General features: G+C 37.3%; 4 protein-coding genes across 11 annotated transcripts; 2 read left to right on the top strand and 2 right to left on the bottom strand.

Moving 5' to 3' along the window:
• The first annotated feature begins 16,817 nt into the window (after window positions 1-16,817).
• Window positions 16,818-39,230, top strand: LOC105482751 (chitobiase). The gene is made up of 7 exons (XM_011743044.3): window positions 16,818-17,022; window positions 20,531-20,669; window positions 21,089-21,297; window positions 25,493-25,664; window positions 27,653-27,750; window positions 28,068-28,229; window positions 35,135-39,230. Exons 1-7 carry the CDS (start codon window positions 16,855-16,857, stop codon window positions 35,333-35,335), a joined length of 1,149 nt encoding a protein of 382 aa, XP_011741346.1. The 5' UTR covers window positions 16,818-16,854; the 3' UTR covers window positions 35,336-39,230.
• Window positions 22,538-84,494, bottom strand: LOC105482752 (spermatogenesis associated 1). Of its 8 annotated transcripts, XR_011618421.1 has the most exons (16): window positions 83,418-84,398; window positions 74,223-74,393; window positions 69,798-69,904; window positions 67,889-68,006; window positions 64,615-64,668; window positions 64,288-64,519; window positions 57,047-57,161; window positions 56,251-56,308; window positions 46,048-46,150; window positions 44,665-44,790; window positions 41,337-41,515; window positions 39,761-39,859; window positions 37,183-37,272; window positions 35,540-35,572; window positions 34,913-34,982; window positions 22,538-25,644 (listed from the first exon to the last, which is right to left on the bottom strand). XR_011618421.1 is itself a non-coding variant. In XM_071089255.1 (15 exons), the coding sequence occupies exons 2-13, from the start codon at window positions 74,322-74,324 to the stop codon at window positions 37,183-37,185; spliced, it is 1,383 nt and encodes a 460-aa protein (XP_070945356.1). In that variant the 5' UTR covers window positions 74,325-74,393; window positions 83,418-84,398; the 3' UTR covers window positions 22,538-25,644; window positions 35,540-35,572. The 8 variants fall into 8 exon arrangements, 6 of the variants coding, with proteins under 6 accessions (XP_070945356.1, XP_070945245.1, XP_070945227.1 ...); XR_011618420.1 differs by lacking the exon at window positions 35,540-35,572; XM_071089255.1 differs by lacking the exon at window positions 34,913-34,982.
• A 79-nt stretch (window positions 84,495-84,573) lies between these two features.
• Window positions 84,574-92,613, top strand: LOC112426886 (G protein subunit gamma 5). Its single transcript, XM_024793118.2, has 3 exons — window positions 84,574-84,767; window positions 88,852-88,996; window positions 92,388-92,613. The coding sequence occupies exons 1-2, from the start codon at window positions 84,687-84,689 to the stop codon at window positions 88,975-88,977; spliced, it is 207 nt and encodes a 68-aa protein (XP_024648886.1). The 5' UTR covers window positions 84,574-84,686; the 3' UTR covers window positions 88,978-88,996; window positions 92,388-92,613.
• Window positions 92,614-93,254: 641 nt separating this feature from the next.
• On the bottom strand, window positions 93,255-111,595 carry LOC105482749 (ribosome production factor 1 homolog). Its single transcript, XM_011743043.2, has 9 exons — window positions 111,342-111,595; window positions 109,842-109,898; window positions 107,526-107,606; window positions 101,175-101,270; window positions 100,439-100,592; window positions 95,434-95,516; window positions 94,833-95,014; window positions 94,526-94,652; window positions 93,255-93,508 (listed from the first exon to the last, which is right to left on the bottom strand). Exons 1-9 carry the CDS (start codon window positions 111,567-111,569, stop codon window positions 93,467-93,469), a joined length of 1,050 nt encoding a protein of 349 aa, XP_011741345.2. The 5' UTR covers window positions 111,570-111,595; the 3' UTR covers window positions 93,255-93,466.
• Between the last annotated feature and the right edge of the window lie 12,080 nt (window positions 111,596-123,675).

Here is a 123,675-nt window from a genome sequence, read left to right on the forward strand (position 1 = left end):
TCCACCTCCTGGGTTCAAGCGATTCTCCTGCCTCAGCCTCCTGAGTAGCTGGGACTACAGGCACCTGCCACCATGCCTGGCTAATTTTTGTATTTTTAGTAGAGATGGGGTTTTACCATAATGGCCAGGCTGGTCTCGAACTCCTGACCTTGTGATCTGTCCGCCTCAGCCTCCCAAAGTGCTGAGATTACAGGTGTGAGCCACCGAGTTCAGCTGAAATCTGTCTAGTTTTTTGATATGGGCATTTAGTACAATAAATTTCCTGCTTTACCCTGTTTTAGCTGCATCCCAGAGATTCTGCTATGTTGTATCTTTGTACTCATTAGTTTCAAAGAATGTTTTGATTTCTGCCTTAATTTCATTATTTACCCAAGAGTCATTCAGAAGCAGGTTGTTCAGTTTCCATGTAGTTGTGTGGTTTTGAGTGAATTTCTTAATCTTGAGTTCTCATTTTACTGTGAGAACTCAGTCTCTCAGACCAGAGAGACTATTATGATTTCAATTCTTTTGCATTTGCTGAGGAGTGTTTTACTTCTGATTATGTGATCAATTTTAGAGTAAGTGCTGTGTGGCAATGAGAATAATGTATATTCTGTTGTTTTTGGGTGGAGAGTGCTGTAGATATATACCAGGTCCACTTGATCCAGAGCTGGGTTCAAGTCCTGAATGTCTTTGTTAATTTTCTGTCTCAATGGTCTGTCTAATATTGTCAGTGGGGTGTTAAAGTTTTCCACTATTATTGTGTGGGAATCCAAGTCTTTTTGAAGGTCTCCAAGAACCTGCTTTATGAATCTGAATGCTCCTGTATTGGGAGCATATATATTTAGGATAATTAGCTCATCTTGTTGCATTGAACTCTTTGCCATTATGTGATGCTCTTCTTTGTCTTTTTTGATCTTTGTTGGTTTAAAATCTCTTTGTCAGAAACTAGGATTGCAACCCCTGCTTCTTCTGATTTCCATTTGCGTGGTAAATTTCCCTTCATCTCTTTATTTTGAGCCCATATGTGTCTTTGCATGTGAGATAGGTCTCTTGAGGACAGCATACCAATGGGTCTTGGTTCTTTATCCAACTTGCCACTCTGTCTTTTAATTGTGGCATTTAGCCCATTTACACTTAAGATCAGTATTGCTATGTGTGGATTTGATTCTGTCATCATGATGCTAGCTATTCTGCAGACTTGTTTATGTAGTTGCTTCATAGTGTCACTGGTCTGTGTATTTCAGTGTGTTTTTGTGGTGGTTGTAATGGTTTTTCCTTTCCATATTTACTGCTTTCTTCAGGAGCTCTTGCAAGGCAGGTCTGGTAGTAACAAATTCCCTCAGCATTCTCCTTTGCTTATGAAGCTTAGTTTGGCCAGATATGAAATTCTGGGTTGGAAATTCTTCTCTTTAAAAATGTTGAATATTGGTTCCCTATCTCTTCTGGCTTGTAGAGTTTCTGCTGAGAGGTCCATGGTTAGTCTGATGGGGCTCCGTTTGTAGGTGACCTAGCCTTTCTCTCTGGCTACTCTGAAACATATTTTTCTTTCATTTTGACCTTGGAGAATCTGGTAATTATGTTTTCTTGGGGATGATCTTCTTGTGGAATATCTTACTGGGGTTCTCTGAATTTCCTGAACTTGAATGTTGGCCTGTCTTGGTAGGTTGAGGAAGTTCTTCTGGATAATATCCTTAAGTGTTCCAACTTGGTTATTCTCCCCATCTCTTTCAGGTACCCCCATCAATCATAAATTCAGTCTCTTTACATAATATCATATTTCTCAAAGGTTTTGTTCATTCCTTTCATTCTTTTTTCTCTATTCTTGTCTGCCTGATTTCAGAAAGATAAGCTTCAAGGTCTGAGATTCTTTCACATGCTTAGTCTACTCTGCTATTAATACATTAGATTGCATTGTGAAGTTAGAGTCTTTTTCAGCTCTAACAGTTCAGTTATGTTCCTCTCTAAACTGGCTATTTTGGCTCTCAACTCATGTATTACCATGATTCTTACTTTCTTTACATTGGGTTACATGGCTTTTTAGCTCAGTGAAGTTTGTTATTACCTACCTTCTGAAGCTTACTTCTGTCATTTCCTCCATCTCAGCCTCAGCCCAATTCTGAGCCCTTGCTGGAGAGGTGTTGTGGTCATTTGGAGGAAAGGGGGCACTCTGGCTTTTTGAGATTTCAGTATTTTTCCATTGATTCTTTCTCAACTTTGTGGGCTTATCTACCTTCGATCTTTGAGATTGGTGACCTTTGGATGAGGTTTTTGTGGGGTTTTGTTGTTGTTGTTTTCTGTTTGTTTATCTTTTAACAGTCTGGCCACTTCTGTAGGGCTGCTGTGGTTTGCTGAGGGTCCACTCCAGACCCCAGCTGCCTGGGTTTTTCCAGTATAATGATCACATGAAGAACTCTGAAGGCAGGTAGACTCCTTTTGGAAAGCAAAGGAACTGAGCAAAACCCAGTATTGGAACCATATACAGCATGATTTGCATCATTTGGCCCAGGTTTATTTGATGAAGTCCAGTTGTTCATCCTTGCAAGGTAAGTACCTTACCATATGGTGGTTATTCACAGATTAAAGAGGATGGGAAATAGAGCCCATTTAAATTACATATCTAATTAATGAGAACCAAATAACAAAAAATCTCTTTGGTATGGATGAAAAAAATGACATTTTTAATTATTAATAATAATACTGTTTGTGATCATTATTATATCATTAATAGCAACAGATATGAAGGGAAATGTGATTCTTGTTCCTTGAGTTGCCAATATCTCAAATGCCTACTTTTATGCTAAAAGAGCAAATTAACTTTCCTCAGCAACATTCTTTTGATGAATATAGCAGGGTCCTTCACTAGTTTATCACTGAATTTGTAAAACACATTTCATGTGCTGACAAGATTTCTCCTGAATAGTTCAGGGAAGAATGTGTGCCACTAATTTACAGGAAACAGATACATCTGTGGACTCCCTGTAGTGAAATGGGTGTATAAGTTGTCTTAGATTTTGCAATCTATAAAAATCCCACTTGAGACTTAGGTGCAATGTCAGGTAGGGGCTTAGTGGGCAAGATAGCAATGACTACTGCCCTGGACCTGACCTTGCATCACGTTGACTTCCTCAGTTACCCCAAGTTGTGAGCCTTGGAAGGACTGACTTACGCAAACTGAATCCAGAAATGAATGCATAATCTAGAACACCAACTTCTTTCTATCTTTCTCTTTTCAATAACCAATGAGGCAAGGTAATTTCCTAGGGCCATATAGCTGTTAAAGACTTAGACCTGGAGTATAATTCAAGTATTTTGATTCTGTCCAAAATTAAAGGTACTGAAAGTGCAGTACCAATACCAATGGAATTATAGGATGATAAAGATCAATACACTAAGAACCAGAAATGTTATTTGCAGACATGTTAGCTCTCTGTAAAATTAAGTCTGATTAATTGACCTAACCCCTGCCTTATAGGGATGTATGTTTCTGGCTGTGGAAACATGTGGAGCACATTGAAGCCTGGCAGTTCTTTTAGGCCACCATTATACTATTTTGTGCATAGTACTGAAATGCAGTTCTTAATTGCTACTACCATGACTTTCCTCACCACAGTTAGCATCACCATCAACTTCACTATCATCATAGTCTATATGGCAATTAAAGCACAATTCTAATATTTTAAAATGACAGAATACAGGACAGTCCTATTCCTGACTCCCCAGCGTCTTGAGCCCTGTGGAAGAAAAACTGACATTCCAAGGTGGCTGGTGCATGGATACTCTTATGGGTTGAATTATGGGTCCCCCTGTTCCCCTCCAAATTCATATCTTGAAGTCCTAACCCCTAGTACCTGAGAATGTCACCTTATTTGGAGATACAGTATTTTTTTTTCTTCTTTTTCTTCTTCTTCTTTTTTTTTTTTTTTTGAGATAGAGTCTTGCTCTTGTTGCCCAGGCTGGAGTGCAATGGCGTAATCTTGGCTCACTGCAACCTCCACGTCCCAGGTTCAAGCAATTCTCCTGAATCAGCCTCCTGAGTGGCTGGGATTATAGACACGCACCACCATGCCCAGCTAATTTTTGTATTTTTAGTAGAGACAGGATTTCACCATGTTGGCCAGGCTGGTCTCGAACTCCTGACCTCGTGATCTGCCTGCCTTGACCTCCCAAAGTGGTGGGATTACAGGCGTGAGCCACTGCACCTAGCTGGAGATATGGTCTTCATCAAATTAAAATGAAGTCATTAGGGTGGGCTCTATTCCAATGTGACTGGTATCCTTATAGAAGGAAAATTTGGAGACAGACACATTATACAGGGAGGATACCAACTGAACATGAAGATGACCGCCTACAAGCCAAAGAGAAGAGGCATGAAATGGATCCCTCTCTCATAGCCCTCAGAAGAAACCAACTCTGCCAATACCTTGATTTTGGATTTCTGGCCTCTAAAACTGTGAGGCAATACATTTCTGTTTTATAAGACACCCAGTTTGTAGTACTTTGTTGTGGCAGTCCTAGTAAACTAATATAGACACCAAATGAAATATTGTGATTGTCCTCCCAGTGTGTGACCTGTGGCAAAAAGTCATAAAGATGAGCTACATATAGCCTATCAAGAGGCTTCCAGTGGCTTCTCACTTCAGCCAATCCTGGTGTATCAACAAGAAGGCCTGGCCGCCAGGGCAGTCTCAGTCTGTGTTAGTTTCCATTATTTGGCAGCTGCTAAGTGGACACATTTTCAGTGGTCATCCATGCCAACAAAAGCCATTTTGAAGTGTTATGTTTACAGGTTGTCAGCTTGTTTTCTAAACTTCTCTAATGGGAGTACACAAAGACACATCGTCTCTGAGTCTTTGCATTCAGGATGGACTGGTTCAAATAAGACATAATTTCAAGGGATGGATGTACAGTCATTTCTTAAACAAGTTTGCTGTATGGGTAAAAGATGAATCTGGTTGAACAATATTTCTTGTCAACTAGACATAGCAAGGGGCTTCATTGATCATGAATTTATAATGAGCCAACAGGAGTATGGCTGCCCAGAAAGCTAAGAAATCATTAATGCACAGAAAGCATTAAAGCATATCAGCTAATAGGAGGCAGCAATTCTGCTGTATGCTGCATTGACCAGATCATGCCTGACCTGCACTGTACAGATTATTTTTGCACCAGATCCTTAGAACTCATCTAAAAGGGATGTGGGTGAGATGGCTGAGGATGGGATAGTGAAAAGGAAAGTATGTTATATCAGGAACAACAGATGGAAATTGATTTATGTAGCCTGCGAAAGGAAAGATTTGGGAAGCAAAGGAAGAGGCAATATTGGCTGTTCATCATCAAATACAGAAAGAGTACCATGTGGAAAGAGGATCATAGTTGTTCTCGGGGTCCCCAAGAGGTTGAGTCAAGACCAATCTGAGTTACTGTAGACAATTTCCAGCCCCAGTTAAAAAAGCTGTTTGTGTAATTATTAGTTCCCTTGAAATAGGCTTGGCTGCTTAGTGGCATGGTGAGCTTATTTTACTGGAAGACCCAAGCAAAAGCTGAAAAGTACTTCTTATAGGGAGGGAAAGGTGGATATAAAGTGAGACTTTGAGAGCTGCTATTCAAAGGTGTGGTGAGGACAGCCCATGGAGATTCTGGAAGCCATCCTGGCTCATGCTGCTGACAGAGTGTTAGGCTGTGTCAGAGTGGTGACGTTAATGCACAGAAAGCATTAAGGCATGTCAGCTCAGAGGAAGCAGTAATTACCAGAGTCACCCTAATGGTAACTGTTTTCTCCATCTTAGTAAAACAGACTGTAGGCATAGGCATGTTATCTAACTTAAATTACCATTGATAGATGCAGGAGGCAGCTAAGGAAGGGTACCTGGAGAATCTCCAACCCACCCCACAAGTGTTTATAGCAGATGCTTTTGTGCAGATGAGGGAATCTGCCCAGGGCCTTGTCTGGGCATGCCCACAATGGACTGGGGGCCCACCTGCGCACTGGGAGAGTGGGGTGGAGCTCCCAGGAATGTGTGCCTTGTGCAGTGGAGAGGAGTCTGGACTCTTCAGCTCATGTGTGGTGGTCTGGTGTTCAATGTATGAGGTGGGAGCCTGTTTGCAGGACTCCCTCTTTTTTGTTGAGAGCTTTCTTTCCTTTTTTTTTTTTTTTGTTTTTGAGATGGAGTCTCACTCTGTTGCTCAGGCTGGAGTGCAGTGGCACAATCTCGGCTCACTGCAACCTCTGCCTCCTGGGTTCAAGTGATTCTCCTGCCTCAGCCTCCTGAGTAGCTGGGATTACAGGCGTGCGCCACCATGCCTGACTAATTTTTGTATTTTTAGTAGAGACGGAGTTTCAACATGTTGGTCAGGCTAGTTTCAAACTCCTGACCTCAAGTGATCTGCCCACCTCGGCTTTCCAAAGTGCTAGGATTATAGGCGTGAGCCACCACACCTGGCCGCTGAGAGCTTTCTTTTAATAAATTCCACTCTCTCACCTTTTAACGTGTCCACATGCCTAATTTTTCCTGGTCATGGGACAAGAACCCAGGTTTTAGCTAAGCTAAGGAGCAAAGATCCTGCATCACCATCTACCAAAAGAGAGCTACTGTGGTTACTGAAAATGGCCCTGGGATGCTGTGCACCTCCATCTAAGACAGGTTGCTTGCTCAAAAGCAGGGAGGACTGGGGCTCCCAGGCACCTCAGCAGCTTAAGCGTTGCTCTTGCAGCTAGCAAAGTGAGACTGTATGGCACAGCTGTTAAGATCATGGACTTTGGCTGGGTGCGATGGCTCACACCTGTAATCCCAGCACTGTGGGAGGCCAAGGTGGGCAGATCACTTGAGGTCAGGAGCTCAAGACCAGCCTGGCCAACATAGTGAAACCCTGTCTCTACTAAAAATACAAAAATTAGCCAGGTGTGGTGGAGGGTGCCTGTAATCCCAGCTACTCAGGAGGCTGAGGCAGGAGAATCACTTGAACTGGGGATGCAGAGGTTGCAGTGAGCCAAGATCGTGCCATTGCACTCCAGCCTGGGTGACAAGAGTGAAACTCCGTCTCAAAAAAAAAACCAAAAACCAAAAAACAAAAACAAATTCATGGACTTTGGTGCTACATTGCCACAGTTCAAATCCTAGCTTTAACCTTACTACCCCTATGAAATCTTCTTTTATTTAAGCTCTGGTGCCTGTTCGTTTGTAAACTAGAAATGATAATAATGGAAACTGCCTCATGGGTTGTTTTGAGAATGAAATCAGTAAAAGGATGTTACATACTTGGAACAGAGTCCACTGCTCCACATTTTACACTGTACTTTTAATCTGTCTGCCCCCAGCTGACACCTGCATTAGAATACTTACACCACCCAGCCTCTAAAACCATTTCAATATGTGGGAATTCCACCTAGATTCAAATCTGAGGTGTCATCCCAGCAGTCTATAATCAATCCTTGAAACAGAAATCAGATTTTGGATGGAAAACCACTGAAATACTCTGTTCTAACTAAACTGAGGCAAGCTTCATGCTAAGTTCTATAGCAGGGGTTCTCAAAGGGTGGTCCCTAGATTAGCTGCATCAGCATTGCCTGGAAACCTTTTAGAAATGCAAATTTTTGTGGCCTCACTCTGGTCCTACTATATCAGAGACTGTAAGGGTGGGCCCAGTCATCTGGGTTTGGCAAGCCCTTCAGGAGATTCTAATGCATGCTCAGGTTTGAGAGTATTCTTCATTCAGAACCTGTGGTTCATCGTTTCGCACCAAGAAAATTTAGGATGGGACACACATGAGGAGTTTAGGAGTGGAAGTTTAACATGCAAAAGAAAAAGAAAGGAGAAAGGAAAACAGCTCTCTCTAGTGAGAGAGAGGGGACTTCCCAGAGGAAAGACTGGCTGGTAGTGGACGTGCAGGATTTTATAGTCAGGCTTGAGAGGGCATTGTCTGATTTACATAGGGCTCACAGATAGGTTCAATCAGGTATGATGTTTACATAGTGCACGGGAAGGCTGGTGGGGCCCACCCTAATCTTATTATGCAAATGAACTTTCCCCTTGGCCTCTGCCATCTTGTCTGTTCCTTACTGTCCATATGGCTGGCAGAGAAGGGAGAAGGGAGCCACCATTCTGAACATGACTGGCACAACTGCCCGCATCTATGTCTGCAGCTTGATTTTACAGACTGCTCTTTGTTAGAAAGGAAAATGATTTGGGGCTGCTTTTCATTAAAAGGAAAATCTTACCGAGGACTTCCATACCCTCACTATCTGCCTAAGTAATTTCTTCTTAACTCCTCTATCAAAAGAGACTGAAAAAATGCTGCCGTCAGGAAAGCTTGGCAAAGGCAGCAAGCAGGATGTGGCTATAAGAGCCTGTGCAGGCCTTGAAGCCAGTCAGACGGCAGGGTGGAGGCCCAGCTTCACCATTGTGGTCACTTGCTTCTTGGGCAGTCATCCTATGTGCTTAGCTTGATTATCTGCAAAATAGGGTTGAGAATCATCCCTGTCTTACATGGCCATTACTACCACCTAAGAAGGATTTGAGTTAGCATCATAGCAGGTAATGGAGAGGAAAAAGTTAAACAAACCATCCTCTCTAGGCATTGGGCTTAAGCATATGAAAGAATGGTGATACCAAGAACCACAAAGAAGACTTCAGGATGAGGAAAATAAATCTGGTTTTCTCTCAGAAACTGTATTTCAAACTACACTTTTCAAATATACCAAAATTAGAAATATATGAATTCATTCTTGTTTCTAGTTAACTTAAGTATTATCTTCTCCTAAGAGAGCTAAAGGGAAATCTTTGTTCTGATAATTGGTTCTGGGAAGATAATTTACATATTTTAAATTTTTATTGGTGTTTAGAGGGATTAAAATACATGTAAACTCATATTGTAATTAGTATTTTAATTGTTATTTTATGGGGTCTGTGGTGTTTAATTTCCTTTATAGTCACAAAGAGAAAGTTTATTCCTACTGATGTTTAAAGAAGAGCATCCCCAAAGACATAAAGTCACTTTCAAAATGTTCTTTTCTTCTAGGATCCACTGGTGTTGATGGATGGAGTAATCCACAAGCCAGAGGATCTGGTGGAAACATCAGTGCTCACACATCACGTTCCGGAAGTAAAACGTAGTGCTCCACATGAATTTGTAATTCATGCGTTTGGACCTCTGAGCTGTCTTTATTTAAATTTATTTGGTCTTTAAATTTATTTTATTTTTTACTGGAAAATCAAAAAACATATTTAACTGGATATTTGGTAATGTGAAAATAATGTCATCCCATCAATTTTATGGTTTTTTAACATCCCATTTTGAGATCTGGAAAAGAATGACCTTAAATGTGCAAAACCCAATAAATTTTGAATTTCAAAAATCTTTAAATTTTACAAAAAGTAAAAACTTATTAAGCACTTATTGTGTGCCAAGCACTGTGCTGAGTCTGGGGGATACTAAGCAAGTGGTTACAAATCACCGTCAGGGTTCTTGCAGGCTCCTGAGATGAGGAGACAGCTGATAGGTGAAAAGACCACCCGGCTGTCCTCACTCCCTGGGCCTCTACCCCAGCAGCTGGGCTTCCTTAACTCTCATGTGTTATGCTCAGTTCTAGCCTAGGCAGTGGAACCAATCTTCCCTAGGCAATGTGCATAAGAAGGTCTTGATGTCATGAACACTTAGGCATAGGATTCAGCCAGTGGTGCTACTCCATTATCAGGTCAGCATTGCCACAGTTTTCACTCTGACCTGCTTTGTTAGCATTCCTGGTACTATTTTCCGTTCTTTAAGCCGTTATTTCTGAAATTAATTTTCTGAATTATTCCTCAGGAGTTGGGATTCCTGACCCCTGTAACCCACTATCCCAGGGGACTGAATCTCTCACAGCTCCTGTCTGAGGTCCCAGTGCTTTTCATCCTTAGACTTCTCCTTGGTCAAATGCCACTAATTGGCCAGTTGCAGTGGCTCACAATCTAGTGCTTTGGGAGGATGAGGTTGGAGGATTGCTTGAGGCCAGGAGGAATTTGAGACCAGCCTGGGAAACATAGAGACCTCCACCTCTACAAAACAAAACAAAAATTCCACTAACTTTCTACCCCACTGCTACCGGGATGGTCATCTGAGATCTTGGTACTATTTAGACTATATATAAAGGGCTTGATTCTTGCTTATTTTTTCTTATCTTACAGAGCTCACTCTTAGACCACACTGACACCTCTACACTCTGCACTCACATCCCCATGTAGCAATTTCATTCAGCAGAAATGTTCTTACCCTCTTAGTGGCAGGTAGAGGGATAGGTGCTGGGGATAAAACTGCACGGAGATCATCTCTGCTCTCAAGTAGTGCACAGGCTAGTGGAGAAGACAGACAACATCATTGTTGTCCTTGATTATTCTTTCCTCCGACCCCTACATCTACCATATCAGCGAATCTTCCCAGCTGTTCCTACAGAAGATATCCTTTATCAGCCAACATATCCAGATGACAACTGCTGCCAGCCTTGTTTGAGCCACCTTGAAATCTCATGGGAACACTGAGAAATAATCAAAATATTTAACAACTGCTAATGGCACAGCATGATGCCAACCAACTGCATCCAGTCAGCAAATGCTGGCCATAAAGAATCCAGGCAACAGTACCAATATTTGCCAGCTAAATATTAGCCCTGCACCTGCACTCCAATAGCTTATCTGGTCTCTTCCACAAGCCTCTCTATAATCATCTTTCATACACCAGTCAGAGTGATCTTTTAAAAACGTAAATCAGATTAAGCTACTTCCCTGCTTAAAACCTTCCACAGGTTTTCTTCCCATTTCTCTCAGAAAAGAAAGAGATTAAAAAATTAAATAAATGATTAAAAATATATGTAGGTCTTCTTTAATGTCTTTCAGTAAGTTTTAGGATTTTCTCCATAAACATTTGCACGGATAGACATGTCATATTTGTCCCTAAGTTCCATATATATATTTAGCTATTATAAATGGTATCTTTTTAATATTAATTTTATTTCTGTTTGTAGTGCAATTGATTTAAGTTGACTTAATATACAGTGACCTTGCTAAACTCTTATGTCTAGTAATTTATTAAGGATTCTTTTATCTTTTAAGTTTTCTATATAATTATTTTTATCTCTGGTGAAATAATAACTGTTTCTTTCTTTTCAATGCTTATGCCTTTTATTTCTTTCACTTGTGTTCACTGGTAAGTACAATACTGATTACAAGGTGATGATGAGCACCTTGTTCTTGATTTTAAGGGGAATGCTATTATGACATCCCCATTGAGTATGATGTTTACAAAATGATTTGAGTTCTTTTTCTGTTGTTCCTTCTATTCCCAATTTACTAAGAATGTTTTTGGTGAACCAATACTGAATTTTATCTAATGCTTTTTCTGCATTTGGGATACCATGTTTCTATGTGTAGCACATACATTCATTCATTTCCATGAAGCAGAGCTGCTGGTTCGTAGAGGATGTGTATCTTGAAGTTCAGTAAATAATGCCAAACTATTTTTCAAAATGATTATATTATTTTATATTCTACCATCAGCCATGTATAAAGTTTCTGTTGTTTCACATCCTTGTCAATAGCTGGTACTACCAGTCTTTTTAATTTTAGCCATTCCAGTGAGTATGTAGTGGTATCTAATTGTGGTTTTAGTTCACATTTCCCAGGTTACCAAGATTAAGCAGCTTTTCATATGTTTATTGAACATACAGATATCCTCTTTTGTAAAGTGTCTGTTCTGATTTCCTAGCCATTTTCCTCTAGATTGTTTACCTTTTTCTTTGAATTTATATGAGTTCTTTATATATTCTTCACCCCAGTCCATTGTTGGTTATATATTTTACAAATAATACCTTGTTCCCTACTGTGGCTTTTTACTCTCGTGTTTTTTGATAAATAGTTCTTAAATATTGAGTAGCCAGATGCATTGTTTTTTTCCCTTTGTAGTTAATAGTTTGTGGGCTTCATTTAAGGTTTTATTCTCTAGAGATCATGAAAATATTCTCTATATTATTTTCTAATAACTTTGTTGCTTTGCCTTTTACATTTAGGTCTAGAAATCACCTAGAGTTGTTTGTATATGGTGAGAGGGAGAGGTCAAGTTTCAGGTTTTTTCCATATTAATATCCAATTGTCACAACATTATCTTTTTTCTGCTGCTCTGCGGTGATTCCTTTGTCACTAATCAAGTGTATGTATACACATGGATCTATTGTGAGTTCTCTACTCTGTGCCATTGGTTCATTTGTTTATCCTTGCACGAATAGTGAGTGGAATTTATTACTTAATCTTTTTAAGTCTTGAGAACATGTAGAAGACTTCCCACCTTGTTCTTGAGCAGTGTCACAACTATTTTTATATTTTCTTATAAATTTTAGAATCAGCTTGTCGAATTCCACCAAAACTAAACAGCAAAAAGAAAAACAAAACAACAACCCTCCTCCTCCAACAAATATTTCATGTTTTATTTGCTTATATCTTCTAACATTTCAATAATGTTTTATACTTTATAAAACATATACTTTTCTATGTACAGGTCTTGCATTTTTGCACATATTTATTCCTAAATTTTTTATCTTTTATGTAGCTATTGTAAATTTGTTATTTGCTCTATGGCATGCTACCATGAATCAATGGATCAACTAGATGGACATACAGTGTTAGAATTGTGAATTTTTTTTTTTTTTGAGATGGAGTCTTGCTTTGTCACCCAGGCTGGAGTGCAGTGGCATGATCTTGGCTCACAGCAACCTCCACCTCCCGGGTTCAAGCAATTCTCCTGCATCAGCCTCCTGAGCAGCTGGGATTACAGGCATACACCACCACACCCAGCTAATTTTTGTATTTTTAGTAGAGACGGTTTCGCTGTATTGGCCAGGCTGGTCACAAACTCCTGACTTTGTGATCCACCCACCTCTGCCTCCCAAAGTGCTGGGATTACAGGCGTAAGCCACCACGTCCAGCCCACGTGAATGGTTTTAATAAAACATTTAATTAGATATGGTTAAATTGTCAAAAGCAAACATTTCTGCTTTGCTTAAAAATGTTATAACACAGGGTTGGGCACAGTGGCTCATGCCTGTAATCTCAGCACTTTGGGAGGCCAAGAGAGAAGGGCTCCTTGAGCACAGGAGTTCCAGACCAGCCTGAGCGACATAGCAAAACTGCGCCTCTACAAGAAAAGAAAAGAAAAGAAAAGAAAAGAAAAGAAAAGAAAAGGACAGAAAAGAAAAGAAAAGAAAAGAAAGCCAGGCATGGTGGCATGTGCCTGTTGTCCTAGCTACTCAGGAGGCTGAAGTGTGAGGATTGCTGGACCCCAGGAGATGGAGGCTGCTGTGAACTTGAACAAGTCACTGCACTCTAGCCTGGGTGACAGAGACCCTGTCTGGAAAAAAAAAAGTGGTAACACAAAACTTGCACATGAATGTTTATAGCAGCTTTATTCATAATTATCAAAACTTGAAAGCAATCAAGATGTCCTTCAGTAGGTGAATGGATGTTGACATCAGGGGTTTTCTGGACAAATCATATGCCCAGATCACCCTACAGTGAAATTCAAAGTTAAAAGCACCAGCTATCTACTTGGAACTTCCTCTCTTTGTACTTTTTAATTTTTACTTTTAATCATGGACAGCAACCAAGAAAATTCCATCATGTAGAAGGAAGGGACCCAGACAACAGACAAAGGAATATGGAGGAAGCAGATGCTGCAGGAATGGATTAACTGCAGTATGCCCAAACAATAAAGTATTATTCAGTGCTAAAAAGAAATGAGCGATCAAGCCTGAAGGGACATGGAGGAACCATGAATGCATATTACTAAGTGAAGGAAGCCAATCTGAAAAGCTATATACTGTAAGATTCCAACTATGTGACATTTTGGTAAAAGCAAAACTATGGAGACAGTGTAAAAATCCTGGATGCCAGTGGTTAGCAAGGAGAGAGGAATGAATAGGTAGAGCACAGATAATTTTGAGGGCAGTGAAACTATTCTGTATGATACTATAATGCTGGATATACATCATTATACATTCGTCACATCCATTGAATGTACAGCACCAATATAGAATTCAATACAAATATGTAGGCATTCCTCATTTGGGTAGTATGCAGAATAGAGTTCCTATAACAGGCCTAAGACTGCTATCTTTAGAAAGGCCTGCTTCCTAAAGGTTGGCCTGTAGGTGGATTTGGGAGCGTTCCTGCTGTTCCCTGAGTCTCTAAAGAGCTTCCATGGCAGACAACCCTTCACAAATGTTACAACGTGATGCTTGTGCTTGGCTTCTTCCTGTCTTTTTCCTGTGCACCTTTTCCCTCTGCTGCTTTTGCTTCATATTCTTCTGCTGTAATAAATCTTAACTGTGAGTACAACTGAGTCCTATGAGTTCTTTTAGTGCATCACTGAACCGGGGGGTGATCTTAGGGATCCCCAACAGGTAGATATGTGTTTCCTTCTGCGTCACAGAATACAGTCTGATTCTATGAGGGAGAAAGAAGGCTGTTTTCCTTGAAAACTTGATTCAGTGCAACCATTCATATTAAAAACATACAGTTATACTTCAGTATCATAAGGGACTGGATCCAGGACTCCCAGATACCAAAATCCATGGATGCTCAAGTCCCTTACATAAAATGGCATAATCTATGCACATCCTCCTGTACTTTAATCTCTAGATTAATTATAATAATATGATGTAATGCTATGTTGACAGTACTCTTACTGTATTTTTATTTGTATTTTTAAATTACTGTATTATTTGTTATTTTTAAATATTGTTATCTGACATTGGTTAAAACCATAGATGTGGAACCTCTGGTTATGGAGGTTCAATTGTACTCTTTTTTTTTTTTTTTTTGAGACAGGATCTTGTTTTGTCACCCAGGTTGGAGTGCAGTGGCATGATCATAGTTCACTTCAGCCTCAATCTCCTGGCTTCAAGCAATCCTCTCATCTCAGCCTCCCGAGCAGCTGGGACTACAAGCTTTTACACCACACTGGCACACAGGGCTAATTTTTTGCTTTTTATTTTTTGTAGAGACGGGGTCTATGTTCCCCATGCTCAAACTCCTGCCCTCAAGTGATCCTCCTGCCTTGGCCTGCCAAAGTTATGCGATTGCAGGTGTGAGCCACAGTGCCTGGCCCAGCTTTTCATTCTGAAACGCGTGTTCTTCAGTCCTGGAGCCTTGATAATTACTTATTTCTTTTCTTTTCTTTTTCTTTTCTTTTTTTTTTTTTTTTGAGACAGTCTCACTCTGTTGCTAAAGCTAAAGTGCAGTGGTGTGATCTCTGCAACCCCCACCTCCCAGGTTCAAGCGATTCTACTGCCTCAGCCTCCCAAGTAGCTGGGATTACAGGTGCCTGCCACCATGCCCAGATAATTTTTGTATTTTTAGTAGAGACGCGGTTTCACAATGTGGGCCAGGCTGGTCTCAAACTCCTGACCTCAAGTGATCCACCCACCTTGGCCTCCAAAGTGCTGGGATTACAGGCATGAACCACTGCACCCAGCCCAAATTACTTATTTCTTCTTATTTGTACTACACTGCTTCTCAAGCACCCTTAAGAATTATTTATTTCATCCCCTCTGTACTGTGTTTTCCAATTTTCTTATCTTTCAGAGTTTTTGCTCTACGTTCTTCAATATTATCTTCTACCAATAGTTTTTTCACTTTTTTATTTCCAATAACTTAAAAAAAAATCCCCTACCCCTTTTATCACACCCTGTTGTGGCTTCATCTTCTCTTATTTTTCTGGGGCTATTATGAGAATTTTTAAAAGTATTCTCCCTGCAGCATCTGCTTCCTCCATATTCCTTTGTCTGTTGTTTGGGTCCCTTCCTCTTCTACATTACTGAATTTTCTTGGTTGCTGTCCATGATTAAAAGTAAAAATTAAAAAGTACAAAGAGAGGAAGCTCCAAGTAGATAGCTGGTGCTTTTAACTTTGAATTTCACTGTAGGGTGATCTGGGTGTATGATTTGTCCAGAAACCCCCTGATGTCAATATCTTTGCTCAGCCTCTTAGGTTAATCAGATTCTGATCAGCCTAGCGAGGGGTTTCAGTTTTCAGTAGGCATAAAGCCACTTATTCTGTTTTAGGTGGATTACCCAGTCAGCAGATAATTTATCCCCTCCACGGAATTCAGCCGGGGTGGGAGCCCGTGGGTGGGAAAGAGGGGCAGCTGCCCAGAGACATGAAGCCGGAAAAAGGATCTAGCGATCAGAGTCCTTGAGCAGCCTTCGACTAATCTCCCCCTTTTCCGATTTACCTCTCATACTCATACTTGTGCTCTCCAGCTTCCAACATTTTGTTGCTGTTATCTCTGTCTTTGTGTGTTTAGGTTGTTACTTGATTTTTAACAGGAGAGTAGACAAAATTAGATGCTTGAATTCAAACCACTATCTTAAGTAAGATCTGATATCCGTAAGTAAAAATTTTTGGTATTCCAGCTTTCTTTTGAGTAGCAAAATAAAAACTAAAAGTCTTTTGGCCACTCCAACCATGTTACTCAGTAGGCCCTTCCAAAAGACACCCACTTCTCCATTTTGGGGATCCCTTTGTACCTTCAGACTCCACAAGGAGTACTCGACCAACACGACAAAACGAGATGCAGACTATTGGGAGGACTATAAACGGTAGGGCTGATACCCATTTGAGTCCACGAACAGCCCTCTCGGCGCCGCAGACACTGGTTGTTCCCGGGGACGCTACAGCAGCCACTGAACTTCACCCACCCGCAGCGCCCCGAGACGCTCGACGCCCGACCTCCCACGCCCGCCCCGGAGCCCCGCCCCTCCCCATCCTTCCCCGCCCCTCCCTGCCCTGAGGCGCAGCAGGCCCCGCCCACCCAGGCGGTAGGAACACACTGCGGCCCCATTGACCTGCTGCCATGTCCCGACTGCAGCTTCGACCTTGGCGCCTCCTCTCTAGCCCGCCGCGCGGCATCCGGGGTCTAGCGCTGCTGGCGCTGATGGCGCTGTCGCTCGCGGCCGGGACCGACTGCCCATGCCCGGAGCCCGAGCTCTGCCGTCCGATTCGCCACCATCCAGATTTCGAGGTCAGCGCCTTCTTCTGCTCCTCTAGGTCTGGGCCTCAGGGCACGAAGAGAAGTTAGAGTAGAACCGAGCCCTAAGGAGAGGTGCCGTGGGCGCCGAAACCAACTTTGACCACTCGATGAGGGCCTTCCTGTTTACGGATCCTTCAATTTATAGATGAGGAAGCTCGGGCTCAGAGAAGTTGAGTAACTCCTCACAGGCCTCACAGCCTGTAAGTGCCTGCGTAGGCAGGCGAGTGTTCAAACCAGTTCTGTCTCCTAAGGCAAGCTCCTTTCATTCCCCTGCTGTGCCTCTGCCGAGGCACTCTGGTTGTAAAAAGCAAACAAGGTAGAATAATCCATTTCTCAGTTTCCAAGAGAATGAGGATTTCGTTTGAAAGAATCTCAGCACTCCAACAGTACATTAGAATGCAGAGTATTTTGCTTACCTTTAGTTTTCTATACCTGCTAGCCCTTTCCTTTAAAGTACCGCAAAACCACCCAAGAAGAGTGGTAAAAAATAGTTTTCGGTACATTTTCCTTCTATCCGCATAACAATTTATAACGCTTCTGGCAACTTTAATCAAACACTTTCTGGAGCAATATTAAAACCACCTGACTGCCCACTTCGATGACTGAAAGCAGGAATTGGATGACATCAGGAAGGTCCAAAGGTTTAATCCAAAGAACGATTCTTTTGTAGAAGTAGGCATGATTCCTAGTTCTTAATCTAGTCTATTAACCTGAGGCAGGGACACTTAGATGCCAGTAAAAAAGTGACATGACTTAGGAGAAGAAATAAAAATGGTGAAAGTGTTTACGAAGAACCTGCCTAGTGTGGAAACCTAAAATCTTATTAAAAGAAAGATTTCAGACAAAGTAGGATAACCTTGTTTATTTGAGCGAAGAACAACTTATGAATCTGGTTTAAACCAGAAGGGATTCAGAGAGGTCTGCTTTAGTAGCATGGGTTTTTATAGGCTGAACAGGGAAGCAAAGGAAAATAATTACTTGGTTGGCTATGACTGTTTGCTTTATTTAGCTATGACTTGGTGGAGAATTCCTAGTTAGAGGTTAGTTGGCAGTTTCTGATAGGTTAAGCTTAAGTTTCCTTTCATTATTGACATTGGGCTGGAGTTTGCTTAAGCAGGAAATCCAAGGCAGTTGGAGCTGTTTCAGCATAATGGCCTCCCAATTAAAATGTTTTAAACAATCTGAGGCCCAGCGCGGTGGTAGAGGCAGTAAGGACAGTAGCTGTAAAAGTTAAACCAGACTTTTCTTAATTTTCTCAATCTCTTTTTGAGATTGAGAAGCACTTTGTGAGGCCAAGGTGGGTGCATCACTTGAGGTCAGGAATTTGAGAACAGTCTGGCCAACATGGTGAAACCCCGTCTCTAGCAAAAATACAAAATTTAGCTGGGCGTGGTGGTGGGCACGTGTAATCCAAGCTACTCAGGAGGCTGAAGCAGGAGAATCCGTTTGAACCTGGTAGGCAGAGCAGGAGGTGGAAGGTTGCAGCGAGCCAAGATCATGCCACTGCACTCCAGCCTGGGCGACAGCAAGATAATGTCTCAAAAAAAAAAAACAAACAAAAAAAACCCTGAAAGATTTATTGTCGTACCCAGTACTTAGTGGGTTAGGCAATAACTGTGGCACTTTGAAAACCAACTATTCAAAGAAGCAAAATTATGCTTATTTGTATGTTCATGGTAAATGGTCTTTACTGGCGTTTTCTGTGTTTTTCAAACACAAAAACTTGACTACATGGCATTTTCCCCTTATATTTTCGATTAGTTCACCCAGCTTTTTTTTCTAAAGGATATCTATTATATCACAGGCTCTTAGTATTTTTTAAACAAATAGAATCCTAGTTATCAGAACTAAAATAGAAGTTTTGATAGAAATGTGATTCTGAAAACAATGGGCCACTTAATTTCACATTATGACGTTTTATTATTTCAGCGGGAAATTGCTTAGCAGAAAAGATGAGTTATGTGTAGTTAACTCTGAAAAGTTTTTTAAAAAAAAAGAGGTTGAGAAAATTAAGAAATGCCTGGTTTAACTTTTACAGCTACTATCCCCACTGCCTCTCCCTCATTCATTCCCCTCACAAGGACCCAGTGATCTCTTTTGTAATACAAATCCCCTGAATTAAAACTCTAATTGATTCCCACTGATCCCAAGATAAAATACAACATCTTCAGTGGTCTTGGAAGCCCTACTTAATCTTTCCGTACCGACCTTAAGGGTTTTATCCAGTATCCCATACTTGCAGGATTTCTGTGCTCTACCTACACTGACCTTTTTCAGTTCCAGAATCTCAGAATTCTCCTGAGGTGTGGCGACCTTTGGGCTTTCTCTTCCCTCAGTTGAGAATGCAGTCTTTTGTCCATAGATACATCTCTTCCATCATTCTGCTGATTTCAGCCCTCCACGAAAGCATGTAGTCCTCAGAAAAGTTTTCCTGCTCCATCTGGCTAGCAGGTCCCCTTTATATGCTGGCATGGCCCCCTGCAATCTCTACAGTCCTTAATACCGTTGTAATTAAGTAATTAACTCCTTAGTGGACCTGGTCTCTCTCATTAATCTTTATGTCCTTAGAGCCTAGCAAATTACTCTCCTTGTACCTTATTGGAAATTGAATAAATACTTGTCAAATCAATGAATTCACACCTTGGAATAAAATAAAAATAATCAGTGAGGCTTTCATGCTTCTTGAATTAATTGTGGGAAGAAAATATCAGAGAAACACAACATGAGCTGCCTTAGAATTTGACCTAAGTACTATTCTAAGAAGCTAGCTTCACCAAACAAACAAACAGTAAATGTAGTATTTATGGCTCCATCCGCAGTAACTTGACTATTATCAAATTTCTCTCCTTTGATTACTCATTTGATTAGTCACAAAGTCCTGTCAATTTTGCCTCCTTAGGATCTTCCAGATCTGTTCACTTAACTCCACTGTTCCACAATTTTAGTTGAGGTCTCCATCATCTCTTACTTGGATTCCTCCAACAGCTTCCACATTCTGCCTCCACTTTTGGTCTCTCTTTAATCCATTTCCCACTGCAGCTGAAAATATTTTTCAAAAATGCATACCTTTTCCTTTTAAAAATGCTTTTATTCTTTCCCTTTACCTCAGGATAAACAAGGTAGTACTAACTTCTCAATAGAGCTTATGAAGCCTTTCATGATTTAACCCGTGCCTACCACTCTGGTCCTTCACTAATGCTCTCTCCCCAAATTCTAGACGTCGACCATACTAAATATTTAGTTACGCAACCACCACGCTGTCTCTGCCTCCAGGCCTTGGCACTTGCCACTATTCCTTCCTGGCCCATCCTTCCCCTCTTTCCCAGCCTGGCTAATTACTCCTGCCACCAATTATATTGGGACTCTTATGTCTTATTCACAATTGTACTCTCACTGCCACCATAGTGTTTGGTGTATGGTGGTGTTTGATGAATGGTATTTTGGATGGTCAGCATAATATTCTTGGTTTAAATGATGGTGCTTATCCTTGTTCTGGCAGGTCTTTGTGTTTGATGTTGGACAGAAAACTTGGAAATCTTATGACTGGTCACAGATTACAACTGTGGCAACATTTGGAAAATATGACTCAGAACTTATGTGCTACGCTCATTCAAAAGGAGCCAGAGTAGTACTTAAAGGTACGCTGTTACCAGATCTATGTGTCCAGCAATTGGGAAATTTATCTGTATCACTTGCTATAGTCCCGGCTTTCCAAAAACTTCCTTTTATGTTTATCTGTTTTTGTTAGGATCCTATAATCTAAGATACTGTGTAATTCATTTCACAAATGCAGATCTTTTAAAACAAATTAAACCACTGTATGGTTTTGAGCAAAATGTAACTGGCAAATTAGCATGATGACCACAATTTCTGCTTCTAACTTGAGAACAATTTTACTAATGATTTATAATGGTTACTTTGGAGATTGGTGAGTAATGGCTTTCTGTTACTTTGGTATATTCTTTCTCTATTTGGAAAACTTCAATTAGGGGCTTAGTCTTCCAAAATAATAAATGTTTTTGCATACATGTTCAAAAGATATATACTTCTTCCACAGGAGATGTATCCTTAAAGGATATCATTGATCCTGCTTCCAGAGCATCCTGGATAGCTCAAAAAGTTAATTTGGCCAAAACACAATATATGGATGGAATTAATATCGATATAGAGCAAGAAGTTAATTGTTTATCACCTGAATACGATGCATTAACTGCTTTAGTCAAAGAAACTACAGACACTTTCCATCGTGAAATTGAGGGATCACAGGTAAAAATTCATTTATTCTTTGGAAACCTCATCTTTTCCATATCAGAATATACTAATGAGGGTAAAACTAATATAATCTTAGTTTTATAGTAATGCAATGGGAGTTTCAGCACTTATTTCTTAAAAAATTTTTCTGGAGCTTTTGATGTTCTTATTTAAGGAATTTTAAAGCACTATTCTCTGTTTATATCAAAATACAACACTGGGATTACCCCACTACTTGCCTTGTAACACAGTTAGAAGTGTTAGACAATGGGAGAACAGAAATCAAGGGGGGCCTAACCAGCTTTTACCAGTGCAGGACAGAAACAACCCAGGAGTAGAGGTAATTCTGGAGAAGTGTATCACTTGCTCCACAGTCTCTGAATTACTTGCACCCAAGGCCCAGTAAAGCTTAAAGGACTAACTACACGGAACTGTGACAGCTATGACAATAGGCAGTGTGCTTCCCCACTGCCATAATGAACATGATTAGACCAGAAGGTAACAACACAAGAAATCTTGCCAGACAACAGGTGGGTAACAGAGGATAATGTGAACCCACATTAGTGATCCTCAAACCTAGCCACGTATCAAGATAACCACAGATCTTAAGAAAAAGTAAACGTGTTTACTTTTACACACACATGCGCACTTTGAACTTATTCCCAGAAATGATTTTTCAAAAGGGTTTGGGTAATCCCAGAGTCCACAGTTTTAAAAAAGTTTCATTGGTGATTATAGTTAAGAAGTAATAGGCTAGACAATGAGTTTTTTTGAAGACAGGGTGCAGCTCCTTGATATCTAACAGAATGCTTAAAAATTTATTCCAGTATAGAGCATTATGAGTATTATAAACCAGTGATTCCTGTCTCAGAATTACCTGAGAGTGCTTGTTTAAAATATCCTAAGTGTATTAGTTTGTTCTCACATTGCTATAAAGAAATACCTGAGGTTGGGCGCGGTGGCTCACGCCTTTAATCCCAGCACTTTGGGAGGCCGAGGCGGGCGGATTACGAGGTCAGGAGATCGAGACCATGGTGAAACCCTGTCTCTACTAAAAAAAAATACAAAAAATTAGCTGGGCGTGGTGGCGGGCACCTGTAGTCCCAGCTACTCGGGAGACTGAGGCAGGAGAATGGCGTGAATCCGGGAGGCAGAGTTTGCAGTGAGCCGAGATTGCGCCACTGCACTCCAGCCTGGGTGACAGAGTGAGACTCTGTCTCAAAAAGAAAAAAAAAAAGAAATACCTGAGACTGGGTAATTTATAAAGACAGTAGGTTTAATTGGCTCACGGTTCTGCAGGCTATACAGGAAGCATAATGCTGACATCTGCTTGGCTTCTCGGAGGCCTCAGGAAAAGTTACAGTCACGGTGAAGGCAAAGCGGGATCAGCACTTCAAATGGCCAGAGAAGGAGCAAGAGAGAGAGTGGGGTGGTGCCACACACTTTTAAACAATCAGATCTCGTGAGAACTCTATCACGTGAACAGCATTGGAGGGGGAAATCTGCCCCTGTAATCCAGTCACCTCCTACCAGGACCTACTCCAACACTGGGGATTACAATTCAACATGAGGTTTGGGCGGGGACACAGATCCAAACCATATCACTGAGATTGACTCAGTAGGTCTGGGATAGAGCTTAGAGAACTGTATTTTTGCAAAGTGTTCTAGGTGATTCTGGTAGAGTTGGTCATCATGAATTTGAGAATTACAGGTAAAATAATTTGAGAATTACTGGTAAAATAATAAGCAATATGAAGACTGACATTTCTATGGTTTTATGCAAATAGGGAAGATTTGTCAGTATGGAATTCAACTTGTCAGGAGAGTACAATGTAGATTAAGAATAGCAAATGCCTGGCATACAGGCCACCATACCCCTTCTCCTCCTCACACATTTTGGCTTCAGAAACTTTTCCTTCATTCTCTAGATAGTCATTACTAATAGGTTAGAATTGATGTGTGGAATATATGGGAAACAACCTATTTGACAATCCTGATTAAGCTGTAGTGAAAGAGCAGAGAGGAAGAGACTGAGCAAAATCCTTGCAGTAGGAATATCTCTTTCCATCTCTTGAGAGGTGAGGAGAACATTTTGGGCTACATGTCAAGTTCATGTTAGGTGACTTAGTGGGAGGGACAGTTACAAAGGTAGGCCACATTGTGGAAGATCCAGAATGTCAGGCTGAGGACTGTGCATTTTATTCTGTGTGTAATGGGTTATGTGTGTAAAATAGTGTTTGGGAAGATTATTCTGTAGGAGTATGTAAAACTAGAAGAAGGAGGAAGACCAGTAAGGGCTACTAACAGAACAATACAATATCAAGGGATTTCATTTGATTTGGATGATGACATAATCCTAAATCAGCAGGTGTACAATAAATACATATTAAATAAATTAATTAATGGAAAGGAAGGGGCAGAACAACTGTGAGAGGCCACCCAAAGGGAGACATGAGGTTAGATTTTGGAAGTAAGGGAAGAAAGAATCAGAAAGTGGCCCCAGAGTTTTTAAACTGGTAACCAACAAAAAATGACTAGAGAATCTAGAGGTGGAATTAGTTTTGGGGATAAGATAGTAACTTTAGTTTACAGAATTGTGGTCACAGAATTAAAGAGCTAGAAATAAATGCCTTGAAGAGTTCTTTCTATACCCAAAATTTTTATAGGTAGGAAAAATGCAGATGCTTTAAGTGACTTAGCAGTGATATAGACCTAATTATAACAGAGCTGACACTAGCACCCAAGTCTTTTGCTTTCTTGTCTAATATAATAATAGTACCTTCTCAAAAATATGAGATTAACTGTGAGAGAAAATGCTGGTGAAAATACTCTTACAAAATGGATTTGAAATTTACTTGCTTAGATGTAGTCATTTATTTTTCTCTATTACTATAATATACCTCTCATTTGGTAATAGGAGGCAGTAATAAAATAGGATCCAATATGTAAAAATTTTACTTCATAACTTATTTTGTTGGAAAACTATTGAGCAAAGCTTATAATTGTAAAGTGCTAATACTCAGGGAATTATAAAGATAACTTTGAGGAAGTCCTAAAAAGAGTTTTGCTAGAATAAATTGTTCAAAGTATAAAAATGTTACCTAAAGTATCTCAGTTTTTAAAATAATCAGTATTTATTGAGTGCCTAATTAAGGGGGGAAAACAACCTTTAATGAAGTTTTAGAACATTTGTACACATATAAAATAAGGCTAATTAATACTTCATTAAGGCAATAAACATAAAGAGACATATTCTTGTTGAAGGCTGGCTCACTATTCAAAATGAAAGATAAAGCTGGGTGCGGTGGCTCACACCTGTAAGCACTTTGGGAGGCTGAGGCCGGCAGATCAGCTGAGGTCACGAGTTTGAGACCAGCCTGGGCAACGTGGCAAAACCCTGTCTCTACTAAAAATACAAAAAAATCAGCTGGGCGTGGTGGCACATGCCTGTAATCCCAGCTATTTGGGAGGCTGAGGCAGGAGAATTGCTTGAACCCAGGAGGCAGAGGTTGCAGTGAGCCGAGATCGCACCACTGCACTCCACCCTGGGCAACACAGCGAGACTCCATTTCAAAAAAGAAAAGAAAAAAAAAGAAAGATAATATATTACTCAACATTTATTTGAATATTTCCATAAAATAAGATAATTTAAATGATTTGTCAACATTTTGACTTGATTAATCTATACCTGTGGCCATAAGACACCATTATTGTCTAACTAATATTGGGCCAAACCTACCATATAAGGTGATTGTGAATCACGGGCTGAAACTTGCAACCCAATCAGGTTGTGCCAACAGGTGACATATTTAACCTGCATAATATTTTAAAAACTTTTGTATTTGAATTCTTTTAGTGTGCCTTTACTCTCTAATTGCTCAGGGGCATCACCATACCCTGTTGTCATTATACCTGCTTCTTTTAATCAGCTGAGGTACCAGCCTCGCGTTTGAAGACATTTTGAGTTTGAAGGCCATCTTCTATATAGTGTCCTGCTCCTGTATGTCCAAATATATGTCTGACTCAGTCAAGTGTAAGCAAAAAATATTTCTTAGAATGGTTCAAGTTCTCTGTGTGTCAAACCCTACATTCATATACTGTAAGCTTTTTCCTTGTGTAGTATAAGGTAAAAATATATATAAGTTTAAAAATCTGACATAATATGCATATTTGATCATGTTACATAAAATAGTAAGATTTTTTTCCACAGGTAACCTTTGATGTAGCTTGGTCTCCAAAGAACATAGACAGAAGATGCTATAATTATACTGGAATCGCAGATGCTTGTGACTTCCTCTTTGTGATGTCTTATGATGAACAAAGTCAGATCTGGTCAGAATGTATTGCAGCAGCCAATGCTCCCTATAATCAGACATTAACTGGTAAGACTCTAAACATGATCATTTATTAATAATATTAGTAATATTCTAGAAATTAAAATATTAAGTTATTTTCAGTATTTCTAAGTTATTTGTATATGTTTTTCAATTGTAAAGCTTGCTTCAAACATTTAAAAATCACTTAATTGAAAACTTTAAAGTTTACAAAAAGTTTTAAAGTTTTGATTTTCACTTAATTCTTCCAACAATCTTGTGGTATAGGTATATTTCTAGATGCGATAAAAAGAATTAACCGCTCATGATTGCATAACTATTAAGTATTATATAGTTGGGGCTTAATCGGGTATTCTCATTTCTGGTCCAATATTCTTGTCATGAAATCACATGTTTATCTAGAATTTGACAGGATATTTTTGTTGAAATAACCAGTGTTACATAATAGCAAAGATAGTTATGGTTGGGTACCTTCATTTCATGATTAATAGGATAGGCATTAACTTCTTTTAGTATCTGTGATAAATTAAAAATTATATTCCTATTAGAATTGGAGTACTTTTGACCTGTCATTCGTATGATGTAGTCTTTGCATTATCCTCTTCAAAGTTTGGATTGGTTTGTATTCCATCAGTCAACTAAATAAAAGATTGCTTGCTCTTTTGTTAATTTTAATTTTTATTTTTTTGACGCAGGGTCTCACTCCATCACCCAGGCTGGAGTGCAGTGGCACGATCAGGGCTCACTGCAGCCTCAACCTCCCGAGCTCAGCCTTAGCCTCTTGAGTAACTGGGACTATGGGTGCATGCCACCATGCCCAGCTAATATTTTCATTTTTCTCTTTTTTGAGACAGAGTCTTACTTTGTTGCCCATGCTGGAGTGCAGTGGCACTATGATGGCCCACTGTAACCTGGACCTCCTGGGCTCAAGTGACCCCCCAAGCTCAGCCCCCCGAGTAGCCTCACTATACAGGCATGCACCACCATGCCCAGCTAATTTAAAAAATATATTTTTTTAAGGAGATGGGGTCATACTCTGTTGCCCAGGCTGGCCTCAAGTGATCCTCCCACCTCAGCCTCCCAAAGCGCTTCAATTACAGGCATGAACCATTGTGCCTAGCCACATATTTATTTAAAGTTGAAAAATAAGTTATTCTGTTAAAATTATGAAGTAATTATTAATTGAGGGTTCCCAAACTGTGTTTCAGGAAAGATATGATAATTATGTTCTATCAATAAAAGGTTCAAACCTTGGGAGGCTGAGGTAGGAAGATCACATTTATGATCACTTTGTATCATAAATAAATCAACGAACAAACTAAATAAACCAATATGTTTGGGAACTGATGCATACCCCACCCCATTTTTGGTTATTTAATAGTATATAATAACATTAAAGGCTCTAAAAAGTAACAAAGTTATTTACCTCAACATTCTAGATAATCTGTGAATATGTCTTGGTGAAAAAACATGTTTTGCAGCATTGGGCAAGAAAAGGACTGATAGTTCTAGGTATTTGTTAATTTTTCTCTTTGTTTCCTCCAACTATAGATGACACATTGCTTATCCCCAGCTATCATTCATACTTATAGAATATTTGCAAAACATGGAACACTTGTACTTTCTAAGAAACTCTGAGACAATCACTGCTAGAAAGTTAAGATTTATAAAACTTTGTTGAAACTTTAGAATCTAGAGTATCAAGTATATCATGTCTTAGCAATTAATAGATACAATTAGCATACTTTCCTGAAATGTGTCATTATTCCTAGAATTAGATTTTGTGAATATTTTATTTCAATATGATCTTAATGGTTTTGAATGTTTTCTCTTATTCAAAGAGAAATGGTTTAGAAAGCAAGATATACAATTTATGGTTGTTAAAGGATGTTTTATAACATCATATTAAACATTATTAGTGTTTTTTATAAATGTGCTTGTTTTTACAAACAGATTCTGAACGGTTGCATAGCTTGTATGAACACATTGACATATGAAGAGAAACAAATATGCTTTTTCTCTCCCTGCTTGACTAGGATATAATGACTACATCAAGATGAGCATTAATCCTAAGAAACTTGTAATGGGTGTTCCCTGGTATGGTTATGATTATACCTGCCTGAATCTGTCTGAGGTAGGAACAGGTCATTTGTTACATAATTTTTATTCTCTATTATATTTTTTAGAGTCTCTCTGTTTTCATTAGAAATATATAAACTTTAGAATTTCTGAAATATAGTTTGAGATAAAAATTATTTTTACTTCTATGAAAGCTTATGATTATCATACGTTTTCATTTAATAATGGAATTTATTTTAACCTTTATTCTATATAGTCAGGTTATTTATTTATGGTATATGTTTTATTTCTAAATAATTTATATATTTTTGATTTGGCTTTTAAGAATTGCATACTTGATCATCTGTAACATGAGTACTTTTGCATTTCTAGGATCATGTTTGTACCATTGCAAAAGTCCCATTCCGGGGGGCTCCTTGTAGTGATGCTGCAGGACGTCAGGTGCCCTACAAAATGATCATGAAGCAAATAAATAGTTCTATTTCTGGAAACCAATGGGATAAAGATCAGCAGGCTCCTTATTATAACTATAAAGTAAGATTTTTCATAAGTTATGAGCACTTACTCTGTTAGTTTTCATAATTATTTTCATAATTAGATGTTTGATATCAAGAATATCTGTCAGTTTTCTTTTAGGGTATAACATGCAGACTGCTGTTTACATGAGTAAACTTGTCTTTGAATCTGTAATCAGGAACTTTAGTTCCCTGGTGAGCAGCTGGAGTTTTGCTAATAGTGAATCTACTCTGCTTGGGCCACTTGTCATTTAGATGATCCCATAAAAATGTGCATATCACAAACAGGATCTCTGTAATAGTTGACAATTATGTTAGGATGACTGTTGATTTTGAAAGGGTTTTGGGCCAAAATAGGTTACTATCTCTGAAAGCCTCCATTTCAAAGTGGCCTACAGATTCTGATGAGACTCTTAACATAGGGGGGAATGAGAGTGAAAACAGAAGAGGTGTCATAATCAACTTTACAATGGAAAAACTATCATTTTCAATTTATTTTATAACTAAATTATAAGCAATGTCAAAAATTACAAAAATATTACATAAAGGAAACCTGAAGAAATACACCAAATAATTAGCAATTCTGTCAAGTAGTGTTTAATAGGAATTGCTATACCAAAGTGTCAAAGAAAAGTTATAGTTTTCATAATTTACCATTAGCATTATAAAGGCTCTTCCACAGCTCAAAAATCTTAAGTACAAATCCTCTTTGAATTTATTTCAGATTATGTTACTTTAAAAGGAATACTAAAATGATAGAAGTGAATTTCAGCAAGGATTTATATTCTTAACTAATGGTCTAGTACCCATTTATAAAAAATGACTGCAAACACACTACATGTCATAAATTATAATTGACATACATGTGTATTCCTGTATATCAGCTATACAGAGAGCTTTAGTGTAGAGCTTTCTAAAGTTTGGAACTGAAGGTATATACCTATTAGTGAAACTAGAGTGTACTGTAATCTTACCTTTCCTAAACAGTATTTATATTAGTCTGTCCTGGGAACTGTTAATATTACACACACAGATGCACCTGTGTGCAAAATATACACACATGTGCCATGGCCAAATATATTTAGAAAAACACTATATACTGTAAGCCCCTCTTGGAGATTTATAACAATCATTATATTAATGGATTTGAGAAGTGCTGTAATACATGAGGCAGTTTAATTGTTTGATGTAGAATCTTGTTTCACAGCATTCTTAGAAACATGCAGTTCTTAGAAACAGTGTTTCATGGATATATAGTTTGTTAAAAGTTATGGTAACCAATTACATATACAGGCATACCTTAGAGATACTGCAGGGTCAGTTCTAGACCACCACAATAAAGTAAATATAGCAATAAAGCAAGTGACATGAATGTTTAGTTTCCCCATGCATGTAAAAGTTATGTTTACACTATACTGTAGTCTGTTAAGCGTGTAATAGCATTATGTCTAAAAAACATATATACCTTAATTTAAAAATACTTTATTGCTAAAAAATGATAATGATCATCTGAGCCTTTAGCAAGTTATAACCTGCTTGCTGGAAGAGCGTCTTGCCTTGACATTGATGGCTGCTGACTGATCAGGGTGGTGGTTGCTGAAGGTTGGGGTGTCTGTGGCAATTTCTTAAAATAAGACAACAGTGAAGTTTGCCATATCAATTGACTCTTCCTTTCACGAAAGATTTCTCTGTAGAACGTGATGCTATTTGATTGCATTTTACCCACAGTAGAACTTCTTTCAAAATTGGAGTGAACCCTATCAAACCCTGCTGCTGCTTTATTAATAAGTTTATGGAATATTCTAAATCCTCTGCTGTTATTTGAACAATGTTCACAGCATTTTACTAGGATAGATTCTATTCTCAAGAAACCACTTTCTTTGCATATTCATAAGAAGTAGCTCCTCATCTATTCCAATTTTATCATGAGGTTGTAGTAATTTAGTCACATATTTAGGATTCACCTCCAATTCTAGCTCTCTTGCTGTTTCCATTACCTCTGCAGTTACTTCCTTCACTGAAGCCTTGAACCCCTCAATGTCAGCCATGAGGGTTATAACCCACTTCTTCCAAACTCCTGTTAATATGGATATTTTGACCTCCTCCCATACATGAATCATGAATGTTCTTAATGGCATCTAGAATGGTGAATCCTTTCCAGAAAGCTTTCAGTTTACTTTGGCCAGATCCATGAAAGGAGTTACTGTCTTTGGCTACAGTCTTACAAAATCTATTTCTTAATTAATAAAAGTTGAAATTACTCCTTGTTCCATGGGCTGCAGAATGGATGTTGTGTTAGCAGGCATGAAAATAACATTCATCTTGTATTCTCCATCAGAGCTCTTGGGTGACCAAGTGCATTGTCAATGAGCAGTAATATTTTGAAAGAAATCTCTTTTTTTTCTGAGTAGTACATCTCAACAGCAGACTTGCATATTCAGTAAACAGATGTGCTATGAGCCAGGCTGTGTTATTCCATTCATAGATCACAGGCAGAGTCAATTTAGCATAATTCTTAAATGCCCTAGGATTTTTGGAATGGTAAATGAATACTGGCTTCGACTTAAAGTTACCACCCTCATTAGTCCCTAACAAGAGAGTCAGCCTGTACTTTGAGCTTTAAAGCCAGGTATTGACTTCCCCTGTCTAGCTAGGAAAGTCTTAAATGGCATCATCATCTTCCAATATAAGATTTATTTGAAGAAAGAGATCTCTGCCTTTTAAAATGTGTTTGATCATAATTTTACATGACATGAGAGTCTTCAGAATGAAAACCCAAAGATGCAGGAAAAACTGTCCATTTTTGTGCGTAGGTTCAACGAAGTATGGACAGCTATGTAGAACTGTGATCAGAATAAAGGGCATGAGCTAATGCAAATGGACTGAGTGGGAAAACTCAGCAAGGTCTGTCTGTTCAGATTTTTCTTGGCCTCTCCCTGCGAAGGATTTGTTCTCATGGGTATGGGGTAGGACCTCTCTGGAATGAGGGTCTTAATTTCTTTATGGCCAGCTAGTACACAGAAAGGTGGTGGTAGGAAAGGTTAGAGTAACAGTTTTAGACTTTATGGCTGACTTTGGGGAAAAGAGGCTCTGGTTTCTTTGACCCATTTTAGGGAAGAGGGATTCTAGTTTCTTTTTTTCTTTGTTTTTGTGTTTTTTTTTTTGAGACAAGAGTCTTGCTTTGTCGCCCAGGCTGGAGTGCAGTGGCACCATCTGGGTTCACTGCACCCTCTGCCTCCTGGGTTCAAGCAATTCTACTCCTCAGCTTCCCACATAGCTGGGATTACAGGTACCCGCCATCATGCCAGGCTAATTTTTATATTTTTAGTAGAGACGGGTTTCACTATGTAGGCCAACCTGGTCTCAAACTCCTGACCTCAAGTGATCTGCCTGCTTTGACCTCTCAAAGGCATGGGATTACACATATGGGCTACCGCACCCGGCTAACACATTGTTTAAGGTCTTAGAATTCAGGAAACATTTTGGTGAGCCTTGAAGGCCATTTAATGTCATTTTAGAAAACAATCTAGTTATAACTGTTTTCTTCCTCTTTTTTATTCATTGCAAAATTCCCATTGTAAGGTTATTAGTCTAATTTCAATATCGTTATTAAGTCTCTTTTTTTTTTCTTTTTTTGAGATGGAGTATCACTCCATCACCCAGGCTGGAGTGCAGTGGCACGATCTCAGCTCACTGCAACCTCCGCTCACTGCAACCTCTGATTCCCGGGTTTAAGCGATTCTTGTGCCTCAGCCTCCCAAGTAGCTGGGATTATCGGGATGCCCTACCAGGCCCGGCTAAGTTTTTGTATTTTTAGTAGAGATGGGGTTTCACCATATTGGCCAGGCTGGTCTGAAACTCCTGACTTCAAGTGTTCCTCCCACCTTGGCCTTCCAAAGTGTTGGCATTACAGGTGTGAGCTATCGTGCCCAGCCAAATATTGTTATTAAGTCTTACATGGACAGTTCATGGTGCCCACAAACAATCACAATAGTAGCATCAAAGACTACTGATTGCAGATCACCATAACAGATATAATAATAATAAAAAGTTTGGAATATTTTAAGAATTGCCAAAATGTGACACAGAGACACAAAATGAGCACTTGCTGTTAGAAAAATGGCACCAACAGACTTGTTCAACAGAGTTGCCATAAGCTTTCAATTTGCAAAAAATTTAATATCTGCAAAGCACAACAAAACAAAGTACAGTAAAATGAGGTATGCCTGTAATTTAAAAATATTTAACATAGAATCTTAGGACAGTATATATTACCATATACTGTTTCTTTGTAATCCTGATCTTAGTAATCTGTGGCTTGTTTTTTCCTTAATGAATGTGAAAATGCAGGAACACAGTCTTTTTTTTTTTTTAGATGAGGTTTTGCTCTGTCACTCAGGATGGAGTGCAGTGGCACAATCATGGCTCACTGCAGCCTTGACTTCCCAGGCTCAAGCAATCCTCCTGCCTCAGCCTACCAAATAGCTAGGACCATAGGCATGTGCCATCATGCCTGGCTGATTGTTTTACTTTTTGTAGAGACGGGGTCTTTTTGTATTGCCCAGGCTGGTCTTGAACTCCTGGCCTCAAGTGATTCTCCTGACTTGGCCTCCCAAAATGCTGGGATTACAGGTGTGAGCCACTGCACTTGGCCTCTTTTTTTTTAAATTAAAAAAAAGTTAAATGGCAGGTAAAAATTATCTATATTTATGGCATACAAGATGATGTTTTGATATATCTATAGATTGTGAAATGGCTAAATCAAGTTATTTAACGTTACCTCACATACCATTTTTTAAATGGCGAGAACACTTAAAATCCATTCTCTTAGGAATTTTCAACATAATACATTGTTATTAACTATAGTCACCATGGGATACAGTAGATCTCTTGTATTTATTGTTCCTGTCTAATTGAAAATTTGTGTCCTTTGAAACATCTATTCTTCCCAACCCCAGTCTCTGGTACCACCTTTTTACCCTGTTTCCATGAAGAAATACATTCTTTAAGGTCTTAGAATTCAGGAAACATTTTGGTGAGCATTGAAGGTCATTTAATGCCACTTTAGAAAAAAAATCTAGTTATAACTGTTTCCTTCCTTTTTTTTTTTTTTTTTTTTTTTGAGATGGAGTCTTGCTATCTTGCCCAGACTGGAGTGCTGTGGCTTGATCTTGGCTCACTGCAAGCTCCGCCTCCCAGGTTCACAACATTCTCCTGCCTCAGCCTCCCAAGTAGCTGGGACTACAGGAGCCCGTCACCACGCCCGGCTAATTTTTTTGTATTTTTTTTTAAATAGAGATGGGGTTTCACAGTGTTAGCCAGGATGGTCACGATCTCCTGACCTCGTGATCTGCCCGCCTCGGCCTCCCAAAGGGCTGGGATTACAGGTGTGAGCCACTGCGCCCGGCCTCTCTTTTTTATTAATTGCAAAATTCTATAGCAAGATGAATCAAGTTTCTGTTTTGTTTGAAGAGAATCATTCTATTGGGCTGTTTCAGCAATAGCAGCTCATTTTGGACTCAATATTCTGGAAAGCAAATATGCCTTAACTATGCATAAATTAGTCTTACATGTGCTTAGTTTTTGCCCTTTGATCCTTCACAATTTTGAGACATTTGAATTTCTTAATAATATCAAAAAGTCTCAAAGTACTAGCTAGAATGATGGCAAAATTCAAAGGTATATGTCTTTGTGTTTGCCCCTGAATCTTCAACAATCTGTCATATTTAAGTACAAGTTCTACAAGTTGCCTTTAAATAATGAATCACAGCTATTAGTAGAGCATGCATGGCTTTGTCTAGTTCTAAAAATGTTAAAGAATGGAATATAAGATATAGACTGACATATGCTTGATTACAGTTAGTCTACTATATTTAAATATACTGCAGTGTATTCATTTACTAGGTGAATTATTTTCCTTCAAAGTGGCCTTTTTTTTTTTTTTTGCTCTGTCTCCAGGCTGGAGTGCAGTGGCACGTTCTCAGCTCACTGCAACCTCCGTCTCCCGGGTTCAAGCAATTCTTCTGCCTCAGCCTCCAGAGTAGCTGGGACTACAGGCATGCACCATCAAGCCCGGCTAATTTTTTTGTATTTTTAGTAGAGACGGAGTTTCACCATGTTGGCCAGGATGGTCTCGATCTTTCGACCTCATGAGCTGCCTGCCTCGGCCTCCCCAAGTGCTGGTATTACAGGCGTGAGCCACCGCGCCTGGCCCCAAAGTAATCTTCTTTTTCATCCTTTTTTTTTTTTTTTTAATTATACTTTATGTTCTTAAGAGACTATTCTAATTCCAGGAGAGATGCTGTAAATATTACTGGCATTAATTCAGAAATGTCTTTAAGGAGTTTCCTAGATGTATATAAAAATAAGTAAATTATTTTTAGTCACAGGTCTTTCTATTTTTTATCTCCTATCTTTTTCACCTTCCTTTGCACTTTGTCCTAGATCTCCTTTCCCTTTTCCTTTGTCTCTTATCCAATAGCTCATGTGCCTCCCGAGAGAGACTGTGTTAGTACTTAAATATAGGTATTTGATTCTGGGCAGGACTTTTTAGGGTGGAAGGTGAGCATAAGACCAGAATCTAATTTATGGCTCATAATCAGGTGTGTGTTAAGTCACCAATGAAGGGCAGACCTAACAGACTCTCAGAATGAATCCTTAGGACCTAGAAAAGGATGTACTTTTCTCCTCCATTTCCATTACCTTTTGATCTGGCTGATTCATCATAAACAAAATCTTCTGTAGAGCTCCTAGCTAGGCACACTTCTAGCAACTACAGAGAATACAAAAAAGCACATAAGCTGGTTGTAGAGGACCAGAGCATTTCCCTCTTACTGTACTGTATACTTCTTTTATTTTTCCCTTTCCTATGGTGCTGAATTGTATTAAATACTTTAAAATCTCCATTTTAATTTATTTATATAGGATCCTGCTGGCCACTTTCATCAAGTATGGTATGATAACCCTCAGAGTATTTCTTTAAAGGCAACATATATACAAAACTATGGCTTACGGGGCATCGGCATGTGGAATGCAAACTGTCTTGACTACTCTGGAGATGCTGTAGCCAAACAGCAAACTGAAGAAATGTGGGAAGTCTTAAAGCCAAAGCTGTTACAAAGATGAACATCTTTTGTCAAACCATTAAGATTTAGAAAAATGATCTGTATAAATAGATCTAGTTTCTTGCATTTTTGTTATGTTGCTATATACTTTTGTTATTGGTATACTAAAAAAAGAATAAAGAAATGTTGATTGTTTGAATTCGAAAAATACATACAAATGTCATCAGTATCCAGGAATATAAAGGCAAGAAACTAGTCAACTTACCTGTTAAGTATTCCTCTATTAGATGTTTCAACACTATAATTTAATTGGGAAAAATTGCTTTCAGAATTTTATTATGCCATATTTCCCTTCATTATAGTAAAATATATGCTTATGAATCAATGCTGATTTTTAAAATATGTATAATCTGAAGTGGAAATTGTTTGCTTAGAGTTTTTAAAAACCTAGTCTTTGAAAAGCAGTTTGTGCTATACTTTTCCCCCAACCCTCCAATAAATCTTAAATTTAAAACCTACAATTTAGTGTCTCCTCTTTAGGTTCATCAAACTGATGAAAATAATTTTTCTGCTTCCTGACCCCATATAGTATTTATGTTCTCTGAGGTACTTGAACTAAACCTTTGGACAGTGAGTGAGAATTAAAAAGAATCCAGAAGATTAAATGTATTCACAAAATACAAGAATATAACAGTAATATTTTGAATTGGTAAGTTAGAACTACCTAATATTTTCCAACTACATTATTTTTATGAGGTTCATCTGTAAAATTTTTATAATAGGAATAACTTGCAGTTGAACTTGATTCTATTCACTGTCACACTTCTAATTATTCATATTCCTTCATTTATGGACATGTATAATTTATTTCTTGGCTAGCTTTCTTTACAAGGTTAAATTTTTCTTTCTACATCTGCAATGTATCTTTTTTATTTTTATTTTTTGTAGAGATAGGGTCTTGCTATGTTGCCCAGGCGGGTCTCCAACTCCTGGGCTCAAGCACTCATCCTGCCTTGGCTTCCCAAAGAACTGGGATTACAGGCATGAACTGCATTGTATTTTTAATGATCTAAAGACAATGATTAGCTTCTCAACTAGTTCTCTTTCTAAAAGATCAATTTTATACAAATAACTTTTCTAAATGTAATAAAGTCTGTTTTCTTTCTCCAGGGAATTAACAACGTTGTGCTGCCCTTATTAGTTCCTAATTACAGATTAAAAATCTGTATCTTTGAACTCTAGATTTACATAAATCCTGGCTTCCCTGCACATTTTCCCCCTGTAAATTGGAATAAATGATGATTGAACCATCTGTTATGAGAATATTACATTTCCTATTTACACAATTGTTTGTGACAGAGTAAAACCAACCATTTTCATACTATATGTTGGACCACTGTTGTCTTCATATTTCTAAAATAAATGAATTAAAAAATTTAAATTCTTAGATGCTTATCTTTATCATAGCTCAGAATGCAAGTTCAATATCCCCTATTCTTTTGTATTTCCAGATTTCTTTTAATTAAGATATAGTGAACAAATTAAGTTATATGAAGTCTGTATTTTCATGCAAATATATTAGTATTCATTAATACACATTTATTCTTTGCAAATAGATTTTTAGTTATATTAGCTCTTACATTTTAAGATTATTAAAAATGAAAATTATAAAATTAGCACTGTAAAATAATATGCAAAATACTTGGAATGTTAAAAATAACCAGTCATCATTTCGCTTTATATTGCATCTAATATTTCCTGAAACATTTTATAACACCCACATGGAAAGTGCAGAAAGAGAAACCTTGTGCTTTATATAAAACATTGCCAAGGAGAATAATGGTTAAACAAATCTGTTCAAATAAATATTTAAATTTTTTGATAAATAAAAGTTTTAAATTAACATACCTAATTGAGATTGTAGAGATGTATTATTTTTTTTTTCTGTGCCAGTTCAGTTTTCAATGTTCGTAAATCTGAAACTGCTTGTTTTCTCATCTATAAAAAGAATTACTTTTCAAAAATGAACTTCATCATACTCTTCTAAAAGTACATTATAATTGTCATGTAAATAGGGTTTTTGTAACTGCTTTAACTGTCTTCTCTCATTTGGCTTCAGTGGTTTGACTTCCACTGGATTACTACAGTAAATGTGTAGATTATGAATGCTGTTTAATAAGCATGCCTATCTACTGACTAGATATGCTATAAGATAACCTTGTTTATGAATATATAGGGACAATACAATTGAACTGTTCTAAAAAATAGAGAAAGAATTTTATGTTTTGTTTAAACTTCAAAACCTGTTGTTCTCAATGTATAAAGAAAATAGTGAAAACAACAAGAAAACAAAATACAAAAAAGCTTAATTTCTAGCCCTTAGGAACTGAAGAGATATTTAAGAAATATACTGTTTACTCTGTGGCAAGCACTCATTCTAAGTGTATTAGTCTATTTTTTTTTCAAAAATTTTATAGAATCAGATACTTATTAGTATTTATCCCCATTTTACAGTTGAAATGGAGGCCTTTAGAGGCTAAGTAACTTGCTCAAGATAAAAAACTAGTAAGTGAAGTGGGTACAGCCAGGATTCAAACTCAGACCACCTGGTACCAGAGCCCTTACTATTCTAAGTGTTGTCAGTGGACAGCAGCATTAGAATCAGTTGGGAGCTTGTTAGGTAGGAAGAATCTCAGGCTGCACCCAGACCTACTGAGTCAGATCCTGCATTTTTAAGCAAGATCTTCAGATGATATCATATTAAACTTTGAGAAGCACTACTTATGCTATACTATCTTGAATAAATATGGTTGCAAGAGACTCAGGCTAGGTTTTTTTTTGTCCCTTAGTTCTGAATCTTATAGGTAGGGCTGTTTTAGGGAGCTCATTCAGAAATCAATAAAACTTCTTATATAATGTCTATGTGTCAATCAGGCACTATGGTTAAATATAGGATTTTTCCCCCCAGCCTATAAGCTGAAAACTTTGTTCTCTTTTTTTTCTCTTATTCCACTTGGCTTTACTGTTTTTGTATGAACAATTCTAATTTGGGTTCAAACCATGAGTGACATCTGTAATGTTAAAATATACAAAGATTATAAGTAATGCACATGCTTTCCAGAAGAAAATGGCATGAGGGGAGTCATAATCCAAGCCTCTGGGGGCATTTTATTACTCCTTCCTACCTACTGAATTATTCTTGTGTACAAGTTTACATATTAGCTTTATCTCCATATATGGAATACACACAGTTTTCCTTCATTGAACAAATTACTTTTTTGAATGCAAATTTAACTGATATTTTGTTAAAAATTATTCTCTGCTCTTTTCCTTTTCTATTTTAAGTTTTAAGCTTCTCAGTGCCAAACCAGGGCTTATTTAGCCTCGAGAATGCTGCTTGTAAAAAGAATCTAGAACTGCACTGTCCAGTATAGTAGAAGCCAGTTGCCATATGTAACTACTAAATGTAAATAAAATTTAAAATTCAGTTCCTCAGTCACACAAACTACATTTCAAGTGCTCAATATCAGTAGGTGGCTAGTGGCTACCAATCTGACAGTGCAGGCATAGAACATTTCTATCATCACATAAGTGCTATTGGACAGTGCTAATTCTATTTTTTTATTTTTAAATCTTATTTATTTTTATTTTTATTGGAAACCCAGGACAGTACTGATTTTCTTTTTTCTCTTTTAAAATTTTTTAAAAAGAGCTAATTCTAGAATAGAGTCATTATCCTGTGTCATAAAGCTGTTTCTGATAGAGAAATGAGAGCATGCATATAATTATCGTTCTTATTTTCCTGCCTTGCTATGGGTACTTGTGTGAAAATGTATAATCTTCTTCTGTTTTCTGTTCAACAAAAAAGCTTTTTAATACATCAGTACTTCACAGATAATTTATATGATGTAATTAGTTGTACACAATTCTCACCAAATAAAGCATGCCCAGAAGCCTCTACTAAGCATCTGTTCCACAAAAGGTCCCATGGGAGAAACAAAGTTAACTAAGGCATAGTTTCTGCCCGGAAGGAAACTTAACATCTAGTAGAAGTCACATTATTCATATTTAAATAATATAATACATATGAAAATAACCAGAAAAAATTAAATGATTACCCATGAAAAATTAAATTTCAGTTCAGAGAAGAGCTCAGTGGTTTATCAGACTTAGTAATTCTAATACAGGAAAACTACTTAAAATTTTTTTTGAGAATATATTGACTCACAGGTTCTTTTTCCTTTAATTCTTCCTAGTAAAATTCTATTAAATTTTACTTTGGCCTTATTATATCATGCATCTTTTTACAGGATTTAGTTTTACTTCTTGCATTGTTTTTCATCCATGCTCTTTATTGTTAAGATAACGATTTTAAGACAATCAATCCTTGCTACCCTTATATTATTGACACCCAAAGTTAAAACACCAAAATATTTTATTTCAAGATAAATGTTATAATAATTTGATTAGGAAAAATGTAAGTTACCTTAACTTCTACTGTGAGTTTCATTTTGTCAGTATCCAGTTTTCTCTTAAGTTGGTCAATTGCATGCTGTACCTCAGTGATCTGGATTATCAGATAATTCTGTGTGCATAGATAGACATTTATTTAGTATAACACATAAACATTTTTATTTTTAACTGCCTTGGGAACATAAACTATGAAATGATAAATATCAAAAGAGTAAATCATGAAAATAACCTATTCCATAAAGTAAACTAAATTGCTTTGGAGAAATTACTATTTGTTTTTGTTGATTTATCGAATTTTAGGGAACACTTTCTCTAAAGTTACCATTAAATTAGCACCATAAAAACCAACAACTATTACTATGAAAGGAATACTATGAAAGGAATATCTTAGATATTAGCAAGACTTTAGAAATTGGCATAATGCTTTATCAGCTGAATCAGATTAGAATTATTTTAAAATAATAATATGATACTATATTTTATATGCAAGAACTCATTTAATACAAGAAAACCTATTTATAATAAGAAGACTTTTTGGTTTTTGTCCAGAAAAGTTTATGAGTTATAGTGCTCTTCTCTAAAGAAGTTATTTAAGAGTTTTAAACTGGCTTTGTGAAAAAATTCTTATATTGAACTGATAAAACAGTAAGATAAAGTATAAGCTATGCTAAAAAAAAGTACCAACTACTATGGATAAACCATTACTTGAGCCTATTTGGATTTTATATTAAATTCATTTAAAATAGTAAACTTTTAATATTTCATCTTGTCTAAAGTTAAATCCTTACTTTTAATCATAGTTAACATATTTTAAAATCACTTTTGGATAAGTGGGATTGATCTAACCCAAATCAAATTGTTAAATGCACTCTTGAATTTTTTTGTCTGTTTAATTATATGGTGGAATAATAAAATAAACTTCATGTCTCTGATTCAAGGCTGTCTCAAAAAAAAGAACTGAACAAAATTTCATAATTTCTTTAAATTCCTGTGTGTTATAAGTCCTCCTGCCGCCACTACCAAATAACAGGATTATAGCAGATGCTGTTTGTCCCCTGCCCTAATTCATCAGGTATTCGCCTCTTTCCCATAGTGTCAGGAAATGAACCCTGTCTCAGATACAGAGGTAAATCCTAATTAGTCTAAGTCAGTAAGCATATAGCATTCCTTGGCAACTATTTCTCATCCAGGGGTAGGCCTAGTTGATCCCTTACCTAGGATAAAGGGAAAGATTTATATATTCCATGATTCAGAGAGAGGTTTCTCCCTTGTTTGGGGATATAAAGCCCTACTTGCCATTGACCACTCTATTGCTACCATTGGAAAAAGCAGTCTTACAATGAAATTAATTAACACTGAAAATAATAGGTAGGAAATATCAGGCCCCCTTAAAGGCAACATTAAGCTGCTGACTGTATCTCCTCAGCAATCCTCCTCCTATTACATAAGGTCATGAGTTTTTTTTTTTATTGTTTTAAGCAAGTTTAAGTCAAAGTCAGCCCAATGCATCTTGTGATATTACTAGCACTTATAAAGCATGTGTTTTGAACAGAACTTCTCTAATTGAAGGGGGACACATTTAGTAATACCTTGGAGTCTGTGATGTTTGCCAGATTCTTTGGTCTCATCTTGATCTCCCTGGCTTCAAGTTGCATGAGCAATTTTTTATAGTAGAGTTCCAAATCTTCTTGAAGTTTTGTTAAAACCTCCTCCACTGATGCTGTGACTTTCTTTGTTTCCAAGTATTTTTTCTTCCAACTGTCATAGGCTATATATATATATATATAAAAAAGCAAAGGCTTTCATTTGAATATTAAAGGATTCAACTTTTCATCCTGGAAAGGACCCTAGAGCTAATGTCAATTTAAACCATTTTTCTCTTTCTCTCCTCTTCTCCTTTCTTTATATACTGAGGTCATTAGACCTGAGGAAGAAATGTTTTTTCGATAATAAGAGAACTTGTGTAGAAATATGGTAAAATATATATATATAATAGTAATATACATTACTATAAAAGTAATATATCTAAAAGTAATACATTTAATAGTAATATATATTATAAAAGCAATATATATACTTGTTATATATAGTAATATACAACAGATATATATATAAAACAATATAACATATATACATATAACATATATAATTATAAAAGTAATATGTATATGTTACTTTTTCCCATGATTATGGAAAACTAATCCAAAATTAATCATTAGAAATTAAACACTATCAGTTTAACAAATTGCATTGACACCAATGAGATTCTAAATACAAACTTAATAGGAACACAAAGTATATGCCAGTATACCAGAATCTGTTTAGTTTCTTTCTTTTAGATTATCATAGAAACAAAAATTTCAAATTTAAAAATTCTACTTTATAAGGTGATTTAATTAAAATTATATAGCTATATGGAACTTTAGCTCAAGATTTTGGCTATTTATCTCATGCTCTATTATCCAATCCCTTAGCAACTTCTACCAGTATTACTGCCAAAATACTTCTAGCATTTAGCACATTCCACCTTCTTCAATGCTATATCCTTAGTCAATATCATCTTTTACCAAGAAATCTGCATGCTCTTTCTAACTGGTCTGCTTTCATTCTTGCCCCTGTACAGGGTATTCTATACAGCAGTCATTCTGAGCTTTCTAAAATGTTTTTAAAAATCATATAAATCCCTAGCTCAAAATCCTGTAGTGGCTTCCTGCCTTGCTTACAATAAAATCCAAAATCTTTGATTTGGCCCATCTATTCCTTGCTGACCTTTCTGATTTCATCCCCCTCTACATTTCTCCTTACATAGTGTTTCAGCAGCACTGGTCTTATTTCAGGCCCTTAATATACCACAAGGTCATTGTTATTTCTTGACCTTGATATTTAGTGTTCCCTTTGTGCCTGCCTCCCTGTTAATCAAATCTTAATCTTCTCAGAGATACTTTCTCTGAAAATTCTACCTAAAGCATCTCTTCCCTGCCTCATCACTCTTTACTATGCTCTTTTCAATTGAATTCTCAGCTCTGATCAAAGCCAATATTGTCTTACTTATTTGTTTATTGTCTGTCTCTTCCCATAGGGAAGCAAGCTCCTTATGGTCATGGCCATGTCTATCTTGTTCACTGCTGTATCCCCAGCATTTAAAACAGTGCCTGGCATGTAGTAGGCTCAATAAATATTTTATGGCCAATACATACCTTTTATCTTGAAATATTTCTGTTGAAATAGGAAGTGATGGACCGTTCCCATTTCATAAACAGAAAAGGTGAGGCACAAAGAGGGGAAATAACTTGTCTAAAAGACAGATTTGGTGTTACAATCCTGGTCCTGTGATTTTCAGTCCATTGTTCAAATCTGTCTGATAAAATTGCTTGTTTAACACTACAACAAGGCTGACTCATTGCTACCACTTTCAGGATAACACATTGTAAGGCAGAATCTTGAGAAATATCTCCTGACACTGTCTATAACCTTCAGTCAGTTCTAGTGTTGAAACAATTTTGCTGTAAATTGAGAATCCTAAAACCACTTAATTCCATAGATACCTTTTATCCTTACAATCCTCAAACACAACCCAAAACGGAGGCCTCTCAAATCATTTAGCAACTCTCAAGCCACCATCGTGTACTGTCTTCATCCTGCCTCATCAGTCCACCAGTCCTAACAACACTGTTTCTAATTGTACTGCAAGAAAACTTACTCCACCAGTCCTAACAACACTGTTTCTAATTGTACTGCAAGAAAACTTACTTAACTTCCCTCATTCACTGACTTTTAAAAGCAAGGCAGACACATACACATGTCAAAAAATTAAGTACAGAAGAGTGCAAAGGACTCAAAGTAGTCTTCTACAGTAAGTAATATATAAGGTGCTCTTGAATGACTAATAGGAAATAGGCAGGTAAACTGGGAAGAGGGTACCTCAAGGTAAGAGGAGAAGTAGATGGCAGAGGGAAAAGCATGCCCAAAGACCTAGAGCCAAGAACCATACTTCAGATCCTAGCATATCCAACACTTTTCCTGGAAGACTCTCTTGATCTCTTCCATCTAATTTAGGTGTTCTTCCTTTATATTCCTATCCATAGAACTGTGTAATTCCTTTATCATAGTGGCTGAGATCACGCCACTGCACTCTAGCCTGGACAACAGAGTCAGATAAAATAAAATAAAATTCCTATAATTTAACTTTTTTATTGTAGTAGAACATATCACATAACAAAATATATATATATATTTTGGGGCAGAGTCTTGCTCTGTCACCCAGGCTGGAGTGCAGTGGCACAATCTCAGCTCACTGCAACTTCTGCCTCCGGGTTCAAGCATTCTCCTGCTTTAGCCTCTGCAATCACTGGAACTACAGGTGCCCACCACCACACCCGGCTAGGCTAATTTTTGTATATTTGGTAGAGACGGAGTTTTGCCATGCTGGCCAGGCTGGTCTCGAACTTCTGACCTCAAATGATCTGCCTGCCTTGGCCTCCCAAAGTTCTGGGATTACAGGCATGAGCCACTATGCTGGCAAGGATGTATCATTAATGCTTAACTTGCTTATCATTTCCCCACTGGACTGTAAGATCTATGTGGGCAGGGACAAGATTGTGTCTGTCTTAATAGTGTTTCCTAAGCCCCTAGAATAGTGGCCAGATTCAACAGGGGTTTGATAAATGAATAGAAGAATTAATAAACAAGTAAATGAGTTTCAGTTATGAAAATATGTTTTAATTTTAAAACCCTATGTAAAGCATTTATTGTATAGAGTTGAATAATAATTTCATGTTTTCTATATTGAACTTAATCATGTACCACTTAAACTAAAATAGTAACACAGTAAATATTAATTATAAATTTATTCTAAAAGGATTAATTCTGTAAAACTTGTTTTCTTTATAGTGATAAAAGGTATGTAATAAACTTTACCATGATATCGTTTTAATTTGCTTTGTTCAAATAGCTTTTCAACTGTTTTTACTAGTTCTTCTCTATTTCTTTCCAGATACCTTCTTTCTTCCTTTACTTGTTTCATTTGTTTGATAATCTTCTCTCCTAAAAAGATTATAACTCATATTCGTCAATGTTTCAAAGCTGAAAGATGGCTCATATCCTAAAATATGGAGTGTAAAACTTAAAAATGTCTAAAGCAGCAAGAATAAATTTTATCCCAAACTGTTTTTCTTGCTACAGTATAGCATTTACCATGTGGAAAATGCAAAGGAGTCATTTTAGTTTCCGAGAGTGATATATAAGGGGATTTATAAAAGTGTGTTTTTTTCTGCATTTCATATATGTGTAGAAACAGGTAAAGCTCAAGCAGTTATGCTGATATGCTTTGGTTTAACTCTTTTGGTAAATGTATCCGGGATTCAAAATTATCGTACTTAAATTGTACATAGAAAATGTATATTTAAAAAAAAAAAATATATATATATATATATATATATATATATCACTCCAACTTCCACCTCCTGGGTTCAAGCGATTCTCCTGCCTCAGCCTTCTGAGTAGCTGGGACTACAGGCACCTGCCACCACACCTAATTTTTTTTATATTTTTAGTAGAGATGGGGTTTCACCATGTTGGCCAGGCTGGTCTTGAACTCCTGACCTTGTGATCCACCCATCTCAGCCTCCCAAAGTGCTGGGATTATAGGCATGAGCCACCATGCTCGGCCAGAATATATATTTTAAAATGAAATAATGTTAATGACTAAACATATGTAGTAATAAATATAAAATTCCTGGGCCAGGTGCTGTGGCTCACGCCTATAATCCCAGCATTTTGGGAGGCCAAGGCCGGTGGATCACTTGAGGCCAGGAGTTTGAGACCACCCTGGCCAACATAGTGAAACCCCGTCTCTACTAAAAATACAAAAATTAGCCTAGCCAGATGTGGTGGTGGGCACCTGTAGTCCCAGTGTCCGCAGAGTCAAAGGCAGGAGAATGCTTGAACCCGGAGGCGAAAGTTGCAGTGAGCCAAGATTGCGCCACTGCACTCTAGCCTGGGCAACACAGTCAAACTCTGTCTAAAAAAAATAAAAATAAAAATAAAATTCCTATAATTTAACTTTTTTATTGTAGTAGAACATATTACATAACAAAATGTACCATTTAAACTATTTTTAAATCTACAGTTCAGCTGCATTAAGTACATTCACATTGTTGTGAAACCATCACCACCACCACCCCATCTCCAGAACTTATCTTCTCAAACTGAAACTCTATACCCATTAAACAATAACTCCCCATTAACATTATTTACTTTACCTCACAGAATCATCTGTACTTATGATTGCACTATACTTACTTTCAGTTGGTAATAAAGAGATATCAATTATTCTTGAAGAAAGAACAGGTTGACAATGAAGTGAAGGGTGATCTGGTAGGGTGATGTACTCTTTTTCACCTATCTGTAAGCAAACATGAAATGAGTAAGATCGGCTAGACTGTCACATTCTTTTTTCACTTGCCCATTGGTATTTGATAATGCATTCTTTTTACGTAGTGGTGATGAACTCCAAATTTTGTATTTATAGTTACAGATTCTCTCCCATGTTCCAGTCTCTGTATTCTATTACTTGGACATTACATACAAGTACTTCAAACTTAAAATAAAAAAAAAAACTGTTATTTTTCTTTCTAAACATGATTTCCTTCCAAGATTTCTGGTCTCAGTTACCTGTTATGATAACTTTAAATATTTTCTAAGATGGCTACTGATACTGTTTTCATCTTGAGTCAATTTTGATATTTGCGTAGAAAATTGGTAGTTCTGTCACATGTCAAATTTTAGCAGATAATTTTACATTTTATTCTAATATATCTTATCTCCTCTGTGTTTGTGTTTCTATTGCCTCCATCTTTCCTAATTTTTGTGTTTCTACCTGATATGATTTGGATCTGTGTACCCATCCAAATATCCTGTCGAATTATAATCCCCAACTGTTGGAAGTGGGGCCTGGTGGTAGGTAATTGTATCGTGGGGGCAGATTTCCCCATTGATACTGTTCTCCTGATAGTGAATTTGTTCTCGTGAGATCTTGTTCTCGTGAGATCTGATCATTTACAAAGTGTGTGGCACCTCCCCCACCCCTTCCTCCTGCTCCAGCCTTGCTCCCCCTTTGCCTTCCACCATGACTGAAAGCTCTCTGAGGCCTCCCCAGAAACAGATGATGCCATGCTTCCTGTATAGCCTGCAGAACCATGAGCCAATTAGACCTCTTTTCTTTATAAATTACCCAGTCTCAGGTTTTTTTTTTTTATAGCAGTGCGAGAACAGTATCTACCCTTTTCTGATAAATTACCTCAAGCCTTACCATGTTGATGTTTGTCCCACTATCACTTTATTGATCTTGAATTGTTTTCAATTATGCTTCTGTACCTCATTAGTTTTCACTTTTATCTTCATCAAGCTCTCACTTCTATTTTGTTTGTCTTACAATTAGTCCCTGTTATCTGTAGTTTCACTTTCTGTGCTTTCAGTTACCCACAGTACAGTACAATAAGATATTTTTAGAGAGAGAGAGACCACAGTCACGTAACTTTTATAATAGTATATTGTTATAATTGTTCTATTTTATTATTAGTTATTGTTTTTGTTACTGTTTACTGGGCCTACTTTATAAATTAAACTTTGTCATAGGTATATATGTATAGGAAAAATACAGTATATATAGTATATATAGAGTTGAGTTCTATCTGTGTTTTCAGGCATCCACGGGGGGTCTTGGAATGACAGATAAAGGGCAGAGTACTGCATTATTTTTCTAGCTTATTTATTTTGTTATGTTATAGAGTTGAGATCCCACAGGATAATGGCAGCCACCTATATTAGAATTGCTCCACAAATCTTCCAAACTACCATAAAAAGAAGCCAAGTAAAACCACCCAAATTTATGCCTACAACATAACTTGGGCACAGAATCCTTTACATATAAGTGAGGAAATAAAGCCTACTAGATCAGAGTGTGGTCAGGAGCCCACATCTGAGCAGAGAGTCAGATGTGGACTATGTGTCAGCACTGTACATAAATAATAGGAAATACCAGTCACAAATTAGTCTGGAAAGAGAGGGCTCTACCTGAAGTGGAAAAATAGAGCAAAAAACAACAAAAAACAAAAAAAACCTGGTAGATTCTATGAGGAATTCAAAAGAAAGGATTTGAAAAACACAGGGAGTCAGAGGCAGTAATCATGGGAAGACATAGTGTCTGGGAGAGAAGAAAATGCTTTGGAAGGGAGATATGTCCTTGGGAGCCAGTTTGGTAAGAAAAAATAAGAAAATAGCCAAGACAAAGCCAAGACAAGAGCTCCACTGAACTAAGCTAGTGGAAAAGAATCCAAAGAAAATACACCCATTTCCCCAAAAGGCCCCATTTACATAAAAAAAAAAAAAAAGAAACACAAATAGCTGCATTTCTAGGGAGGCCAAGGCAGGCGGATCACCTGAGGTCAGGAGTTTGAGACCAGCCTGGCCAACACGGTGAAACCCTATCTCTACAAAAATACAAAAATGAGCCGGGCATGGTGGTGGGTGCCTATAATCCCAGCTACTCGGGAGGCTGAGGCAGAAGAGTCACTTGAACCTGGGAGGCGGAGGTTGCAGGGAGCTGAGATCGTGCCATTGCACTCTAGCCTGGGCAAGAGAGTGAGACTCCATCTCAAAAAAATTAAAATTTAAATTTAAAAAATAATAATAACTGCATTTCACTACAGTAACAGAAGAGGGTGCTCCTGATTTAAGAAACACAGTAAGCCACCAAAACACCACTCACTCCCTGTTCCTCTGTAAGAACACCTGTTATTACTGATAATGGAAAAATCCAATGCAAATAAACATGAACATCTGTAAAATAATCTAGCACTCACGCAGTTACTTATGAAGAAAACCTCAAAACTGAGCAGTAAATCAAAACAAACACAACCATGAAGCAGAGAAAAACTTAACAATGCTCCCAACATAGATTAAAAATAACTAAGCATTTGCAGATATTAATGAACACTATAAAACAGAAATTTTAAAATTTGTAATAAAAATGGAAAACAATAGGAAGGTGTGAAATGAAAATTGACCAAACTCAAGAAATAAAGAAAAAGAAATTGTCTCAGAAATGAATAAATTAGCAGGTGTCCAAGATGGAACATATATGACCAAATATATAGTAAGAAAAACACAGAATAGAAATAAAAGGAGCCAAGAAAGTGAAACATAATGAAAAAAGTAAAATGGATCAGAATGAAAGTGGCAGATATAAAGGTAAACAAGATCTAAGATAAGACTAATTGTTACCCCTGAAAGAAAAACAAAACAAAACAAAACAATGAAACAGATCTATTTAAATTACAATTTTAGAAAACATCCTTGAAATAAAACAATGTCTGATTTCTGATTTTCATATTGAAAGGGCCCACTGTGTACCTAGAAAAATCTGACCTACAATTCTCAACTGAGATATAGCCTGCTAAAACTATTACACATTAAAGGAATTCTCTGACCTTCCAGGCAAAAATACTCAAGTCTGTTTACAAAGAAAGAAAATCAAATTGGCACACTTCTAAATAGTAACATATAAAGCAAGACATCAGCAGTGCAATATTTACAAGAAACTCAAGGGAAACAAGCCAAGGATTTTATAGCCATTCAAGCTATCCTTCAAGTAGTAAAGTATGAAGGCTCTAGAGCAGGCATTAGCACACTTTTTTTGTAAAGGGCCAGAGAGGAAATAAATATGTGTGGGCCACATATGGTTTCTGTCATATATTCCTCTTTTTTTCAACTCTTTAAAAACATAAAACACATTCCTAGCTCACAGGCCTTACTAAGCATGATGCAGACCATCATGTTTGCCCATCCTTGCTTTAGAGAAAGTTTTAAATGTGCAAGAACTAAGGGAATATTGTGCTCAGGGTCTTTTCCTAGTATAGGTTGAGTTTCATCCAACCAAGAAATCACTGAAAAATCTTCTGCAAAATAATTGGCAGTTAAGTGTTGAACATATTTAATTATAGTTCTGAGACTAAAACAAAAGTGAGGGGATAGGACTAAGTGAACAGTACAAAAATGTTATATTGCTTGACAAAGTAGAAATAACACAAACTGAAAATAAATGAGAAGAAAAGGGAGGGAAAAAGGTGAAAGTAGAACAAGTTTTCTGATTGCCTCGAATATAACAAGGAGTCAGAGCATAATTTTAGAGATACGAAATCAAAAGCAGAAGTATCAATTTTTTAAAAAGGAAAAAAGAGGGGCCAAAAATACTAGCATAAGTGTATTACTATAAAGGTAAATATTAAAACAAAAATACAAATCTTTCTAAATACGAGGACAAAAAAAACCCCCAAATAAATAGTAGAAGACACATAGTAAATATAAAATAAAATGACAAATCTGAGACTAAACATGTCATATTAATTATATAAATGGACATAGCTCATCTAACTAAATAAAAAAGACTTTCAGACTAGCTTACAAAGCAAAACCCAACTCTAGGCTGTACATAAGAGATTTATCTAAAACAAAGTGACTCAGAAAGGCAGATAAAAACGAGGGGAGTCGAGAATGGAGAATATCAAATAAATGCAAACAAAAAGAAGGCAGAGTATTTTGATATGCAGTAAGGAAGAATTCAGGCCAAAAAGGCATTAAATGAGCTGAAGAAAGATGCTTCATAATGCAAAAGTAATAATATTCACATAAGAACAACTTTGTGCCAAATAACATATAGAAACACGTAAAGCAGAAACCACAGGAGGTATAAGCATAAATAGTAACACAGTAATAAAAGGAGATTCTAACATACCATTCTCAGTCCAAGACAGAGAGAATGTGGAAAAAATTAAGAATATGGAATACTTAATGTATTCAGCAAGGTAAATCATAGACAAGCCACAAAGTAGAGGGAGATATTTGCAACATACATAAATATCAAAGGACTATCTTCCAGAGCATATTAAAAACTCCTACTAACCAGATATAAATGGCAGACAACCCAATAGAAATACTTAAAACAGGTAATCCCCCCCACAAAATGGTTATCAAAATGGGATCCATAAAATGTAAGGGTAACCAGGGAAATTAAAACATTCAAACCACAGTTAAACAGCATTAAGCATCCACCAGAGTGCAAAACATTTTAAAATGTGAAGACAGTATGTATTATTGAGGATGTAGAGTAACAGGAAATGTCTTGGATTCCTAGTGGCAGTGTAAATTTGTATAATCATTTTGGAATATATTTTGGCATTATTTAAGTTACAGATAGGCATTTTCCAGCAATTCTACACATAAGTATATATTCCTCTCTTGTTTGTGTGTGCTCTTTATAATAGGTAAAATTTGGAAACAATAAAAGTATCCAGCAACAATATAACAACAATTATTTGCTGAAGATGGTATGCCTTTGCTCCCAAATCCAAGGGCTTAGAGCTGTGATTCTCTTGCGAGGGCTTGTACAGACTCCAGTCAGTATTCCAATCTACTATATATCAAGCATCATTGGATAATCTGGACAGACATTAAAACACTAGTGGGCTGGGTGCAGTGGCTCATGCCTGTAATCCCAACACTTTGGGAGGCTGAGGAGGGCTGATTGCTTGAGTCCAGGAGTTGGAGACCAGCCTGGGTAATAAGGAGAAACCCCAACTCTACAAAAAATACAAAAATTAGCTGGGTGTGGTGGCGTGTGCCTGTAGTCTCAGCTACTCAGGAGGCTGAAGTGGGAGGATGGATTGAGTCTGGGAGGTCAAGGCTGCAGTGAGCTGTGAGCGCTCCACTGCATTCCAGCCTGGGCGACAGAATGAGACCCTGTATCAAAACAAAACCAAAACCAAAAACCCCACAAGTGGCAGCATTGCTTGCAATCCCTCTGGGATCACCTTACAAGCCTTCTCTTGTTTAGGTTCCACTCAAAAGTTGGCAGGCTTCTGATTCTTTTGGTTTAAAAAAAAAATAGAGCGGCACATCCAAATGCAGTAAATCTCTCTACAAATTCCAAAAAAGGTCCATAAAATGCTTTTTCTCATTCTCAATGGTAGCTGGGGCAAGGGGATACCTCAATATGTCGCAGATCATGGAGCTCCCAGAAATTTCTCTGAATTGATTGACTCCTGAATTTTCTTGCAGCTTATCTCCTACCCCCTAAAAAACATATGTCTTACCTAAGGTATCTAGATTATTTGGTATTTCCCGTTAATCAGGTCCAAGGGGATCATGGTATGGTCAAGTTGCCTATAAACTAGATTATTACAAGGAGCCAGAATTGACACAGCCCTTAGGCAAAACACTGAAGGTCTACTGCTATTCCTATTTGTTACTTTTGGTTTTCTCTGCTAATTGGGATGAAGAAAAACGCATTTTCCAGATTAAGAATGGCATAATAGGCGCATCAGTCTGTAATAATTTGTTCTAATAAAGAGATGATGTAAAGAGTAGCAGCTACAATTGTTACACCTGACACTAAGGCCCATTAATCTTCTGCACAGACCAACTAGGTGAGTTTAATGTGGCTATCATAGGAATCACCTTTTCTGCCATTTTCAAGTTTTGATCATGGCACAAAACTCACAGTTCCTCCAGGAGGTTGGTAATGCTTTGGTTTACTATTTTGGTAAGGAATAGGCCATTCTATCATATTTCACTTGGCCCTCTCTACTATAACATTCCTTATTGCCCATGCTGCAAGCATCAGGGAGGCATTATGAGGATTCTGACATTTGCTGAGTAAGTCCTTCAAAGTATGCATTCATGAATTAAGGAAATGACTACAGGGAGAATTTGCAAAGTCATTCAGCACACCAGAATACTGATTTAGCCAAAACTTCACTTACTATCTGACCCCTCTAAACCTCCACCCTGTTGGTGGAACACAGAGTTATTCAGGTCCCTAAGGATCAGAATCACATCAAAGCCATTGCCATGAATCCTGAAAAGTAAGGGTACCTCCCTTTCCCCATTGTAGTCATCTGGGTAAACAACCTCTCATCTCCTTAAGGAAGGTAAAGGAAATTTAGGAAGGTAAGGAAATTTAGTCCATAGTTGTGGCTGAGTGACAGGGTTTTTCCTCAAGGATACCTGGCCTCCCCTTCACTCAATAAGTTCTGGGTATGTAAACTGGCTAAGGTCTAGTAATTTAATAAGGGGATGTGAATATTCATGTGGTTATTCAAGGCAGATGTCTATTTATGAAGACTAAAAATAATTTTTGGTTATACAGACCAATAGCTTACTGGTACGCTTATCCACTTCAGTCTCAGGGACATCATGATTAGTCTTAGGGACACCTTGGCAATTAACTATTGTCAAGGATTTCTTAATCATACATCCTTACGATCACTCTGGTACTGTTTTCTCTTATATAGTAAAATGCTGTAAATTGGCTTCTATCAGGGATACTGTCATCTCTAAAGAAATCAAGTAGGCCAGGCGTGGTGGGTCATGCCTGTAATTTCAGCACTTTGGGAGGCTGATGCAGGTGGATCATGAGGTCAGGGGTCCAAGACCAGCCTGGCCAAGATGGTGAAACCCTGCCTCTACTAAAACTACAAAAATTAGCTGGGTACGGTAGAAGGTGCCTATAATCCCAGCTACTCGGGAGGCTGAGGCAGGAGAATCTCTTGAACCTGCGTGGCGGAGGTTACAGTGAGCTGAGATGGCATCACTGCACTCCAGCCTGGGCAACAGAGTGAGACTCTGTCTCCAAAAACAAAAACAAAAACAAAAGAAATCAAGTATAGTCTTGTCTTCATTCCATGTGACACAAAACAGCCACTATAAGGTTTTTTAAAAGAATTGTGGCATTGCCTTTCCAATATATTTCCCCAATGTCTGGTTAAAGAAGTAAGTGGATATAAATCTTCTCTTAACATTTTTATTTCCCAAAGTCTTTAAATTTCTTGCTCTACTTTTTAACAAGAAATTCCTGGCATTCTAAATTTACTCAGTATGAACCACCATATTGTCCAGGTTTCTGTCAGCCTCACTCAATTTAGCAAAATGTTTTTTACCACTCACAGTTGCTGGAGCTAGCACATTAAATCCAGAATCTCTGATAAGTGTATCCATATTATTAAACTTGAGCCAATTTAAAGTTATATTCTTTCATTCCTGCTCTGAATCTATTCCCAATAATATTTTTCTAAGTTTCTGCTAGCACAGATTAACAAAATATTGCAGTTCTTTTGCAATAATCAGTCTGAGATTCTCATTTGTAAAAGTTTTTGGCCCATATCACACTTTCTGTACCAAATACTGAATCAGTTCAGTGTAGGTTTAAGCAGGAAGAAATGTAATAAAGGAAATCAAGTGTATCAGAAACACTGGAGGAGCAGGTTCTAGGTGTAGTCTCCTAAAATGATGTTTCCATTAGTGAAGTTACCATTGCTGAGGCCATCACCAGAACTATGCTGAAAGCAAGAAGCCATCATTGTTATTGCCATTACAGCTTCTCACACTCAGAAAGCTGGAGGAAAAAACACTTAATTCATGACAAAAATAGAAAGGAAGAGTAAAACTGTTGTTATTCCCAGATGACATGAATATGTATGTAGAAAGTTCTGAAGAATCTACCAAAAAAACCTGATAGAATTAATTGAATTTAGCAAAATCTCAATAGACAAGTTCAATGTATAAAAATCAATTACATTTCTATAAATTAGCAACAATTAGAAAATAAAAATTGTAAAATACCATTCTATAGAAGCTTCAAAAATACCAAATACCTAAAAATAAATGTAATATTAAAAGATCTAAGAGCAATACACTAAAACCACAGACACTGCTGAAAGAAACTAGTGACATAAATAGAGAAATATACTGTGTTCATAGATTAGACAATTCAGTATAGTTAGGATATAAGTTTTCCTCCCAAATTGATTGACAGATTCACAGTGATTTCACTCAAAATTCCAGTAGTCTTGTGGTAAGAAATTGACAAGCTGATTCTAAAATTTATACAAAAACACAAAGAATCTAGAATCACCAAAATGATCTTGAAAAAAATTAACTTGGAAATCTTACGCTATCTTATAACAATAATCACTATAAAGCCTCAGTAATGAAGATAATGTGGTATTGGCATAAGGATAAAAAAAAATCATTGAGCAGAAAGGGAGGCTAGAAGTTGTCCTAGATCTTATAGAGTCAACTGAGTTTTGAATAATGCAATAGGAAAAATAAAGTCTTAACAAATGGTGTAGTAAGTGGGTATCTGAGGATCTCAACTGAACCACAACCCCAACCTAATTCTGCATATAAAATTTTGAGATTAGTGGTTCTCTTCAAATTACCTCTATTTAACAAAAATTATCACTGAGAGTTCAAGAGAAAGGAGGTCTTGATTGTTTGAGGAGAAAGTATGACAGAGGTGTCTAGAAGAATAGTAATGGACCAAGAAAATGTAGTATATTTGTTGGCAGAATTAAAGACTCATTTGAAGTTTGTGGTTTATTAACTATGGTTGGAATTTTGTCCAATGAGTATGAAAGACATAACCATGGAAACATTAATGTAACTTTCTGTGTTTTAATTTTCTCATCTGAAAATAAGGATAATAGTACCTCCACAAATAGTTGTTGAATTAAATGAATTAACATACATAAAGCATTTAGAACAGTGATTGGCTCAATAAATGCTATCTAATTTTTTGTTGCTATGTTATTAGTAGTATTATTTAGGTAGGTAGTTATTAAAATGGTTAAGACTATGAACTCTGAAGCCAGTCTACACTATTTAGGATCTAAGCCCAGCTCTAGTACTTACTAACTATATGTATGACCTGGGAAAGCCACGGAACCTTTCTGTGCCTCAGTTTCCTCATCTGCAAAATGGAAATGATAACTATAACCTATCTCATGGAGTTTCTTTTATGGGGATTAAATGAGTCAGTATGTGTAAAATACTTAGAATAGTGCCTGGTAGTTGATACTCATTGATAGCTATTATTAAAATTAGTATTGTTATTCTTAAGACTGTCCTAAATTCATCCTGCAAATATCTGCAAAATTCTCCTAGTCTTTCCATCATTTCTTGAGAATAAACTGGTGATGTGAATAGTGTTCATTAACTCATTTAACCCAGCGCAATTCAAATTAGGTAACATACCCAAGATCACACAGCTAGTAACTATAACATAAACAATTTACTACTATACTGCTTCTTAACACACTATATAATTCTGTTCTAAAGAGACAAGTTAATCAAGTACAAGTATTAATATATTAAATTACAAATTAGCTATGAAAGTTGCTAGTTAAATGCAGTTTGATGTACCTTTAAAACTAGTAATAAAATTTGAGAAGATAATCCAAAAAGGTGTTGGTGGATAACTTTTCCCCCTTCTCATTTGGGCATATTGTTACCTTATTTATAAAAACAGAAAAATTGAACTACTATTGATAATATTAGAAGTATGTTCCTGGAAAACTTAGACATTTTAATCTGCAGATTCAGTTTAATCTTAGTAAAAATATTATAATGTTGCAATACCATATTTAAACAAAAAATTTAAAATAGTACCTGATTGTCCTGTCTTCTACTGATAGCTGTATCATCTTCATTTTCCCAAAGACACTGACTTAAAGGAAATGACAGGTTTGAAAGTCATTAAAACATGATCCCATGAATATTAGCTTTTCATATTTTATGTATTTTATTTCATGCTCTATAAACACAAATGTTGAAAATTTTCAAAGTCAGCCTGAGACCATTATCATATGTCCTTTCAGATTCATTAGTAATCCATGTAAAGCTACAATTTAGTATGAGTAATAAAATCATATTTCACTATATTATAACTAAATTCTAGTTCAATATCTACAGCAAGATAAAATTACTTGAAATTTTAGAAACATATTTGTTTATTGTTCTTTTGTGAATAACTGTTTATAAAAACCCTTATCTTAATTTCAAAAGACTGTGTAAAACTCTTGTCTAACTACTACAATTTTGAATGAAATGATACCAGTGTGAAAATCAAGCATATTGATTAGTTTACATATAACCAAGAACTTAGGAGAGGCAGGATAATTAGTTCTAATGAAGGGAAACAAAGAAATTTTTCTGTCATCAAGTTGTCCCAATGATAAAAGTATTACAATAGAAATAAATTTAGGCTATGAATCATCCCTCATTATCTTGGAGAGGAATGTTGGCAAAAAAACAGTCAAGATCTGAATCAAGAACTTTTAATTAAAATATCACTAATTTCACTCATATCTTTAAGTAAAAGTCTTTATAACAGTACTCTGAATAGGTTACTCTTTTTCTTATTGTTTAGATTATGGCATGTGGAATCAGCATCTATACTAATTACCTTTTTTTGGTGCCAAAGCAATCATTATTTGAATCTTCCAATGATCTTGGCAACTCAGAATTTCTAATTTGATTTTTTGCAATCTGGCTTTTTTCCGCAGTGGCTTTTCCCCCAGCTGATGTTGATAGTCATCCATGGCAAATAAAGTTCAGAATGTTAAGAAAATACTGAAATAAACTTTTGTTTTTATATGTATACATTATAATCTTATCCTAGATTTCAGAATCCCCATGTACTTTCCTATACAGATACAAGTCAACAGTTTCCAAAGTGAATTTCATGAAATACTAGTTTATGTGAAAAGGAAATTATTTGGTTAATTCAGCTTGGGAAATGTTGAATTAAGCAATATCAAACAGCAACACAATCCCCTACACACACATTCACTCCGATTGAAGGGTTTGTCTGTCTCTGTGTACAACTAAGTCTGCAAGAGCTAGTAGGTAAGATGGGGGTTTCCTGAAATTTAATTGTCTTTTTTTTTTTTTTTTGAGATAGAGACTTGCTCTGTCGCCCAGGCTGGAGTGCAGTGGTGCAATCTTGGTTCACTGCAGCCTCCGCCTCCCAGGTCTGAGTGATTCTCCTGTCTCAGGCTCCCAAGTATCTGGGATTACAGGCATGTGCCACCACGCCCAGCGAATTTTTGTATTTTTAGTATAGACAGGGTTTCACCAGGTTGGCAAGGCTCGTCTTGAACTCCTGACCTCAGGTGATATGCCCACCTTGGCCTCCCGAAGTGCTGAAATTACAGGCATGAGCCACTGCGTTCGGCCTTAATTGTCTTTACAAACAATTTGCCAAAGCAGTTTTTGAAACAGTGCTTTGAGGAACCTTCTCTGGAAAATGCTGGTATAAATACAGAACATAAAATGTCATTTTTATTTCACATACATTTTCATTGATAAAATCTCCATTTTAACAGCATTTCTCAATATAGAAAAACTACACAATCCATCTTTGAAATATTAACACTAATGTTCTACATGGTCTATATAAACAAAAGATCCATGAACCTGGCAGTATTAATGCAGTTTTTTTCCCTTGGAGAAATCAATTTTTTTAATTCAGAAAAGAATAAGTGAGCCAAATTCATATTTGAAAGTCATTTTACAAGGGTTGTTGCTGGGCATGGTGGCTCATGCTTGTAAACCCAGCACTGTGGGAGGCTGGGCAGGAGGGTATCTCGAGCCCAGTAGTTCAAGACCAGCCTGAGCAACATCTCTACAAAAATTTAAAAACCTCTACAAAAATAAATTAGCCAGGCATGGTGGTGCATGCCTGTGTTCCCAGCTACTTGGGAGACTGGGGTGGGAGGATGTCTTGATCCTGGAAGGTTGAGGCTACAGTGAGCCATGATCACACCCCTGCTCTCCAACCTGGGCATCAGAGCAAGATCCTGTCTCAAACAAAAACAAAAACAAAACAAACAAACAAACAAAAAAGACTTGCCACAATATTGTGCAACCTGGAGCCCATATTGGTTTTTGTTTGGCTGCTACGATTTATTACCCACCTGGCATTGACATTGTCACTTAAGAACAACAAACAGAGGCTGGGTGTGGCAGCTCACGTCTGTAATTCCAGGACTTTGGGAGGCCGAGGTAGGTAGATCACTTGAGGTCAGGAGTTCAAGATCAGCCTGGCCAACATGGTAAAACCCTGTCTCTACTAAAAATACAAAAATTAGCCAGGTGTGGTGGCATGCACTTGTAATCCCAGCTACTTGGGAGGCGGAGGCAGGAGAATAGCTTGAATCCAGGAAGCAGACACTGCAGTGAGCTGAGATTGTGCCACTGCTCTCCAGCCTGGGCTGGAAAGAGACCCTGTCTCAAACAAAAAATAAAACAAAACAAAACAAAAAAACAGAAAAGATCTATATAATGCAAAATGAATAAAAAATGGACGTACCAAATGTGTAAAAGCTAATAGTAAACTACAACTCTCCCTACCCACCCATAAAAAGAAACAATAATGTAGACCTCAGTGTTTTGAGAACTCCAGCAAATATATGTTTAAAATATGATAGAGTCACAGAAAAGGGAGTGATAACTGTGAAACTAAGTTTTGAACTATGAGCTGTTTGGTGGCAAAGAAGGGAGCAAGAGGAATTTAAGCAAAGAATATGGTATGTGCAAGGAGCAGAATACTAATAATGTGTGAAGCATTTTTATCCATAATGAAAAGTTCAGTATGACTCTAGCACAGTGTTATAAAGCATGGGCTTTAGTCAGACACACAAGAGCTCAAGCCCTGGCATGGCCATAACATGTATGACTTTAGGTAAGTTATTTCTCTAACTTCTCTTTCCTTATCTCTAAAATGGCATAATGCATGTAAAGCACCTAGCACACTGTCCAATCCTGAGAAGTTTCTTGACTTTAAGTTCTGATTTATATCCCATTGCCATTTTCTTAGTCCCTAAGTCTATTTTCCATCTTGTCACCTAAGTTGTTTTTCTAGAACTAAAATCCAATCATGCCACTCAGTTAAAAACTTCAGATTGCTTCCCATTACCTACTAAACTCTTTAGCTTTGCAAGCAAGGCTCTTGTAGCTCAAGTCGCTACCTACCTCTCCAGAAGTACCAGTTCATAGTACTTCTCTCCCTCCCTTTCCTAATCTCATACTATTATAACAGTAGTATTACTACTACTACTAATAGAAAAAAATTACTGAACTAACCCCAACATTAAGTAAATCCTGAAAGCTTCATTCATATCATGATCTATGAGAAGGAGGCCTTCTGGAGATAGGCACTAAACAATCTCCATGGCCATACGCTGTAGCCCTGGGTTTGAAGAGTTCTCTATGCCATCTGAAGAAGGTTAGGCTCGGCCAGGCGTGGTGGCTCACGCCTGTAATCCTAGCACTTTGGCAGGCCAAGATGGGCGGACTGCCTGTCCCAGGCCAGCGGATTGCCTGAGCTCAGGAGTTCAAGACTGGCCTGGTCAACATGGTGAAACCCCGTCTCTACTAAAATACAAAAAAATTAGCCGGGCGTGGTGGCGTGTGCCTGTAGTCCCAGCTACTCAGGAAGCCGAGGCAGGAGAATCGCTTGAACTCAGGAGGCAGAAGTTGCAGTGAGGTGAGATTGTGCCACTGCACTCCAGTTGGGGGGACAGAGCGAGACTCCATCTCCAAAAAAAAAAAAAAAAGTTTAGGCTTCAGTCAGGCGCAGTGGCTCACGCCTGTAATCCCAACACTTTGGGAGGCCGAGGCGGGCGGATCACCTGAGGTCAGGAGTTTGAGACCAGCCTGGCCAACATGGAGAAACCCCGTCTCTACTAAACATACAAAAATTAGTTGGGTGTGGTGGCAGGCACCTGTAATCCCAGCTATCAGGAGGCTGAGGCAGGAGAATTGCTAGAACCTGGGAGGCGGAGGTTGCAGTGAGCTGAGATTGCACCACTGCACTCCAGCTTGGCAACAGAGCGAGACTCCCTCTAAAAACAAAAACAAAAACAAAAACAAAAACATATTACCTACATTCTCCCCAAACTTTATTATTTATTATAAATTTCTTCTCTAAAATGTCATGTTTCAGAAGGGATAGCATCTGTTATCATTTTTGTACCATTACAGTTACTGTCTAAGAACACAGTAATTGATTACATATTTACTCATTGATATGTTAAGACAGTTATTAATTTTCAACAAATATTTATTCAGGACTGTGGTCTAGGCACTGTGTTTGACTCTGAGTAAGCAGCAATAAATCCTTGTCCTCAAAGAGTTTATAATATTTATAAAAATTTTTAAAAACTGGATTTCTTTCCAACAAAATGACAAATAAACCACAGAGGAAATAAAAGTTCAAACCAAAACTATTGAAAAAATTATTTATATTTATTTGTGTGGCGATTTACAGATACAAAGCAGTTTTACATATGATATCCAATTTTGAACCTCACAATAAAGAATAATAATATCGAATGGGAAATCACCCTGCCAGATATATAAAAAATATTAATGTCAGTACTAGTTCAGAAGATGGATAAAGTCTGAAAGTGGTCTTGTATATATAAGAATATAGGTATGAATATATATATATATTTATATATATAGTGTGGTAAAGGTACCATTTGAAATCAGTGGGGAGGGAATGAATGATATTTTGGGATAACTGGAAATGCATTTGGAAGAAATCTATACTCCCTCATTCTTTATTTTTTCCAGAATGTGGAGCAGAGAAACAAGAAGACAGAAAATATATGACATAATGGCAAGATTATGGTTCAATAGGAACTTTTAGACATTGCTGCTGGGTACTATCGCTTTGGAAGACACATGGATGTTTAGTGAAGTTGAACATGTACATGAACATTAACAACAAACAATGCCAATTCTCTTGCACATGCACATTTAGGACTTGTGTACAAAAATGTACATAACAGGATATTTGTAATAGTCCCAAGCTGCAAACAAACCAAATGTCCATCAGCCATAGAATAGATGAATAAATTGTAATGTAAATAAATTGTATGAATATAAAATGGAATAGCACAACAATGAAAAGAAATAGTGTTACATGTGACGGTATGGTTGACTCTTACAATGTTGAGTTTCTCTTACTCAAGTTCAAAATGATATACATAAATAAAATTCAAAACAGACATAACTAAACTATATTATCAAGGGATATATATCTCAGTTGTAAAACTACAAGGAATTCTTATGATCAAAAGAATCATAATGTAAAAAGATAAACCACAAATTAAAGTTAAGAAAATAATTCAAAATAAGTACTACCACCAGAGATAAAGAGAAACATTACATGAAATAGGGGTCAATTTATCAAGAAGACATAATAATCCTAAATATGCATGCACCTAATAACAGAGCTTCAAAATACAGAAAGCAAAAGAAAAGCAAGAAAACGATTACCACAAATATCAAAGCAGTAGTTATCTCTAGTGGAGAAGGAAGAAGTGTGACCAGAGAAAAACAAACAAGGTTGGAAGGTCTAGGAACAATGACAACAATACTACATTACCTTAGAAACAGCAGTTAAACTTCTAAAAATAGTAATAGGACAAATGCACGAAACTGCATTTAGAAAAGTGTTGCTCTGGCCTGGAGCGGTGGCTCACGCCTGTAATCCTAACACTTTGAGAGGCCAAGGTGGGTGGATTACCTGAGGTCAGGAGTTTGAGACCACCCTGGCCAACATGGTGAAACCCCATCTCTACTAAAAATGCAAAAATTAGCTGGACATGTTGGTGCACACCTGTGGTCCCATGTACTAGGGAGGCTAAGGCAGAAGATTTGCTTGAACCTGGGAGTGAGAGGTTGCAGCAAGCCGAGACTGTGCCACTGCACTCCAGCCTAGGCAACAGAGCGAGACTCCATCTCAAAAAGAAAAAAAAAATGTTGCTCATTGCACTATACATGATAACAGAAACATTAATAAAGGGTTGGGGAAGTAAATTATGACATAGGGAATTCTATAATGACATAGATCTATATTTATTGATATGAAATGTTTATATTTTAAAATAAAAGAGGCTTTAAGAGTCTATGTGTCTTCATTTTTGAAAAATAAAAACACATATTATTTATATATAAGAACTAAAAAATAACTGGAAGAATATACATCAGAATTCTAAGTAGTAGTAATCTCTGAGTAGTAAAATTATTATCAGTCTTTATTTTCTTCTTTACATTTATTAGTAAAAGTATACTTTATACTTATTTTCTTCCTTATACTTACTGATGTTTCTAGAACTTTTAAAATTGAACACACTGTCCTCTCATTTAAAGCATATAAATAAAGTTGACTATAGTCTAAGAATCAATAGAAAAAAATTAGTTTAACTTTTAACTTTTTTACCATATTACATTAAAAAATAAACTGTGAAGGAAAAGCAGATATACTAAACATTTACAAATGAAATGCATCCCCCAGATGTTGACTAAAGACATCTATTAAAGCTGTAGAATATAGTAGTTCTTAATCAGTTACATTTCTTGTATTCTAAATTTATGCTAAACCCAACAATGTTCCAAAGTTAGTACTTGCTTTCATCTTAGGCGCATTTAATATTTACTGTTTATTACTTGACACCAGTTAGATGCTCAGTGAGTTTAATTTTAATTTTAATTTTTTTTTTTTTTGAGACGGAGTCTCGCTCTGTCACCCAGGCTAGAGTGTAGTGGCGCTATCTCGGCTCACTGCAAGCTCCGCCTCCTGGGTTCACGCCATTCTCCTGCCTCAGCCTCCTGAGTAGCTGGGACTACAGGCACCTGCCACCATGCCCGGCAAATTTTTTGTATTTTTAGTAGAGACAGGGTTTCACAATGTTACCCAGAATGGTCTCGATCTCCTGACCTTGTGATCTGCCCGCCTCGGCCTCCCAAAGTGCTGGGATTACAGGAGTGAGCCACCACGCCCAGCCTGAGTTTAATTTTTATGTAAACATTTTAAATTACCTTTTTTTTTTTTTTTTTTTGAGACAGGGTCTCTTTCTGTCACCCAGGCTGGAGGCTGATAGTGCGATCTCAGCTCACTGCAACCTCCCCCTCCCTGGCTTAAGCAATCCTCCCACCTCAGTCTCCTGAGTAACTGGGACTACAGGCATGTGCCATCAGACCTGGCTAACTTTTGCATTTTTTTATAGAGACAGGGTCTTGCCATGTTGCCCAAGCTGGTCTCAAACTCCTGGGCTCAAGTGATCCACCCACCTTGGCCTCCTAAAGTGCTTATTACAGGTATAAGCCACCACTCCTGGCCCCTATCACTTTTGAAGAATCAAATTATTAGTAATTATTAGTAAATTGATAGGTGTAATCAGATAAAAATTTTAACATTATTTGAAATACATATGATCCCCAACATTAAAGTTTTGTTTTTGTTGTTGTTTGTGTTGGTTTGATATTGTTTTCCTGACCCTTCTGGTCTCTGAGTCATATCAAAGTTTTATGCAGTCATCTTTCCTTTCTCTTTCCCTGTAGCTTTACTTTTATCTAAAACTACTTTATTAAAAAAGAAGTAAAGGTGGTAATGTTCATTTAAGTGTTGTAACTATTTTGATTTTGTTTTTATTTTAACATAGTACTTAAATTGTTTTCTTTTCCTCCCATCTGGCAAAATTATTTTTTTAGAAATCCCCAAGTGGAATTGTAGCTTTCTTTTTATACTGCCTATATTTGTAAGGCTAGGTTTGCTCAGGGTTTGCTTACAGACTTACTGCTAAAATGTACTATAATAGCCTCTTTCTTTTTCCCATTCCAGTTTAAAATCACCTTCTTCCTGATTCTTGTTAGGAAGCTCTTTCAAAGTGTTTTCTAACAAACTGGGATCTCTTCCAAGTTCCTCCTTGAACAAAGTTACACTAATTGGTCTGTGGATTGTTCCATCAGCCTCATTAGCACCATTATTAGTCTGCCGCTCATCTAAAATAACTGTTGATGATGGTGAATAAACATTTCCTAAATGGTCCATTATAGGAAGCAAATATAATTCTGGTTGAAGAGCCTAAAACATATAGGAAATTTTAAAAGTTAGTTTGTAATTAAAAGCAGTGCTGTAAGTTAAAAATTAGCATAAGTTTAAAATGTCACATTACATACATATGGAGGAGCAAATGATTTGAGTTTCAGTTCTGATTCTTGCTTTTCCTTCACCTAGAAATAAGTAATGAGAAAAAATTAAAACTGTTGCTACATTTTTTTTCCAATTATTTTTACCTCTACTTTTTTTGCAGAAGGCATGTATTTGTGGCAAATATAAAAATCAAATTTAAAAGCTAGTAACTACTGCTAGATTCTAGAAATGAATATAATGTTACTTTTATTCACTGTATCAAACATAATAGAAGTTCTATGGCATTTATTAATAATAACTATGCCTATCACTTACATGGACTTACTATGTCCCTGGCACTATTCTAAGTGCTTTACACTCAGTAAAGATTGTATACCTAGGAAATTTCCAGGTTGGGATTCAAAACCAGGTCATCTGACCCTAGAGTCCAACTTAGTAAACTTTATTTTATTTCCTACGTATTCAACCCATAGAGTTCATTTGTTATTTATTTATTTATTTAACAAATATTGGGGGACTGGGCGTGGTGGCTCACGCCTGTAATCCCAGCACTTTGGGAGGCCAAGGAGGGCAGATCACTTGAGGTCAGGAGTTCGAGGCCAGCCTGGACAACATGGCGAAACCCCATCTCTACTAAAAATACAAAAATCAGCCAGGTGTGCTGGCTCCCCCAATTACTCGGGAAGCTGAGGCAGAAGAATCGCTTGAACCTGGGAGGTGGAGGCTGCAGTGAGCTGAGAGTGCACCACTGCACTCCAGACTGGGCAACAGAGGGAAACTCTGTCTCAAAAACAAAACACAAATATTGAGGGCATACTATCTGTCAGGCAGTGTTCTACATGGTATGGATACAATGATAAATAAGGCAAAATTTCTGCTTTCATGGAGCTTATGTTCTGCTTGGGAAAGCAGATATTAAATAACTAAATAAACCCAATTTAGGATGGTGATATGTGTTTTATGAAAAGAAAATAGAGTGATGTAATAAAGAGTAACTTGAAGAAAGAATGTCTGAAAACTAGTTGGTCAGGGAAGGCCTTTCAGAAAAGATAATACTTGAGCTAAGTCCTGAATTATGAAAAGAAACAGCCAGCTATCTGAAAATCAGGGAGAAATGATTTCTAGGCAAGTGCAAGAGCCAAAAATCAGAAATGAGTCTGCCATATTTGAGGACCAAAGGAAGATTTTTATAGCTGAAGTATGAAACCAAGGAGAAAATGGTCATAGATGAAATTTGAGAGGCAGCTTGTTCCTTAGGCCCTCATTATCTCTTGCCTGAACCACTGTACAACTTTCTTACTGAAATTCTTGCCTCCTCACTTCAATCCATCCTTCTCAGTGAGGCCCAATTAATTTTCCTGAAGGTTCTGATCATGTCACTCTTAGTCAAAAACTCCATGGTTTCAAGAAAAAATCCAAACTACAAATCTGGCATTTGAGAACTTCAACAAATGACTTTATAACTTGCATCCCACTATTTCCTTTCATGTAGTCAATGCTCCACTAAAAACAGTACCATTTATTATTTCTGAGTTGTCTGCATTTCTACTTCTGTGCTTATCCTGTTTTCTCTGTTCAGAAAGCTTTTCTCACCCTTCATCTTTGCAAGAACAAATATTTTTCTTTTAGGATCCAAACTGAAATATTGCTTCTTCCTCAAAGTTTTCTACCTCCCCTCTTCCCCTGCTGGAAGTAATCTCCTTTTCTTCTGAATATATAAAATATGATATTTTATTTATTTATTTTATGTATTTTAATCTTCATCACTACACTGAGCACTCTGAGGGCAAGATCTATATCTAGTTCTTTTCTAGTTTTGTATATAGAAAAACATTAATAAATATTTGTTTAAAATAATAAAATAGTACAAGGATTTTAGAAATTGACCTCAATTACTTAGAAAGTCCCTTCCAATCTGGGATTCTATGATTGATATTTTGTACATATACATATCATGAAAAAGAACAAAAAATTATGAGAATTGTTAATTTTCTTCCCTGTTTGAGGAAAGCTAACTAACTGATCAGTAAATTAATATTAATTTGCCAAAAGTTATACTAAATAGAATTCTGATGACCAAAACCTTTTCAAATTTAGCTACTGATCCCAAGAATCTCACACAGAAAATTATAGTAGTACTTTGGAAGAAAATGCCTATTTTTTCCATTCTCATTCATGATTTAATTTGTTCAGTGAACATTTAAACACCTCTAGTGCAAAGCGCCTTGTTAGGCACTGGTTATAAATACAATGGTGAATAAAATGAAGTCCCTCCCCACAAGGAACTATAATCTAATGGTAGAGTTAGATGTTAAGCAAATATTCACATAAACACATAATAATGATATAATCTGTTAATGAGAGTGAAATAAGAATATGCTGCATTTTAAAGAGTTTAAATATAGAAAATCTTAAGGAAATAAAATTTATATAGATATGAGAGACCAGAAACTTTGAGATCTGATGGCTTGTTAGATTTGAAACTTAAGCTAGGAATACTTTCTACTTAGAGTATTCTGCCCACTAAGTCATAGAAACCACAAATAAGAGTGTTCAGTAAATAATAGTTGACACTAGTCAGGGATGGTGGCTCACACTTGTAATCCCAGCACTTTGGGAAGCTAAGGCAGGCAGATCACCTGAAGTCAGGAGTTCCAGACCAGCCTGGCCAACATGGTGAAACTCTGTCTCTACTAAAAATACAAAACTTAGCTGGGTGTGGTGTCACACGCCTGTAATCCCAGCTACTCGGGAGGCAGGAGAATTGCTTGAATCTGGGAGGTGGAGGTTGCAATGAGCCAAGATTGCGCCACAGCACTCTAGCCAGGGCAACAGAGCAAGACTCCATCTAAAAAAAAATAATAATAATAAAAAATAAATTAAAAAAACCGTTGACACCAAAAAAAAATATGTTGGAGCCATATCATTTTCACATCAAATGAGTCTAGTTGTGGTGCAAGCAATGAGAACCCCATTTTTTTTTCCAGAACTCAAGTACTTGCTTAAAACACTTAAAAACTTTCATTTAAATTTAAGAACTTATATGATCACATTTTAAACTGGTATTTCTCTGCTTTGCAAGGAAATTCACACACAGAAAACCCATCATTTTCACGCCCAATAACATGCCCATGCAACCTATCTTTGTTGATCTGTATGTTTAATGATATTTCCATTTCGTTTTGATTGACATTACATATCTAATAATATCTTAAGAAGCTGAGTTGATAAGCATTTAAGAAATATAATTTGAGAAGGTATGGTCTTTCTCAATAAGAAAGAAAAAAAAAGAAAACTTACCACAGCTAAATTATTTCCAATGCATTTCAGAAATAAAAATTTTTCTGCAATAGCATCTTCACCCAGGAATTCACCAAGACGCTCCCTCAGGGCTCGTAAAGTAAGTTGAGGAGATACTCTGAAATATTATAAAATTGCCTTATAATATAAAATGAAATAGATTTTGGATATACTAATGATTCAATAACTTTAGTCAGCTATCTCAAACACAAAGGTTGATTTAATGTGTCAGATATAGCTTAATATATTATGTTTCTACACTGCTGGCATTTTGTAGGTCTTCCATAAATATCTCTTAAAATAAATAATTAGAAGTCTGCCTTTAAAATTATGCAAATAAACACTGTTTATAAATGTTTTGTACTGAAAAGGAAAATGACTGTCTCTTAGAAATCTACTTCCAAATTTTATTGTTAAAATTTGCTGTGGAATAAATGTACCTTTATACATACATTAATGAATGATTTAGCCACAGATATTTATTTTGGAAGTTTGGTAGCAGTAGCTAGTGCTTAAAATTTTTTAAAATAATCTAACATTGCCAGATTCCACATCTTTGTTTATTAGGGATACTTTGCTCCTGAATATCTAAAATTTAAAGCCATCACTTATCTATCATCTGAGCTCTTGTTTTTCTAGGACCTTATGAAAAATATTAGATAATTCATTCAATCAACATATATTTGTTGAGCATCTATTATGTGTCAGACATTGTTCCAAGGGATGGGAATATGGCAGTCAACAAAACAAAAATCTCTGCCCTCATGGACTTTATAATCTAGTGGTGGGATAGAAAAATTAATGAAATAAGTAAAAAAATGTAATCCATAAGACACTACTAAGTACTACAGAGAAAAATAAGGCAGGGAAGGGAGAAAGGGACTGTACAAATGATTTAAAATATAGTGATTAGAGAATATCCACACAAAAAGGTAATATGTGAGTAAAGACCTGAAGGAAATGGGAGAACATATGGTTAGGGCAGAAAACTCATTCTAGACAAAAGGAACAGAAAGCACAAGGGTCCTGAGGTAGGGCTATGTTACAGAACAGAAAGGAGGCTGATGTGGTTGAAGAAAGTGATGATGAAGATTAGGAAGAGAGGTGTGCTAAAGGGGTAACAACAGGCAGTCAGATCACATAGTGTTATGTGTCTTTTTGTGAATGTGAAAATACACATCTACATACATATAAACACATGTTCTTTGTTTATATTTTTAAACAGTTCAGAGAAAGAGGCATTGTAGATATATTGCTTTAACTACTATTCTCAGATCTTCAGCAGTCCTTCCTTCCTTCCTTCCTTCCTTCCTTCCTTCCTTCCTTCCTTCCTTCCTTCTTTCCTTCCTTCCTCCTTCCTTCCCTCCCTCCCTCCCTCCCTCCCTCCCTTCCTTCCTTCCTTCCTTCCTTCCTTCCTTCCTTCCTTCCTTCCTTCCTTCCTTCCTTCCTTCCTCTTTCTCTTTCCCTCTTTCTCTTTCCCCCCCCCTCTCTTTTTTTTTTTTTTGTTTTGGCAGAGTCTCACTCTGTTGCCCAGACCGGCGTGCAGTGGTGCAATCATGGCTCACTGCAGCCTTGACTTCTGGGCCTTAAAGCAATCCTCCCACTTTAGCCTCCTGAGTAGTTTAGCAGATTTTTAATTTTAGATAACTTCTCTCTTAATTCACTTTGTGTATGACCATAATAATACACAGGTTATATACTGTTTTCTGCGTGGTAGTATTATGGCCAAGTGAGCTATTCTTACAGAACTGATTTAATTGTTACATAGCACTACATATTGATAAATGGATCTATCACATGGACAAAATATTTTTCACTTATACTTTTTAAATTTCCAAAAAGCATTTATCTCTGAAGAAAGAAAGATTCTTCTTTCAGGCATATTGTTACATGACTACACAACACTTGCCTTAGAAATCCAGCTGAAATGAATTTGTTAACAACTTCTGTTGAAATGGTATTTAGCTTATAGTTCCATGATCCTTCAGGGACATAAAAAACATGAAGTTCCACCAACTGAATAAATTGAGAAGAACATCAGTTAAAATACTTTTAAAGTAAAAAAAAAATCAACTGATGTTCTATAGAATTAAGTTTAATAAATACAACAGAAAAAAATGGAATACATACATCCCTCTGAACAAACAAAAAACAAAATGAACTAAAAATTTGTTCTTAATTTGGCCACTTGGCATTTGGAGTACATTTCCCCTGGCAACAATGTTATAGATGTGGCTATGAGATTATCTCAACATCTTTGGCATATGGTGTTTTTTCTGTGGTCTGCAGTAAGAATCCTAGGGCACCAAGACTAGTTTTCTTAACATCAACCTTTACCTCACCTCACTCCCCACCTACTCAGTTCCACTGGGGTGAACTTGTGGAATCTTTATCCTTTGTATATTTTCTCCCTATTACAGTTCTGATGATTGCTAGCCCTCAGCACCTGCAAAAGGTTTAATACTGTGGTTTGGGGAATGTACTTATTCCCCAGAATTCCAGGAAGAACCTATTCCTGACCAAGGAGAAAGGAATGATTGTTCTTACATCAGGCATGTCTGTGTGTCTGTGCTTCTATGTAACTATCCACTTTTCCTCTGATGTTTTGTTATGCCCTTGATTAGAATCCTTCTATTTAGAAAAATATTTATATAACCAAAACAGAAACAGAGCGATTGCAAATATAGTCTTATCTCTTAATCAAATGAAGTTTGATACTCCCTGCATATTAAAAGTCAAAGCATTTAAATGAATATTCTTGAATGCAATATTAAATATCTGAGAAACCTTTAAAAGTTTGAATATGGCCTACTGTTAATATTAGTAATTTCATAGGAGATAAAAATGGTTCTTGAGCATAAGCTTTTCTTCAAGTTGTTTTTATAAATCAAGAAAATTACTTCTATGCTTTTGATGATGAAATATTAATTAAAAATTTAAAATGTTTGCATAGATCTGATAGTGAAGTTTTCTGTATGTTGCATTTTGAACACTAGAGCACTTAAAAGATTATCCCCTCACTATACTATTGAATATTTGCAAAACCTTAAGAAATTTGAAGTAAATATGAACTTATCTTTATATAAATATATTAATATTTTACAGGGGGAAACTCTCTCTTGAACTAAATATTTATATACATGTTTCTTAAAAAATACATTTTAATGTTTTTTTCCAGAACAATAAAGTAGTTGAAAAAATATTTAAAAATTTTAAAGTACATATTAAATCTGACAATATTATTTTAAGGTTAAATATTCTATTGAAACTGTCACCCTGATTTATTATAATCTTACTTTCCTGGCTTTAATGGAAGCTGCTCATCAATAATATTTTCATTAAAACCATTAGCTATTTTAAAAATACATTACAAGGTATATATATACACACACATATATATATGGGGGCACATACTTTTTCTTTTGCCCCAGGTTTCAAAATGATTAGGGATGGCACTGTTGGATTCTGTCTCTTATTTAAAATATTGGTATCTTGTTCATCATGGATTTTTTTGCATTAATTTTACTAAAACAATTTTTTGGTAGCCCCTTAAATTTTTCATCTATGGCAAGTACCTCATTTGCCTCAGACTAGTCCTGGTTTTGTGAGAACTATAGCCAATAAACAATAAATACTGACTTCTAAGAAGTAAAATTAAAAAAAATTTTTTTAAATTAAAAAACAATAAACAAAACACTAATAGATAATATAGATATTATAAAGTGGTAGCTACTAGGGAAAAATAAGTAGGGCGGGGTAAAGAAGAATGGGAAGATATGGAATGGAGAAGTTTTCAGTTTTAAATATTCAGGGTAGGTCTCATGGAAGAGGTGAGATCGGAGTAAAGACCTAAGGGAAAAGAAGGAATTAGCCAAGTGAAGATCTAGAGGGAAAGAGTTTCAGAAAGAGATAAAATAAAGGTATTAAGGTGAGAGCATATCAGTATGATTGAAGCAGAGAGAGTAGGGGAGAGAGTAGTAGAAGATAAGCTCAGAAAAATAAGGAGGTAGAGGGGAAACATATAGCGCCTTCTGAGCCATTTTCACCTATAAAATGGGAAGCTAATGCATGGTTTTAAGAGAAACATTAAGATCTGACATATATTTTTATTTTATAGGAAAAATTTTAAACATACATATAAATAGAGTAATTCTCTCTCTCCGAATAAAATATTCAAAGTAAATCGGACATCGCGACACTATATCCCTAAATTACTTGGTATCCATATTCTAAAAATAAGGACCTCTGTAACATAATCACAGTTTCATTTTCACATCTAAAAAATTAAAATTCCTTAATGTCAATTAATATCCAGTCCATATTTAAATTTTCCCAATTGTCCTCGAAATATTTTCTTAACCTGGAATTCAAACAAGGATCACACAATGCATTTGGTTGTTACGTCTTTTAAAACTTTCATCTTGAAGAGCTCCCAAACCTATTTTTTGCTTTTTATTTTTAACATGGCATTGACTTTTTAAAAGATACTGAGCCAGTTGTCTTACAGAATGTTCTACATTCTGAATATACTTTATTATCTCTAAGGTGTCATTTAACTTGTTTCTCCAACCTCTCTTATCTCCTGTAAACAGTTAACTATCCAGCCTTCAAGTGACACAGGGGCAATAATATTTTATAAGTGGTGTCCTGTATTTTATATTGCATTATATCAGGATATACATAATGCTTTACTTAATTAGTTGAGTGATAGGGATCATAGCTAGAACAGACTATAAGAGGCAAGAAAAGGGAACTTGTTATGAAGCTACTGGAATAATTAGAGTGTGAGACAATGGTGACTCATGTGCTAGCAGTAAAGGTTATTAAAAAGCAGTCAGATTTTGTATGTATTTAAAAGTTAGAGTCAATCAATTGGAAGTGGAGTTTAAGAGTCAAGTAGAAGAGTCAGAGTCAATCTACTGGAAGTGGAGTTTGAAAGAAGAGTCAAGTAGAAGACTCAAGTATGCAAGAAGAATCAAGTATGACTCCAAGGCATTTGGCCTCAGATACTGAAAGGAGAGATTTGACCTTTCAGTATCTGAAATGGCAAAAGTCATGGGTAGTGCAAGTTTTAGGGAAGGGAAAAAAAATCCAGTTTCAGACATATTAAGATGAGATATCTATTGGCCATCCAAGTGGAGATGTCAGTTAGTCAGTTGAATATAGGCCTATGTGAATCTGGAATTTGGGAAAGAGGACTGAGATAAGGCTATAAATTTGGAAATCCTTGGCATAAAATTGGTATTTAAATCTATTAGACTAGATGAGATCACCAAGGAATGAGTGTAGGCAGAGAAGAGAACAAAGAGCTGAACCCTGATGTATTCCAAAATTAAGAGGTCAGTAAGAAGAAGAAGGCCAAGTAAAGATGACTGAGAATGAACAACCAGGGAGGTAAGAAGAAAACAAACATAAAAGAGCTGAACCCTGATGTATTCACAAATTAAGAGGTCAGGAAGAAGATGAAGACCCAGTAAAGATGACTGAGATTGAACAACCAGGGAGGTAAGAAGAAAACAAACATAATATGTATGCTAGAAGCCTAGTGAAGCCTATGTCAAGGAAGAGAAAGTGATTAATGGTGTCAGCTATTGTGCACATATAGATCAAGAATGTTTAGGATAAGAATTAACCAACAGATTTAGTAATGAAAGGGTGAATTTAATGAGAACAGTTTTGGTGGAATAATTGAGATGAAATCTTGATTGCACTTGGTTTAAGAGAAAATAGAGAGAAGGTATTGGGGGTCTAAGATGGTATGACATACTTGTTCAGAAGAGTGAAAGAGTGAATTAATGAGTCGCAGACAGCAAGACTGCCCACCAGAAAAGATTCCATTTGAAATTCATGGTCATGAATTTAAAGTGAGAATGGTACTTATGATGGTATACATTTTTTTTGTCTAGCCATGTTCAGCTGCTCAGGTGTAGGTACAGAACAGGTGGAGAAATGCATTAACCATGTTTGTTGTTTTGCCAAGCAGCACAATGAAGTGACAGAGGGGCAAGGAGTCAAAAGTATGTGCAAAGGAGTGATCATGACTGCTCTATGGAACTTAAGCTAGATATGGAGGGTACGACCTTCAATCATACAATTGAGAAATAGTAAAAAAGGTGATAGAATCAATGCATTGGGGATCCCAATATGGTTGGGGTAGAGGAAGTGAGCTAGCGACACGAGAAGTGTAACCAGGCAATGGGATATATGAAGTTGGCATCATGGTGGAGTCAATATCTAATACTTTATATAATTTATGTTTTTGCTTTTATAAAACTTTTCAAAAACAATGATAAGCAGGTCTTTCTTATATTTTAGTATAAAAAGATTTTCTTACCTCTGATGAGGAAGGTCGACTTGGATTGAGCGACATATTTACTAATGTCTGAATGGGATAATTATCAATTTGAATTTTGTTTCTTTTTTTATCTTTCTTCATTTAAGTAGTATTAAATAAAAATTGTAATAGTTTTTTGGCTTAAGATAGCATTCCACTCATTTCTGGTCTCTGATTTGTTCAAGAAATAAAAAGGAAAACACAAAAACATTAAATAAACTAAAAATGAAAACTTAGAAATATATATAATCTTTATTATTCTAACTCAAAAGGACATATTAATAGTAAATAGGACTGTGCAATGAAATGAGTATAAATCTATACAACTAAGTAACGTGACAAATTACACTATAATGGACTTGTGACCAGGACATACTTTACGATTCTAAATAATTCATCTTTTCTTGGTCAAAAATTAAGGTTAAATAGATAGCATTTTACATGAAGTAGAAATACACATTTGGAAGTAGAAAGACAGAATTTAAGATACTTGGTTAGGATCAATGACAAATTCTAAGCATGCCTAAAGTTTTAATTAGCCTCTGGGCTAGTTAAAATGGCTATAGAATGATGAAAACTGTTTTACCATATACATTTCTTCCTGGGTTTTGATGCCTCAATAATAAAAAACATGAACAATCATTCCAGGTGAAAATGCCAGTCTTTAAATATATCAGGCTTCATTTGTGTATTATTCCCTGTGTTTTTCCTCAGGATTTATGGCAGTTTACAAGAATATGATACAATTAAAAAAATATAGTGTATATAAGAAAAAATAAAAAATAAGGTAGCTGAATTATTACTCTAAAAGGAATTATCAAAGCAGGATAATCCTTAAGGATACACTAATCATATCAACACAAGAGCTGAAGCTTTTCTAGATTTCAAAGCATTGCTCTTCCTCGATTTATGTTAAAATAAGGATTTATCTCCAACAAAACTTAAAATTCCTCTGATCTGGTACTGATCGTAGCTCTACAAAACCCTAACAAGTACCACTAATTGTTTTAATGGTATCAAAATTAAAAGATTATCTCCTGAAATATAGCATCTCCTTAAATTAGTTTTACATATTACTTTCCATATTTCTTATAATAATTAAAACTTAGAATGTGATTTATCATTTTGACCATGTCAAACGCTATTTTAAGTACACATTAGTACTTTAAGAAAGTATTTATATATCTGTACAAAAACTCTGTATGCCACTGTATTAATATTAGCCTCTATTATGAACCTAAGTGAAAGATGACTCAGATACATATATGGTCACTTCATTATTAGATAATAATTAGTTAATAATCTATAATAATTATAGCATAAGGACATTCATTGATTCATTGGTATGCAAGTTAGTAGGCTAAAAGTTTTAATTTGTTACATATTAAAATTTGATATTTTAATTCAGAACAATTTTTTTTTTCTTTTTTTATGAGACAGAGTCTCCCTGTATCACCCAGGCTGGAGTGCAGTGGTGCACTCTTGGCTCACTGCAGCCTCTGCCTCCCAGGTTCAAGTGATTCTCCTGCCTTAGCCTCCCAAGTAGCTGAGATGACAGTCGTGTGCCACCACTTCCAGTTAATTTTTGTATTTTTAATAGAGACAGGTTTTCACCATGTTGGCCAGGCAGGTCTCGAACTCCTGACCTCAAGTGATCTGCCCGTCTCGGCCTCCGGAAGTGCTGGGATTACGGGCATGAGCCACCAATGTGCCCATCCCAGAACAAATTTTTAATTAAACAAACTCAAGATAGATCAGTCAAGACCTGCTTTATTGTTGTCCTGAGGTAAACCTATACAGGACTCCACTATACAAGTTGAGTATCCGTAATTTTAAAATCTGAAATCTGGAATGCTCAAAAATCTGAAACTTTTTGAATGCTGACATGATGCTCCAAAGAAATGCTCATTGGAGCATTTTGGATTTTGGATTAGGATTGTTTAACCGATATAATGCAAATACCCCAAAATTTGAAAAAATCTGAAATCTGAAACATTTCTGACACCAAACGTTTTGGATAAGGGATACTCAACCTATAGTATCCCTTCTAAAGTAATGGCAAAGAAGCCATGTTTGGGATTTTAAGAACTCCCTTTATCTTTTTTTTTTTTTTTTTTTGAGACGGAGTCTCGCTCTGTCGCCCAGGCTGGAGTGCAGTGGCCGGATCTCAGCTCACTGCAAGCTCCGCCTCCCGGGTTCGGGCCATTCTCCTGTCTCAGCCTCCTGAGTAGCTGGGACTACAGGCGCCCGCCACCTCGCCCGGCTAGTTTTTTGTATTTTTTAGTAGAGACGGGGTTTCACCGTGTTAGCCAGGATGGTCTCGATCTCCTGACCTAGTGATCCGCCCGTCTCGGCCTCCCAAAGTGCTGGGATTACAGGCTTGAGCCACCGTGCCCGGCCCCCTTTATCATTTCTGATGCGACCAATGCTAGAGACCAAATCCTGGGCTGACCAGAAACAAACAAAATGTTCTGATGTAAAAAGATGAGCCCTTGGGAATTAGACCTGGGAAAAGAGCTCAAGATTCAAGCGTTAGTAGACATTACTAACAAGAATATAGAAAAGAGAGCCGGGTGCCGTGGCTCATGCCTATAATCCCAGCACTTTGGGAGGCCGAGAGGGGCGGATTGCCTGAGGTCAGGAGTTTGAGACCAGTCTGGCCAACATGGTGAAACCCCGTCTCTACTAAAAATACAAAAAAAAAAAAAAAAAAAAAAAAAAAAATCAGCTGGGTGTGGTGGCATGCGCCTGTAATCCCACCTACTCCAGAGGCTGAGGCAGGGGAATTGCTTGAACCAGGGGAGGTTGCAGTGAGCCAAGATCGTGCTATTGCACTCTAACCTGGGGGACAGAGTGACTCCATCTCAAAAAAAAAAAAAAAAGAATACAGAAAAGTCATGAGGCAGTATCATAGCATCATAGCCATGAGGCAAGCCTATGTTACGGGAAAGCTATACTTATCTATAAAGAGATAAAAAAAAAGATAAAGCATAGAAAAAATGACTAAGTTAACTGGTAGTGAGAAGCAAACTGAGGAAGTAACATAGCTGATTCATGTTTATAACTAAGCACTAGAGAGGAATCAAGAAGTCTTAGGGCTGAAGTATCTAGCCTTGGATCTACTTCCAGTTTGGCTTATTAGCGTGACAGTTTCTGTTTTGGGATTTACAAGGGATATGTGCCTCAACTGCTGCTCTACGTTGATCTTTACCATAATCTCCTCATTGCTTGTGCTAACTTGAGTAAGCCTTTGCTATTGAAACTACGAGAGGCTAATTAAAACTTTAGGCATGCTTGACTGGCGCGGTGGCTCACGCCTGTAATCCCAGTACTTTGGGAGGCCGAGGCAGGCAGATCACCTGTGGTCGGGAGTTCGAGACCAGCCTGACCAACATGGAGAAACCCCATCTCTACTAAAAATACAAAATTAGCTGAGCGTGGTGGTGCATGTCTGTAATCTCAGCTACTCCAGAAACTGAGGCAGGAGAATCGCTTGAACCCGGGAGACAGAGGTTGCGGCAGCCGAGATTGCACCATTGCACTCTAGCCTGGGCAACAAGAGCGAAACTCTGTAACAAAAAAACAAAACAAAAAAAACTTTAGGCATGCTTAGAATTTGTAGTTGATCCTAACCAAATCATATACTAAATCCTAACATATAATATGTGGGATTTTCACATTTTTTACCTGTTACTAATTAGCTAATGAACAAAACGATGCCAACAATTCAAATGAAAGAAGACTGATATCTCAATAACCAAAAATAAAGTGACTATTAAGTTCCTGTCTAATCTTTCATTTACAGCATAATTTTGCTTTACAACTCTACTGCCAGGAATGGAAAATCAATTTTATCTTGCATGCTAATTCCCATCAACTGGTACTGACTATCTAGAAGTGAATTACTAAGTAGGATCCCAAGGCTACATCTCAGTAGGAAATAGTACAGAATCGAATTACCACAGTCAACTATGGGTTTGAGAAGGAGTAACTCTTGGTGGATGTATAACCTATCTGCCATCTCTGATCTAGTCCCTCCTTTCAAAATATCTACCCATCATGTTTTCTCTGCACTTTTCCAAAATGATTTTCAGGGTCAGTAGCAGAGCTGAAAATCAAGCTTAAGGACTTCTGATACTTATTCAGTTTCTAGAAATAAGGATTCTAGTAATTTTTATTTCCTGTTTGATTTGATAATACAGCATACAAAGATTGCTCGATGTACTTTAGAAAATCCTAAATGCTGACATGGGCTATGTTTAAATATATCAATAAAGTAGAATCTCACACAAGGTAATCAGATGGATTGGGAGCCAGAAAAGCAGATTTCTGGTCCCTTATAACCTATAAAACCATTCACTGGTCCAAGTGTCAGTTGCTTAGTGGTAAGTGACTTGAACTCTTCAAAATCCTTTGCAGCTCTAAAATGTTTTGATTACTTGATTGCTCAGGGAATGCAACAAGTGAAAGGGAAACTTACATTCTGGAATAAAAAAATCAGAATATAGTTAACTTTATGACAGATGATGGGAGTATTTTTTCACATAATTCCTGATTCTTAAATCACCAAGGCATGAAGTCTATCTGATCAGGATAGATTCAGGTTATGTATATGTCCTGGGAGTTCTGCTTTATTTGGTTCCTGGTTAAGCTGTAAATAAAATTCTAATCAATTTAAAGGGTAACCTGTCTTAGGTAAATAGATTAAAATGCCTGAAATGAGGCCGGGTGCGGTCGCTCACGCCTATAATCCCAGCACTTTGGGAGGCTGACGCGGGTGGATCACCTGAGGTCAGGAGTTTGAGACCAGCCTGACCCACATGGTGAACTCCGTCTCTGGTAAAAACACAAAATTAGTCGGGCATAGTGGCACATGCCTGTAATCCCAGCTACTGGGGAGGCTGAGGTAGGAAACTTGCTTGAACCCAGGAGGCAGAGGTTGTGGTGAGCTGAGATCACGCCATTGCACTCTAGCCTGGGCAACAACAGCAAAACTCCATCTCAAAAAAAGAAAAAAGAAAAAAAGCCTGAAATGCCTGAGGGCACTCCAGAATCCACAAGCATTTATAGTAGTTAGATTTGTGGAACCAATTGAGGAATGAGGTTTGTTTTCTAGACAGGTCCTAATGTAGACAAAATGGCATACTTGTCTTGATTTGAAACCTTCTCAGGATATATAAGGACATTTTAGAGTGGGGCAGGGTCTCCCAGAGAGTAACAGAATGATATAGGGTTAGAATCTATGTTGGAAAAGGAATTATAGAGTTAGGTTTCTTTTACTTTGTAATTTTTGTGGGCATGTAGTAGGTGTATATATTTATGGGTACATGAAATATTTTGATACAGGCATACAACGTGTGAAAATCACATCAGGGTAAATAGGGTATCCATGACCTCAAGCATTTATCCTTTCTTTGTGTTACAAAAAATCAAATTATACTTATTTTAAAATGTTTAATTATTGTTGACTATAATCACCCTTTTGTGCTATCAAATACTAGATTTTATTCACTTTATCTAACTTAATATTTCTGTACCCATTAACCATCCCCAGTTCCCACCCTACTACTCTTCCCAGCCTCTGGTAACCATCATTCTACTATCTCCATGAGTTCAATTGTTTTATTTTTTACTGCCAAATAAGTGAGAACATGTGAAGTTTGTGTTTCTGCACCTGGTTTTTTCACTTAACATAATGACCTCCAGTTCTATCCATGTGGTTGCAAATGAGATAATTTCATTCTTTTTTATGGCAGAATGGTACTCCATTGTTTATTTGTACCACATTTTGTTTACTCATTCATCTGCTGATAGACGCTTAGGCTGCTTTTAAATCTTGGCTATTGTGAATAGTGCTGCAGTAAACAAGGGAGTGCAGATACCTCGATATACTGGTTTCTTTTCTTTTGGGTCTATAGCTAGCGGTGGGATTCCTGGGACATACTGAAGCTCTATTTTTAGTTTTTTTGAGAAACCTTCAAGTTGGTCTCCATAGTGGTGGTACTAATTTACATTCTCACCAACAGTGTACAAGGGTTCCCTTTTCTCCACATCCTCACCAGCATTCGTTATTGTCTATCATTTGCTTAAAAGCCACTTTGAGGAGAGATGATATCTCATCGTAGTTTTGATTTGCATTTCTCCTGATGATCAGTGATGTTGGAACACCTTTTCATATACCTGTTTGCCATTTGTAAGTCTTCTTTTGAAAAAGTGTTTATTCAGCATTTTTGCCCATTTTTAAAGTGATTAGATTTTTTTTCCTATATAGTTGAGCTCCTTATATATTCTCGTTATAAATCCTTTACCAGATGAATAGTTTGCAAATATTTCTTCCCATTCTGTGACTTATCTCTTCACTTTGCTGATTGTTTCCTTTGTAGTGCAGAAGGTTTTCATTTTTATTTTTTATTTTTTTGAGACAGGGCTTCTCTGTTGCCCATGCTGGAATGCAGCGGCATGATCACAGCTCACTGCAGCCTTGACCTCTGTGGGTCACCAAGTAGCTGGGATCACAGGTACATGCCACCATGCCCAGCTACTTTTTGTATTTTTGTAAAGATGGGGTTTTGGCTTTGCCATGTTGCCCAGGCTGTTATCAAACTCCTGGGTTCAAGCAATCCACCTGTTTCAGCCTCTCAAAGTGCTGGGATTACAAGCGTAAGCCACCATGCCTGGTCCTGTGCAGGTTTTTAACTTGATGTAATCCCATTTGTTCATTTTTGCTTTGGTTGCCTGTGTTTGTAGGGCATTATTCAAAAAATCTTTACCCAATCCAATGTACTGGAAAGTTTCTCCAATGTTTTCTTTTCCCTTTTTGAGAGCTGGAGTCTCACTCTGTTGCCCAGGCTGGAGTGCAATGGCATGATCTCAGCTTACTGCAATCTCTGCCTCCCCGATTCAAGTGATTCTCTTGCCTCAGCTTCCCAAGTAGCTGCGACTACAGGTGTGCGCCACTATGCCCAGCTAATTTTTGTATTCTTACTAGAGACAAGGTTTCACTACATGTTGGTCAGGCTGGCCTGAAACTCCTGACCTCAGGTGATCCACCCGCCTCGGCCTCCCAAAGTGCTGGGATTACAGGTGTGAGCCACCATGCCCCACCCCCAATGTTTTCTTATAGTAGTTTCATAGTTTGAGGTCTTAGATTCAAGTCTTTAACCCATTTTGATTTGATTTTGGTATATGAGGAGAGAGATCCAGTTTCATTCTTCTAATATGGATATTCAGTTTTCCCAGCACCATTTATTGAAGGGACTGTCCTTTCTCCAATGTATGTTCTTGGCACCTTTGTAAAAAACGAGTTCACTGCAGGTGAATGAATTTGTTTCTGGGTTCTCTAGTCTGTTCTACTGGTCTGTGTGTCTGTTTTTATGCCAGTTACCATGCTGTTTTGGTTACTATAGCTCTGTTGCATAATTTGAGGTCAGGTAACATGATTCCTCCATTTTTATTTTTTGCTCAGGGTAACTTTGGTGACTCTGGGTCTTTTATGGTTCTGTGTAAGTTTTAGGATTTTTAAAAATACTTCTGCGAAGAATGTCATGGGTATTTTGATAGAGATTGCATTGAATCTGCAGATTGCTTTGGGTATTAGAGACATTTTAACTATACTGAATCTTCCAATACATGAACACGGAGTATTTATGGTTTTCATTGTAGAGATCTTTAACTTCCTTGGTTAATTCCTAAGTATTTTATCTGCAGCTACTGTATATATTTTCTTCTCCAAACTTCAATTTCCTTAGCCATTATAAAAACAGTATAAGCTCATTCTTTGAGAAAGAAGTCAGAATTGTGAAATCCCCCTTTGAAGAGATTCAGTTTTTAGTTAAACTACAAAGTAAGGCATGTGAATCTTATTTATTCAAATTCTGAATTTAGACCTAGTGAACTAAAGAACTTAGGGTATTAATTGAATAAGGTGAAGATCTCAGGTAAATTTAAATTGACAGTGCTCTGCTGACAAAACATAAAGTGACAGATTACTTGGTTGTCTTTTCTTGCCATATATTGCTACAAGAATCCTCTTGGTGACAAATTGTTTTTACAACAGGCCAGTCTTCAACCAACTGAAGGGTGAGCATCTATGTCTGTACAGTTGGAAACATGTTTGAAATGTTTTAGATCATTGTGGAAGGTCAAAGGACATTTCCTAAACAAAAATTTAAGAGATACAGATAGTTCTTAAACTATATTTACTGGTAATCACTTCAGATGCAACGGAACTTAAAGTTATCTCAACGGTTTCTTTTTTTTTTTTTTTTTTTTTGAGATGGAGTCTCGCTCTGTCCCCAGGCTGGAGTGCAGTGGCGCCATCTCAGCTCACTGCAACCTCTGCCTCCCAGGTTCAAGTGATTCTCCTGCATCAAGCCTCCTGGGTAGCTGGGACTACAGGCGTGTGTCACCACGCCCGGCTAATTTTAGTAGTTTTTAGTAGAGACGAGGTTTCACCACGTTGGCCAGGATGGTCTCAATCTCCACCTCGTGATCCGCCTGCCTTGGCCTGCTAAAGTGCTGGGATTACAGGCGTGAGCCACCGCACCCAGCCTCAATGGTTTTTTCTTTTGTATCCTAAATAGAATCTTTAAACACACGCTACAAACAATAATATCTAGTGTTTGAGACAGCAGTCCAGTCTGCGGTTTCCCAATGCAGCAGTTAATAAAAAAGCAATAATTTTTTTTTTCTGAAACTGTTTCGGCCTAAAATACTGTTTATTCCTCAACAGTCTCCCTCACAGAAGTAATTATTGGACCATATATTCCCTAAAATCTCTTCCAGCATTAACATTCCGCGGTTCTAAGAGTTCAGTGATATATTTTACAACTACTGTAAAATAGATCATTCTTTAATAAAGATACTTGTGTTTAATCTTACAAACCTGTAAAGTGTGAATGACGTTTTAGCATTACACAATCAACAAAGCACCAAAGGTAAAATAATTATAATCCCTTTTGGGAAAAGACAATATTTATTGATAGCTTTCATATTCTTTTTATATATAATGTCATTTCATTCTGAAAAACAACTCTACGAAGCTTTATAATTTATTTTGAAATAAGGAAATAAAGCCTCAGTAATTTAAGTAGCTTGCCCAAGAATACCATAAGTAGCAGAGCCAGAATTCAAACCCTGGTTTTAACCCCAATCATTAATTACATCCGTACGAATTAAGTAAGATGCTAAACTTACGATGTACATTTTTGCGAACTGATATAAACTGTTGAGCAAGTAATTTAGATTTTGTTGACCAGAACAATTACACATGCTTCTCTAATAAAAAATTTGAAATCTATTAATGATGAAATCATTCACATTAATGGAAAACATCAGCGCATTCGGAGACTGACTACCCCAAAAGAAATAGGAAACATCTGCCCTTAGTGCTGTGACATCACACACACATTTCCATGGATGAAAGAAAGACGTACTGACTGGCTGGCTGAGCCTATTTTGTTTGGTTAGATTCTACCCTCTCTCCTAAAAACTCCTTTGGGACTCAATTTCAAGCAAGAGGTAATAAACTACAACGGAAATACTAAAAAACAAACTTTCCGGAAACACCAAAACACGTTTTATTTTAAAAAGTACAATAAGTGTTAATTCTCCAGAGTAAATGGGTAACAGAGTAGACAGGTGTAATCTTCAGCCAGCACCTTGGCTTCTTCACAATCTCCTTCAGAAAAACCGATTCAAGAGCTAAGAAGCCAGTCAAGTCAAACCTCGAGAAGGTCCTTTCTCCAGCGAATCAGCGCCCCTGTTCCCCGCCCGCCCGGCTCCGCTGGGTAGGCAACAGCGACCTCCGCGCCTTCCCTCCGCCTCGTGTCAGCCGGACTGGGGGTTGGGGGTGGAACTGAGAATGCCTGTTGGCCAAACTAGGATCACAGAGAGACACGCCTGTACGGGGCGGGGGTGTGCGGGTGACTCACGCCGGGTGCACAGTAGCTCCTACGCTTCGGCGGGCATCTCCCCTCACTTCCCTCAACCCCTCCCACAAACTCTGGGAGGAAAACTGAGACCTCCTGGTCACCCGCCGCCGGACCTTTTAGAAACTCCCACAGCTCTGACTTCCCTCACTGGCCCTCTTCAGACCCCCTCTTAGGTCTTAGCGGCTAACGATGAGCTGTCTCCTTACCTCTCCCTAATCGGTCCCTCTGCAGAGGAAAGGGGAACTTAAGAGTCCAGTCGCGCTCGCTTCCCGAGCAGACGCGCGCACCGACTGCTCCGCCCCTTCTCCTCCCCCTCCACCAGGCTCGCGCTCCTGGCCTGGTGAGGAGCCGGAACAGAGGGTGGGAAAGGCGCGCATGCGCATCGAGGGTGGAGCCGCAGAGCACAAAACCGGAAACTTAGAGACAAAGTTCGGAGCCCCGCCCCCGCCGCGCGCTGCTTAGTTGTCTGGCCCCTCCGACCCACGGCCCACGACCCACCGACCCACGAATCGGCCTGGCTGTCGTGTGCACCATGTCTGGCTCCTCCAGCGTTGCCGCTATGAAGAAAGTGGTTCAACAGCTCCGGCTGGAGGCCGGGCTCAACCGCGTCAAAGTGAGCGAGGGCGGGCGGCCGAGGCGGGAGGAAGGCGGCGGCGGCTGCGGCAGCAGCGGCGGGTGGGATCCGGCGGCCCAGCTGGCGGGGGCGGGCGGGACATGCGCCGGCCGTCGCTTCCCCTGGAGAAGACGCGCGCTCGGCGGCGGCGATCGTGGAGCGGCCAGCTTTAGAGAAGGCGCCGCGTGAGTCTAGGCTGTGTTTTGGGGGGACGATTAGTTCGCCCTTCCGCCCCAGGACTTTCCGAGGAGGGCTGGCCCCTGGGCTGAACCGTGGCCCACATTCCGGTCCTCCTCCCTCTCTACCTCCCTTGGCCGCCTTCTCGGCTGGTCTCGCCAACAGCTGCGCCTCCGCGCGCCGTCCGCACCCTTCCTTTCCCACTTCGCCAGCCTCCTGTTTCTCATCGGACAGGGTATTTTCCGACTTTTGATTCAGAGCAGACTTTTCTCCCCCCATTTTATCTTTCCCAAACCTACTTCCTTTAGTATGAAATTCTTACCTTCAACTTCTCTTGTCCATTGAACACATACTTTTAAGCGAATTATTGCATAACTTAAACTATGGATTAAAGAAGCATTTTTCGACACGATCCTGGAGTGTGAAGTTCCGGTTAGTGCCCCGTACAACCTCGAACAAAGCGTGCATTTCATACCTATGGCACAGTTTGCTTGTATTTGACCTTGGGGGTATCGACTGGTCCGCATGCCCGAGAAAATAATTATTGTGGGTAATTATTGGTCTTATTTTGGCGTCTGGTTAGTATTGGCCTTGTCTTGGGGTACTGTGGGAGAAAAAGCGTTTTGTCTGTGTTGATAGAACAACTTGACATTCAAGTGCTATTCTAAGTATTTCCTGATTTTTACAGTCCTGAATGGATTGGCTTCTTTCTGGTACAATAGGTCAGGCTACATGTGAAACACTTCTGCAGTTAAAAAAAAGAAACAAGAATGTAAATCATGTGCCCTGTTAAAAGCAGCCAGTTCCTAAGATGATTTGATTTTATACTCACCAGGCTAGTCTTTATTACTTCCTGAAATGTTTTGTGGAGTGAGAGAGGTAGGGTCTCTAAGCTTTCTTAACTGGAAATGTCAGAGACCTAGCTTACTCAGTCGTGGTCACCTCAAAAGGGAAGGGAAATTCTCATTCGTCTTGTTGTAGGATCCCCCTGAGAGAGGGTCTCCCATTTAGCTTTGTTAACTAGAAATGTGAGGGACCTAGCTTACTCAGTTGTGGTCAACTCAGAAGGGAAGAGAAATTCTCATTCGTCTTGGTGTGGGATCCCCCTCACTTAGAGTCCTTAAAGTGCTGTAGACCTCACTGAAGTTTGGAATCTATTTCTCTACTCTCCCAATTCTTACCTCATCACAGTGGTTTCTAGTGAGTCTTGGCTGGATTTGGCTCTGAAATTCGAAATCATTTATTAACCATTATATATCATTCAGGTATGCCTTTATCACAGATAGGATGGACCAAGAAAGAAAAAATGGGGCGGGATAGTGAAAGCAATAAATTGTACATACTTAGTCTCCAAAGAAAATGACATGAGGTCTTCAGACTAAAATACTCCAAGAACTTTACTTTGGAAACCCTAGCTGCTGCTCCCCTGATCCCCCAAAACCGATCCTACCTAAATCTTCAGTAGCCTTCTGGTTCTGGTCGGGATCATTAAAGGCACCAGAAATGATTTGGTTTTGGAGTTACTGCCTGATGTTAAGGCTGTAGCAAGAAGGGGAGCATCCCCTTTGGGACTTTTTAATGAGCTTTTCTTTAGACATGTTGCTAAATGTGGTTTAACATTGGGTATCTGTTTTATCAATGACTGGGCTACGTGATTTTTTGTGAGATTTTTAAACTAGTACAATCTTTTAACCTTTATGTTTGAGTACAGTTGATAGAACTTATCGTAAGTGCTTGACAAAGTGTCATAGGTAGGTCAGGACATTTTTGAGAGTGAAAAGGGGCACTAATAATTAGGCCAGGATTACAGGGTTTCAACCTCCTGGATGGTGATTGTTACAGTGCCTTGGGGGCTAGCAGCTTGTTCCAGTTTTAGAGTCTTTGTCTCAGCTTTCCTCACTGTTTGGAATGCTGTTTCTCACTGATGGTTATTTGGTTGGATCTCTTGTCATTGAGATCTCAGCTTCAATGTCACCTCAGACACCTTCCCTTAGGTGGGCACCCAGTCACCATCTAACCGATTACTCATTTTACTACAGAGCACCTTGTCTGTCATTTTCTCTTAACTGTCAGCTCCTTAACAACGGGGCTCTCTCTGGCTGTTATGTATTCTCAGTGCCTGTAAGTATATGCAGCACATAGTGGTGCTTGGAACTTGTGAAAGGGAGTTACATTGGACCCCACCTACACTTTAAATAGAAAATTAACAGGTACTCTTTATGCTTCCTGCTGGTTAATAGGAATGAAAACACTAAACATTGTTACAATATTTGGTGAAAAAGGACACCACTGTTCCCCTACTTTAGCTACACTTCTTTTGGAAGGGAGGGGATGAGGGGGTTTAGTCATTTGTAAAAATACTTTTACATAGGAGCTATTAAACCTATGGAACTCATTACCCTGGACTGTTGTATAAGCCAGACACACAAATAGATTCGATAAGCGTTTAGATTCATCTTAGGATGATGAATTATTTTATCAGGTTGGAGGTACAGCTGTAATCTGCAGGGGTTCTTGGTATAGAGAGCATTTGTGATGCTATTAATTCCCTAAGGTCACATATCCAGCTGGATGGACTGGACACCTGCTCCCAGCCTCCTTGCGGTAAAGACTGAGAATAAAATAAATGAGTATTTCTCCCACTTCTTAAATCTCAGTTCAAGACCTCAGATATTAGATGCATTTCGGGCATGTTTTATTCATGTTCCACGTCTGAATGGTTCAGTTCATTGTTTTGGTATTTGTGTACCATCAACTATTTTAATGTTATTAAACTAGACAGTGACAGATTTCTGCCCAGTGTCATGTGACTGAAAGGCTGATAGCAAACATCAATTTAACAGTTTTTCTGAGCAGCCTGCCTTTAAGAAACTATTGACTTAAATATGATTTAAGTGTTAATATACATATACAGAGCCACCCAAACAGGACTTAAGGAACTTCTATGGCTTTATGGTTATTTTGTTTATATCCTACATCACCTTAGCAGAATATATAGAAATAGTAGATGTCTAAGTGAAAGAATGCATGCCTCTTTTAATTTGTTTTAGTTTAAATGCAACAGTATAAGGGTCTGATAAATTTGAGGATCAGTATACTGAATGCATTCTTATAGTGTTTGCGTTTCTAAATTATGTGCTATCCCACATTATGTTCATTCACAGTAGCATTTTTCCAGTAATACTGCTTTCAAGACAAAATAATAGTTTGCTAGAATGTTATTGCTTTTTGTTTAACCTTTAATTTTTTTTAAGAAACAAGATGTTAAGTTCCCTCAGGTTTGCACTTGAACAGCCTATTATTAATAAGATGTGCTGTGCTTTGCAAAAATAAACATAATTCTACTGTTTGTGCTCAGTCATCTGATGCTTCTAGTAACCAAACAAAAGAAAACATACTTTAAATCAGTCTTATTTACAAGCATTGGTTTTAAGTATTAAGAGCTCACTAGGCTGGGTGCGGTGGCTCACGCCTGTAATCTCGCACTTTGGGAGGCCAATGTGGGCAGATCACAAGGTCAAGAGATCGAGACCATCCTGGCCAACATGGTGAAACCCCGTCTCCACTACAAATACAAAAATTAGCTGGATGTGGTGGCAGGTGCCTGTAGTCCCAGCTACTCAGGAGGCTGAGGCAGGAGAATCGCTTGAATCCAGCAGGGGGAGGTTGCAGTGAGCCAAGATCGCACCACTGCACTCCAGCCTGGCCACAGAGTGAGACTCCATCTCAAAAAAAAAAAAAAAAGAGCTCACTATATGACTTAAGTCTTCAATTATTATATAGTATCTTCTTTTGAAGCAAGAGAAGTACTGTTTTATTGGAAGTACAGTATTTCCAAAGATTGAGAAAACCGTCATTAAAATGTTCTCACCATCTGGCGCTTCCCTCCCCTCTTTGTTATGTATAGGTTTCCCAGGCAGCTGCAGACTTGAAACAATTCTGTCTGCAGAATGCTCAACATGACCCTCTGCTGACTGGAGTATCTTCAAGTACAAATCCCTTCAGGCCCCAGAAAGTCTGTTCCTTTTTGTAGTAAAATGAATCTTTCAAAGGTAAGTTTCCTTAAATTAAAACCAAAAACCCACATTGTAGGAATAACTAGTCTTCTCTTTCTTTGCAGCACTTAAAAGATCATCCCATGCCCTTTCCTTTGGCCCTCCATTTCCAGTATTTTTCTGTTTTGCAAGGAAAGTAAGGATTCATGAAACTTGCTGACTTAGTAGTCATGAAGGCTAATCGTTTCTATTTTACTATAAGAAGGTTAAATAGAGGATTTAATAACCATAAAGAGGGTATAGGAGAGTTACTACAAAATCCCACTGCTGTAACAAGCCATCTGTCACTTTTTAGAGCATTGGCCTAATGGCATATGCATCTTGGGAGTCCCCAAGTACTAGTTTTGTGTACCTAGCAAATATTTATAGACAGTTTTTAAAAAAACTGCATTGTTTATGGGGATAACTTAAAGTACTACCAACTGATTTGGATTAACGCTGATGTTATTGCTGTAACTAAACCCAGCTGTAGAGCAGTATAGCAAAGATTGGGAATTGGAAATGCAAGAGAAAATCAGATGTAATTGAGTAAGCCAGTGTGGTAAAGGCGTTTGGACTGAGGTAGAACAGGCTTTATGTTTTGTTCTCATTTGTTGGATTAAAGATAAAACATGAAGGAAATGCAGTATATGAGTTCTTGGTGGCAAACAGACAGTGGACTGAATTTCAGAGAATTAAAAACTAAAGACCCTGCTGGCTTTATTAAAGCATGCTTCAGTACATTAATTTGTGCCTTCCAGATCAAATGCCATGTGTACAAATGTATGTTAGTCTAAGAGATGTGACAAAAAAGGTTTTGGATCATTTAAAATGTAACTGAAGGGTGCTGCATTTTATAAATTCTTAGTACTTTAGTTAGGGAATGTACTCAATATTGACCTATGAGAGGCAAACTAATAGTACTTTGTAAAAAAAGGTTTTGTATATGGCACACACCCCTTACTAACATTCTGACTCTGGATCCAAAGTCCAGGAAGCTGCTTCCTAAAATACCTTGTTACATAGTTGTGCCCTCCTTAATTAAGCTTTGTAGACCTGGTAGTGTCCAGGAAGTCTGTATAAGTACATGTTTCCAGTAAATACAGTGATTGGTTAAGATGTTTTAAGTTTTTTGAAATACCGGGGGAAAAAAAGCCCTTTGAAAACAGGTGTCATGTGCACAAAAATGCACATGAAGAAGTAATTCACTTTCATATTTAACTGTTTATTATAATATTCTTTGTTTCTTGTACTATTCATTTTATTCTTCATGGTAGTTTTTGGAAGTTTCATATTTTTATGGTTTATTAATGATTTCTTTTAACCTCAGTTCTTGTATTCACTTTACAGAGTGGTTTATTTTCATTTGAATAAAATACTGGGCAGCTGTTAATAGTTTTATTAGTTTGTTCATAGGAATCTACAGATAAGTGTTTAAATGAATGGCTCAAGTTTAAAAATATGGCTGGGGTAAGAACCCAGAAGGTAAAATAATATCTATTAATCCCAGCAGTATAAGAAAACAGCTTGGTGGATATTAAGATTTGAAGCAATTTGGGCTAGGAGAAGAATAATTGGGCAACAAAGCATTGCTTCTCAAGCTTGAATATATGCAAATCAATTTGTTAAAATGCAAATTCGAATTCAGAAGGTCTGAACTGAGTACCTACAACTTGCATTTCTTACAACTGCCCACTTACACTGATGCTGATAGTACTAGACCTACACTGAGTGGCATGAATGTAAAGAATCTACATTGGAGTTATGTGTATAAATACAGTTTTATCGCTGGAGTGCAATGGGGCAGTCTCAGCTCACTGCAGCCTCTGCCTCCCGGGTTCAAGTGCTCCTGCCTCAGCTTCCTGAGTAACTAGGATTACAGGTGCACACCACCACACCCAGCTGATTTTTGTATTTTTAGTAGAGACAGGTTTCTCCATGTTGGTCAGGCTGGTCTCAAACTCCTGACCTCAGGTGATCCGCCCGCCTCAGCCTCCCAAAATGCTGGGATTACAGGCGTGAGCCACCGTGCCCAGCCCTGTATTTCCTTTTAAGAGGAATTTTTTTTTTTTTTTTGAGATTCCAGCTTTTAAAATTTTTCCTTCTTTACACGCAACAAAATAGAAGAAATAATACAGGATTAAAAACTTAATCAGTAGCACATGCATGCACAAAAAATGCAGATAAGACGACAGGCTTATTGACAGTGAGGAAACACATGTAAAATTAAGGTAGTTTTTGTATGAAACATTTTATGGGTGCCATGAAAATGTTTTAACTAAAAAAATTTAAGGATCAGTATTTACTGTTTTTCATTCTGCCTTTTTTAAATGATGAATTTCTTATTTCATTAAATATTCTTTGTAAACAAGATCTTTAATGGTTATACTGTGATTGAATTATACTTCATTGAATATTTAAGTTTCCAAAATTTGAGGTTACAGTGAGGTGAAGATTTTGGTGAACAACTATATATATATATATACTTAGTACCTCTATTAAATTTCTAGAAGTAAAATTAGTCAAGGAGTGAACATTTAACATTTTTACAATGTTGTACTTGATATCCCCTGCCAATATAATACTTTGGCCTTCCACTAGAAACATGAGAATGCATGAGAATGCTTTTTCCTTGAGCCCTAAGTCTTGTTTGTTACTATTTTAGGTGGGATTAAACATTTTTCATAGCATTCTGTTTATGCCTCTTCAACATTTTTGTTACAAAATGTCTCATTAACACTTTTGTACCTTTCCATATCAATAATCCTAAAGTTAGTATGCTCATGTTTTAATTTTTTAGTGCACTTTTTAAAATTTAATATTCTTTCATTTTTAAAATTTTTTAGTTGATAATCTTTTAACTGAAATATTTTATGGTTAGAAAACATAAGGCATAACTTATAGCTTTGTATTCCATCATATGTAGAAACCTTCGTTTATCCATGCTCTTATGGAGTTATACTTAGGTGTTTCAGTTCTTTGTGGTTAAAATACTAATACAGTCAATATCCTTGTACATGTTTCTCTATGTCTGGGTTTATCTAGGTAACTAGAAGTGTGGTTGCATCTTCTACTTCACTAGACTCTGCCAAACTGCCCTGCTAAATACTTTTGCTCATTTTTCTAAGGATGTTTGGATTTTTCTTGATTTAAGAGAGCTTTATTAACCTTTTTTTATTATATACAGAATGTATTTTGGCAGTAATCTTAGCAAGTTAATCTGTAAGTCTGTTTATAAAACAGGAATGACTTATACATCAGAGTGGTTGTGAAAATTAAGGGAAAGATTTTACTGGTTACTGCACCATAGGCACTTCCCATCCTGTTTCTCTTAGGTTATTCATGAAAAAAATTAAAAACTATATTCTTTGATACTTTACCCTAACTCACCTTTTTTTTTCTATCTTAGGTTTCCCAAACCACTCCTTATGATCCAGTGAATATTCAAGAGAGCTACATTTGAAGCCTGTACAAAAGCTTATCCCTGTAACACATGTGCCATAATATACAAACTTCTACTTTTGTCAGTCCTTAACATCTACCTCTCTGAATTTTCATGAATTTCTGTTTCACAAGGGTAATTGTTTTATATACACTGGCGGCAGCATACAATAAAACTTATTATGAAAGTTTTATTTTGCATTATTATTGGTATTAAATACATAGTATATTAATCTGTTCTGAACACCTGAAGGGGTTAAGTTTGTACAGTTTGTTCCACCTGCTCTTCTTACATGACTTTATGCCATACATCTGGCAAGACTGCTAGGGAATTAAAGGTAAACCGCACACCTTTATTCTTGTAAGGTCAGGAGGAGGCTGTTAAGTTCTACAGGTTTCCATGCATGAGTTACTTATAGGGTTAACTTTGTTTCAGTGCCTGAATGGAGTACTATAGCACCATGTAATGAGGTAAAAAAGAGCTCCCCTCAACCTGGCCACAAAAAACCAAAAACCTCAAAATCAGGAAGCAAAGATTAGCTTCAGTAATTTGCAACTTTGCTTTAAACCCCAGTATATCATTTTGCTTTAAATTTTTTACCCTTCTGAAGGCTTAAGAGAATGTTAAAACATCCAGAAACCTGGCCTCCATTTAAGTTATTAAAACTGTGCCAGACACTGGGAATCCAAGATTCATCTGGTGTAAAAATCAAGGGTTAGCCAACATTTACCAACCATTTTATTCCTCTCATGTGTTCTATGCAAATAGGAAAGTTAATCTGAATCTTGATTCCAACTTAATTATTCACAGTTACGCAAAAACAAGATAACTAAATTTAAGAAAACCTAAGCCATCAAAATAAATTTTATTTGTATTTTCTACATAAACACACAGTGGCAATTCATGGCATTTGGTAATTTGTCCAAACGTGAGAGGCTTATGAAATCAACAAATGCCATTTTGAAGAGAGTATTCTGTCAAAAATAAATTACCCAACTTCAAGATAGGCCTGTTCAGCAAAATCCGATATTATTCTCTCAGTACTTTTATAAATGGAATTTTCTTCTACTTGTATCCATTTCCCGGGGCTGAAAGTGGAAAGCAGGGGAGTGGAAGAAGAAAAGAAAACAAAAATATAATTAACAATTCAGGTAAAATAGTAAAAGTTAACGTCCCTAGAAGTTTATAGGTAACGCACTGAAAAACTGGGTTTGTGTGAGACCCTGAATAGTCAGTCTTCAGTCTAATATAAAAGATGTTGGCAGTTTGTGTGTGTGTGTGATTTTAAAATAAAATGTTACTAAGTGAAGTACTGCTTATACTAGATAGAAAAGGATGTTTTAGGCCAGGTGCGGTGGCTTACACCTGTAATCCCAGCACTTTGGGAGGCTGAGGCGGGCGGATCAGGAGATCAAGACCATCCTGGCTAACACAGTGAAACCGTCTCTACTAAAAATACAAAAAATTAGCCAGTGTGGTGGTGCACGCTTGTAATGCCAGCTACTTGGGAGGCTGAGGCAGGAGAATAGCTTGAACCCAGGAGGCGGAGGTTGCAGTGAGCAGAGATGGCACCCCTGCACTCCAGCCTGGGCAACAGAGCTGAGACTCCATCTCAAAAAAAAAAAAAAGGATGGTTTTAAAACATTGAAAGTTTTCATTGTTTTCATTTATGATTTAAGATGATGATCTCTAAACGTCTAAGAAAACTCAGTAGTTCTCAAGAAACATGTAATAGAGTCACATATAACACAGGCTTATAAGCAGATTGCTGCTGGGCCCCACCCCCTAAGTTGCTGATCCAGTAGGTCTGCAGGCCAAAGAATTTTCATTCCTAACAGGTTCGTAGGTAATGGTGCTGGTACCACTTTGAGAACCACTGATGTTTATACTTCAGATGAACCACAGTTATTGTAGTTTTTTTTTTTTCAGGGGTATATGTGCAGGATGTGCAGGTAAACATGTGCCATAGTGGTTTGCTGCACAGATCATTTTCATCACCTAGGTATTAAGCCCAGCATCCATTAGCTATTCCTGATGCTCTCTCCCCCACCCTCTTATCCCATACTTTAAAAATTACTTAGTTTTTTTAAACAATAAGCACATACCTTATGGACCCATTCATACTCTCCATATTTAGAATCAAAGGTTCCTTTCTGAAGAGACCTTAATTTTAAGGTAAAACGTGGTCCAAGTTCCTGAATTCCCACTTTCTTTTCACTCCTGAATATGTATCTTCAAAGACAAAAAGAGTTAAATTAATCTGAATAAGCTATTGTTTAACATTATGACAGGGTTCAAAAGATAAATCATTTTATCTTGTATGATACTTGCTACAATATATTGGAAAATTAGTTCATGTTGAAAATATATTTCATGATTGAAGTCAAAGTTCAACAAGTTTACCTTCCTCACCTGTGAAATCTGAAGAATATATAATCCCGTTGATTGTGGAATGTGGCAACCTGCCTTCCAATAAATTGGGGATTATGAGGGAAGAGAGATGCAAACATACGTCCAATTGAATGACCCAGCCGTGTTGTAAAATTATTCAGAATTATTTCAGGTATGTGTTCTGTGGGGTCCTTGCCTCTTCTCTAGAAAAATAATGAGAAATAAGTATCACCATGAGCTAAGCTAATTGGCAATACCTCCCAATGCAATTTCAAATATCAAAATTTACATGACAAATTTGCAGAATTTATCGTTTTTTAGTGACAAACTATCACAGATGGCTTACCAAACCCATGAAATAAGACATATCTAAAATTAATATGCAGTGAATGCAACAAAAAAAAAATCTTATTAGAAAATCAATGTGCTTCATAGTAATGAAGACTATTGCCTGCTGGCTGTAACTTCACCACAGTCTCCCAAGAAAACTGATAGATAAAAACTGCTGTAATCAGGAGAAAAAATGCCATTATTAAAATAAATTCAGAGCTATAAGATACAGCATCTACTAATCAAATACTGTGGAGAGATCAATGCCAATCAAGGAATGTATAAAACTTACCTTAATTTCTTTACGAAGACGAACACTGCTCATTTTGAAATGAGCAGTTGGGCCATTTGGCAAGTGACTCAAAATAAGTCCATCTGTTCATAAAAGTTAAGAGAAACACATTGAACTCTGTAATCTCAACCTAATTGTTTAAATAACTAGTCCTCTACATCCAAAGGTCCCTAAAATCTGTACCCAAGTGAACAGGCAGATGTACATATTCCTCTGAAGTGACATTTTCCTACCATATCAAAAGCTCAAAATCAGTCAAAATCTTCCAAGAAAATAGACTAGGGTAGTCCTTTTTTTCTCCTTTTACAATGTAATAGTTGATCATCACCCTCAATAGGGTATGTTAAGGTACCCTAAAGTAGGTGAAAAAAAGCTCTTTAACTGACCACTACTCTTAGGAGTAAAATAGGATGGGATTCTACAATCATGTAACACTGCAAATACAGTATTTTACCTCCATGTTCTGAAGATGTATAACCCCAAAATGTCACTTTTACACATTTGTATGGTCAGAATATGCTGTCAACTTTGAATAACATCCCATGAGACCAGACTCCTAAACTTTCCTCTATGAAATTAAGGTTATTAGTATTTTGCAAGAGATCAGCCCTTAACTTAGGATTACTGTACCACAAATTATAATCAACTAACCAATTAATAGCCATTCACTGATTGTCATTTCCCATAAATTGAGAATTGAGAATTATGCCCTCACACGCTAAACTACAAATGAAATGTAAGATCACCTACCTACAACTACATTACAAATGAAATGTAGACACGCTAAACTACAAATGAAATGTAAGATCACCTACCTACAACTAGCAGGACTAGCAGCCCAAGGACTCTAGAAGTCCTGGGTGCTGCAAACTAAGGTTGCTACCTATATAATGTTCTTCAAGTTTTTGTGGCACAACCTGACCTTCACTTGAAACACCTTTACTTTTCATGAGTAATTCTTGGCTATTGCTTAATGGCATTACAAGCAGACATATTAATGGCAATGGATAGGGCTTTCACTTTGTATTATGCTTTTCTAGTTTAGAAGAAATTTTCAAACACATTTCATCTGATTCAACAACTTAAACAGGCCAGAATCAGATGGTTTCAAGTCTATCTGCATATAATATGTATCTTTCAAAGCAGATGTTGCCATCTTTTTACAATGGCATCAACACTCATTCCTCCAGATTAGAAGCTATGGTATCTTCAACTTCTCCTCTCCCACTAAATCTTAACTGCTTTTACCTTCAGAATTTCCTCACTTAGCATCCTCTTTACCCTTACTGTCGTAGTGAGGTCCTCGAGATTTTCCACCTAGATTATTAAAGTAGTATTGTGGTTGGTCTGACCTTTTTCCTCACCATCTCAAGTACATCTCCTAATGCAGATTGTAAAATCAAGTCTGGACTTAGGCCTTGGTTCTATAAGTAACCAGCTATGGGACTTAGCTGTTTCATTATATCTGTACCATAGTTTCTCATGTGCTAAGTGAAAAACAAACTAGATACCTTCACAGTCTTGACAGCTGTAGCTAATCTCATACTACTCTCATCACAGACTGATCTACAGAAAGAAGACATTGGTATGAGATTCATAATGTGGCCACAAATTACCTTTTCAACCTATTTATGCCCACACCAAGCTGTTTCCTAACTGGTAGGCACTCGCAGTCTTATGTACTATATATGTTAATCCTAGCATGCATTTTTTGCTTCTGCTAATTTGAATACCTGCAACATTTTACTCATCTATTACGGTCTACTTCAAATGTCACCTTTTTATGCAGTCAGAATTAAGATCTAAATCTTCTCAGTTCTCACTGCTACCACAGCACTCATCACTTATTTGAGTTACAGTAAGGAAAACACCTTTCTTCCCAACTAATCTGCTAACACTTAGGTAGGGATGGGAATTTTTTTCTTTTTTTTGAGACAGTCTCACTCTGCAGTCCAGGCTGAAGTGCAATGGCACGACCATGGGTCACTGCAGCCTCAACCTCTCGGGCTGGAGTAATCTTCCCACCTCAACCTCCCGAGTAAATGGGACTACAGGCATGCCATCATGCCCAGCCAATTTTTGTAGAGACAGGGTTTTGCCATCTTGCCCAGGCTGGTCTCAAGCGATACACCTGCCTTAGCCTCCCGAAGTGCTGGGACTGCAGGCAGATTTTTCAGCAAACGTTTGAATTCTATCATTTTAAAAGGTTCACCACAGGTTAAACTTCATGAAATACAGCCAAAAGTATTTATTAAGGGGTCTAGGAGATATAAAAGTCATTTCTTCCAACCCCCAAATCAAGGCTTAAATCTTTTCTAGAACATTCCCACTAAATTGTGGTGTCAAAAGCAAAGTACAAAATCCAAACTTACCAGTTTCTAAATAACTTATTTTCCTGTGTACCTGCATTGTGCAAGAGGCTTTATTTACATTACTGCTAATCCCTAACACAAATCACGCAAAACAGGAGTCATCATGCCTATTTCAGTAATGAGGAAAAGAGGCTGAAGAGGGTCAAGTAAATTAGCCTAAGTAAATCACACCAAGGCAACTGCACATCTCAACCAGGGTGGGTCTGCACCTAGCTTAAGCCCTTGGCTGACGGCTGCTCACATTTGGAAATGTACAGAGGCATTTTGTTTGTCAGGATGACTGAGGTGTTACTGGTATTTAGAATCCAAAGGCCAGGAATGCAAACCATCTTACAAGCTGCCAAGAGTGTAGCACAAATAATTACCCTACCTCAAATGCCAGTAGTTCCCCATTTAGAAATAATGAATACAGGATGTAGGTCTGTAAAGATAAAGCTTACATGCTTCTCACTATACCACGTTTACTAAAATGACTACCACATGGCACTACCAGACACTATGCTTTATAAACAATACATTTAATGTGATCTTGTGGGAACTCTAAAGATAGTTATTATTTCCTACATTTAAAAAATGAGGAAACTGAGTGGCTAAGAAACTTGACTAAAATCACAAAAGTAGCAAATAACGGAATCTGTATTTGATAAAACAGCTGCCCTGACTCAAAGCCACTAGTAGGTTTCTACAGTTTAGACAGCTGATGAAGTTCTATTTTAGAATAAGTCAAAAAAGTATATCCCTTTACTTCCACCATTCAGCACTACTCTTTCATACAGTAGCCCCTCCAGTGTCTTTAGAAAGATAACATGTTCCTAGAATCTACTTTCCCACAGGCTAAATCCTGTTTTTTCAGCTTTTCCGCCATGTGTTATCATTAGGAGTTGTGATTTTTATTCCTGAACCCATGCTAAGTCTCCAGGAATCACCACTATTTTTTTTTTTTTGACAGTCTTGTCCTGTCACCGAGGCTGGAGTGCAGTGGGCACCATCTTGGCTCATGGCAACCTTTGCCTCCCGGGTTCAAGTAATTCTAGTGCCTCAGCCTCCCAAGTAGCTGGGATTACAGGCATGTGCCACCACGCCCAGCTAATTTTCGTATTTTTAGTAGAGACGTGATTTTGCCATGTTGGCCAGGCTGGTCTCAAACTCCTGACCTCAAGCAATCTGCTGGCCTAGGCCTCCCAAAGTGCTGGGACTACAGGTGTGAGCCACCACGCCCAGCCAGAAAATGTAAACTTTTTAAAGGCAATAGATGATATAGGTGAAATTTGTGTGACCATATAAAACACCCTGGATAAAATAAGGATAGAACATTTACTGAATTGATGAATGCCTGCTTCTTAGCAGGGTTACTAGCGGCCTCAAAGTGATGACAGTTGTTTTTTAACTGCCAAAAATAAAAAGAGGAAAACAGACCTTACCACTTTGTGGAGGCAGTTTAAAAAAAGAAAAAGAGGTAGCAACTACCTTAAAAACAAATTTTTTCTGTAGTTAAGTATTCAAGAGATTTCAGATATTTGATACATTAATCTGATAAACCAAATTATAATATGGCCAACAAAACACATTACGAAGCTTGTTATAGTTTATTTTAGTTTCTGGAAAGCTACTAGAACAAGTGGATAAAGTAAGTTATATTGAAAACAAAATCATAAAAGTTAGATTTTTAAAAAACAGCCTTTTAAGCCACTAATTTAAAAACAACAGTGTTCACTGATATTAGAAATAAAATGTTATTCTGGCACCACAGAAAGTTTTGTCCCTGTTTTTTTTTTTTTGTAAATTCTTTATAATTTTAATGAAATTAAAAATCATAAAGATGACTCATTCAATTGGTCATCTGTAAAGCTACTGAACTCACAGCCATCATTCAATAAGTAAATAAAACAATAGCAACAATAACAACAAACCTACATATCCTTTATGAAGTCTCTTATCTCAATAGGAAGAAATACCTTGGGTTCAGGTGACACATTCATCTCAGATCTGAGACTCACAGAAAAGTTTAGACTGGAACACATAACATGGGCCCAAGTCTCTACCTCAAAAACTGAATCCTGCGACACCACCTCTGGCAACGTAAAATCTAGCCATAACAAACCATATGCAGATCCCCAACTAGGTCAGCCCTTTCCTCCCTCTCTTTCCAAATGGTTGTCCCTCTGCACTGAGCGCTTTTCTCTGCCTCATTCCCCTGCTTCACCCTCGTCCATCTAGATCCAGCTTCAGCATCTCTTTCTACAGGAAGTCCTTCCTCCCAGGGCAGACTTTGTACCAATCACAGGGTCCCCACTCTCCCCTGCATTTCTCTGTTTAATTGTACCATCCACACTATATTTTGTCAGTTTACATATCCATTTACTCCACCTATGAATTTCCTGAAGGTTGTCTCATTTTATCTCTGCATCTTTTACTAAGGGTTAAAATGATCTCTTGGCTATAGCATGTGCCTGATAAATGTTTGGTGAATACAAAGGAAAAATCAGTTTATAGATTCTTGGAAAGAGATATAATTTTCTGATAAAAAATTATTTTCTGAAAGTTATAGGCAATATTTCCTTATTCTTTTAAATATATTTTTAAGGGGGTTGAGGGAGAGGACAGGAAAACCTCCTTAAAAAAAAAAAGGATACTTGGGGTTTTGCGATCTTCATTAATAACAATCAGGTCTGTGAACTCTCTTGCGATGCACTGAGGAATAATTTTTTTCAGAGCCAGTCCTCTTCTGTAATAAACATGTGAGTTTGGTATAACAGTGGAGAGCTGTTCACAGAGTCGTACTGTTCTCTGCAAAACAAAGTAACAAAAATTTTGAATACTTTTTGAAAAAATAAAAATCTTATGTGATACATAAGGAAAGAAATAACAATTATTATGATTAATAGAAAGCAACACTGAGGAAAGCATGAAACTGGAACAATGTCGCCTCTTTTATCAAAGGCTGATCATCCTAAAGCAGTGGTTCTCAATTAGGGGCAATTCTGCTCCATCAGGGGACACATTTGGCAATATCTGGAGACATTTTTGAGGGTTATGACTGGTGGTAGTGGTAGTGGTGTGTGGTTGCTACTGGCACCTAATGCATAGAGGCCAGGGAAGCTGGTAAACATCCTATAATGAACAGGATGGCTCACGATAACAAAGAATTCTCCAGCTAAAATGTTAACAATGCTGAGGTTGAGAAATCCTATCCTGAAGAATCAAATTTAGTAAACCTACATCATATCACCACTGCTACGTTTTATTTACTTATTCACAGGCATTCTTTAAGGCAGTTAACTAAAGGTTTAACTCTTCTGAACAGAGTACTTTAAATAGAACTAATAAGAAAATTAAGAATTCAAGAACTAAATTAATCAATGTGTTTACCCCATGAGGTCTATCTGATGTTGTGATGAGAATCTTGGGAGAAGTCTGTTTGTTGAAGTAAGAAGCAAATTCATCTGTAGATTCATCATAAGCAACCTGAGAACAGAGAAGAAGGATAATTTTACATCAAACAAATATTCTACTGGGCCAGAATTCTAAAAGTAGCTTCAGCAGGACTGCTGAACACTGAGTACCTAGCTGATAGGGGATTTAAAGACAGACCAGGAAGGACTGACATTAATGGACACAGGAAGAGGATGGAGTGGATTTCTCCTGTGTAAAATACAAGTACAAAACTGAATAAAACTGTCAGAAATCACTTCAGGGCAGAAACTGAGATATGTTTACTCTTGAACTGCTTTCATTTCCGTCATCAACTTGGTTGGTGAAAATAATAACCACAGGAAAAAAAAAAAACCCAAGCAAAAAAACTAATGAAATTAAGAGAAGACAAATCTTCCATTAAGAGACACTCAGGTTTAAACAATAATGAAAGTAGTACCTTTTAAAATTTGTGGAATATACCCAAGTGGTCTTGGTATAAGACTCTGAAAGAGTCTTATGGCTATACCTGCTCACATTAGAAAATATACATATTGAGCAAATCAATAAATACAGAATCAACTCAAAGGAAGCAGAAAAAAGTAATAAAGATAAAAGGAGATATAAAAGAATCAAAAAACAAAGATTCAATAGGATCAAGAAGAAAGTACTTAGAAAAGACTAAGAGAATAGATATCTTGGTAAAAACTGATTTAAAAAAGAAAAAGCCAAAATAAAATAATATGAGGAATGAAAAGTGGACATTACTGTAGTCTCACTCATGAACACAGATAAAATTAATTCTAAGCAAAGAATAAACCCAATTTGGTTATGATGTTTAATGCAATAAAAGAGAAAAGCCACATAATCACCTCAATATTTGCAAAGAAAACATCTAATAACATTCTACATTCATTCATGATAAACAAGACAAAAAATAGCCTAAGAATAAAATTTACTTAACCCTTAACTCTTAATAATCTATCATTAGTGACACAAATATTAATGATGATGCATTGGAAATATTCTTTTGAAAATCAGGAATGTGGCAAAGATGGCACTATTGATTTTTCTATTTATTTGACATTAAGCTAGAAGTTCTAGAAGGCACAAAAGTGGGAGAAAAACAGGTCAAAATAAGAAAACTGTCATTTGCAGAAATGATTATCTAAAACAGAAAAATGAAAACAATATCCCAACAAATTAGAAATGAATTTAGGTAGGCTACTGGTTAGAAGATCACTACTCAAAAATCCACTGCATTTTTATAAATTGGCAACCAAAACAATTTTCAAAGACATGCAGTTTACACCAACAAAAACCGTAAGATACCCAGGAATAGCTCTAGGAAGATTTATGGGTCAACTTGCATGAAGAGAACTATGAAGTTCATGAAATACGTTTCACTATTTAAAGAAGACCTAAGAAATATATATTATATATATACATATGTATCCCCAATTTGGAGGATATATATATCCCCAAATTGATCTGATTTTTGTACCATTTATAATTTATATGGAGGAGCAAAGGCCTAGGAAAAGCCAAAACATATCTGAAGAGAGGGTATTTACGGGCAGGAGTGAAAGAAGCATCTTGCACTTACAGATATTAAGACTTATTATGAAGCTAATTAAGAAAGTAATGATGCAGTGACAAACTGGCCAAGCAAATAGCCCAGAAAAAGACCAAGCATATATAGATATTTGATATATAACTTGGCATTACAATTCATTGTGCAGAAAGGCTGCACTACTCCAAAAATGGTACTGGATAAACTATATATATATATATATATATATATATATATATATATATATATGTGTGTGTGTATATATATATATGCACAAAAGGACAGGCTGGGGTGAAAGACAGGAAGGAAAGTAACTGGTTTCCATTCTCACACCAAACAGAAAACAATTCTTAACAATTAAGTAAATAAACATGAGAGACAACTCTTTAATTGTTTTAGAAAGAAAGAAAAAGTAACTTAGGATTACAGGAAAGAGAACAGTTTCTTAAATATGACATAAAAAGCTTTAAATGCTAAAAATTTCAAAAATTCAACTATATCAAGAACTTCTGGTCCTCGTCCTCAAAAGACACCATAGAAAATAAAAAGAGAATCCATGAATTGGAAGATGCCTTTAATATGTATGAAGGATTGGTATCCAAATTATATAGAGAAGTTCCACAAATGATCAAAATACACTACATGATAGAAAACTGGGCAAAAGACGTGTTTTATCTCTAAAGAAAACAACTTATATTAAACGACGCTCAACATTAGAAAACAAGGAAATACAAATTCAAACCTCAATGAGACAGCCTTTTATCATTAGTCTGAACATACCAGGAGTTGGTTAGAATGTGGATGAGCAGGAACACTACTACTCTTGTACCACAAAAGTATAAAATGGTACAACCACTGCTTTGAAAAATATTTTGGTATAATCATGTAAAGTTAAACATTTACACATTCTCATGACTCAAAATTATCCTACTGTAGGTAAATATTCTAGGGAAACCTTTATGTATACATACCCTCTATATGCCTGTTATCCCCAAATTTATTTCCAGTCAAGACCTCTTCCCTGAATTCCAAGCTCATATCCCAACTACCTGCTTGACATCTCTTCTAAAAACTCTTAAGAGTCCTGAACTCTTGATTTCCCCTTATATCTCCTTCACTCAGTCTTCCACATCTAGTCAATGACCATTTCATCCTTCTAATTTGCTCAGTCTAAACCCTTAATACCATCTTTAAATCCTCGATTTCTCTGAAATTCCACATCCAATTTGTCAGGAAATTGAAGCAGCTCTGATTTCAAAATATACCCAGGGGAAAAAATATTTAGAATCAGATCAATTCTCACCCCTTTCATCGTAACTACCCTGGCCCAGGTCATGATGAAAGCCCATCATTTCTTTCCTGGATTTGTTTAGTAGCTTCCTAATTATTCTACATACCTCTCCAGTTATATTCTCAGTAAAGCAGCTAACTACTTTTAAAAATTAAGTCTGATCACATCATTCTTCTATTCAACCCATCCAATGGCTCCTCATTTCACTAAGTATAAAACCAAAGTCCTCATACTGGCCAACAAAGTCACTGATCTGGTCTTTCCTCTTTATCATACTTTCCTAGGACCTCTTCTACAATCCTCTCCCTTTGTTTGCTTAATTTCAGCCACAATGGCCTTCTTGTTATTCTTAAAAAGCATATTCGATACACTCCTGCCTTGGAGCTTGTGCACTGGGTGTTCTCTCTGGGGTTCCTTTTGCCCAAGGATGGCTAAATTTCCTCACACCCTTCAAGTCTTTGCTAAAAGGTCAATTTCTCAATAAAGCCCACCCTGACTATCCTGTATAAAAAATCATTACACAGTAGAAAAATGGGCAAGAGACACAATCAATTGATCAAATGGGAAAAAATATGAAAAGATGTTCAACCTCATTCAAAATGAGAACTGCAAATTAAAACTATAGTGATATACAATTTCTCACTTATCAAACTGGAAAAAATGATCTACAATGAGTGTAAGTTGAGGAGTAACATTCAAGTATCTCCTCCCCAAATACTTATTAATTATCATACAAAGGGAAAAACATTAAATTCAGAGTGAAGAAACCTGGCAGGCACCACTTTAACCAAGTGATCAAGGTAAACAATCAGTAGGAGAAAATCATCAAGTGACTCTTGATAAGAAGTACTGAAAAAGGACTTAACGTAACGTTCATGGCAGAGGTCGAGCCTCCCTAATTAAAAAACCCAAAACCTGAAATATTCCAAAATTCAAAACTTTTTGATAAAGCACCAACATGGCACCACAAGTGGGGAATTCCACACCTGACCTCATGTGATGGGGTCACAGTCAAAAGTTTGTTTCATGCACAGAATCATTAAAAATATTGTATAAAAGTTACCTTTAGGCCGGACGGGGTGGCTCATGCCTGTAATCCTAACACTTTGGGAGGCCAAGGTGGGAGGATCGCCTGAGCTCAGGAGTTCAAGACCAGCCTGGGCAACATGGTGAAACCCTATCTCTACTAAAATACAAAAAATTAGCTGGGCATGGTGGCGTGAGCCTATAGTCCCAGCTTTTCCGGAGGCAGAATTGCTTGAACTAGGGAGGCAGAGGTTGCAGTGGGCAGAGACTGCACCACTGCACTCCAGCCTGGGCAACAGAGCAAGACTCCATCACCAAAAATAAAAAAAGTTACCTTTAGGCTATGTGCATAAGATGTATACAAAACATAAATAAATGCTCTGTTCAGACTTGGGTCCAATCATCAAGATACCTCACTATCTATCACAAATATTCCAAAATCTGAAATCCAAAAAGACTTCTGGTCCGGCCGGGTGTGGTGGCTCATGCCTGTAATCCCAGCACTTTGGGAGGCTGAGGTGGGTGGATCACGAGGTTAGGAGTTTGAGACCAGCCTGGCCAATATGGTGAAACCCTGTCTCTACTAAAAATACAAAAATTAGCTGGGTGCCTGTAATCCTTGCTATTTGGGAGGCTGAGGCAGGAGAATTGCTTGAACCTGGGAGACAGAGGTTGCAGTGAGCTGAGATCGTGCCACTGCACTTCAGCCTGGGTAACAGAGGAAATCTCCATCTCGGAGAAAAAAAAATAAAAAAACACTTCTGGTCCCAAGCATTTCAGGCAAGGGACACTCCACCTGTATTTCTGTCAAAAGTACATAAACTGAATATAATCAGAGGAAACCCCAGGCGAACTCACATTAAGGTACATTCTACAGATTATCTGGTCTATACTATTCAAAAAATCTCAATGTCACAAAAAAGCAAACGACTGAGAAACTGTTCTAAATTTAAGGAAATTAAAGGTAATTACAATGGAACGTATGACCTGGGACTTTTCTTTTGCTAGAAAGGACATTATTGGAACAGCTAGTGACATCTGAGTAAGATCTACAGAACAGATAATAATGTATACCAGTGTTAACTGTCTGATTTTGCTAAGTGTGCTAATAAACAAAATGAGATACACAGGAATAAAGAGGCACCATGTCTGCCACTTACTCTCATTTAAGAGGGAATATTTAGGAAGTCTGGGTGAAGGGTATGTACAAATTCCTACTTTTCTATGAAGTATGAAATGTCAAAATAAATTAAAATGCATACACACACAAACACCTTACTTACATAAAATTGCAAACCCTCTCTACTCCAGTAGTCCTGAATCTTCTTTATCCTGTTTTCCTTTAGTAACCTATCACTGGCTAACATATGTCTAATTTATTTATTTCATTATGTTGACTGTTTGTCTCCCTTCCTAGAATGTAAGCTCTGGGTGGGTAGAAGTTGTGTGTGTGTGTGAGTATTCTGTGTACTGATGGATCTCAAATCCCTAAAACGGATCCCAATACAGTGCAGGTGAATCCATAAACATTTGCTGAAAGAAGGACAGAAATCAGTGAATGACTATACCAGGAGATATGTGAAAGAATGTTGATAGCAGCACTATTGCAAAGCAAACAGACATTCCAAACCAAGTTTCCTTTACGAAACTTTAAAAAATACAGTTTTAAAATCTTGCTTCTTTTACTGCACTGTTGCAAACTATCTAAGGAGAATGTGCAAAGTTAAAGGTTATCTCGAAACTAAGATTTATGAGAATACAAAAAATAGCATCAAATGTTATTCTTAGGTATCAAAATGTCTAATAAATACTGCAGAAGTCTATAGTACGAGGAATTCTTTTAAAACTACCACGCCAGGCGCGGTGGCTCACGCCTGTAATCCCAGCACTTTTGGAGGTCAAGATGGGCGGATCACCTGTGGTCAGGAATTCGAGACCAGCCTGACCAACATGGTGAAACCCCATCTGTACTAAAAATACAAAAATTAGCCAGGCGTGGTGGCAGGTGCCTGTAATCCCATCTACTCAGGAGGTTAAGGCAGAGGGTGCAGTGAGCCGAGATCACACCACTGCACTCCAGCGTGGGTGACAGAGCAAGACTCTGTCTCAACAAAATAAAAAACAAAAACAAAAAAACCCATCCAAAATACTAGTCAGGGATTATATGACAAATGTAAAAGTTTACCTAGACATAAAATAGATTACTAGAAAGTAAATATTTACTTAATTTGTCTATAGCATTATTGGGAAATCAATTATGAGATAATCTACACCAAATAATAAGATAATATGCCAGCATTTTAGCTGAACCAGTCCATTACATAACTTCGCCAGCCAGCACTTTAAATATCAACATAAAAATATATAATTTATCAATTATGTGTGATCATTCAAACTAATTTAAGACTTCTAACATTACCTCTTCATCATTAGGGTCTACCGTGGTTTCATCATACACTCGCTGGTTGTCAATGGTCTTGGGTACAGGCTTTGGTGGAGCCTAAGTAAAAGAGAAAGGATTACATTTTAGAAGGATTTTACATTAATTATATTACGGTTGGGGAAAAACAACAGAAAGCTACAAATAATCCCAAACTCAATCTGTTCCTCAGATCAATTCACTTCTATTGTTACATCAATCCTAATAACAATATTGAATAAGAGGCTTTTTTTTTTTTTTTTTTTTTTTTAAACAATCTGGGCAGAGACACACACATACTAGAAGAATGGCCAACACTGAATGAAACGGCTTAAAACTGTGCAGAAATAACAAGGAGAAGAAATAGGGATCGAGATAATTATCTATTAGGGGAAAACATATTTTTCTCAAACAGGAGAAAAATAAAAGAAAAAAATAGGCCGGGCGTGGTGGCTCATGCCTGTAATCCCAGCACTTCTGGGAGGCCGAGGCGGGCGGATCACGAGGTCAGGAGATCGAGACCATCCTGGCTAACACGGTGAAACCCCGTCTCTACTAAAAAATACAAAAAATTAGCCGGGCGTAGGGGTGGGCCCCTGTAGTCCCAGCTACTCGGGAGGCTGAGGCAGGAGAATGGTGTGAACCCGGGAGGCGGAGCTTGCAGTGAGCCGAGATCATGCCACTGCACTCCAGCACTCCAGCCTGGGCGACAGCGCAAGACTCCACCTCAAACAAAAAAAAAAAGGGAGAAAAATAACAAATGACATCTGTACATGACTGTTCCAATACTTTCGGGAAGCTACTCAGAAATATTTAATAAAAGTCTAGTTGTTATCCGTTGACCTAGTAATTTTATTTTGGGGTATTTATGTTCAGGAATGTAAATGGGGGAAAAATTTATACAAAGAAATATGTAGTATCCCTATTTATAATGAAAATAAACAGCAAACAGGGCAAATGTTCAACATCAAGGTAATGACTAAACATACTATAGTACGTCAACATTATGGAATACTGTTAGGATCAGCAATCATGCATACTCAGCTTAGACCAAGAAATGGTGTAAATGAACTGTTATAAAGTAGAGCACAGAATTGTAAGAGTACATTAAAACTAATTCAAAATATACATACACTAGCAGAGCTATGAAGAAAACATAAACTGAAACTATTTAGCATTTATTACTCTATGAAACAAATATTACATTTTAATAATTTTTTTAAAGGAAGCAGTTTTAAGAAGTCATCTTTTATCTCAAAAAGCAAGAATGGTGGTATTTTCAAATGGTGATCATAACATTAATTTGCTGTAACAGACTGATTACTAAAGAGTTAAAAAGAGACTAACATGCTTGACATACTAGGATACTACAGGTCAAAACAGTCTACTATTGACAATTTTCTATGGTTTAACCTAATACTATTCAAAGAATGCATGAAATGGTAGAGTGTTTAGTTTGTATACAGTCTTTACATTTTTTTCTCTTCCTCAAACACCCTTATTTGGTAACTTACTTGATATCTTAAGAAATGGGAGGGGAAACATGAATGTTTTCAAAATTTTGCAAAAATAAATCATAACCTAGAGTAATTATAAATACACTGAAAATAAAAATAACTTAGCTATGCAATAATGTATGAGTATTTAGTAGTCTAAAATTTTTTTCAATAAAGATTTCACTTCTTATGGTACCACAAATATAGCCAAATTCTTTCTTGATGCATTATCCATTCTTTTCTTTGCCATAATCCTCACCCTCCTCCCACTCCCCATCCTCACTTTTCACAGGTTCATATCCTCTGTACCAGCTCTAAAGCTTAACACATCCTTATCACCCTACTCCAGAAGAGGCTCTGTCCTGCCTTTCCCCAGCCTTGCCTAACCAAAAACCTTTGCTTCACATCACAAGAGCCAAGCTCCAGGCCTAACGTGAGGAGCTTCCCCAGGTTGTGTTGACCTCTCAAACACAAAGTTACATGCAAAACACCACCACTGTGTTACTGTATAGGTACACAAACATACATAGTAAAGGTAAAAGAAATGCATGGAAAAAATAATCAAAAATTTCACGAGTGGTTATCTATGGAGGGAAAAGCCATTATGAAGAAGACGACAAGGGGCTTCCAATATTCTTTGCTAATGCATTATTTCTTAAGCTGGGTAAATGATACAAAGAGGTTTATTATATTACTTTTGTATTTCTTCATACATATGAAATATGTAATAATAAATTTTAAAAGAAAGTAATTCAACTTAAATATCAGGAAGGATCCCCTAATATAAGACAGAAAACAAACAGCTAAGAATTTTATTTACCTTATCACCAAGAGCCTCTCTTTCTTTTTTAAGTTTTTTCTTAGCTGCCAACTTTTCCTAAAGGGTGAAAAAAAAGAGAACAATATTGAGAAACCACCAGTTATATCACAAACACATACTCAAACTACAAATTACTAATGCTATGGATACTCGAACTGGGCGATCTTTGTAATCTATTGAAATAAGCATCTGGCCATGGATTTTTCTACCTAAATTACTGTAAGCCAAATGAGCTGGCCAATTAATAAGATTTCTTTAACAAAGACCTTGATTCTTTTAAAAAAATCTAAACTGGCAAGTTTGAATATTTAAAATTTGACTAGCTTAATCTTTTTCCATAAAGTCTCAAATTAATTAAAGTACAAAATGTGGTCTCCGTTGTGTTTTGCCTAACTGGTTGCATCCTAAAGACGACCACGGTTATGCTGCTTGCTTCTCTTGAAAAGCACTAAAAATAGGAATGGGAGATGAGTTTTCAGGTTGTTTTTCATAAAACCATCACCAATTATTTACATATTTTATCATCAAAATATACTTTTAAAATTTAGTGAGAGCTTGCAAAGTGGATTAAGATTATCTGTATTTGTACTGTCAATCTATATATTCTCCTGGAGATTTCTAGATAGAAGGGTTGACAAAATAAAAAATATTTTTTTTTTTTCCAGCACCTACTGATCCTCAATCCACCAGGTTTCAGATTAGAAATCATAGCTCCAGTAAATCTTCTAGGACATCCCTCCCCAATACGTGCATACCAGAATGAGTTAAATGCCCCTTGTATGTACTCAAACAGCACCTTGACACTGAACATGAGTAAGAACCAGTCCCGGGCCTCAGAAGGGCCGGTAAGAGGAGGCAGACACGTAATAAGAATATTGTGTGAACTTCCATGATGTGCAAGAATAAGCAAACGTTTTCTTCCAACTGCAATTTAACCAGAAATGGGCACTGCGACCTTGGCAAACCGTTTAAACCCCTTTACGTTTCAGTTTGTTTACCTACCAGAAACGTATAAAGATAAGGCTTAAAGAACAAATACAATTACCAGAAACTTTACAGTACTAATTTCGGTAAAGAGCTGCTGCAGGAATCAGAGAAGCAATATTTTGGATTTTATTACGTATTGCCTCCATTTCAGATTCTGCAAATTAACCAACGCTGCCTAGAAGGGCCAAAGGGCTGAGACTTTTGCGTTCTGGGCCAGGAGGGCGTAGTTTTCACTACTAAGCCAAGAGGCCTTCCAGCTTTCCTTGTGAATCCAGCATCCTAGGAAACAGCCTATCAAGAAAATCTTCCACCCTGATGCTCAGGCAAAAGGCTGAACCGAGAGTCTCCAAACCACTGCGAGGAAACAGAACACGTGGGCCGCGGCACCACCCTTCCTCCCGAGCCACAGAGTACACTTTGAGACCAGCAGACATACACATCTGTGAGCCCCGCGACCGCCCTAAGCGTCAGGAACATCGCGCAAGCGCCCGGCAGCTCCCGCCCCTCGCGTACCTTCCGCTGCTGTTGTTTCCACCGCGTGAACATTAAGTGTCGCCGCTGTTTGTTTTTAATCTCCGAAATGCTAAAGCCTGGCGGAAAAGCAGCCGCTTTCGGGGGTTGGACCCCGCTTTCCGTCGCCCCATCCCCAGCGCCTGCAGCCTCCTGAATTTCTTCGACAGCGGCTTTCCGTTTCAGACTTTTCTTCCAGCTGCTGCTGCTCTTTTCCCCGGCTTTCGCCATGGTGTCGGCTCCTTTGCTTCCGTACGGAAACGGAAACAGCGTTCTCCTGTGAACCCGTTCCTTAACCTTTTACTTCCGGGGTCGCAAAGTATTTAAAACTGTAGACGGCTTTTGTGAGTTTTAGCCATTTAAGAAAATAGTAAAGCTGAGGCTTGAGGAAACTTTAGGCAGTTTGCCCAGCTGTATAAAGAGTGAGATGATGAGTTTGGGCACTCCTTGCACATCAGTGTGCCCAGCCCTCAAAATAATGGAACGATAACAACAAACACCATGCCCGGATTAGTTTACGTTTTACGTGAGGGAAACCTAAAATGAGCACAGAAATAAATTATGGTGAGCTACAGAGTAAGACGTGGTATGGAAAAAAAAAAAAGAACAGGATAAAAGAAGATGAAGAGACATTCATCTTTTTGCGATGGAGCCTTGCTTTGACGCCCAGGCTGGAGTGCAGTGGCCACGATCTCCGATCACTGCCAACTCCTCCTGAGTAGCTGGGACTACAGACATGTGCCACCACGCCCAGCAAATTTTTGTGTTTTTGCAGAGATGAAGTTTCACCATGTTGGCCAGGCTGGTCTTGTACTCTTGATTTCAGGTGATCGGTCCTCCCTGGACTTCCAAAGTACGTTGCAATTTTAAATAGGATTCTCAGAGTAGGCTTTGTTGAAAATGTTATATTGAGCCAAAATTTGAAGGAAGTAATGGGATAAACTAGTTATCTGAGGGAAGAGCTGTTAATCTGAGAAAAGCTGGTTATCAAGGAGAAAAGCTGTCCTGGCAAAGCAAACAGCCAGCTCCAATGCTGCTAGTCAGTAGCAAGCCAGGAAAGGCAAGAAGGGTTGAGATTGGACAGGTGGTGTAGTTTTCTAAGGACTTTGGCTTTTATTTTATATGAGATGCAGATCTCTTATAGGATTTTGAAGTAAAGAATGGTATGATCTTAACATTTTAAAAGAATCAGGCTGTTGCAGTGGCCCATGCCTGTAATTTTAGCACTTTGGGAGGCCAAGGCAGGAGGATTGCTTGAGCCCAGGAGTTCAAGACCAGCTTGGGCAACACTGTGAGACCCCAAATATATATATATTTGGGCATGGTGTACATCTGTGGTCCCGGCTACTCAGGAGGCTGAGGCAGTAGGAGCCATTGAACCTGGAAGGCTAGGTTGCAACGAGCCGTGTTGGTGCCACTGCACTCCAACCTGGGTGAGAGGGCGAGAGCCTCTCAAAAAAATAAGTAAAAGTAAAGTAAAAGCGTCATTCAGAATCTTCTTTTGAGAAGAGCCTATGCAGGGGTGGGGTGTGTGGAAGAAGGGAAGAAATGATAGTGGCCTGAACCAGGGTAAGTCTTGTGTAGGTGGTTGAGAAGTTATTTTGCTGTATGGTAAACTTACTGATGGAACTGAATGGAGGACATGAAAGAGTCAAAGGTGACTCCAAGACTTTTGACTTGAGTGATTCAAAGGGTGGAGTTACCATCAGGTGAAATGAGGGAAAGTTCAGGTGGAACAAATCTGAGAGGTAAGATCAAGATTTCAGTTCTCAGCGTTAAGTTTGAGACACCTTTTAGTGATCTGATTGGTGTTGTCAACTAGTTAGTTGGAATTTATGATTCTGCAGCAGGAGAGAGAGGTGTGGGTTGAAGATCAAAATTTGGGAGTCACTGGCACATAGATAGTATTTCAAACCATTAGAATGAGTGTAGATAGAAAACTGAAAAAAGAAGATCAAGGACTGAACCCTGGAGGAGTTCTGCATGAAGAGATGGAAAGAAAAGGAGGACCCAGCAAAGGAGAAGGAGAAGAGAAAATCAAAAGAGTAGAATGTCATGGAAGGCAAGTGAAGAAAGTGTTTTCCTAGTGGTTAAATTTGCTGTATTCTTCATTTCAATTTTATGAAATGCTTTCCAAATAGCAACAAAAAAATCCCTTTCAATTTACTCCTAAGAGTCAGTTTTCCAGAATCTGCCTTAATTTCAAATTTTATGTACCAGTATCTATATTTAGTGTTTTGAGAATCCAATAGGTTTTTGTCTGTATTTCATTTTTCACCCATTCAAATTCTATTTAACAATAGCAGGTTATTAAAAGCATCAAAACTGTGTCTTCCAGAACACAAGCCCCATCCAAACCTGCTATTAGACCACAAGTTGAAAATTGTTGTTAAAAAACTTAAAATCATTATGTTTAGATCCAAAATTGGATTTAAGTTATATAATACAAAAAAAAATAGTGTTGAGTTTTAAAATCACTGACATGTAGATTTGGCTGCAGTAAATCATAAAATTTCACTGGACACGGTGGCTCACGCCTGTAATCCCAGCACTTTGGGAGGCTGAGGTGGGTGGATCACTTCAGGCCAGGAGTTCAAGACCGGCCTGGCCAACATGGTGAAAACCCATCTCTACTAAAAATACAAAAATTAGCTGGGTGTGGTGGTGGGCGCCTGTAATCCCAACTACTCAGGAGGCTGAGACAGAAGAATCGCTTGAACCTGGAAGGTGGAGGTTGCAGTGAGTTGAGATGGTGCCATTGCACTCCAGCCTGGGTGACAGAGTGAGACTCCATCTCAAAAAAAAAAAAAAAAAAAAAAAAAAGAAAGAAAGAAAAAAGAGAAAAACCAAAACCATAAAATTTCATATACAGTTTATTTAAAGGGAGGTAATCCAGTCAAAAAGGAAGAGGTGGCCTGGGGCTGTGGTTCATGCCTGTAATCCCAACACTTTGATGGGCCAAGGTGGGAGAATAGCTTAAACCCAGGAGTTCAAGATTGCAGTGAGCTGTGATTGCATCACTGCACTCCAGCCTGGGTGACAGAAGGACCCTGTCTTAAAAATAAAGAAAGAAAAGAGCAAGAGGAAGGGGAGAAGAAGAAGGAGGGGATAAGTAAATCTCTATCCTGGCAACACAGACTGAAAATATATTTTGAAAGTCTCTTCTAACCATAACATTTATCTCCCTACATACAATATTTCCTTTTCTCATAAGAACACAAAATAATTCCAAAATAGATTTAGATAACAGTGTTAAATTTATTTAGAAGCACCATACAAATGAGATCATTAACTCCTTAACTTAGACTTCCTTTTTTTCTTCATGCCGTATTTATAATAACAATTGTATGAGTTGAATGAAAGGATTTCTATAATCAGAATAAGTCCTTATTCTTAAGTCACAAAAATATTGATTAATTAAACAAATATGTATTAAATGCTGCTCTGTAAATGGAGTGGGTTGTGTTCAGATCTTGACTCAATCACTTAGATGCTATAAAATCTCAGTTAAATCATAAAATGTCTGTGAGTCTCAATTTATCTGTAAACTGGGGCTAATTATACTGCCACATAGGAAGTATAGAGAGGAGTAAAGATAATGTATATTAAAGAACCAGATAACCAGATACATTCCTTTTTTTTTTTTTTTTTTTTACCATTTATTGATGTCAGAGACTGTTCTAACTAGTGTGGAAGAAAAAGATATCATGTTTGCCATTAAGTAGTGTACAATTTTAGAAGATGAAACACAACAATAGAGGTCACTGTAGAGTGCTTTACAAGGTTCATTTCAGCCATTTGCTTTCTCTCACCAATTCTTTCATTGCCCATTATTTTCCAGGCCCACTTTCAATAGAGTATATGTTATTTTAAAATAAAGCACTTATTTTTAATACTTAATAAGTATTTTTTGCCTATTTGTTTTGATTCTGACATTTGGGGCATGCTGGAATACAACTGTTAGGCACCAGGTGAGTTCAGTGATCCAAACCAAGATTCTTTTCAGAAAATTTGACCTATTATTTTACAATATGACTTAACCTCTTTACATCACAGAAACCATTCCAAAGGCGCAAAATATGAATCCATTGCATCAGAATAAGGAATAACCAGTTTGGGGGTTGGCAAATTTTTTGTTTACAATGTGGTATAGCCCTTTGACAAACATAAATTAAATTAAAGCTTCCTGACTTGAATTATGCCCTACACTCTACTGGTGGGAATAACAGAACTATTATAGAACTAATCTCTCATCTGTGGATGCTTCACTAGTACCCAAGAGTTGTTGTTGGCATTTAAAGTACTTATCCTAATAAGTTCTGAGAGTTCTTCTTTTGTTTATTGTATTCTTTTAAGTTATCTTAATGACTAACAAGGTTTGTTTCCTAGGGTTTACTGACCCAGGAAGTATGTTGAAATGTTATTACAGGGATTCATAGTGTCAATTAGATTTTCATAATGTCAGCTCTCCTTTAACATAGACACACAGACTGTCAGAACAGAACAGAGAGCCCGGAAAGAAACCCTAGAGTCAATTAATCTTCAACAAGGGTGCCAGGAATACACAATGGAGAAAAGATAGTCTCTTCAATAAACAGTGTTGGGAAAACTGGCAATCCGCATGCAAAAGAATGAAATTGGACCTTTTTTATGCAATAAACAAAAACGAACTCAAAATGGATTACAGAATACATAAGACCTGAAGCTATAAAGGCTCCAGAAGAAAACGTAGAGAAAAAGCTCCTTGACGTTGATCTTGACAATAGTTTTCTGGATATGATACCAAAAGCACAAGTAATAAAAGCAAAAATAACTAAATGGGACTATTTCAAACCAAAAACTTCTGCAGAGCAAAGGAAAAACTATCAACAAAAAAAGCAACCGCTGGGATGGGAGAAAATATTTGCAAATCATATTATCCGATAAGGGGTACGTATCCAAAATATATAAGGAACTCATATAATTCAATAACAAAAAACCAAATACAGTAGTCCCCTGTTAGCCACGGTTTCCTTAAGTTACCATCAGTCAACTACAGTCGAAAGTATTAAATGGGAAATTCTGGAAATAAACAATTTATTTTTTAAAACAGAGTCTCTCTCTTTTACCCAGGCTGGAGTGCGGTGGCATGATCTCAGCTCACTGCAACCTCTGCCTCCCAGGTTCAAGCGATTCTCCTGCCTCATCCTCCCAAGTAGCTGGGATTACAGGTGTGTGCCACTACACCTGGCTAATTTTTGTATATTTAGTAGAGGTGGGGTTTCACCATGTTAGCCAGACTGGTCTTGAACTCCTGACTTCGTGATCTACCCACCTCAGCCTCCCAAAGTGCTGGGATTACAGGCGCGAGTCACTGCGCCCAGCCATAAACAATTTATAAGTTTTAAATTTTGCACCATTTTGAGTTGTATGATGAAATATCATGCCATCCTGCCGTGCCTGACGAAATAGCCATTTCGGTTATTAAATGGACTGGCATAGTGTATATAGGATTGAATACCATCTGCAGTTTCAGGTATCAAGTGTAAGTCTTGGAAGGTATCCCCCTCAGGTAAGAGGGGACTGTTATAATCTGACTAAAAAGCAGGTAAACTACCTGAAAAGATATTTTCCCCAAACAGACATGCAGATGGCCACCAGGCACGTGAAAAGGTGCTCAGCATCACTATCATTAAGGAAATTCAATCAAAACCACAGTGAGATATCACCTTACACCTGTTACGGATGGCTATTATTAAAACAAAAAGTAACAAGTATTGGCCAGGATGTGAAGAAAAGGGAACATTGGTGGGAATGAAAACTGGTATAGCTATTATGGAAAACAGTATGGAGGTTTCTCAGAAAATTAAAAATGAAACTACCGTATTATCCAGTAATTCTACTTCTGGATATTTATCCAAAGGAATTGAAATCTGATCTTAAAGAGATAACCACACTCTCATTTATTGCAGCATTATTCACAATAGCCAAGATTTCAGAACAACCTAAGTGTCCATCAATGAATGAATTGACAAACAAAATGTGGTATATACATTCAATGGAACATTATTCAGCCTTAAAAAGGAGACCCTGCCCTTTGGGACAACATGGATGGACCTGGAGCACATTATGCTGAGTGAAATAAGCCAGATACAGAAAGACAAATATTGTATGATTTTACTTCTGTGTGGACTTAAAAAAGTCAAACTCATAGGAGCAGAAAGTAGACTGGTGGTTTAGTAGTAGAGGTTGAGGGGAGAGAAAAATGGGGATATTTTGAGCAAGGATGTGGATTCTCCGTTACAAGATGAGTAAGTTCCAGGGGTCTAATTATAGCATGATGACTATAGTTAAAAATGCTGTACTGTAAACTTGTAATTGGCTAAGAAGGTAGAAGCACTCTTTTTTTTTTTTTTTTCCCGAGATGGAGTCTCGCTCTGTCACCCAGGCTGGAGTGCAGTGGCCCGATCTTGGCTCATCACAACCTCTGCCTCCCGGGTTCAAGTGATTCTCCTGCCTCAGCCCCCCTAGTAGCTGAGATTACAGGCATATGCCACCATGTCTGGCTCATTTTTGTATTTTTTTAGTAGAAATGGGGTTTCACCACGTTGGCCAGGCTGGTCTCAAACTCCTCATCACCTGATCCTCCCACCTGGGCCTCCCTAAGTGCTAGGATTACAGGCGCGAGTCACTGAGCCTGGCCAAGAAGGTAGAAGCATTGTTAATGTAGGGGGATAAAAAAGTAGCTGTGTGAGGTGATGGATATGTTAATTAGCTTGATTATGATGGTTATTTAACTATATATATATATTAAATCATCAAGGTGTATATATAAAACCTTCAATATATACAATTTAAAAAATTGAAGTTGACTGGGCACGGCAGTTCATGCTTGGCCAGCGTGGTGAAACCCGTCTCTACTAAAAATACAAAAATTAGCTAATCAGGAGTCTGAGGCACCAGAATCGCTTGAACCCACGAGGCAGAGGTTGCAGTGAGCCTAGATGGTGCCATTGCACTCCAGCCTGGCTGATAGAGTGAGATTCTGTCTTGAAAAAAAAACAACAAAAAAGTTAAGTCAACAAGAGTAGAATTAATACAATTTTATGAGGAGGCATTAGAGCCACACAACCTCCCACTCAAAGCTGAACTGGAGTGCTATTCAGATATGGAAAACCCGGGGAATAATTGTATGCTGAATACAGTAATCTCTATATACTCCATTCTATGAAACAGACATAATACATGTGCTGGCTTTTTAGAAACCAAAATTATATTAGCAAACCAACAGGTCTTCAGATTATGTCTTTGGTATAATTTCCAATCATTTCCTTCAGGGGTTTTACTTTTCTCAGGAGACCCTAAACTTGGCCATGATGGTAAAGGATGCAAGGAGAATCCTCCAAATATTTTCCAGATAGCTTGATTGCTACCAATAAGGTGAGGCATTTAGATAAATGTGAATTTTTATGCCTGTTAATATTTCCAGAAAGTGCATAGTCCCACATAAGTCTTCTCAGGTGATCCAAATTTCTGATCAGAGAAAGAGCGATGCCACAATCAAATTGCAGTTTCACTAAAATATCATCTCTTAAAAGAATTTCTGGTTGTGTGAGTCCATCAAAGGAGCTTCTACTTATATCTTTGGAATGTATATGGTGCCTCTGGCTGGTGTTTCTGACTATAGGACTATAAAGCAACCATAAATATAATTTAAATATCAGTCTGGAATGACTTTTTGGTGTCTAAGTATTTATTTTATTGATTTATTCATTAAACAAATATTTCAGTCATTCTTGTCCTCTGGCTATAGCAGTCAAAAAGGCACCACTCCCTGCTCCCAAGGAACTCCAGTGAGGAGAGAACCAGTACACTAGCAAGTGCAAAAAAGAAGTTATTTAACTGCCATCTTGTTGTATAATCAAGAACAAATTTGGAATTACAACCTTCTAGTGCCTTCTTCAAAGAGCCAGAGTAGGTATATTTGTAAGTTCCTTTTTGGTAGTTCAGTTACATATTTTCCATAGAAATTCACCTATGCATAGTGATTAGATCATCCAGTCCAGAGACACAAATATTTAAAACACAAGGTAATAAAGCGCAGTCCTTAGCTTAGTTTATTAGTTCTCAAATTTTTTGTCTTATAACCTCTGCACATTATTAAAAATTATTGAGGACCCCCAAAGAGCTATTTTTTGTGTGGGTTATATCTGTTAATATTTGCCATGTAGAACTTAAAACTGAGAAAAATTAAATATGCATTTATTTAAATATAATCAAAACAGTTATATGATAACTTATATACTTTGTGAAAATTACTATATTTTCTTTTTCAATTTTTTTCTGCCCTCTGTAAACAAAGAAAATGACTATATTTTCCATAATAAAAAAGTGAGAAAAATGGCATTAAAAATATCTGTTCAAGTCTCTTTTATGTTATAATTAATAGAAGATAGCTGGATTAACATCTGCCTCTGCATTTAATCTGTTGTGATATACCATTTTGGTTGAAGTATATGAAGAAACTCTGACCTCAAACAAGTATGTGGTAGGACAAAGGAGGAGTTTTTAAGAGCTTTTTCAGATAATTGTGAATATTCTTTGATACTGCATCAAAATGTGAGAAGTGGTAAGTTTCTTAGATGTTAGTTGCAATGTGGAATATGAAATAATATCAACGAGCTTTCCCTGTTCTATTACATTAAAATCTATTGGTCTATCTTGCATTTTGAATGGACTTTTACCTATGCATAGTTTTATAACAACGTGCATTCATTGGTTATTTGGAAAATATTTGTTCACAGAGTTTTGCATATCTTCTAAAAGTTGAGACATTCATTATATAGTTTCAAGAAATCACATTTTAAAAAATTACTACTAATTTTATCAGGGAAGTCTGGAAGTGCTAGTAAATTGTCAAGCTCACAGTCATGGATACAGTTTTTCTTACTTTCATCCCTAGGTTGCTTAGAGATTTTCACTTGAATAAGGGCTTTCTTGGCCCCCGGTCACTAATAGTGGTTCTCTGCAATGCACAAGGGTGTGGAGGTAGGAATTTAAGGGACTGAGGAGTTTGGGGTGGTAAGGGCCTCTTGTTGATATAAACTTTCCAGGGCTATTTTTCAGACTAGGCCATCTCTCAATTATCTTCTTTCATGTGTGGATCCCTGAAAACTGGGATACTTACTTTTCCATTACTACCCATTAGTTAACAAGAGCAACCTTACATAAAGCCTAATATATTCTGGGAGATTGTTTAGGGAGGCAATCTGAGGATGCTTTGTGGCAGTCCTTCCACTCTACTCAGTTGTGCAGGATGGAAGCCACCATCTCACCGTATGACGGATCCTAGGGCAGCATCTTGGGAGAGTCAAAGTTTATATACCGTTTGTTGCTTCTGGCCAAGGTTTTTCTTTTTTCCTGACCCACTGTAGAAAAGAATGTCTTCTCAAGGACTCTCCTCTTATCCTTGAGGCAATCAATAAACTTTTTCATTTTTTTCTGAAGTTTTTTTTTTTTTTTCCCTGTAAGGCAAACAGATGAAATAAAGAAAAAAGGCTCCTCATCCCTTATCCCTTTATACTCTAATAGTGGTAAGGTCCTATACAATGTGGATCTTTGACTCCACAAAAAAAATTGGAAGAAAGGTAAGCTTCATGTAGGCGGAATAATGAAATTTAATAGCTTTCTTGGAATTCCCATCACAAGAGCCAAGAGGGCTTCCTTGGCAAAGGGAAGGGTAAGGAGAGGAAGAGCAGTCTGAGGAAATAAAGATGTTTATGGGATCAGCATTAACAGTAGTGATGCTGTCAGAATGCAGAATTGGATGACACTCTTCCTATTTTTTCCCTATGTTACTGTTACTAGACTGACACTAGAGTGAAGAAGTAGGGATTATATAAAGGACTTCTCAGTAAGTGATTAGGTTCTAAAAGTTTCTATTATATTCCAATACACTCCAGGGAAATTTTGTTGATTTAGTCTCCCTAAAATTATTCCTTTTTTATTCTAAAGCCTAGAGTTCAGGATAGAGACCAGCATATCCCAAAATCTACCCTAGTCAAAGGCATTAAATAATGCCCATAACTGAGACATGGTAGAAAGTTCCAGACATCACTAGGTGCTAGAAGATCTTGCACTTGCTAAAATCTTGCCAAAGCCCTATAGAGCTGTTTTAAGTATGATCCGTGGAGGAAGAGTTATGGCATCATCTGGAATTTTAGTAGAAATGCAAAATCTTGGGGCTCACCCCCAGACCAACTGAAAGATCCCCAGGTGGTTCATAAACACATTAAAGTTTGAGAAGCATTATTGAAGAAGATGTGTCTTACATCCCTTATCCCCACTAATTTCTGTTTATCAATCAGAAGCCTTGTTTTGGTCCAAACATTTGTGATTGATTTTAAACTACAGTTATTTTATTGTTGTTAAAATGGTATTTTATTATTTAAAATATGATTGCATTACCTGAAAGGAAGAGAGACTGGCAAAACTATTGTGAGAAACTAATATATTTGTTTTGTTTTCTCATTTACTCCTTGCACAGATTTGGAATGAGATTTAACAGATCCCTTATCTAACTGGTAGGCAATATATCAATTCAGGGACCTATGATTATACCTTGTCAGAAAAATGGCTTTACTTTTCTTTCTGTCAATTATCCATGAAGATTAACTTAGGGAAGTTCTGGAATAGTGATCCTCAAAGTGTAGTCCCTAGCATCCACATCACCTGGGAATCTGCTAGAAGTGCAGATGCCTGGGCGCTATGGAATCAGAGGCTCTGGGGATGGGACTTATAAATCTGGATTCTAATAAAGCCTCCAGGTGATCTTGATGCATGCTTAATGGTCTTGATCCATTATTATCTTCTGATATCCATAAGTTGACCATTTAGGGCTTTGTTTCTGTGGTGTCTGTGTCTTTGTGTCTGTGGTAAGCTTTCCTAATGGGCAGATTTCATAACCAAATCAGCCTCTTTTCATGTCTTTATGTAGGAAACTCCAGGTGTTCACACTAGTTCACACTACTCTAGCAGTGGTGGTAGAGCTTGATATAATCAACACCTTTAATTAAATAAAGTGGACATTGATGACTGATTACAAAATCATGTTTACTTTTCCCTGAAGTTAGTTAAAAATCTGACACTATGGTCTGCCCAGGTGGCTCTTGGACGTGTTATTCATGTTTATTCCTGCTCATATTAATATCTAATACTGATTAGCTGCATTGTCCAGAAATAGCTGATTTTTAAATCTCAGCAATAAGACATTAGAGTCTTTTCCTCCCAAATGCAATGTGGTATCCTAGATTGAATCCTGGAAGAGAGAAACAAAACAAAACAGCAGTAGAAAATGGATGAAATCGGAATAAAGTCCAAAGTTTATCTAATAGTAATGTACTGATGTTGATCCTTAGTTTTGAAAAATATACTTTGGCCATATAATATGTTAACATTAGGGGAAACTGAGTAAGAGTGTATAGGAACTCTTTGTATTATTTTTGCAACTTTTCTGTAAATATAAAATTATTCCAAAATAAAAAAATTATTTAAAAAAGTATCTTCCTGATTCTTCACTTAACAAAGCCCTTGACATATTACCAGGTAAAAGAAATTGAAGCACTGCCTTACATCAACTCAGGCTGCCTATTTGTAGGTAGACCCACAGTTGTTTAATTTGTTTTGTTGGAGTGCTTGTAAGCCTATTAACAAAACACATTTGCTAAATATATAGGACTGGCAATTAAAGCAGGGTTGGTGCTTTCTTTACCCTTCATTCCTTATGCTTTCATGTATAGAGTTTCTACTCAAATACTTTGTTCTTGGTGATATGTTGTTTTAATAATAATCCTTAAATCATTTTATGGGTGACTGTTCCCATCCACCCCCGTCCTCCTCCAGAGCACTTAATGCAGTGTGCGGCAGGAAGTAGGTATTCACAGAGCTCAGATCTCTCTGACTAACTGACTGACTCAATGTGCTACCTGTAATTATATTTTAAAATTTAATCAGGGCAGGTCTAGGAACTCAAGGGGATAAAGTCAAAATCAACTATTCAAGTTAGGTGTGCATAAATTGTCTAGAATGAATAGGCTTCATCAAAACTTGTCAAAATGCAGAGTTTGTCAGTGGAAACCAGAATATAAAAAATTTAAATCATCCTTGTGAAATACACTCAAGACTGAAGGTGAATAGTTCGTGGTGAAGTTAACATTTCTAGAATAAATTTTGGGCTGAACACAAAGTTACCAGTCTTACTTCTTTCATGCTTTTTATTTTATTTCATTTTGTTTTTTATGATAATCAAGAATCATAAATGTATCTTGCTGTGGTTGTTGCCATGTCTTGAGAAATTCTT

The sequence above is a fragment of the Macaca nemestrina genome, chromosome 1 (assembly GCF_043159975.1).
Source record: "Macaca nemestrina isolate mMacNem1 chromosome 1, mMacNem.hap1, whole genome shotgun sequence".
In the NCBI taxonomy this organism is placed as follows: Eukaryota; Metazoa; Chordata; class Mammalia; order Primates; family Cercopithecidae; genus Macaca; species Macaca nemestrina.

What these genes read in the sequence shown, in the direction of transcription:
- LOC105482751 (XM_011743044.3), top strand. Translation starts at nt 16,855, where the DNA reads ATGTCCCGACTGCAGCTTCGACCTTGGCGCCTCCTCTCTAGCCCGCCG. An exon ending in AGCCAGAGTAGTACTTAAAG is followed by an intron (nt 20,670 to 21,088) that starts GTACGCTGTTAC and finishes CTTCTTCCACAG; the next exon opens with GAGATGTATCCTTAAAGGAT. An exon ending in GTGAAATTGAGGGATCACAG is followed by an intron (nt 21,298 to 25,492) that starts GTAAAAATTCAT and finishes TTTTTTCCACAG; the next exon opens with GTAACCTTTGATGTAGCTTG.
- LOC105482752 (XM_071089144.1), bottom strand. Translation starts at nt 74,324, where the DNA reads ATGAAGAAAGATAAAAAAAGAAACAAAATTCAAATTGATAATTATCCC. An exon ending in TTGGAAATAATTTAGCTGTG is followed by an intron (nt 64,669 to 67,888) that starts GTAAGTTTTCTT and finishes ACTTATTTCTAG; the next exon opens with GTGAAGGAAAAGCAAGAATC. An exon ending in CAAACATCACAGACTCCAAG is followed by an intron (nt 39,860 to 41,336) that starts GTATTACTAAAT and finishes CTATGCACACAG; the next exon opens with AATTATCTGATAATCCAGAT.
- LOC112426886 (XM_024793118.2), top strand. Translation starts at nt 84,687, where the DNA reads ATGTCTGGCTCCTCCAGCGTTGCCGCTATGAAGAAAGTGGTTCAACAG. An exon ending in CCGGGCTCAACCGCGTCAAA is followed by an intron (nt 84,768 to 88,851) that starts GTGAGCGAGGGC and finishes TGTTATGTATAG; the next exon opens with GTTTCCCAGGCAGCTGCAGA.
- LOC105482749 (XM_011743043.2), bottom strand. Translation starts at nt 111,569, where the DNA reads ATGGCGAAAGCCGGGGAAAAGAGCAGCAGCAGCTGGAAGAAAAGTCTG. An exon ending in TGAAGATCGCAAAACCCCAA is followed by an intron (nt 95,517 to 100,438) that starts GTATCCTTTTTT and finishes TTTTATGAACAG; the next exon opens with ATGGACTTATTTTGAGTCAC. An exon ending in GTCTTCGTAAAGAAATTAAG is followed by an intron (nt 95,015 to 95,433) that starts GTAAGTTTTATA and finishes TTATTTTTCTAG; the next exon opens with AGAAGAGGCAAGGACCCCAC.